The 136,321-nt window shown below is 43.5% G+C and overlaps 8 protein-coding genes across 9 annotated transcripts; 3 read left to right on the top strand and 5 right to left on the bottom strand.

The window, feature by feature from the left end:
* Positions 1-14,652: 14,652 nt before the first annotated feature.
* On the top strand, positions 14,653-44,298 carry spred1 (sprouty related EVH1 domain containing 1). The gene is made up of 6 exons (XM_079751977.1): positions 14,653-15,275; positions 27,160-27,394; positions 33,776-33,944; positions 38,005-38,051; positions 42,861-43,016; positions 43,309-44,298. The coding sequence occupies exons 1-6, from the start codon at positions 15,244-15,246 to the stop codon at positions 44,017-44,019; spliced, it is 1,350 nt and encodes a 449-aa protein (XP_079608103.1). The 5' UTR covers positions 14,653-15,243; the 3' UTR covers positions 44,020-44,298.
* A 6,355-nt stretch (positions 44,299-50,653) lies between these two features.
* Positions 50,654-55,833, top strand: fam98b (family with sequence similarity 98 member B). Its single transcript, XM_079751763.1, has 8 exons — positions 50,654-50,762; positions 50,986-51,134; positions 51,233-51,361; positions 51,585-51,760; positions 51,932-52,012; positions 52,191-52,307; positions 52,746-52,913; positions 54,703-55,833. Exons 1-8 carry the CDS (start codon positions 50,725-50,727, stop codon positions 54,973-54,975), a joined length of 1,131 nt encoding a protein of 376 aa, XP_079607889.1. The 5' UTR covers positions 50,654-50,724; the 3' UTR covers positions 54,976-55,833.
* A 516-nt stretch (positions 55,834-56,349) lies between these two features.
* ptpn21 (protein tyrosine phosphatase non-receptor type 21) lies at positions 56,350-71,750 on the bottom strand. 2 transcript variants are annotated; one of them, XM_079751760.1, is made up of 19 exons: positions 71,614-71,750; positions 70,366-70,673; positions 69,228-69,397; positions 68,066-68,163; positions 66,632-66,699; positions 66,470-66,540; positions 65,742-65,829; positions 65,326-65,414; positions 64,668-64,755; positions 64,347-64,426; positions 63,627-63,687; positions 63,369-63,453; positions 61,750-63,251; positions 60,945-61,085; positions 59,318-59,536; positions 58,716-58,844; positions 58,242-58,476; positions 57,777-57,937; positions 56,350-57,651 (listed from the first exon to the last, which is right to left on the bottom strand). In XM_079751760.1, the coding sequence occupies exons 2-19, from the start codon at positions 70,543-70,545 to the stop codon at positions 57,523-57,525; spliced, it is 3,594 nt and encodes a 1,197-aa protein (XP_079607886.1). In that variant the 5' UTR covers positions 70,546-70,673; positions 71,614-71,750; the 3' UTR covers positions 56,350-57,522. The 2 variants fall into 2 exon arrangements, with proteins under 2 accessions (XP_079607886.1, XP_079607885.1); XM_079751759.1 differs by lacking the exon at positions 71,614-71,750 and adding an exon at positions 71,276-71,461.
* A 592-nt stretch (positions 71,751-72,342) lies between these two features.
* spata7 (spermatogenesis associated 7) lies at positions 72,343-76,921 on the bottom strand. The gene is made up of 12 exons (XM_079751761.1): positions 76,852-76,921; positions 76,540-76,614; positions 76,356-76,445; positions 76,143-76,190; positions 75,903-76,006; positions 75,182-75,645; positions 75,035-75,083; positions 74,673-74,782; positions 73,922-73,972; positions 73,731-73,808; positions 73,460-73,517; positions 72,343-73,212 (listed from the first exon to the last, which is right to left on the bottom strand). Exons 1-12 carry the CDS (start codon positions 76,886-76,888, stop codon positions 72,577-72,579), a joined length of 1,800 nt encoding a protein of 599 aa, XP_079607887.1. The 5' UTR covers positions 76,889-76,921; the 3' UTR covers positions 72,343-72,576.
* Positions 76,922-78,634: 1,713 nt separating this feature from the next.
* kcnk10b (potassium channel, subfamily K, member 10b) lies at positions 78,635-92,496 on the top strand (the record flags this gene model as incomplete). The annotated part of the gene is made up of 7 exons (XM_079751762.1): positions 78,635-78,689; positions 81,717-82,138; positions 88,031-88,148; positions 88,749-88,909; positions 89,500-89,692; positions 90,029-90,171; positions 91,711-92,496. 7 exons carry the CDS (start codon positions 78,635-78,637, stop codon positions 92,494-92,496), a joined length of 1,878 nt encoding a protein of 625 aa, XP_079607888.1.
* Positions 92,497-97,138: 4,642 nt separating this feature from the next.
* On the bottom strand, positions 97,139-98,221 carry bdkrb1 (bradykinin receptor B1; the record flags this gene model as incomplete). Its single annotated transcript, XM_079752251.1, has 1 exon — positions 97,139-98,221. The coding sequence occupies one exon, from the start codon at positions 98,219-98,221 to the stop codon at positions 97,139-97,141; it is 1,083 nt and encodes a 360-aa protein (XP_079608377.1).
* Positions 98,222-99,914: 1,693 nt separating this feature from the next.
* Positions 99,915-104,054, bottom strand: LOC307086904 (uncharacterized protein; the record flags this gene model as incomplete). The annotated part of the gene is made up of 3 exons (XM_079752250.1): positions 104,024-104,054; positions 102,373-103,402; positions 99,915-101,006 (listed from the first exon to the last, which is right to left on the bottom strand). The coding sequence occupies exons 2-3, from the start codon at positions 103,393-103,395 to the stop codon at positions 99,915-99,917; spliced, it is 2,115 nt and encodes a 704-aa protein (XP_079608376.1). The 5' UTR covers positions 103,396-103,402; positions 104,024-104,054.
* Positions 104,055-118,006: 13,952 nt separating this feature from the next.
* Positions 118,007-135,085, bottom strand: LOC307086529 (uncharacterized protein C14orf132-like; the record flags this gene model as incomplete). The annotated part of the gene is made up of 2 exons (XM_079751769.1): positions 118,007-118,246; positions 135,059-135,085. The coding sequence occupies 2 exons, from the start codon at positions 135,083-135,085 to the stop codon at positions 118,007-118,009; spliced, it is 267 nt and encodes an 88-aa protein (XP_079607895.1).
* Between the last annotated feature and the right edge of the window lie 1,236 nt (positions 135,086-136,321).

The following is a 136,321-nucleotide window of genomic DNA, read 5'->3' as shown; positions in this document are numbered from 1 at the left end:
GCGCGTATAGCCTTCATCTAGCAGGCTAATCTATAGAGGTATCTTTTTCCTTTTTTTATCTTCCTTTTCCTTTCTTTTAATGAGAAACCACGGTCTCTCCTCTTGTCTTTTCCTACAGTACACAGATGTCAGTTTGGGGGGGGGGGGGGGGGGGGTTGTGGGTTGGCGGGACGACGACATTATCGCACAGACAGACCACATGGGGGGGGGCACTTTGAAGTAGTGATTTTTGTGTTACAAAAAAAAGAATCGAAACCGAAACACCCCTTAAGAATACCTGAAAGGCGTTCAGGATAGGCTATAAGGTACCGTATGTAGGCCTACGTGACGCCTTTAAACACATCTTCTCTTTGTTTCACCCCGACCCCTCCCCTTCTGCAGTGAATATGCACATTTCTTCTGTGATGTACTTGCGTTGCGTCGGTAGAGCCCCTGGAATTGGAACCCGGATGGGGGTACAGGCGAGAGAGAGAAGCGTTAAAATACAAAAAGAAAAAAAATCCTCTTACGCTCTCAAACGAACAACCTAGGGACAAAACACGGATTCCAAGCAGTGGCTTCCTTGTAGTGCGCGCATCTCAGACACGCTCGCGTTTAGCAGTGGCTGCTCTCTCAGACAGAGGGTCCGGTGGGATGTGTAGCTATGTGTTTATCAGAGGATGAGCTTCGTTGTTTTGATGTGGCTTGTAATCCCCACCTTTCCTCTGCACCCCCCCCCCCCCCTCCCCCAATAGGACTCTCTCACTCTCTCTCTCTCTCTCTCTCTCTCTCTCTCTCTCTCTCTCTCTCTCTCTCTCTCTCTCCCTCTCTCTCTCTCTCTCTCTCTCTCTCGCTCTCGCTCCCTCTCCTCTCTAGACTACAGTTGAAGTTGGAGCGGCAGAGTTCAGAGAGCAGGAGCAGGAGGAGGATAGAGGAGAAGCCTGAGCCACACGGAGCGGAGATACTGGGATGTGGAGCCTGGGGTTTTGTCCCTGTGTAGTTTCTGGTGCACACTTACTGTGGTAAAAAAAAAACGGTTGGTGTTCGTATTATGTAGGGCTTATATGATAATTTCTTAATTCTTGGCCTAGATATCTTGCTCTTTTCGAGAACTAAGATGTAGAATGCTGCTCAATTCAGCTGGTTTAGTTCTGGTTAAAAATAGCATTAGTGTGGTAACTTGGGAATAAACGTTTTTCCAATCACCAGCAAGAGGTTGGTGCCTTTGTTTGTGTAGGCTAGTAAGATTGTATTAAATCAGTGTACTGCACTGCATTGTATTATATTGTATTCTAGTTTATTCTTTATGTTTGACAAGAATATATTGAATCTAAATGCCTCTAGAAATCTCTGTATCTAACTTTTATTGAATTGCATATTAGATCCATGTTTATAGGCTATAGATATAAGGTCCATTTAAACTTCTTCATCAACTTTGGCATCCGGACTATGTTACTAATAGTATTAGTATAAAAATAAGCTTGTTTAATGTCCTTTTATAATTACCTTTATACAGGCCTAATGCATTCTTGGGAAATCGTATTAGATCTCCTTGAGTGATTCAATATTTCGATTGTTCAGTACCAATCTGTATTCTGATTAATAGGCTATTGCCAAAAATTGTAGACCTTTTCTTTGTATCCTCTTTAATAGAAAATATGACAAATATGTTGATGATGAAACCAATCTCAATACTCCCCTCTAGTGGAGATTATGCTCTCTACTGTAGCAATAATTCTTGATAAACTACTGCATTAGTAAAGTATCTTCAAATTCGTCAATGGCAAAATGCTATGTGAATCTTTTTTTGAAATGGGTCAATTTGTGGTATAGTTTTAGTAGTATAATAGAGTATAACAAACACATGCAAAGTAAGCATTGTTTTTTATCCTCTGTCTATTTAATACTATCAAATCTATTGGAGGCATCTGAAAGTCATCAGGATTTGGAAAGGGGAAAAAGTAAATATAAATAGCCGAAGAATAGCAAAGGAACAACCTCCATTTAAAGACTCGTGGGAAACATGTGAAAGGAAATATGAGGGGATGTTTGTGATGAGTCATACATCAAAGTGAATAAAACCCACAGAACGAAGCTGCACCTGGTGGTCTTAAAATAGTTTTTATTGTGCTAATGTTATTTCAAACCCTCCGTGAAAGTCATGGTGAAGCGCTTACTTTTTGTAACTGATGCGTTCATCGTGGTAGTAAAGTTGTCACGCCTCAGGAGAAGATCAGGGTGATTATGCCAGGTGTGTGATGCTGGACCCTGCCAGAAAATGACATGAGGGACGCATGCTTTGTCAAAGGGAAATCATTCAAGTGTGGTGAGGGGAGTCAGCCCCTTGCTTTTCCCTTCTCCCTCTCGCTCTCTGTTGATTTGTTAATGTGTGTGTGTGTGTGTGTGTGTGCCTGCGTGCGTGCGTGCGTGCGTGCGTGCGTGCGTGCGTGTGTGTGTGTGTGTGGTTTTGTGTGTGTGTGCGTGTGTGTGCGTGTGTGTTTGTGCATGTGCGTGATTTTCTTGTTCTTCTTCATCTAAATAAAGGTCAAACAAACAAAAGGATTCACTTCATGAATCAGCATCCTGTTAATGTTACCAATGGTAACCATCACATTCAAAGTAATCATATGTTCTTTAGATAATAACTCCGCTCTGTGTGTATATTTATATTGTGCTATTAGTATGCATTGCCCAGACATTGAGGATCAAAAGTTAAAGGGCTAGATTCCTGGTATCCACATCCTACCAGTCCTGTAGGTATGCCATCTTGAGTGTTAAGATTCCTAATCCCTTCCTGCTCCTTAACAAACTGCAACTGAATACGTAGTAAGTCAAATTAGTAAATCACATTAAATAGTGTTATTTATCAACCAATAGCCTGCTGCACCTGTGACAGGTGTTGTTTGATTGCAGATTGGCAGCAAGTGGGTCGAAAGCCTTGCAGTATGCGTGCCCACTCTCCCTCCCTCTCTCTGGACTGGGTCCTGAAAGGGGTTAGGCTGGATTTACTAATTTGTTAGCGTTCATATTTTATCTCGATTTACTGTGTTTGACAATTTTGAGTAAATCTATTTTTATTTTGTCGCCCAGATACACTGACCTAGGCCTTAAAAAGCCTAAACAAAAAAATCCCATTACAAAAATGTAATTGAAATCAAGTAATTATAATAGGCCAAAATAATATAAAATGTATCTAAACTTGTAACTTAACGTTACAAATGTAATGGTATATAAAAAAGTGGGAAATTTGTCGGCATGGCAGTTGGTTGGACTTTATATTACTTTATGTACGCCTATTATGTGTACCATTTCTGCTATAGCACTTTACTATTGCTATTAATACTCCTGGAATCAATCATAATGGAGTGGACCTCCTCATAATTTTTCAAAGCAGGCCTCAGCATTGATACATGACATTGACCTCTCCCCTGATGCATGCCTCTTATTATTGTCATGTCACTTGAGACCTCAGTACAGTAAGATTCAAACAGTGAGATTTGAGATGTGAACAATTCTCAAACCTAAGGCCTTAAGTTAATTGTCTATAGATCCATTTTTATCAGTTACTCTTGAAAATGAATAAATAATATTCATGGTCAGCTAAACTATTGGAGCAGCTTGATATATATTTCTAAATACAATAAAACGTATCAAATATATGAATGTTTAATATAGTAATTAAATTAGATGTTTCATTTCAAGCTTCATTCTGACAAAATACAATAGGGTTTACTCATATTTTTTATAAAGTGTGCTTCACACATCTACAGCCCATGATAGTCCAAGATGAACCACTAGGTGGAGCCATACAATTCTATTTCACCAGGCCGGATCCTCATGGTCTATGTGAGGATCGTACGTAGGCTACGGTAGCCTATTAGGCTGTTCGTACTGTTTGTTTGAAAAAAATATATAATAGTGGAATATAATATAATAAATATATTTAATTATTTAATAGTATCAACGTATTTTTAATCGGACATGCATTGTAATATGTGTTTATCAAAATATTAGCAACAATAGGGCCTATATACTACCATCTTCCGCTTGATGGCAGCATTTACTTAAAGAACGGTATGTCCAAACTAATATCGTTGTTTTACCAAGTTATTGCTATCGAACTAGAAGTGGCGATCCGTCATTGTAGCTGCGATGTTATCTGCATTACTGCCAATTGGGACGGTCTTAACCACGTTATGTAACGTAAACGTTTCCCTAAATCTAATTGTAAGCACTATATTTGACATATTCATGAGTTGCCATAGTTGTACTTGCACAAAGGCCATATGCCCCCCAAAAATGACAGTGCTATAATGCTTTATGTAATTGAATTTAACATTTAAAAAAAACTTCTTAAGGTGAAGCCCAACTCTAATAGCTTGTATTGTTTGCAATTAAGATAAGGCTAACTTAAGACTGACACTCATTCAATGTAGGCCTGGGCCTACATTAAGGAGCCACTTTGCTACGAAAAAGCTCTGCTATAAAAGCTATTTGTTTCGAGTGTAAGTGCATTATGATTAAGCATGATTTCTAAGGACAACCTTCTTAATATGGCAGCCAAGCATACGCATAAGTTGGCTGCCAACAAGCCATCTAAGCTTTTATATCTGTGATTTTCACCTAGCAACATGACTTGCTGTTTGTTCAGGTCCACACCTACACAGTTACACGTGAACCCTTCCCCTTTACCATGCACAGCAATGTATCCGTGCAAATATAATTAATCCAACTCAGGTATCCGGACACTAGGACAAAGCCAAAAAGGCCTACAATCTTAAATCAACATCCTGTTCTCTCTGTCTCTCTATGACACTCATCAGCATGCATGCACACGGACATCCATACAAATGCACATAAACAAGAAGTAAATACATTTGCACATGTAAAAAGCATCAACATTATAGATTGAGCGGGCAGCATTGGCCTCTAACAAGCGGAGCCTGTGTGACACGGTGGTTCTGTCAAGGAGCCCAGTGCTACTGTCAGCCCACATAAAGCCACTTTCAATGTGAATGGAAGTGCCTTGAGTTGGCTTTCAGGCCATGGGCAGAGTCAATGCAACAGGCTCTAATAGCAGATACACACATCCCTCCTCCTCCTCCTCCTCTTCCTCCTCCTCCTCCTCCTCCATTTCTCCCTCACCAGACCCCTTTTTCTTCCTTTTTCTCTTTCCTTTTCCCTTTTCATTATTATTCTTTCCCCCAATTCCCCCAATTCTCTCAACCCTCTCAACTCTCTCAACTCTCTCTCTCTCTCTCTCTCTCTCTCTCTCTCTCTCTCTCTCTCTCGGTTTGATTTCAACAGATAGACCCTGTTTATTTGTCCCCGTTTGAGAAAACAAATTGTAAGATCCTGCTGCTCTGTGTGCTGTTTTTTTGAAGATTTGAAGAAGAAGAGGGAAAAAAAGAAACACAAAAAAATCAATTGGCTCTGCAAGTCTTGAGACTTCCATGCAGTAAATTGTCTCTGAATGACAGCACTATGTGGATTTTTTTCCTAATATAGCTTCTCTTTATGAAAAATAAAACCATAACTTTGGATATAATTCCGTGTTTCTTGGACGTTTTCACTTTGAGAAATGGGCACAAATACCTACCCAGCTAAACCAGTGAATCCAACCAATAATCACATATTTCATATTTCCTCCTAATGACTCAAACGGCACATTTCTCCCATACTTTTTGTGCACTTTTAAAAAACTGAATTTTGTCATAATTAATCACTTTTGTCAGAACCCAGAGTCTCTGCCTGCCATAGGAAACAGACCAATTACTCCCGATCAATTATGAGGCCCCATGTTTTCCAGTCTGCATGCGTGCCGGTGGGTGACAGAAGCACAAACCACAGAGACGACTCCCCCCCTCCCTATACTTCCTAGGCCCTTTAATTAACTCTTTGATCTGGGTGCTATGTAGTACGCTTAGACCAAAGGCCTCCCAGGCCAGAGGAATGGATGGCATTGGAACACAGTGGCACACCACAGCAGGAAGGAGAGGATAAAAAACACCCAAACACCCTCCATTTTATTTGAATGGATACAAAATGAATCCTTGCACTATTTTACGTTATTATACGTGGCCAGGTGTTAAAGGGTTATTTGCAACTATATTATATATATATACAGTATAACTATACTGTACACAGTTTTATGCAATCGACAACGATACTCGATAGTACTACCTTGTACATGGGTGTGTGTGTGTCGGTTTAGGGGGCCCACACACACATTCTGTTATGTCTAAGCAGGTGAGAGAACACTGAGAGTGACATCGTGCGTTACGATGGTGTGTGTGAGAGGAAAGGCCTTGAGCAGGGTGGAAGGGGGGGGGGGGGGGTCGAAGGTGCAGCAGATTTTGGCAAATTTTAAAAGAGAACTTGAGCCCACTTCTTTGGTTTGGAATTTGCAGCACCATGGAACAACTTAATAACAATGCATGAGGCAATGAAAATTACACAGCTTCTGCTCCAAAGGAAAAATTAATTGCTCTCTGGTTGCACTCCAGAGACATTTGTTCATCCAAGCACACATTGACACACACAAACACGCACACACACACACACACACACACACACACACACACACACACGTTCACACATGCATGCACACAGACAGACAGACAGACACACACAGGTGCAAGTTGAATATTGGCTTGTGGAAGAACCCACCCCTGGACTGTGTGTGTGTGTGTGTATGTGTGTGTGTGTGTGTGTGTGTGTGTGTGTCTGTGTCTTTAGGTGTCGGTTTGTGCGGGTGTGTGTATATGTTTGCATGTGTGTGTAGGTGTGTGTGTGTGTGTGTGTGTGTGTGTGTGTGTGTGTGTGTGTGTGTGTGTGTGTGTGTGTGTGTGTGTGCGAAGGGGTGTCTGAACCTGCAGCCCTCCTGTACTGTGCAGTGAAGAGAAGAATAGAGAGCTTGGGCCACATTCCAGTCCTGCCTCCCTGGGCGAGAGACATTCAGCATTCCACTGCCTGCCTATCTGGCCAGGTGCATTCCAGTACACACTCAAGTGAACACAAACACACCGTGGACATGCACACGTACACTCACACACGTGTGTATGTCCATCAAGACCAACGGCACAAAGTAGCTACACACACAGACCTTTAAGCTTTCTGAAACAGTTTTCAAATAATATTTGCCGGATTCCCCAGTACAAAAAAAGTGGTTGTCCTGGACGTATCCATCAACGCCTTCAAAACTGTGCTTTTTTTAATGTATTTATATTTACTTTGATTTCTTCTTCTTTGTTTTCTATTTTAAAGCCTCTTTGAGAAACATAATAAAAAAAGCGCTCTATAAAATGTATACTATAATCTTTATTATTATTAATATTGTTAGTATCATTCGTTTTATTATTCTTATTATCATTATTTCTATTATTATTATTATTATTATTATTATTATTATTATTATTATTATCAAAAAGAAGTGGAAATAACATAATTGTACAATTCTGGTAATGGTACATGTCCTTGATTCAGAAGTAAGCAAAAGTGTCATTACTTTACTCATGGCCTCACCTGAGCACATGTGTCTACCCTTGAGGCATACAAAGTATTGAGGATCCAGTTTTAAGTGCCATTATTATTCAGATTCCTCTTAGAGTCATCCTTATTCAAAAAAAATAATTACATTGTAAATCAACTGATTATGAATGATAATCCAAAAGCTGAAATTTGAAATGGTTTTTCAAGTAAATGAGAAATATAAACAAACATGGCACTTGCAGGTGGAAGATCGATGCAGCAAGATCAAAGCGTTCCATATTTTGCGTTTCAAGGCAGTGAAGTAAAAGTATTAGACCCCTGAAATGTTAATACCTATAAGAACAAATAGCTACCAGAGGAAAAAAATCATATGTACAAATATTCAGAAGCACTTTTCCACCACTACAACGATACTCACCTACCGAAATACAAATACATGTACACACAAAGAAAACACTGCCTAGCAAGTATAAACATGCAGCATCCCACTCCCATGAATACAACACAAAGGCAAACAGTGTGTGGGCTTTAACCAGGACAAACTGCCATTGTCTGTGCCACGCTGTGGTTGGTTGTGCTACGATGTGTTGCGAAGAGATGTTCTCTGTCTCTTTAATTCATGTATGATTCAGTCATTTTTAATGCATGGATTTTTCAGTTTGGAGGAGGGTTGAGCTATTTAAAGATCAGAGGTTGAATACACGTCGAATGTTCAGCCATCCTCTTTTTGAAGTTGTTCTCGTTGCAGTACGAAAGCGCCTGTGAGTCACCCATGACAGTGCAGACGGGGGTGGTGTGTGTGTGTGTGTGTGTGTGTGTGTGTGTGTGTGTGTGTGTGTGTGTGTGTGTGTGTGTGTGTGTGCTCACGCATTTGTGTATGTGTGTGCGTGAGAGAGAGAGAAACAGTGTGTGTGATCTAGCCGTGCCCTCTCCTTTTATTCATCGTATATAACAAAATTAAAGAATCAAAATGTCCCTTCTTTTATGCTATCATGTCTTTCCCAATGTGCCCTGAAGCTTCCATAGAACAGCGTAAGCTGAAGCAGAGTACCAACAAGCAGTCGTTCAGGACAAGCTCGAAGGACCAACGTTTCATGGAGGGTTAAATCAAGAAGAAATTAGGTAGTGAGGCTGGGGCGTTATGGGGGGGAGGGTGGAAGAATTGTTAATTTCGATGCCACTCCTTCATGCAAATGCGGTTGTATCTGCAGGCTCTGTTTTAATGTAAAAGGCCACAACACTCCTGGAACAAAAGCTCCATTCAGTGGCCGCCCCGAATGCTTCCATTCCATACTACTACGGCGTTAGACACAGAGCAGTAGGCTGTGTAGCTTTACATGCTAGCAGACAGGGGCATGGGACTACATGCTCCACAAGCCCTGAATCAGGGCCATTATTCTGTGGCATGTGGAGGGCCCACCATACCTTCTCTTGCTCTCCGTCACACCCACTTCCCCCTCCTCAAGAACACGCCACACCCACTTCCCCCCCCCCCCCCGCCCCCATCCCCCATCCCACACCACTATCCTTATCCTCCTTTTTTCGCCCTTCCTTTTCCCATCCTTTTCTTTTTGGCTCGTCCCTCGTCCAGCCCCATACCCTCCTCCCCTCCCGTCTCCTTCCTCTCCCACCCCGGGTTTATCTCCGCCGGCTGAGCAGGAGGAGGACTTCTCTCCCGGCCCACTTCTCATCCATTTCCATGTGGCCACTCTTCATCACTGAAGTGCCTTCCTGGCCCCTTCCCTTCCTTCTCCCCTCCAAACACCCCTACAACATAACCCACTCCCTCCCAACCCCTCACTGAATGGTGCCGCATGAGAAACAGAGTGGGAGGAACACAGAGAGAGAGAGGGGGGGGGGGGGGGGGGAGAAAGGCAGGGAGGGAGGGAGGGAGGGAGGGAGAGCGAGACATGAAGAGAAGGAGGGAGAGAGCGAAGGAGAAAGAGGAGAGGGAAAAAGGGAGAGACGAAGCCATCCTTTTGTTTTCCCACCCCTTATAGAACAAAACACCCCTTGGCCTGCCGCAACAGTGGTACGCTCCGCAGAGAGAGAGCTGCAGAAGTTGAGAGAGCACATTGTCTGTAATCTGGCATCGCAGGGGTCACTTCCTGACTCGCGTGTCCGCTCCCTGAGCCCCGCGACGCTCCAACTTCCCACCTCCCCCAACCACCACCACCACCCCTCCCTGCTCCCTGTCTGTCCTGTCCAATGGCCAGACAGTCCTGAGCTTTTGGACAAACCCTGTTCTTCCCCTTTTGTGTAGGAGAACCTCCGACATCTGAAAACAATCAAATAATCTGGGCACAATGCGGCTCTTTATGGAGGGGCGCTGGTGGATCCCAGATGAGCGGGAGGAGGATTAGGGCCGAGGAGGCCACGAGGGAGAGAGAGACAGGATGGGAAGGGGGTTACACAGCTGAAGAAGGGAGGGCAGCACATTGTTCCTGGGATTTCATGGGGGAGCATGTGTGTGTGTGTGTGTGTGTGTGTGTGTGTGCGTGTTTGAGTGTGTGTAGGCGGTGTTGGGGAAAATGACGGTTCTTAGATGAAAAAAAGATTTGAATACTCTCCTAAAGAGTAAGATAAGGAGTCATGGCTGACTCAACACGATCAGTCACTGATTCCTCGTTGTTTGATGCAGAAAGCTTCAGCACCCACACACTCAAAATGTCTGTGTTTTTTTCTTGCGTTTTTTGCCAGACTAGAAGATGGGTGACTATATACTGTATTCATGTTGGTCCTTTTCTGATTAATACTACGGATATGATGTGAGGTGGCCAGAAATAGATACAAGGTGGGGAAAGAATGCATTTGCGCATATGGTTAGAAGTTTTATTTCCCTTTTTTGCATGATTCAACTTGAAGTAAAAATAATTTGGAGTCATAATGTTACCTTCTTTTTTGCCTCACACACACACACACACACACACACACACGCACGCACGCACGCACGCACGCACGCACGCACGCACACACATACATACACACACACACACATACACACACACACACACACACACACACACACACACAAACACAGACACACACACACACCTCCAGCCATACGTCTCTACCACAGTTCCTTCCCCGGGCCCATGAGAATGGTAAACAGTCATCTGTGACTTCCTCTCCAACATATTCATTAATCCCTTCTATCCTGTGTGGCTGGATGATGATTACAGGGAAGCCGAGTGAAGCCGCCCAAATAAACATTGCTCAGGCAGCAACAAAGGCCTGTCCACCTAACCCTAAACACAGCTTCCACAGCCAGATCAGGTTTCAATCAGGCCCACGCTCAACACACAAACAATAGGAAGTTAAAGACTCCAGAACAGAGAAAAGGCCAACCGGGGCTGTAACCTGTTCGGGTTCCTATTTCTTGAATCTGAAACATGGAGGGAGGATGCAGAGAGTGGAGCATTGCAGCACAATAGCGTCCAAGCACTTGAATTACAACAAACTGTAAATTAAGAGTCCCCTCTTTTTAAAACTTGAATATATAAATATCAAGTTTACAATGAAGCGCTAAATCTCTCCCCTCGTGTCTCGCTGCTTTCATTTACTTTAACACCCTAACTATCTGTCTCGTGCTGTCATACATGAACTGTTGACTCTGGGAAATGGTTTAACATTCCACGGCAGAGCCCAGAACATTACTTTCTAAAATGCACTCCAGTCGGTTTTATGGACACTCGCATAGCTCACATTCTAAACATTGACACAGTTATAATGATCACCAGGAGCACTCTGCGCACTTTTAAAAGCAAGGATCTAAGACACAGTATATTTATGAAGTACAATAAGCGATTCTAATAATAATATACACATTGGAAGAAAAAAATTGGAACTAATCAAGATTAATGTTTCTATCCTGTGACCTGCCATATATATTTTTTCTTTTTACTTTTAACCCACCGTTTTAGGGCTGTGATAGCGGCACTGACCTACCTTTTGAACGGACAACCGCATACACTGTCACAAGAATGACCCCTCTGTGAATGAAATGCTTGAGTCATGACACAATCCATTACATACACAAACAAACAAAAACATGAAACGTGTCTAAACCAGCATTTCAAAACTATATCTAGTTACACTTGGGTAAAGTCTACACAGCCGCACATATGCAAAGCCTGTGGAAACAAACACATAGCAAAACAGATGGATAGATAGATTAATGGATAGACAGACAGACAGATAGATTGCAACACATATGTAGAAAGTTAGAAATGTAAACAGAGAGAGAGGAAACAAGAGATAGAGAAGCAGAGTGCAAGAAACAGATATACATCTACTGTATACATGTTGAGAGAGCGAGAGAGAAAGAGAATGAGAGAAAGACAAAAAGGAAAGAAAGAGAGAGCCCGAAGGCATTCACATTTCCTCTCTCTGAAGCCACTACACCTTTTCTGCACACCACCCTGCAATTAGCATGCCTAACAGTTGCAGGCTTCCGTAGCCAGGCCCACACTAATAATAGGTATGTATTGTTGTGCTCGGATGCCAGGCTTTAAAAATCAGCACCTCCTGTTCACACCCCAACTCTTTTTGCCCAGATGGCTGTGAGTCCCCTGACAACATTGTCTGATGGGCCTCAGTGCAAAATGGATGTTGCGTTGTTGTTTTTTTCGACAGCCTCCATAGATGCAAGGAGAAGAATGCAGAGCTGCAACAAATCACCACAGGTTACCGCTCACAGGAAAACCCCAGCCTCAACAAAAAGATGAAAGGGCCAGCCAAACTCAAACATGTCTAAAAATAATAACGAACAAAAAGGAAGCAGGGTTGAAAAGGCTTTCTTTTTTTTGCAGCCTATCTTTCTATTATTTAAAAACTGATTTTTTATCGCACATGGGCCAGCCCAAGGTTTTTTGCAGGACAGTATGATCCAACACACACACACACACACACACACACACACACACACACACACACACACACACACACACACACACACGCACACACACACATGTTGAATTTCCCTTTCTGTTATAGCAGTACAAAAGAGGCATTCACTTCCCTTCTCTCTATATTGTGACTGCAGGCTCGTGCTGGGAGCTGGTGATCCAATCACCTGTGTTCTGAGGTCAGGGCCTGATCATCATTGGTCGACCCAACAGAAGGATCCCGCAGACACTATAGGAATATAAGCAACCATGGGATCGTGTTTTCATTTTATTTTCGTTCCTGCATTGGCTATGCAAATTATTTGAATTCTATTTTGCATCTTGGCCGTCAAAAACAAACAACTTCTACCAGAATGTGTTATCAAGTGTGGTGAAAAGAGTAGGCATACATATGATGATCTACCACATGTTTGCCAAACTAACAAGGCACAAGTGAATACATTGAAGATTCAAGTTCCAATGTTGCCGGAAGGTAGAAAATAAACTGAAAGATGAATAAAATATAGATAATACAAAATTCTTTGGACTGGTTGGACTCAGTGGGTGAAGTGAAGATGGCCACTATGAGCTACACATTCTGTGGCCTGATACTTGAATACACTATAGTACACTGTGTGTTGCAAAACACAGGAAATGCATTTGGCCATTCATTTTTGTGAGATGAGTTAACTTCCTGAACTCGAAATACTCTAGAATAGAAGTATGCTTGTGACAAAACAGATTGAGGGGAATTCTTTTCACTCGATTTCAAAAGACAAAAAGCTTGTTTTTTTTGAACTTTTGACCTTAACAAGTCGGGTGTTTACTAAAAAGTAAGCACACATCTATATTGCAGAATGTATCATTTATAAAGCAATTAAAAAATAATATACATATGTGGGTCAAATAACATTTTGAAGTATAATGCATATGATATATCAAAACTTCACATGCCTACAAAACACACGGCATATAGTGTTTTTTGTCATATTTTAACAAAGCATCTAAATGGTGTCAATTGTAATATTGAGCTAGTAGAACTATGGGCATTTGGACCAACAGGTAAATGTCAATGGACAGCGAATCTTTCCTATCCCAATCTGAAGTGGATTATAATGTGGCATGTATGTAACAGACCTATTTCCATGGGGAAAGAAAGGCACTATTGTATATAGTTGCACTATAATATAGGGCCACGGCCCAAGATCTAGGAGAGCCAGAGAAATAAAGAAACTTCTCACAACATACTGTCACTATGACAACCAGGCAGAATCATTTAGCCTGATCTCCAGCCATTCCACACAGCAGAGACATTTAATAGCATTTAAGTCGTACGCAATCGACATAGATTTGCTACACAAGCAAGGCTTTAAACACATTTAAATTAAAACAAAATTAAATGATATGGGATGAATGATGCCTGGATCAAAGATAAACGACAGCTAACGACTAAATAGGCAGTTGTGAAGGAATGACACAATAAACAGTAGGCAAAAAATACATAATTTGCCTCTGGGGCTTGTTAATGAAATAGGCACATACAGACAATTGAACATAGGCCTTCTATGATAGAGCAAGAGGATACCACAACATAACTGTCTCATATAAAATAAATATGTGCAACAAGATGGCTCTGATAGTAAGCTAAATCACATATGACATTTAATATGAGCATTTTGTCCCTAGATTTGGCCAGGTCGTTTCTTATTTTGGCCAAATAAAATCTCTGTTGATATGGAGATATACAAATAGGCTACACAATATGCCGCCGTGACATTAACTGCGTTCATAATAATGCATATTCTGATATTAGTACTCGCGTTCATTTATAGCGCTCCCTCATATTCAGAATCTATCTCATGAAACACGGTGAGAACGTTATTAATGAAAACAAACATCCGAGTTTATTAATGGTCGTGCACGTATGTATGACACATAGTGGCTGTGGCTTCCTCCCGATTATTTCTACATGCTATCACACAGACTCTTCCCTCTTCTCTATATCAATGCGTGATTGAAGGGAAACTTCTTTTGGAAAGTGCACGGACTATTTGCATGTAGCCCTGGAAACCTACGGCTATGTTTATGTTTGAATTATTTCAGTGGAACGTAATACGACTTAGAATACAACAATCGTTATGTTGGCAAAGCAAATAATGCTACAGAAGTCTTATTCCTTCTTAATTGCGTTATATTTTGCTTCCTCGCGGAAGGATCTCTTTTTTTGTGGCGAGGGTCGAAACATCCGCCCAGTTTTCCGATGTTTCATTGCCCCCGAGTTGAAAATGGAGTTCGATCAAACCAGATGTCCGCCAACTACTCTGGGGAAATGTAACTCTTAATATTTTGACTTTATATATTACCATCAACCTTGAAAATAATTGGATTTCCCCCGCTCTATACGCTTTACCCCACAATACTCGGACACGTTGACGGAGCGAAGCTGCACAGCTCTTTTCAAGTGTTGTCCTGGACCTGATTGGCGAATGGATGCTCGACAGCCAGCCATAAATAACCTGCCAAACGATGTGTACAGTTTGTACATTTTATAAGGATCTTTATTCACTTTTGAAAACAACGGAGTCGTGTCGCTCAAGAGGACGATGCAGATGTACAATCTGTTGTGGTCGGATTTTACTTCAAGGGAAGATAAAATGAATCATCGGTTGTCATTCCTCCTCGCAATTTAGTTCCAGCCAGGAGGCTAGGCTAGCTACTTGGTTTTCAGAGGAGCGCTCAGTTATGCATGCTCCATTGTAGAACATTTTCCTTTATCCATTATAGGGTGATTTTTATGTGGAAGAAAATGGTGATATTTGTGGTATATTATCCCGCCGTCACTGCGTCGTCGATGCTATTGCAAGAATTTGGATCCCCGTGAGAAAAAATGAGCGAAGATTCGACAAATCCTAACAACGAGTGAGTACTTGGATTAATTTACCATGTTCCCTCAGATTGCTGCAATGATAACAGGTATCTTAACGCTGTGGAGGAGCTCTCCAGGTTTCTCACTTCTTGGGTCCGTCTGTAATGCTGGCTATCTTGATGCATAACCCAATGACCGTGTCATTTTTTATGGGGTTGTTAATTTCAGGCCTATCTCAAATAAACTAATGCATGTGGTCTATTGTATACATAAGCAAAGCAGTTATTATGTTGTCATTACTATGTTTGGTAAGATCTGTGTGTAATAACTGAATAGTTATAAACGTTTAGTAAGGCTCGCAACGTGTCAGAAAATAGGAGCCAATACTAACTAATCAACTTTCAGTATTCTTGTAACAAATTTCAAAATCCAATTGAATAGTAGCCTTCCTGTGAATAGTTAGGCAAACATTATTGTAATATAATTTAAATAACTGCCATTTAAAAAAGGGAATTGCCCTGCTTATTTGTATTTTTGTATTTTAAATTACCTGCTAGAAGTGAATCACAGTATGCCTATGATCACTATATTACACAGGTTATAACATTAGATAATAATTAATCATAAAGGCGAATACGTCATTTTCCACAACATGTGTCCATAAAGGCTACATAGCCTACTAAAATGGTTTCAGAAACATCACTGGCATTTCAAAATTGTCACCATTCAATTCATATCTGGTCTAGTGAAAACGTTTCCGCCTATTCATTGCTGCAATTTGAGCGTTCAAAAAGGATGCAATTTTTATCAATCACATTAATTTGCATATCACAATCCCCATTCATAAAAAATGATTTCAAAAGGCACGTTGACATCCCAAATCCATGAATAGACATACAGTATAAAACAGAAGTATTGAAAACCTATATGCTTTATTTGCAATGGATATGATCGTTTTAAATTCCAATTCCTGTTGTTTTAAGGGGCAGCTCTCTTGCGTGCGCTTGTTGACAGTCAGTGAGAAATATCTGCTCGGGAGGTGCTGCGGTCACGTGATTTCCTCCATTCATAAAGTACCTGCCTGCCCATTCACAGCACAGTGCACTGTTTCGCATTGCGCTGTCGCAATAAATACACAATATTCCTTGCATTATTTGCAATAGTTCAAATATAAAAACAAACGCGCGTTGGGATTTTGTGTGATGTATCTGTAATGGTATTATGTCCTTGAAGTTATATATTGGACCCAGAGAGGAAGTCTATGCATAGCGTTCACATTGTCATGGTTTAATCTCCACCTACTTCTTCCCCCTTTTGTTCCTCTATCGCTCATAAGATCACGAGGTTAATAAGGCTATTCGACTGATCTGTAATTCTCATTCAAGATGTATTATTTGATTTAAAATGGATACAAAACAACTAGACCTACGGTTTGTGGGCGATATGTTTTTCGAAGGCTACATGATGTCTAACCAAGATGGCTAACGTGATTGAAGCACCGCTGCAAAGGATTCACGCTTCCTTTAGTTGCATATTGTGTAACGATCTCTTTTTTTATGATTTTATTTTAAAACTAGTGATCCCTACTGATGTCTCCATAACCCCTTAGTAGAATGACTTTTAAAAGATGCCTAACTTTTATTTTATTTATTTTACTGTTAATGAACATGTAACACTGACATTACACATTATAATGCTACGTTGGATGCATTGTCCAAATCTAAAGAGGTAGAAATATAATTCCATTTCTCATATCTATCCCCCATTAAAGAATAAATATAATTGTTTTTGTAGCTGTTCCTCAACGTTGACTTTTCCTGAAGTTTGATTCTTTGATTGATAGGTGTTAACCAAGCACAGCCATTTTGATCATGTAGGCCTATATCCTATCGATTTTTTTGTCATTTGATTTGGTGGTGTGGTTTGCTGTTAAGAATGTTGCACATTGTCGAGCTAACTTTAGGGTTGGAGACATGCGCTATGATAAAACAAATAAAAATGTGTGGTTGATAAAAAAATAAATAAGTGTACAGTGTTGATCTGATCACATGAAGTACCTAACTGCCGTAAACCATCAGCCACAAACCTACCGTGTAGGTTTGTGGCTGATGTTTTGAATCATTCATTCATTGTTTAAAGTACATGGTTATACCCCTTCTGGTTTAATGTGACTATAATATACAGTCAACTCTTAGTATGAGAAGGAATCAAATCGTAACAATAAAAATGTTCTTTGCACGATTATTTAAGCTAGCTTACGTCTACTGAGAAACATTTCAATGGTAACCACTAGTATCCATATAGATCTGTGAACAAACATAGCCCTAGGCCTCATTGCTCGAGATTCCTTCAGTGCTCTGCAGCTATTGTCAGGTGATTCCTGGCTGATTTCTCTCCGTCTGTGTCCTGTTCCTATCTTGTGTGATTGATTTGACAGCTCAGCGCATTGTCTTCCGTTGTGGCTGTTGTGATCTTATCACCTGAGGGCAGTTCGGCACTCCCTCTCCCTGCTGCCTAGCTTCCCAAACACATTCCTTCCCAAACATCCCCCCCAATCACCCCCCCTATCCTGCCCTCAAACGACAATAGCAGACAGATACTTTACCTCTTGAGACTAGCACTTTACGACTTGGGTAATTGTCTATGTCCTATGGCCCTTATGTTAGACTAAATCATTTCCTGGATGTGTTTATGGACACTGGTATTTCTTGTTTGTGCCAGTTGGTGAAAATTACAAACTTAATGCTTTGCATTACAGCCTATTCTATGCTATAGGCAAATGGTTGTAGAAAACAAATCCAGCTGAGGCAAACATATTTTGTAACAGTTTTAAGCCAAAGGATGGACTTCGACTGCACAGGATTGTGTTGGAACTGATTAAGTTAACCTGCCATTAAACAAGATCTTGTAGTAATACTTTGTATAGCCTAGCCTATTTTCCTCAGTGGGTACTGACTGCCAGGTAGTATTACTTTGTTATTTACTTGAATTGTGTTTGTCCTATATGTTATGGTCAAAGAGTTCTTGAGGTATGAAGATTTACTCTGCCTTCTTCCTATATTGGGTGGAGAATTTTCCTTAAAAACAAAAGATTGCAGTGCAGGATGTCATTCCAATAAATTTATTTGCACACTGGCCATTTGTCATCTGGTATCCCCTCTATAAGAGACCATTGCATTGTCCACATGACTAATGTCAACAATTCTCTACAAAACCAGAGGTCTTGGACAGCCTGAAACCATAACAAGCCAACAAACTGAACAGGCCTTTTATGCATGCTGTGGACAGTTCCATTCCCAGGCCAGATCTGGGCCTGGATCCTGTGTATTTTAAACCTGAGCCACTTCCCTCTTTATAATTTTAATTTCCTCCTCAAGTATTTTAGGAGCAGACATAAACTGTTGTAAATGTCAACAGTGTCTTTAGTTCATATTTCTAACTTTTTTTAATTTAAATTTAAGAACCTAGTACTAGTTTTGGGCCTATTCTGCTTCTGGGCTGTGTACGTAGGCTATTAAAGCCCACCTAAACCCCCTTTTATCCCCCCTTATCTTGCCATCAAGTAGCAGAGATTGTCCTTTAATTTTTTCTTTGCCTCACCCAAGAAGGTCCTATGATGTCCATAGACCATAGCTCAATGCCTTGAAGAAGGGTCTGAATTGCAGAATGCGGAAGCCTTAAGGCTGGGTTAGTTGTGAGCCCTCTGCTGCAGCTGGCCTGACACCGTTCTTTCCTGGGAGGCCACAGACATAAAAGGACACAGATGTAAATCCTAAACCTTGTGCCTTTGATTGAGTTTCCAAACTCTTTGAAAGTGTGGATGGGGGTAGGGGTGGTTGTGTGTGGTTATTTTGCCCAGGAACAAGATTTTGTGTTGTTTTTTTTTTGTTTTTATGTACAGAACAAGTTTCATTTTAAACCAGGAAGGTAAACTAATTGATGACTATGTTGATATTTATATATTGACTGGCCAATTTCAGAACATGTTCCACATTTACCATTTGTTCACTAGGTTCTAGAGATCTTTTTGTGAGTTGAGCATACTGATCAGCAAGTCTACCAGAATAGGAACCAAATCTATTTTTAAGGTGGACTGGTAAAGTTTGCTGGTTGTAGCATATTGCTTTATGAAACCCTTTACAGCTTTCCAGAGCTTGTTGATGATGTAGATGACAGAATCACTCGTTGCCACTTGTGCAATGGCTGCAGTTTTTTTGTTTTGTTTTTAATCAACAACAGGGCCTGCCGTGATAGTTTACAACTTGTTTCATAGCCGCTTCTCTTCACAGTCATGGACCAGCATCATGGTTTGGAGTTTTTTCTTCTTCCCAGCTTTGGTGGTTTCTTTCCCACCCTATCCACCAGCCTTCCAGTCTCTGCAGTAACTATGACGATTAGCCCAGCACCCATGGGACTACTTTCACATCAAAGCCGACCAGAGATGCCGCAGCAGTGCAAATTTGCGGTTTCTTTTTCCTTTTTTTTGTATTTTTTGAAATGGGAAATGCAAGGTTTTAATTTTCCAAATACTTGCGGTGTAAATTAAGATCATCTCAATATGTGGCTTTGATTGATGTTTTGGGAATAGTTTTTTGGCGTTTGATATGCATGTGGGTTTCATGTGATTTATTGCTGTGCTACGGCTCGATGTCAACCGGAACATTGTTGTTGGGGTTGAAGGCCCAACCCGGTAATAGACAGGTTTGTAACCATCTGCGCAAGGCGGAATATCAAAGTTTGTCGGACTGAGGTCTGACATTCATTATACTGGTTTTGGCCTGTCTCCGATTTGCTTAGATTTTGGGTTACCTTGGCAAATCAACGGCTGTCAATGAACGGATGGACAGACAGACACCGGAAAAGGCCATGTTGTTCGGTCCAAATACTGAATACCCCAGTTGCATTTCTTTAAAGGAAAGGGAAGTTTTCATTTAGCGTGCACTGCAGCATCAGATCTGGCTGGTCCCCACCCCCCTCCCTCTACAAGTCTGTTGGTAGCTTAGCTGAATGTTCTTGTGAGGGAGATGACTCATCACCAGCCTGACGTGTGGAGCAGATACGGCAAATTGCTCTTTCACTTCGTTCTATGGCCAAAATAATGGTTTACACGACAGCCAATTGAGCAGTTTTGTGACGTTGGCTGTCAAACGCTCAGTGGGCAGATTTCCCCTCATCTTTATTGGTCGTGGTGGCGGGGGTTTAAATGGCAAGCAATACAGACCTTAAAGTTGTTTTGTTGTGGTCCTCTGTCATAATTTGCACTGCATCCATGTTACGTCATGTGGCTGTTTGTTTTCGGGAATGTCTGTGCCCTTGAATTTGCCACCGGTTATTGAAGGGACTTGAACCGTGGCTAATTGGCTAGCCAGTTTGCACCGTTTAGATTAGATGCACTGCTGGAATCGACAGTCGACTCGGGGCCCAGTTTGCATGTTATTTGTTCTTTCATGGTTGGACTTGGCCCGTATGCTAATCTTTCTGCATTAAAAGCATTTTTTTTTTTTTGGTTGGTAACTTAGGCCTACATTTTCATTTCAGTGTATTTAGTAAAAAAAAAAGATCCTGTCTTTTTAACCATCAACAATTAAATGCATAAATGTTAATGGTTTAATAACTGCATTCTTCCACGACAACCATGGATGCATGCATGCCCAGGCTTCCATTAAGAACACCATGTGATATTTTTATAGGGTCGGCCAAAGCTTTAAAAAAAATATACATTTTATCTTTGAACAGCTGTGGAGCACACGTAGAAGGTAACCAGACATTTTAGCAAGCATAGAGAATGACTCACACGCGCACACACACACACACACACACACACACACACACACACACACACACACACACACACACACACACACACACACACACACACACACACACACACACACACACACACACACACACAGAGTAGCGTTTTTTTCTCTCGCTCTTGCTCGCTCTCAGTCCTCCATTTTTGTTCCCCCCAACTCTTCCTAGCTAGCGCTTTCCTTTAGCAAGATATTCAAGAGAATCCGATTGACTTAAGTAGCCTGTGTTTATTTTCCCCAAATATTTCTTTGAGTAATCTCATGTGCACACCCCACCACATCCACCTCCAAAGTCTCTGAAGCCAAAAAGGTCTAGTGGAGCCTGACGGAGGCTGACAACCTTCCTCCGGTTTTGATACAGGAGAGAGGGGGGGGGGGGGGGAATAAGGGATAGAGAATGAGAGAGGCCCTTTTTTCCAGCTTCTCAGCTGGGCCGAAAAAAAAAAGTGTAGACTTTTCTCCTCTTTTCTGATGCTAATGAAAGGAGGAATGGTTTTCCAGCCCTTAGCTTGCAGAGTGTGTCTCTCCTGCAGCATGCTCCACTGCCTGGACATTGTCAGAGCACAAAACTCCAGGCCCGGGATCCAATAACGTGAAATTTCAGCAGAGAAGCGGCCATTGTGTAGAAGGAGGCAGCCGGGGAGAGGGGTTGATAAAAAAAAAAAAAAGGGGGGGGGGGGGGGGAGCAGAAGAACGGGAGGGGAGGCGAGGCGAGGGAGGGGGGGTGACTTGGCGAGCACCCAGGGCTCAGGCCACATCCTTTCTCCTCTTCTCTCTCCCCACTCCTCCTCCTCCTCCTCCCCGCCCGCCCGCCTCCTCCTACCCTTCTCCAGGGGGGGTGGGAAGCCCAGGGCCAAAGCAGGAGCAAGACATGATGGCATGCTGGAGCTCGGTCAACCATGGGGCCGATCGGCAGACAAACAGCCACTTTGTCAGCTTAGGAAGCGGTTGTCCTAGGATCCCCCCCTTCTTCAGCACACACTGAAGCTACCCGCCCCAGTGCTGGGGTCTGCCCGGCCCACACATGCTCTTTTACCTTCCCCTCCTCCTCCACCTCTACTCTTCTGTGTATCTGTTTTTGTATCTGAGCGGCAAGTAGATCGCCAGCAGGTTGTACAGATAGTCTCCGGCGTTATTCTGTAGCCAGCTGGTATGCAGTTATTAGTGATCGGGGGTTATTCAAAACACAAAGGATGATGTAGGACCACATTATTAAATGTGGATGAGAGCTAGGGTCTACCCCTGTAGTATCTGCCCTCCCAACCCCCCCCCCCCCCCCCCCCCCCAAACTCTCTCTCACTCATTCTCACGCACACACACACACACACACACACACACACACACACACACACACACACACACGCGCAGAGCAGCCACCTCCTCCCACTCCTCTGAAGTGCTCCGTTGTGCTCCCACCACTCCCTCTGTTTTTCTCTCCTGCTTTTGGTCGGAAATGAAGTCAGTCATCCAGCAGAATATGTTGGAATAATTTAGAATGGGGCCTCCTTTCTTTTCTTGCCCCCCCCTCCGTACCAGAGGGCCCAGGCCAGCTGATCTGCTTCCGCTCCCAATTCTGTGTCCAGTGGAGTGTGTGCTCCCAGCAAGGGGTGGGGGGGGGCAGAGGGGGGCGGCTTTTGTCTCCACAGACCATCCCTCGCTCTCTGGTGTGTGTGTGTGTGTGTGTGTGTGTGTGTGTGTGTGTGTTGGCCTCGAATATCCTCTTGCCTTTTGGAACCATTACTGGAGCTGTTACCTGAACTTGGGGAAAGGAAAATGGGAGGTAGGAGAGGGGGGGAGGAGTCACGGTAAATCAACGAGAGAGAGGCAGACAGAGCTTTTTCTGTGTGTCTCTTCTTCTTGAGGTTATTTAGCGTTGAGGTCTGCTTCAGGTGTCTTGTGAGCTGAGCAGCGATGCAGGGAATGGGACATTTGCAGAGCTATTCGCCGACCATGTGTACTCATGCTTTTTTGCATGTTGCTCCAGGCATCTGCCGCGCCCCTTGATATTAGCCCTACATGGCACAAATGCACTTTTTCTATTCATTCATTGCTTTTTTTTTTCTTTTTCTGGGCGTTCTGCTTTCTCACACGTCCTCTCCCAACACCCACCACCACCACCACCCCCCCGTCTCCTGGTTTCATGGCTGCTGGCATGTGTGTGTTAGTGGCAGGTCTGTAGGGTCAGGCCCTGGTCATTGTGCCCTGGTCATGGCTGAGCGACACCACCGCCTGCCTTCTGTTAGCCCAAGGGACCCTCCCTGAGTGACGGCCCCTCCTGCATCTTCCACTCACATCCTTTATTGGGGGCCATAGAGAGGGGGCACAACTGTGGCAGTATTGGCCTCTTTTTACTGCCTGATATGCTGCCCCCCAAAAATGCGGCTTTGGTTCTGTGTGGATTAGGACGGGGGGGGGAGGAAGGTGTCTCTGGTGTAAGGCTGCGTGTTTTTTACGTCGGCGGTGGACGTTTTGAAAGTGGTAGCAGGAAGGGCGCGGGGAGGTCGTCGGGGCCAACAGTTATTCATGGCTGTTGTCTCAGTGGTCGTCTCTGAGGAGCAGCTGTCCCCAGCCACGTTTGGGGACAGGATAAGAGAGAGTGAACTGTCCAAAACGCAAGCCAAATGTGTGTATCGTAAAAAACCCTGGGCCCAGACTGAGGCTGGCTACTAGCAGTCTGGTATGGCCCTGCTTCCATCTGTCAACACTGTGGACCCAACATACGTCACACACTCTCACTTCCCATAGTCTGCATTTGCTCTTGCGTACATAATTATACATGGAGTATATTTCTAGTATTAAGGTCCTACCAGGAAGCCTCGTCAGAAAGCCATTTCTGATTTACGCTGTTCTACTAACATGGTAGAATGTGGCTAGGCCCGCCCAATTTTAAAGTCAAACACATTGTCTTTCCTGGACAGAATGCATTTTAATGGTTATTGTTTGTATTGCAATAGATGCTTGATATATTAGCTTTTGGTATGGTAGCTATTAAAGTATTAAATGTACTCTTAGTTCTGTTGGATTGTTTGAAAGCACTGAGCACAACTTTAGTACAGCTGGAGCATCCTTGGAAAATAGAATGTAACATGCAACAATCCTATAAAATCTAGAGTTATTTAAATGTTATTTGGCGATAAGAAGAAAATCCTCTTGTGCCCGCCAGCTCTATGTATAGCAGCAGGCTTGTGTTGTCTGCTTGCCCATGACCCTCACTCTCAAGGACTTTTTCATGAGAATTTACATCTTTAAGTGTGTTGGTTCATGAAGCAGTTTAATGGGGTATATAAAATATAGAATGCTATTTCACAGATAATCTCATATCTATGTATACATTAAACCATAATGGCAAGAAAGATAGTATTTCGAACACTGAATAGTTCCTTCATCATGGAAGAAAAGATTCACATAGGTCTATATAACCTGAACTTTTATCCATGACATACATCCATTTGTTTTTATGAGTTAATATTGTGCAAATGGACCTACTCTGTTACAGACTAGGCATGTAGCATGCTACTGCTCATGCTACAGAAAGACAAATCTTTATTACTAGCATGAAGACATTATGCTAGGCTTTGGCAGTGAAACTATGCCTACTGTGTTGTCTAACCTCCCTGAACGCTATACAAGGTACACATTTGCTTAGACTGAAAGTATTTTGAAAACAGCCTACCGGGAATCTAAAATATCAACCTAACATGAGATGAATTTACCACAGAATTTAGTTATTAAGTCACCATCATTATTATCAACTTAACTCCCTTCGTATGAATGTTCACTATAATGTCAAATAGTTGTTCACTAAACACTATTGGGATTGTGTTTTCCAGTGAGGTCAGTATGGCCACAGGTTATACTTTGTGTTGATGAACTACTAGGTCTTTGATTTGTTCCTATTTGACTATCCATGGTGGTATGATTCATTGATATAAAAATAATGGCACCACACGAAAGATATTCACAGAGATCTTTAACGCATTTAATCCTATTCCAAGAACAAGTCAAGGATTCCCTTGCACACGCACACACACACACACACACACACACACACACACACACACACACACACACACACACACACACACACACACACACACACACACACACGCGCTGCCGTTTCTGAATTCCTTGTGTCAGACAGAACACTTGATGCATGGTCATTCACATGTGTTCATTGTACAGGAGAAGGAAGAATTCACATTGTCTTCACAGGGAGCCAGTTTTTGTCGGCTGATTTATTTTGGGATTATTTACCATGGTCATCAATCCTGGGGAGGAACTTTGGTCAACTATTACATATGTAAGCTGCATGCCTTGCACAGCCTACACGTGGAACAAGAAATAGCCTCAAGTTTAATGCTCACTGGCTCATAGATTAATTACTAACTAATAACCTGGGCACAGAGGTTTGCCAAGGGCGTGGAAGGCACTGGAACAAAGGTTGACGGTGTAGACGTGTTCCAGATTCAGAGCAGGGGAGGTGGTGAGAAAAATGGGAGCATCCATTTCGTGTTAAGAGCACAGACACTGCTGCTGCTTGACAGGCCGCATGGAAGAACCTTCTTGTGACCCAGCACATAGCTCTTAATTTTTCTGTGACGCTTAAACATTTACTTACTGGGGGGGAATATGCAATGACATCATAAAAAAAGTCTAAAAGGTCTGTTTTAGACCTTTTTTGTCCCGTTGTCCCGAGGGCGACGTTCAAAGGACAGAGACACCGGAAATAGTGATTATGTATTTTTTTTTCAACTCTTCCTTTCTATCGCTGACTTGTTTCCTTGGTTAGCTTTGCCCATTGCCTCTAGTGGACTATATTTCAGTTCTTCAAACTTCCACCCTTTTTAGTGTGTTTTGAAGAGGACCTTTTAAAGCTTTGTCTTCAGCAATCTTTGACCCTCGGCGTCTCTGGTGGGACAGGGTCCTGTTATCTAATCAGAGAAGCCACCAGAACACTGAACAGGTGACCCCTAATAGGGACAGGGGGTGCTTCTTCTGTTGGTGTAAGGGGGGGGGCAGATAATGTTAGGAGATAACGCAAGGGACAAGACACACAAAAACCCAATGATCATTGTTTGAGGAAGAAAGATGGTAGTGATTAGGACGGGTAAAATTAGGACATTTTAACTAGTGTGCCCAGGGTTCGGAGATGAAAGAGGGGGTTCCAGCGGTTCTTACCTCTCTTCCTGTGTCGATTAAGAGGGAAGGCTGTTGAGGCCAAGGAGAACTTGAGGCAGCCTGGGGCTCGGCCACATGGTCAATAGCCCTGCGCTTGGGGTTAAACACACCATGGGCTTTGATGGCGTCTCAGAAATAGAATCCAGCGGGCGGTTTATATGTACACGGAGTGGCGCTCTCTCCGACTTGATTTCTTACCACTTTAATCTGTTTTTCTTGGTTAAGGTTTACCAGACAAATTCACAAAGGAAGGAAACAAGGGAACATGTTAGACGTCAGTGGCAGCCATCTTGGTTGTCTATGATAATGCCTCAACGGTGCACCCATAGGGCACTCCACTATACAGTCATCATAGTAAACCCACCATATTTGATAAACTGTTGCGATTGGCTGGACCTGGGGGCCAAGTCTGCTGGAAGTCTGTCTGAACAAAAGGGAGGGCAGACCCATATGCTAGAGCAAATAAAACGAGCTTGAAGATTTGTTTTGTTTCCCGACCAGGTTAAGGTTTTAATTCTCAAAATACATCTAATATGTGATCATATGAATGAGCATTAACTCTAACTGAAAAAAATGGACAGGGTTTTAGCGTCTATCGATAAAATGTGGGTATAGGAGTAAAGGTCGACGTATAGTTGTGATACTTCAGCCCGGCAGATCTTTCTGCGAAATGTCATCTCACACAAAAGATGATCCATCAAGTGTCATCGTGACCATGCCTTTCTAATGGGAAACAAGCCTCGTTTAAAAGATACAAAGAGCAGCGTTTTTTGTGACGACTTAGTCCAAAAAAACACCCTTAAAACCACGAACAAATCGCCGAGAGCTTTATCAGGACGATGTGGCTGTTTTAAAACCCTTGTCTGGTGTCTATTCCGTGCGTCGTTCCCAGATAGCTGTTCTCTCTCTCTCACCCTCTCACTCCCATGTTGTTCTTCCTCCACAGTGACAGTTATGCGCGCGTGAGAGCAGTGGTCATGACTCGGGACGACTCCAGCGGTGGGTGGCTCCCCCTGGCGGGCGGAGGACTCAGCTGCGTCACCGTCTATAAGGCCAGCAGGGCAGAGGACGGCGGCAGCACCCACAGTGGAGGGAGCAACAGCAGCCTGAGCCCCTCTAGCCCCTCTAGCCCCACCTCTGTCGAGTTCCTCATCAAGGGGGAGCGCCTCAAAGACAAACTGGTGAGTGAACCGACGATGCACTGGTTGACACTATTCGTGGATTGGTTGATTGAGCACTAGGGCTTATTCAAGCTAAATACTTGGGGACGCACCTGTCACTGTTGTTTTTAATATAGTGACATATGTGTTGATATGTTTGAGGATGTTGATGTTGAGGATGTTTCTTTCAACGTCATTGTGTGCCGATTTTATGTATGCATACTTAGTTAGTTAGCGTTATGAGCGTTATAAGTTGTTCATTTGTCGAGCCAACGGAAATGTGTGTGGTATTTCTTTAGGAAAAGACCAGATCCTTCCACAAAGTTTCATGAATATTGGCCCAGTCGTTTTTATCCTGGGTACAGACAGACAAATAAACTGCACAGAAAACGACCTCCTCGGCACAGGTAGAAATTAAACACATGAGGGTTTGGTTCCGGTATTACCGCAAACTGCAAGGTGGCACTTTTCTAACACCGCGGTGAGGACATTTCTATACCACAGCAGCCCTAGAGACATAATTTTGTTGAAATCTCTTTCACTCTCATCTCCATCTAGTTTAACGTAAAGCAGAGGGCGTTAAGGCCTGATTATGGTTCCATGTTGACTCAATGCAAGGGGCTTTACGGACCCATTACATCCTTGCGGACCCTCCTTTGCATCCACCGCAAGGGCCTGATGTGCGTCTCCTGAAAATTACAACCTAGCGTCGAGGCAAAGCAGCAGCAAGGGCTGTGATTGATCCGCTCACTAAAACCGACGCAGAACCAAAACAGGTTCACGATTGCGTCGAAGCAACTGTGTGGTCATTGCGTCGACGTGGAACCATAACTGAGCCTTTAGTGGGGAGCAGCCTTGTCCTATACTTCAGTAGTTTCAACTAACAATGGCATGTTTGAATAGCATAGTCTAGATCTACTACTTTAGGCGCAAACCTACGTAAGAATCAACAATTCAAACGGGGTACAATGACACTGAAGATAAGCTGCAGGCCTGTTATTGCATCCTATAACCGAGATCGGCATGAAGCTATTTATATGGATAAGTGAAGCCTACATTTTACTGTTAATCAAGAGTTAAAGAAGGATAACATTACTGTCTCAATGACTGAAAAACACAATAGTTTTGGAGTCACGCTATCGGGTCCTACAAATTTCAAGCTAATCGGCCGATCACGATCACATGTTTAAGGCGTGTATAAGCCGATAATGATCGATGACCGTTCAATCGGTTTATCACTACTGAATAGTCCCATCTTTAATTTATTTTATCCTGCTTACCTACATGCTAATTTTCACACATACACCCAACACACAGCGATCGAGCGATGCCGTATTCCGTGAGGTGAGATCACCATACCGCCGCAGATACACACACACACGCACACGCACACACGCACGCACGCACGCACACACACACACACACACACAGGATGAGATCTGGCTCCCCTCCGTGGCACAGGTATCTGAAAATAGGTAGTGTATTGTTGACTTCATTCAGGAGAAGGGAAGCCGGCTCAGGAGAGCAGTGTGTGGGATGGGGGGGGAGTGGGGAACCGTTATGGGAAGCAAGAGAGAAAAGGAAAAGGCAGTGGTTTTAATATTCACATTCAGCCAATGTTACATCCAAAGCACCTTTTTCAGTATTTTTTGTAGTTTGATGATGATGGGAGAGGAGATTTTTTTGAATCATGTGTTGTACCTTTTTCTGGTGATTCGATTAATGCATAGGTTGGTTGTTGTATTTGAGGTGTACCAACGAGCACCATCGATCGCTCTGTGATGTCACATATCCAAGTAAAAAGTGGGATACTGATTGGCTCGGCATCCTATCCAATCTCGCATGGCTTCAAACAGACAGTTTGTATCCTTTAACCGACACCGTCCCTCTTGGGGAGCGTGCGTGCGTGCGTGTGTGCGTGTGTGTGTGTGTGTGTGTGTGTGTGTGTGTGTGTGTGCGTGTGCGTGTGTGTGTGTGCTTGCATGTGGGTGGACGGGGCGTGACACAGACAGGAACCCACTGATGTTCAGACAAGGGGTGCGTCTCAGCGAGATGGCTCATAGACCGAGGCGCGTGTTGCGTATTTGAGGATGTGGTTTAAACACCCGCCCAACGGAACGCGCCAGAATACTCCTCAGCACAGACCCGCCGACCATATGGAGGTCTGTCGGGATGCCTCCCAGCACTAGGGTGTCGGCGGCACCCGCCACAGTGCAGCCGGCAGTCTGAGGGGACTGTGAGAAATGGGAGGGATTGACGGGAAGGGGGAAGAGGGGGAAAAAAAAACCCTGAAATGGTCCAATTAGCTAGTGGTGGGGGCACCCCGGTGGCTCAGTGGGTAGAGCGCGTACCGTTAAGGCTCAGTCCTGATCGCAGCGACCCGGGTTTGAATCCTGCCCGTGGTCATTTGCCGCATGTCCTCCCCTCTCTCTCCCGTACCTTCCTCTCTATCTCCATCTATCATAAAGCGTAGAAATGCAAAAGAAAACCTAAAAAGAATAGCTAGTGGTGGTTGGCTTGGGGTTTCTGGGATATAGAAGAAGACGGATAGAACGCTGTTTTAATCGTGCTTGTTTTATGCTTTGAATATTTTTCAACATTATTTTCCAGTAGAATATTTTACTGCTGTAATGCCCACATTTACAGTCGATGAAGGTGAAGCAGAATATTCCAAACTAGGGATCACTTTTTTTTTTTTGTCATTCAGTAAATAAGACGGAGCGGCTTGCCGTTCTACACGGTCACACTGTATTGTATCACTCCTCCTTACACACAATACCGTGCACGGCCTAAAAAAGAAAAGTGTGTCTCATTAACACTTGGAAAATCATTCACAGAAACCGAGGCGTCCAAGTAGTTAGTACGATGGTAGTAGGCACCTGAAATGTTCCAAAAAATATACATACAAATATCTGAAATTTATAATTAGGGGGTGGTGAGATGATAATGTCTGGTGGACGAAAGACGCGCACGGACAACATGAATGGGAGGAAGGGAGATTGAGAGAGATGAAGGAGAGGGGTCTGGCTATAAGCGCAGTGATGCGGCACACAGTGTACCACTGGTGACTCAGCTGACTCTTCATAAATCCACCAATCACCCTCCTCTGCTGCTCTCCTTCACTCGCTCTGCTCTTCTCTCTCTTCGACCCCCTCACTGTTGTTCTCAGGGCCTCTATCGCTTCCGTTTTCTCTCTTTCTGCCCCTATCGGTCTGTCTGCGGTTCTGTCTTTCCATCCGTCTCCCTCAGCTTGCGTTTGAATCGACTGGTGAGCCGTGCACTGGCTCCTCTTACCACGACCGGTTTGAACGGCAGCCCTTTTCCGCTGCTCTTCCTATACTCACTGGCTCTCCGGCGGGCTCTCCGGCAGACTCCCCTAGCGGCCTCTCTCTTTATGAATGACAGCCAGATCTGAACTCTGCCACCACACACCAGGAATGCTGCCTGGCCTCGCCTCGTGGCCTGAGCCACTTCATTCAGCCTGCCTCCCTTCCTGTGCTTAATCTGTGGCCCTTATCTTTTGTTCATTGGTCTCCGGTTAAGCAAGCACACATAGATGGATGGTTAGATGGATATCTGCAGATTGAACGCAAAGTGGAAGCTTAAGTTTTCGGCTTCACAGAACATGTAAAACATGCGTTATTGAACCAGGGAAAATCTGTTAAACAAGTGGGGTTAATTTTGGGACTTGTCATTACTGGGCCTTATTTATGATGCTGTTTTACATTGAGGACCTTAGGGAAGTTTCTGTTTGACATAATCTGTGCTGGTAAAACAATTGGGGGTAAAAGGAATGTCGGCGTCAGGTTGAGCGTGAGGGCTGTTAAGCAATATATTTTATCTATTTTATCCTGTAACCATAGCCCTAAATGAGTAGAGGTTAATGATTGTGGGAGTAGCAGGACTTTGGCCTGATTAATGTAAGTGCATCGGAAGTTGCTTTTGGAAGCGCTATCAGTTAAAGTTCCTGCTGGGTTGGATAGTTGATTGATTGTAGATGTTTGTGGGCGTGTCCACGTCTGCCTTCACCCAGAACCAGGCCTTCCCTGCTGATAATCAGATCCTCTTGTCCCAAAAGCCAGAATGCAACTCTTAGCTCTTTTTCTCTCTCTCTCTCTCTCTCTCTCTCTCTCTCTCTCTCTCTCTCTCTCTCTCTCTCTCTCTCTCTCTCTCTCTCTCTCTCTCTCTCTCTCTCTCTCTCTCTCTCTCTCTGAGGTATCCCCTGCTATCTCCTTACTAATCCCTATGTGTTCGAACTCTGCGTCTGACTCTGAGCCTCTCTCCTCTACACCCCCCCCCCCCTCCTCCAGCTCCCTCTATTTGTCTGACACTCTCTCCCTCTTCGCCACCATATCGGTTCCTCTATTCAATACCCCCATCTTGCTCCAGCTTTTCTCCACCCCCCCTGTTCTCTCTCTCTCCCTCCCTCTCGCCACCGGGTAACCCAGGCTCCTCCTCCCCTCTCCTCTCTCCCTGGCTCTGTCTCTGAGCGCGGTGTGGAATGTGGTGTTGAGTGTCGCTGGTCCACGCTGATACTTCCTCCCTCCCCAGCCTCGTCGCCGCGCTCACCTTACCTGCTCCGGCTCCATTCTGTCTCGCCTCCACAATCAGTCCCAGAGGAGCGGCCAGAGCCCCTTCTCCCCACCCCCGTCCCCCCCCCCCCAAACCCGCCGACTCTTGCCATCTCTCTGTCCCAGTCTCTCCCTGGTTCTGGATAAACACAACAGGTCTTCGTCTCTGCTCCTCTTCCTCCCCTAGGGGAGGGAGGGGGGCGAGGGGGTGGCAGGGGTGAGGGACAGAGAGATAGAGGAAGGTAGGGTGGGAGGGAGGGAGTATCTACAGCTGTCGCTGCCCCCCCCACCCCCACCCCATAACGGAAGAAGTACTAAGAAAACACAGGCCAGTATGTTTGTTGTATTTATGTGTGCCCCCGTATCGACCCATGCGCTCCGCAGGCTCCCACCTCAGCATTCTACGTATACTGTGGCTTGGCACACTCCGATGACTGCGCTCCTCGGCCGACATGCTAATATCGCATGTCTGCACCCTCTCCCCTCCTGCTGCCACGTCCCACACTCCTGCACTGCACGCTGGGGATCCTGTTCCTCCTCGTAGGGTGTTGGCCGCTCTCTGTGTGTGTGTGTGTGTCTGTGTGTGAGTGAGATAGTGTTTGTAGTTAATGTATTTTAGCCCATTGTGGAGCTAATACGTATATGTTTATGATTCTTGATTGCGTGTACGCCAAAACTCTACACGGCTCGACTGCAACTGGAACTTGCCTCTACACTCTCGCCATATATGTTCACGCATGTAGCCCGTTGCACTAAGCTAGGCTTTTTTTCTTCCTCTCGGGCACAGCCTCACTCGCAGAGTTCCCAACCCCACCGTGCGCGCTCGTGAAAAACCTCAAAGACTGTAATGGCCGTCTCTCATTTCATTTAATCTGCCGAGAGGAAGGCATGGAGGCGGCCCAGCACCCCCTGATTAATAATAGGCTTTTGGAAACACAGTCGCTCCCTGCCACACACTTGGGCTGCTTGGCTCAGAAACAACACTTGGGTACCCTCAGCCCCCGACTCCCCCATACCCCAAAACACCACCAGGAACACCTCTCACTCCCTCAAGCTTCATCCCCAGCTGGAAATCAAACCCCACCATTTAGAGTGTGTTTAACAGATTATCAAGGAAAAGAACGTGAACTTATTAGTCTTTTTTTCTTAATATGTACATTCATTTTTATGGAAACATTATTTGAAGAAAGGCTCAAGTTCTTTTTCTCCGTTTTTTGTTGATGTTGAGTGATTTGAATATGAATGAATTTAACAGCTTTGGGCGAAGGGCAAGAAGGAGAAGAATTCAAGTCTCCATGCCTTGAATTTCTGTTGATGCTAGTTTTTATGGGGGGAAAGACCCGCAGAAAAAACGACGGTAGTATCCAGTATCCTGCCTATACCTCATAATATCCATATGGGCCCGGTACTTCCAACAGTAACACTGGAAGTCAGATCCACACACAGTCCTTAAGTCTGGTCACATTTTACTAATGCAAATTGTGTAGGCCATAATCAGAGAAACATTCTCAAAGGCCACATTTTAGAAGCTTTTTCTAGCCCCCCAAACGGCAAAGAAAACTCACCTTAATTATCAAGGACGAAACTTTGGGAAGGAACACAGAACGAGGGATCCCTCCTTCCAGGGATGGCAAGGAATACAATAGGTGCAAAGGATGTCGATGGACAGCCACATAATTGCAGCAAAACAGTTCCCGCAAAATGAGACCGTTAGACCCTTAAATTAGTAAGGTGCCATAGAGGTGCCGGCTAGTCGCATGTTCATTATGAACCAACGGTTTCACGTCAATCATACGCTAATCTACTTTCATTTGTGTTTGTCTGTGTTAAGGTGGTGCTGGAGTGTGTCATCCAGAAGGACCTGGTGTACAACAAGGTGACGCCCATCTTCCACCACTGGAGGATCAACGAGAAGAAGTTCGGCCTGACCTTCCAGAGTCCTGCAGACGCCCGCGCCTTCGACCGCGGCATCCGCCGAGCCATCGAGGACATCAACCAAGGTGTGTGTGTGTGTGTGTGTGTGTGTGTGTGTGTGTGTGTGTGTGTCTTTGAATGTGTGTAGATAGGGGGGGATGGAGATGGAGGGCACTGGGAGGCGAAGGAGTAGATGCAGGGCGTGAGAAATTAGCAACTGACCTGAACACGCATTGTCGGGCATCCAGCAAATTGCAGAGGGCATCGTTTCTGTACCTGGAGATCAGTTCTGCCCACGTCCGCCTCTGTCTCTGTCAGTCATACTCCATAGTATGGACAAATGCGTCAGGCTATATTCAATATCCCAAATTTCTGTCATTTTCTTTAAAGATTTTTTTATTAAGAAAGTGATTATTTGAGTAGTGCAAGCGCATACAATACACATGTTGTTACAAGGGGATTACACTGAACCATTACATGTGAGCTAGTGCCAATGTAAACGTCTCTCCCTCTCTCTCTCTCTCTCTCTCTCTCTCTCTCCTCTCTCTCTCTCTCTCTCTCTCTCTCTCTCTCTCTCTCTCTCTCACTGTCTCTCTCTCTGCGTTCAAATCTAAATTCACCACCAGCCTCACAACGGGTCAGGGGTGTATGCTTGTGTGAGAGACGTGGTGTGCATTATGAATGGGGCACGTCGCCTGTGTCTGCAGGTGCTGCATCCTGTCTGTGTCAGTGCGGTTTACTGGTTGACCTAGCGTCTGTTGGTTGGGAGAGATGCTTGCCTTTGATTAGCCACGCTACCTGGTCACTAACCCAAGCTTGACCTCCCCCTCCTGTATTATCTTAACAAAACAAGCTGTCCAGATTCGCACTCTTAACTTCCTGTTCAGACTGGCAGGGAGGGTTGAACCCAACTGTGGGTGGTAGTCCCAGGAGACATAGGGAGAAAGAGAGAGAGAGATATCACTGTAATATTATATAGTATTAAGTCTTTTTTTTACTATATACATTTTAAGATTGTTATGTATTTTTTATTGGCTTAATGTTTCATGGAATTCCTTTTGTCTTGGATTTCTTTGGGGCAACTTAAATATAAACTTTCTCATGCCAATAAAGCCAGTTGAATTGAGGGGGGGGGGGGGAGAGTGAGAGGGAGGAAAATGGTAAATTCATTGGTATAAAACACGACATCGAATTAGAGAAGAATGTCAGGAGAGAACTTGTTGAGAATTCTTTGACGCAGTGTTGCTAATGCGTACCTTTAACACTCAGACGTACAGGGCCAGGGTGAAACGCTAAAAAGTTTAGCATTCCCAGAGACACAATGGAAGGTTTGTTTTTTCAGTTTTGCTGCTGGCACTCTTTCCAGGATGCCATTACCCCGCCATGTCTTTAAGGTAAACTGGGCTTTAAGCAGCGGCGGCGGCGGCAGCGTGGCTGGTGGAGTTAAATGCGGGCGTTAAAAGTTAACCGCTTTAGGTCCCGATTATATTTCCGCACAGCGCCAGAGGTTGCAAAGTCATCCAATTAGCAGGAGATCCGCCAGCTCAGCAATCTGCTGCCGCCCGGCCCCAGATTTCCACACAAGCCCGGCACGCTGGCTGTAATCTTGCCCCCTTCACTCTGGAGATCCGGCAAAGCCCAGAGGAGACACTGCAAAAATTATTATTTATTTTTTATAGTGGTCTTAATGGATCCTCTAGCATCTAGAGCATGGAGAGATTCAATAGCCCTCTCGGATTCCACTTCCTTGGGTGCACCCAAAGTCATCGGCAAGGTTACCGGAATGTTCCAAGGCCCAACACCTGCAGCAGCAGGGCTGCGGTTGTTTTTTCCCACTTCCTCTGCTGCTGGGATTTGTGAATGTGTGGGAGTTTCCTCCCACATGCCGATACTTACAGTATGTGAACGAGAACCATTGAAGGTTGGCCATTGAGGAGGGGGCGGGAGGGTGAATGCTGGTCATGTGACCGCCGACCGGATGCTATTAGACGAATGGAGAGGCTGTAGGGTTGATCTGCTTGAGGGGAGAGGGCTTGTACAGCACCACTGCACCACGGCCATACATGCTTTCTTACCACTAGATGCTTTGGAACAAATGATTATGCTCTTTCTTGGGATTTTAAGATACAGCCTGTTAATGGTGCTGTCTTCTAGGCGCCTGCCCCCCCCCCCCCCCGATCTCTCTCTGTCCTCTCTCTCTCTGTATTCTGCCAGTGTTGTGTAATGCCTCTCTATGGTTCACGCGGGCTCCTTCTTCAGTATTCCTGTTGCATCGCTCTGCTACTGGACTGTTCTCTGTGTGTGTGTGAGCCTTGCAGTCCTCTGTTGCCATGGCAACATCGGGCACATGGCTCAGGCAGCACCGTGCCCCATCCCTGCCAGAGTCGTGCTGCAGGAAGCTTCTGTCTCACTGTGACAGAGACGTGCACGCACACACACACACACACACACACACTTGCGGGCACACACACACACACACACACATGCACGCACAAACACGCCTACCCCTCCATGTGATTCATAGACAGAGTGATCAACAGTGGAGCGCTGTCAGTTGTGCTGTCTGAGGTGGAGACAGACACACGGAGGTTGTTGACTGATGGCCGGCTGCTCTAAATAAGGTCTCGGGCGAAGACTAATTAAGGGAATTTCAAGTCTTTAAACAAAAGAGCCCCTTGATGCTCCAGGTACAAACAGTTTGGACCCTTCATCCCAGTGGAGATGACTTAATCCCTGATGTGTTCCTCATCCAGCAGCGAGATCTTAACCTCCACCTCTTCTCCTGCGCAAGGTTCGCTCTGGCGTGCTTATTTTTAAACATGGCTGCACTGCAGCTCCGACAATTTGCCTCCAAGTTGAAACCAGTTTGCATGCAATTGTTTTGTTTGTTTTCTTTCTTTTCCGCAAACATCTCGTGAAAATGCAGTCCGTTTGGTCCCGAGTCGTAAAGCCTCGTAAACAAACCACACTGTATACTATAGCACGTCCATCAAGCCAATGGCTGAGCCCCAGAAAAAGAAGCGAAAGAAAATGCGTTCCCTCGAACTCAACAACTGGACATTCATTGTACAGCAACCATAAACAAATATGGTTTACTTTTTTCTTTGGGTAGGAGTTTTGCAGAGTTGTTTTTATTTTCTGATTCTTCTTAACCAAAGTGCAATGATCATTTATAATAAAGGAGGGCTATAATGAAACATATATAGACTTTATAGAAGTGTGTGACTTTTGAGCCCAATTTATATTAATTTTCTTTCCGTTTGAGACCCAGGATATAGCTACAAGATCCAGATTCTAGCTTTAAGACCCAGTTTCTAGCTTTAAGACACAGGTTCTTGCTTCAAGGCCTAGGGACTAGCTTTTAAACCCAGGTTCTAGCTTTGAGACCCGTACTATAGCTTTGAGACGCTAACTATAGCTTTGAGACCCAAACTATAGCTTTGAGACCCAGTTTCTAGCTTTAAGACCCAGGTTCTAGATTTTAGACCCAGGCTATTGCTTTAAGACCCAGGTTCTAGCTTCAAGGCCCAGGTACTAGCTTTTAAACCCAGGATATATATCTTTTAGGCACAGGCGGCTAGATACTCAGACCCAAGCTTTGAGGCACTCAAACCTAGACCCAGCCTCCTAGACTCTAACACTGGCAGGCCTGGTGTCTCAGACTGACACATGGTCCTGTCTCTGTGGCTTGCTAGCCCAGGAAGAGGTTGCTCTATTCCAGGCATGCATATTTCATTAGTCTCTGTGTGCCCCACTGACACATAGAGGCTTTCATTTCCTCATTAAGCTACAGTGGAGAGGAAGCCACTTCTTTTATTTTCTTTCTCGCTTCACAAGAAATCAGCCTCATAACAGTTTTCCTTGCTGTTAAACACGCTCCCGTCGAAGGGGTTGTGTGTGAAATATAGTATTTATGAAGGGAAATTGTGTATCAGTCTGAAAAAAAAGTTGTATTCCCGCTCTACTGGCGGGCCGGAAGTGATGGCGCTCCCTAGATTTAAACATATTTATTTGAATGTTCGATAAGGAGTCGGTTACACTATAAAGTATCAACTCGAAGTATGAATGTTCGATAATGTTGGTGGGGGAATAGGACACAATAAAATGCCAGTGGTCTAATCCCTTCTCTCCCCTTCTCCCCTTCAGGGAGTCCTTCGTTTGTGGAGGCAGATGCCCAGGAGGATGGACTGCAGGTGAGTGCCTGTTTGCATGGCCCCCCCCCCCCTGTGTGTGTGTGTGTGTGTGTGTGTGTGTGTGTGTGTGTGTGTGTGTGTGTGTGTGTGTGTGTGTGTGTGTGTGTGTGTGTGTGTGTGTGTGTGTGTCGCTGATGCTGCTGACCGACTTGCCACTTGCCGCTTTAATCACTTAAAAAACCCTTTCAAGTTCTCTTGTGTTCTGGGTATGTGTCATCAATGAAACATTTTCAAACCTAAACATTTATCAACATAAAAAGAAGCTTCTGGTAGAAGCCTGCCCCCCCTCGAAATTCCTCAGAGGGTAAAAGTTTCCGGAACCGACTGTTGAAATCACAATTGCAGTTAAAGTTTCCCCTACTGTTGGTACATGTAAGGGAGTGTTGGGTCTGCCTTTAGGGAACACAGTGGCCCTTCTGCTAGCGTGTGAACTGGTGACCGCTACTGCTCGACAGGTAACAGCGAGCCTAACTAACCGCCGGCTTGGTCTGTAGCACACATCCTCACAAACCCACGTCAAGGAGAACAGAGATGAGGGGAGGGCTGGTTCCTGTCGCGCAAAGGCCTTTTTTAGACACACACACACACACACACACACACACACGCATACACACACCACACACACACACACACACACACACACACACACACACAGAGACATACACAGAGAAAGATACACACACATACACAGAGAGAGACACACACACACACAGAGACACACACACACAGAGACACACACACAAACACACACACACAGACACACATACAGAGACACACACACACCACCTCTCTCTCCCTCCCAATTCCTAGGACTGAAGGATGGTCACTTTTTGGCCCCTTCCCCATATCGGACTGGAGCGAGCAGAGGGTGGGGGCCTTGTTCCTGTTCTGGCGGTTCCTCTTTAAGACAGCCGCCTGAACATACAGGAGATCTAAGGGCAGCACTGTTGCTAGGCAGCGAAGTAGGTGTGTGTGTGTGTGTGGTGGTGGGTGTGGAGGGGGGTGACTGCAAACTGCAGAGGGAGGAATTGAATGGAGGTGGGGGTCGTGGAGGAAGTGGTGTGGGGGGTTCAGTGAGTGAGCCACCACCACCATGGTCGCCATGGAGATTTGGCATCGAAATGTTGCGGTCGGAGACCTGGGCTTCGGCGAAAGGAGAAGTGAATCAGAGGCGAGCCTTCTCAGACACGCCGCGCCGCGGTAGAGCCGGAGACGGAGAGCGCTCGCTCCCTGCTCCCCCCCTAAATTAAATGCCATCACATAAGGTTTGACGCTAGCCCCCCCCCCCCCCCCCTCTGTTCTCCTTGAACTACAACCAGCGCCGCACTGTCCTTCCTTCATAAGACCTTTCATTCACGATGGCCGTTTCCTTCTATTCAGAATCTCTCTCGCTCTCGCTCGCTCTCTCGATCTCTCTCTCGTTCTCCCTCGCTTTTGCTCTCTCGCTCTCTCTCTGGGAGCTGCGAGGCTGGAACATCGTAGAGGTGGCTGGTTTGGCTTTATGTAACATCTTGCTGCAGGACCTGAAGGCATGCGTGCGGCTCTGCTCCATGGAATCGCAATCGATTTCAATAGTCTTCTGTTTTTCGTCTGTTTTGTTTGTGTGGTTTAAAGTTGACTACTTCTATCGGGCATTTTATTTTGTCCTTGTTACTAAGGGGTGTCAATGAGTTCTTTTTGGGGTCAATGTATCTGTAGACTACTTGTTGTAAATGTCCACGATGGGTTATCTGAGCCCAAAACCAATCTTTAGGTGACTTTAGAGAAGTGCAAAGGCTCTGTGACTCACGTCGCCAAATTCTATATCAATCAAACGATCGATTAATCACCTCATTGTACAAGCATCAATTCATACCATTGTATCCACATACCAAAGGGCCGACAAAAAGTAGTTGCGCAACACACTGCTTGGCTTTCAGCGTCTACGACCAGAAAACCTGTCTCACAGCCATAGTTCTGTTCTCAGTTCAAAGAGGAAACGCTTCTCACAAAGCCACGGGAACTCATTCACCATTAAGTAAGATCTGGTTCTCTTCTTATGCGTTACACATATGCCCATTGGCTTTCCAAAGATTATCTAATGGACCAAGGAAAACGTTCAGAGGACATGCTTAGAGATATGGTCCCTAGAGCCATTCATACTGGGAGCCTCCTTGCGAAGGTTAGGGCTCTTGTAGCAAAAGCACACATTGGCCCTTAGCACCGCTCGTCCGAGCGAGAGAGGAACCTCAGCAAACACACACACACACTGTTCTTTTGTTCCTGCTTGTTCTGTCTCTCCTGCCTCATCAGATACACACCTAGGCTCAATGGGTTTTCAGTATGTGGGCCTGCTTCCTCCCCTGTCCTGTGCCTCTGTGCCTCTGAGGGCGGAAACAACAGGAAGCCCTGATGTTGGTCCCAAGCCAGACAACAACTCTATCTCCCCCCCCCGTTCCCCTCTCGAAGCCCCCTCTCCCCCTCGCACCCCTCTGCTGGCTACATCTCTGGGGTCAGATCAGCTCCAGATTGGCCCCCACGCATGCCTTTGAATGGTGGGGCTTAGGCAAGTGCTTTAAAAGGAAGCCTAAGTCTGTTTCCCATTTCACCTCCTCCTCTCTCTCTCTCTCTCTCTCTCGCTCTCTCTCACTCTCTTTTTTTTTTTCTTACTTATATTTTTATATATACACACACACAGCTGTCATCTGGCTTTTTAAGTTGTGTGCTGCGTTTCTCCAGCTTGAGCTAGTTTATGACATTCTCTCGGCAGACTCTTTGGCCTGTCTCTCTCTCATTCTTTCTCTCTGTTTCCCTCATTGTCTTTCTATTACTTTTTATCATATTTTGTACGGTATCATTCTCTGTCCCATGCACACACATGATCACAAACTGTTCCATCGTTTCCTGTCCTGTTCTTTTGCCTTCCTTTCCGTCCTGCGTAGCGCCTGATCCGACGTTGTACCCTTTGGTTTGTCGTCATCAGTTGTCCTACACACACTCTTACGTTTAAGAGAGGCGGCAAAGTCAACGCTAAGCACAGACACGTGTGTACGCGTGCGTGCAGAGGCACACACACACATGCCATACCATGTGTGTGTATGTGTGCGTGCAGAGGCTCACACACACACACACATGCCATACCATGTGTTAGCAGTCAGGAAGGATAGAGCAAGTGGAGGAGGAGGAGGAGAGGGAGGTAGAGCCAAGCAGAGAGGGGAAGGGGTCTAGGGAAGGAGGGGAGGATGTCCAGGGAGAGAGGGAGGGAGGGAAGTAGGGTTGGGGGGGGACAGAGGGGAGGGAGGGGGGTCAAAGGAAGCATCTCTTAGCAACCACAGGACAGTAATTACTGTAGCAGCAGCTGGGAGCAAACCAGATCTCTGTTGAGCGTTAAAACCCTGGCGTGGGCTACTTTACACACAGCACTGGAGAACCACTCCTCCACACACAGGAAGGAGGGAGGGAGGGAGAAAGAGATATGGCTTGACCGAGAGAGATGGACAGACTGCGTACATTGTTTGGAGAGCGGGTGGATGTGGTCACGTGGAATACACACATGTGACCACCTAAACATTTTAGTTGGGGAAAATGGTCAAAACGTGCTCTCATTATCTGTGATGGCCCTTGCGGGCCGTGATGGGGTATTTTGAGTGGGAAAGCTGGCAGTTGTGCAGATGGGAGCTTCTTTGCCTGTGCAAGTGAGAAAATATGCTGGCCATGGTTAGAATGTCACCATCCGGCCCTACAAACTACAAACTGTTTATCAACCTCGAGCTCTCCCTCTCTCTCACTTTGTCTCTCTCTCTCCTGTACATGTGACTCATCCAATTCATCACCTTTTTTCCGCTTCTTCAAAGCTCCTTCTAAAGGCTTTCTAAAGGCCTTATTTTATGTCACTGAATCTTTTTATACAATAGCCAATCTTTTGCTTTCGACCGTTTTTTTTTAGCTCGGTGTCTGTGGAGGGATCTCTAGTATTGTCGTCCTTTTGGTTGCTGCCCTTGCAACAGTCATTCACAGCTACAGTTTCCTGGTGGTACAGTTTTAAAGTAAAGCTCCTCTGAGGCTGAGCACCGGGCTATAGTCAGGGCCGCTTCTGTTCCATCAGGGCCCCGTGTCTGTAGCGTCCACACCAGTAAAAAGCACAAGAGTGCTGGTGGGAACACATGCGAGGCAGAGAGGGAACTCTGAGTCCTCAACAGAAGGGCCTTGAGTCATCACTGCACCCTGCAGTCAGGTGGGCTCAGAAACAACAACAAAATACAGACTCCTGAACCCCCCCTGGTGGTGGAAAGCGGAACATGTATCCCGGTAGATACACACAATGGGTCCTGGGTTGAAGCAGCGAGTACTGCACTTAAACCATTGGTCGGTGTGGATAGCCGGTGTTGAGGCTACGTCTGGGCCTCGAGGGAGCGGTGCTACAGGGAACAGATGGAGCAGAGTTGAGAGGACAAAGTTACAATGTGTGTTTTATAAAGGGATTCCCGTAGCGGTCTGTACTGAGGGCTGGACATTGTGTTCAGAGGCATCACTGTATTCTAGTGATGTACGCGATATTTAGGAAGGAAATGTTACAAAAAACATCGCTCTATCTACGATGCAACACCAAGCGCAAACGTCATATGGATATGAAATATGTTGTGTATAAGACTACTATATACGATGCAAAACAAAGCGCGAACATCATACGGATATGAAATGACGTCATATTTGATGCCATCTGTTCTCATCGTCGGTCATTTGAACTATAAAACCTTTTTGCGTTGGATGCATTGTCAATCTTACTGTCACCTGGCTCTAAATGTCCTTCCTCTGTGTCTCTCCCGTCAGGTGGGTGAGGAGCCTCCCTCCATCTGCACCCCAATGAAGGAGCCCTTCTCCCCCATCCACAGCGTGGTCTCCACCGAGCCCTTCAGGGGGTGCTACGTGCGCGCCCAGCCCTTCTCCGAGTTCCCCTCCAGCAACCGCCGCTACCTGCCCCCACAGGTCCATACAGCATACTATACCTTCAGTATTGATTGTAGAATGAGGTGTTCCTTTCATATGGAGTTCGCTCGCTCTGCCAATGAACTCATGGAAAAGTGACTTAAACTTTTTTTAAGATAAGACGCACGTAATTAACCCAAATGGGGGCGTTTAATGGCCCTTGTTAATAAATGGGTCTGTTGAAGCTTTCGCAGCCCGGACACCTTGTGTCTCGCTGCAGATCACAACACTGCTGTTAAACCTCTCCTGACACCCCAGTAGTTTAACCTGCTGCGCCCCCTCCCACCCACAGGGGACCTTCAAGTCCACGCGCCACGTCAGCTTCCACATGGACGAGGAGGAGATCGTCCGCATCAACCCCCGCAAGGACGTGCTGATCCGGGGCTACGAGGACTACCGCCACCCCGTCATGTGGAAGCAGGACGCGGAGCACCGCGACGCAGACTTTCCCGCCGCCTTCCACAAACTGGACAGCAAGAAGTGCGAGTACCTCTTCCCCGAGGGGCCAGCCGGGGACGGACACACCGGGCCCGGCCTGGGCATGGGGACGGGCCTGGGGACGGGCATGGGCCTGGGACTGGGCAAGGACACCTCCATCAAGACCCAGCCGTCCCCCATGCACAAGTCCAAGAAGGGGCGCCGGCGGCGGGAAGACGGCGAGCGCTCCCGCTGCATCTACTGCCGGGAAATGTTCAACCACGAGGACAACTGGCGGGGGCAGTGCCAGGACGCGCCGGACCCCATCAAGCAGTGCATCTACAAAGTCAGCTGCATGCTGTGCGCCGAGAGCATGCTGTACCACTGCATGTCCGACTCGGAGGGCGACTTCTCGGACCCGTGCTCGTGCGACACCTCCGACGAGCAGTTCTGCCTGCGCTGGCTGGCCCTGGTGGCGCTGTCCTTCATCGCGCCGTGCATGTGCTGCTACCTGCCACTGCGCGCCTGCCACCACTGCGGCGAGGCGTGCCACTGCTGCGGCGGGAAGCACAAGGCGGCGGGCTGACCAGCCCCTCCAGCCGAACGCGTCGACCCCGCCCAACCTGGACACCCCCCAAACCAAGCTAAAAAGCTAAAGCTAACACAGGAAGTGCGTCAATGCGGAAATACGTCCTTGTTTTCATGCCCCTCTCCGGGGAGAGGTGACATGTTGATCCCCCCCCCCCCCCCAGCTCAGAGGGCTTTTGGAGATTTCAGTTTGCGTTTGTCGCCGACAACCAGCAACGGAGGACCAACCCTGTGCTTTGCAGGAGCTCTGAGCGTCCAGCTGAGCTCAGGAGCTCACCCTGAGGAGAAGGAGGAGGAGGAGGAGGAGGAGGAGGAGGAGGAGGAGGTGTGGATGGGAGGCATTGAGATTAACAGACTTGGAGATATTACTAAACACGCCTGTACAAATACACGTATAAACACCCACACACACACACACACACACACACACACACACACACACACACACACACACACACACACAACACTCAACACACCTGTACCTATACCTGATACACACACACCTTTACACTCGCAAACAACGCGTACATATACAACAACAACAAAAAAGAACCAGGCCACCAATGTCAGAACTCTACTGCAACGTAACGTATAACTATGAAGGATATTTGTGTCTTTTTGTACAGAGAGCAACACAAAAAAACGAACTAATGACAAAAAAGACAAACAAAACTATTATGCGTACAGAAGAATATTTGCTGTTTTGAGTATGCTAAAAGGGATATGTTCTTGCTTTTTTTTTCAAGATATTGCAGTTTTGGTAACAGTGGCCTTTCCTTTACGGCTCATCCATTTGCTGGCAATGTAATTATTAGACCTGAGAGAGTGCACTAGAAATTGTATTTTCTGCCCATCCCCTCCAACAAAAGGTGATCCTTTCTGGAAACGCTATTGATAAATTAACCGCCATATTAGTGTAATTTAACATGTACGAGATGTTGATGTGGTGGATGTGTTTTACCTTGCTATTCCTTTTCATATATTGTAAAAAAAGATGAGAAAACGAAGAAAAACTGCAACAACAGCCCAAAACATTAACATGTTATTTAAACACAACAAAGTACAGCTCTTTGACATCCACTGGAAACGTGCGACGGATTCCCAGCTTGTCCCGAGTGGTTCGGACCATTTCATTGCATTCCAACACAAAGGGATAAGATTCCATGAATAGAAGGGAAAATGATAAATTACTTTACCATTCTCAATTCCTCTAAAGCAAAGTTGCTTTTTTCCGTTGTCGAACCACCGCTTCACCAATTGAGACCAACACCATCGTGTTTTAATCCCCACTTCAGCAGCTTTCAGTGTTGGCCCAGTTATTCGGCTTTGTAGTGAAACTGGTGTTTAGCTATATTCTTTTTTTCTTTCTGTTTTTGTTCTTACTTGAGTTAAAAGCAAGACATTTTGCTCAACCAGCAAGTTTGTTTAAGTGAACATAAAAGGGTTTTGAGTAATTCTCAGTTGTATGATAAGGCACTTAAATTTGGCTTTCATTTGGACAGAATCCACAGGTTATGAATTAATTTAAATCATCCAATTTATTACCCAAAAACCCACCATTTAAGCTCTGGTCTCCAAGCTTTGGTTACAGCACCCTCTTCCAAATTTAAAAAGTACTGACAAATGTATCCAATGTAAGGATCATTTTTGTTTGATTTTAAAAATCGAAATACAGTATTGTTTGTTCTATCATAGTTTCCTTTATTTTATCAGTTACTCCACAGATAGTCCTTTTTTATGTCACTAAACCCCTAATGAACGACGAATGCCTAGAGAGAGAGCGTGTGTGTGTGTGTGTGTGTGTGTATATGTGTGTGTGTGTTTGAGATGTCTATGTACTGTTAGACTCTTGACTCTGATCAATGGTTGTATTAATGGTATTAGCCACTGGTTTCCAAAAGCCATTTTAGCATTCTCCCCAACTATCTTCCCATTGGGTCTCTGTACTGTTCCCCACGGTCTTTGTGCAGGTAAAAGTGCTCTTGGAAAAGCACATTTGCTAACCAAAGTAACGACCAATTTCAAGTTGCAGATGGAAACGGCACAAGCCTATCTACATCTAGATGAAAATCCGTAGACTAAAAACTGCTCCAAATAATACCCTCGACAACACGTCACATAGCTCCAGGCACAACATTCTGTACATAAATGGAAATCTGGCCACAGCAACTCCTAAATATACTCCTATAAAATATATATATATATATTTTTTGAAAATCTAGCATGATATCTAGTTAAAGAGATTAACAGTCGGGGCTTCCCAGTCTCCAAGAGAGTGGAGCTATGGGCAACGACGTTGACTGTTGTAGCCCAGTTCTACCCCCTGATAGATCCGCTGGCTTTTAATGCTCCCTTTACTTTCTATGCAAACTTTTATCTTTTTTTTTCCTTTTCTTACACGGTCTCAAAAAGCACTGACCTCTCTCTCCAGTCCCAGGGGGTCGGTGGCAGGACAGGACACTTTACAGAGCGCCACCCCTTGGTACCAAACTCTAAACACCTGTAAATACTTAACTCTATATTTAAATACTGACGTAAAGAAAAAAATCCCTGTTTTCAATTATTTTTCTTTTTTTTTCCCTTCCTCCTCTTGGAAATGTGTAAAGATAGAGCTGTATTTATCGTCGCTGTCAGCATATACTGTAGCCTCAATTGACAGCATTATGTACATAGGTCACCTTTTAGTATTATTTCACATTGAAAAGTAGAGGGCGGTTGTGATGGATATGACTACTGAGATTCTAATAGAGTTTCTCCCTAGTATCGTACGATGGAAGATCCTTATAGTTTCTCCCTAGTCTCGTACGATGGAAGGAAGGAAGCATAGCGCTAACATGGTACAGTAGTGGCACTCCACTTATTTCAAAATGTTGATATAAATATCTCTTGTTTCTCTATCTATATATAAATATATAATGCTGCTAGATACAATCACTAATTTTATTTTGTTGAGAGTAAATCAGCTATGAAAGACTGTTAAAACAACACTTAGTTCTCCAACAGCATAACCATCGTGAGGATTGTCTTGTTTGACTGCTCTGAGGTGTGTGTGTGTGTGTGTGTGTGTGTGTGTGTGTGTGTGTGTGTGTGTGTGTGTGTGTGTGTGTGTGTGTGTGTGTGTGTGTGTGTGTGTGTGTGTGTGTGTGTGTGTGTGTGTGTGTGTGTGTGTGTGTGCGCGCGATGCGATTACCTTGCTTGTATGCCCACAGACGTGTTGGGAAGTTGGGTGTGTGGAATGCATGTCATGCAGTTGTGCATGTTAACCAAATGTTTCATTTTTTTCATAACGTCCCATTGCAATTGGATTGCCCTGCGTAATGCAAGCTGAACCAAGGTTTGATGAACCTGACTAAAACTTGCTGGCTGAGGAGCAAAATGTAGGATGTGCATTCATACAACGTCTAGAGTCCTGAAGTAACACTCATTTCTACATTAACCAGCACAGTGCAACTTCCGTCATGTACTGTATTATATATGCAACATGTGTCTGTCCGCTCTATTATATATATATCTATATATCTATAGATATATCTAATGCTATATCTAAATATGTATGTGTGTGCATATATATATATATATGTGTATGTGTATATATATATATATGTATATATATGTGTATGTGTATATATATATATATGTATATATATATGTGTATGTGTATATATATATATATATGTATATATATATGTGTATGTATATATATATATGTATATATATATGTATATATATATATATATATGTATATATATATATATATATGTATATATATGTATATATATATATATATATATATGTATGTGTGTGTATATGTATATATATATATATATATATGTGTGTGTATATGTGTATATATATATATATATATATATATATGCATATACATATATGTGTGTGTGTGCGTGTGTGATTCTTTTTTTTTTCTTTTTTTTACTCCCATAATGTAAGACTTCAGTTTTTAACCACTCTGCTGCTAGTCTTTTATCTTCTTTCAATCTTGCAAATTGTACATATCTTTGGGAATGCATACAAGAGTAGATTCTTGACTTTGTGTAGATTTAAAGTAAAAAAAAAAAAAATGGCTATATAAAACCGTTTTTCTCTTGAGTGTATTGTTTTAAAGGTAACTTTCCTCAGCAGTCGGGTGGTTAAGTTTCAGTTCTCCAACGCTTCGGTGCACTGACGACGTTCGTACGCTCTCCCTCGCTCTCTCCCCCCTTTTCTTTCACACTTACAGCGCTTGATGATGTAACATTTATGTGATTAGTTATAAATAGTGGACAACATTTGTGTTTTTGAGAATTGCAGTATAAATGGTACTCTTAACTATTCTGTAAAACACTGCCTCGTTTTTTTTTGTTTCCTTTTTTTTTCATTTTTTTTGTGTGCATATTTCGTTCTTTATCGCCATCATCTTTCAACAGCCCTCCGCCCCCACCCTACCACCCATCCCCCTGACCCCCACCCTACCATCCCCGACTCCACCCTACCACCCAACACCCCCGAACCCCACCCCAACACCCCCGAACCCCCCTCCCCTACCTGACAACCTCGAAAAAGTGCCTCACGCCCATCCTTTGGTTCTACTGGTTTCTATGTCTTCGGTATTTCTGTCATGGATTAAGAATACCAAGTATACAATGTAAAATGTATAGTCCCAATAACTCTCATGTCATAGTTGTATTTTCTTTATACAGATGTAGCTTGTTACTTTTCATAAATCTATAATGTAAATATGCATACATATGTTTGTAACTGTTTTTATGTTACATCATACACTTGTAATTTGACATATCAAATAACAAATATCATAATAAAATGGTGAGTTTTACTCAGTTTCTGATGTATTTTTGGTTTTGTTTTGCTTCGCCTCACACACACACACACACACACACACAGACACGCATACACACACACGGGTATAATGACTCGGGTCATTCTGGGTGACGTGCCAAGAGGAAAGCTAAACGGAACAAATATGCTTTAGCACGCTTTCCTTGTTTGCGATTGGTGGAATCCTCTTGCTAAATGAGAGCCATATGAGGCCGTTTTTTTAATGCGTCCCTGCCCCTTTACACTTGTGTGACTGTTTATGTGTGTCTGTATTAATCACACGCAACTATTCTCAATACCTGCAGTAATATTGGGCCTCCATACATGACATTTAATGGATGATTCTGTTGGGGGTCATTCTAGTGCAGGTTATCACCAATCGGTGATGCCAAGGAGCAGCAGACTGAGTGTGAACATGAATTTGGAGAATAGAAGAGTGATTCCATTGTTGTTGTTGACCTCTGAATGTGGGGATGATCGAATTGAGCAGATTGGAGAGTCATAGGCATGTCACAGTGATTATCTTGCACGTCTTATGTGGTGTTCGGACAGCAGGGGTGGATGGCGCATCAGCAGTGCTGGTTAGGTTACCCCCGTGGAGATGGCGTCAGAGTGGTTTGCACAGTTAGTGGAGGTCATATGTTTTGCCAACTATGGCTGGCATGATGGTAAATACTTAAACCTAAATGAGATCATTCATGTAAAAGGATGTGTCAAAATTTGGACAAAGATATTGGAGTAACTGAGATTACCACACTGCTTTATCACATTTTATTTAAAAAATAAATGTCACTGGGTAAAATATGAGTGGGGAGGGTAGTCAGATTATCATTTGAACTCAGAGGTTGTTTAAAATGTAGATGGGTCAGTTGTTTAGAGGTTATCGCAAATGCTGTGTCATTTGAAAGAAGTCTCCCCTGGTGTCTTTCGTTTTGTTATCAGCGGCACCGCTAATCTAGGGCTGAGGAGGATGAAGTGGACTCAGGGATGATGATTGTTTGAGGAATGGGTGGGTCCATAATTCATACAAAAAAGCCAAGATGTACATTGAAGTATAAATATGCACATTCACAACCTAGTCTAGAACAGTGAGTTTCAAGGCCGGCTATGAAATGAACATTGATAGTTCTCTTCATTAGTATGTTTTGTTCTTTCAAGTCATTAGCCAATCAAATGTTTTAGATTGGTGAGGGATGGCAAAGGGCCTGCTAGAATGAAATCCTTATCCATCCTCTCCATTAAATCATCTTTCGAACAACTTTGGAGCTCTTCGATGCCGCTATCTGGAGACCCAACTAAAGGTACTGCAAATGTAATCACTTTCTAAGTTTCACTGATAAAACTATTAGGTTGGCAAAACGATTATTATTTTAAAAGGAAAGAAACATGAATATATAAATAAAAAAAAAATGTGGCCGCTATTGGACTATTGGACTATCCCGTATGTTGGCCGAATTTATCAACATACGGGATCCAAACCCAATATAAAGAAGTATTAACATCGTATATTATATTAATGTTATATAATATAACAAATGTACATGATCCTACTTGCATCCTCGGTTTGCAAATAAAGCTGCAATTTTAAAATATGTATGCATCAGCTTTAGGAAATTGAATTTCAGTTTATACTTGTGGACTGCCATTTAGTCTAAAACATAAGGATAATATCATACATAACAGGCCTGGGTCATATCTGCAGCGGAACGTTTGCTCTGGGGTAACGTTCCGCAGGGGCTGATTTGATCGTAACACCGAACCGATAGCATGTTTTCACTGCAGATGTGAATGAATATTCTGTCTGTTTGAATAAGGACTTAAAACGTAAGGAATATATGATATTATACTCCAAGGTCTCAGAACTGCTTCCACGATGGAAGGGGACATTTTGGATTCGTTAGAACAACTTGGGTAAGCAAGCAGACGTTGTACTATAGCTAGTGTGGCTAAAAATATTCGACAAATATCAAGCATACGATGTGGTTTTGTTGAACAAACAATAATTAAATATTAAATACACACCAATGGGCTGTAAAACAGGCAGATTGCACTGATCGTCTCATGTTGACGTATATCGAATCTGGCTATTCAAAATGCAATAAATTGCTTCTTATCCTTCACTGTTATCATTAAGGTACGATGGCCCTCTGCTGGAGGAAAAGTGTCTACTCAGTGGTGTAGAAGGGGGGCTGTCCTCTCCGGAGTTTGTGGACCTCTGCGTGTGGCTGGCATCCAGATTAAAGACGTTATGCAATCTGGAAGAAAGCATTTCTTCCGGACAAGGTAAAGCACTATACTCCCTACTGAATTAATATGGCAATAATAATGGCCAAATCTCTTCTCATGTAGTCATTTTTGTGATTTGTCCCATTTCCCTCCAGGTGACATTGATGGGCTTCAACTGGAGATGAGCAGTTTGCTAAAAGAGCTTCACTGTCCTTACAAGGGGGTTCTCGCAGGGATTCTCAAGGGACAACTGCAAATCAAAAAGCACAACCTGCAGATTCTCTGTGTGTAGTAGGCTACATTTTGCATGCAGTTCAACCTTGCACCAAAAATGCATGTTTGACATGAACTCTTATGCTTGCGTATAGTATAATATATTATAGTATACCTTATCAAATACTGAACTTGATATAATAAGTTTTGTCTTTTCTTTAATGCACAAAGATAATTGTGTGGGGCCAAACGCATACAATTCTGATGATTCTGACCAGGGTGTATTTTTCACAGTGTTCCTCAGCTCTGAGCTCCAAGCAGCCCAGATGGAGAGGAGTAAGATGGGGTCAAAGAAGGAAGGACGAGACGGCACCTTCCTTCAGGACCTCCAGGACATCTGTCAGACCTTAGTGCTGCCTGAGCCTCGCGGACGAGACATAGAAGAGGTTTTCTCTCAAGTAGAGGAACAGGTGCGGCTGAATGTCTCAAAAATGTTATGTTTCATTTAACACATTTGCAACTAGAGTTTGACTTATATGATTTGCTCGGTATTTAGTTTGACTAATATGATTTGCACAGTATTTAGATTTTGTATAGTCTACTTTTTTACTTGTTTATTATACAATGTGCTTATTTTACAGATAAACAAAGTCCTTCAAAAACTTCCCACTGGGAACATGGAAGAGCCGGTGCTGACCAAGACTCTGAGCCAAGACCAATGGGTGAGCAGGCAAATCCATAAAGTAACAATTTTTATTTATTTTGTTATCTTGGCTGGCACCCAGGGTGCACAATCTGAGGCTGTGGAACCCGTTTAGGAGAAGTACCTCCAGTGTTGTTCTTTTGTAGGTGATACTATGAGGTTTTTTGTTCGTCCGACTGATTTCTCTTGTTTGTCAGGAGAAACTTAATAGCATCAACGTAGCACTGACGTCGGAGTACGAGTGCCGGAGGAGAATGTTGATCAAAAGACTGGATGTGACCGTGCAGTCCTTTGGCTGGTCGGACCGAGCTAAGGCAGGTCCAATGTTCTTCCTCTCATTATGCTTATGCTGTTTGTCCTCAACTGATTGTTTTATGTTATGTCTATATCTGTCCATCCCGTCAAAGACAATGTGCTGTCATTGTTGATAGTTGTTAAAGTCTATCCCTCTTTAAATTATATTGAACATAGCTTTGTTGTTTCCATGTATATCTGTATTAATGGCAGGAGGTGATTATTTAACTTCAAAGTACAAGTTATAATATATTACATTATATAAATATTAACTTAAAAGTTATGACATCTATTTTGAGGCTTATATAGATTGTCCTATCATTCAGAGGTGAATGATAGGACAACATCTATACTGAATAGGATATATTGACGTCCCTTTTCTGTCAGCCTTATATGATGCTACATTTTGATACGGACACGTGTATGATTCTAATCTCATATGTGTCTGTGCTGTTCAGGTGAAGGTGGACAGCATGGCCAGGGCGTACCAGCCAAGGAGACACTCCCTGAGGCCCCAGCCCTCTGTGGGGGTTGCGGAGCTGCTGGCGGCCAGGGAAGACATCTGTAACGTGGTGAAGACCAGCAGTGGCTCCAGCAGGGACCATACAGCCTGTGCCGTCAACAAGGTACTCCTGTCGCTCGTATTACAGTCTCTCACAGGCCGGTGGGATAAGGATACTATTGACGCGTTGTCCTGTACTCCCACCTAGGGCTGGGCGATACACCGGTAGTAAAATTTATACCGGTATATTTTTGAAAGAGATATGTAGTTGAGACAATACCGCCATACCGGTATATTATATGTTATTTTGATGTTGCCTTGCGAGCGCTATTTTATAAGGCCGATCGCTGCTCTCTGAGCCTACAAGCCATGTTCAGCTGCTCAATCCCGCCCCTTACATGTACGCAGTGTTCTCCCACCCACGTTACGCATCACAACTGACTTTGAATAAACACATGGTGGTAGAGAGTACGGAACCCGTAAAGGGACATGGGGTAAAAAAAAAAGTTTTTAATGTTTCTCGTGCTCACGAGAAAGTATCGCACGCATATCACTGGCAGTGTGTGTGTGTGTGTGTGTGTGTGTGTGTGTGTGTGTGTGTGTGTGTGTGTGTGTGTGTGTGTGTGTGTGTGTGTGTGTGTGTGACGTCAGCGAGTCAGTGTGCGAGCGGTAGCGTGCGTGTCAGTTTAGTGAAGTAATGAACAAGTCCGGTTGTGTGTAAGAATAAAGTACCCAGCCTGTCAAGAATCGGTGGCCGCTTCATTCCAACAATATTCCGACCTATAAGCAGACACACTGCCAGTCAAAGTGAAGGGTGTTGCCCCCGATAGCATCGTCCCTGGAGGGAACGTCTCGGGTTCCGTATGTTTCAAACAGGCAACACTATTGCTTTTTATTACACGGCTCTTCTCAATGCCGCGGAACGCTCCGTTCACTTGCATGGGCCCTTCACAACTTCCGGCGGTGAATTTATATTTGATAATTCACCGTATAATATAGTATAATTGACCGCTGTCAAGGAAAACAAAGTATTTTTTGCCTCTAATGACGTCTGTGGTATCACTCCGCAAGTAGTCCGGTAACTTGTCAGCACTGGCGTCTTTGGTTTCTAAGCGACGTCAAAACTTTGGCGGACTATTTCTCTGCTGATCAACACTACGAATGCTGGTTACAAATTAATTGTAAAAAGACACACCATGAAGTTATTTTTCGTTTAGGCAAGTAGCCGTGTAATAAGCGGGATAATGTATAGAACGTCGCCGGTCATTATCGAAAATAAGCACCTTCAGGGCGAAGCAAGACAACTCCGCTGCACGTCAGTGTCCTGGTCGCCCTGTCTGGGCTTATTTTCCCGATAATGACCGGCGTTCTATACATTATCCCTTACATATCTGTTGTTAAAGCACAGCTGCGCTTCGTTCAGCAAAAAAAAAAAACTAAACCTAAATAAATTGTTGATGGTGAATACTTGTGGCGTGGAGTTAAAACTACACACTTTACCCGTTTTATTCAAAATATCGTTATAATATCGTATATCGCCGTTCGAACAAAAAATATCGAGATATGAGTTTTGGTCCATATCGCCCAGCCCTACTCCCACCCCCAAATATACATGAACCAATAAGCGAATGATTCCACTCCATTGAAAAATGTTGTGCTAAAGAGTGGAAAAGGATGTTGCAGTTGACCTAAAATACTGTTTCATTCATTTTATTCTTGACTGGCCGTCGAAAACAAAACATCGCCCTTTTCCTGCTTGACCGATCGACTTGTTAACAACTACAACTACGTCCTGCCTCATATAAATATAGAAGTTTGTCCTAAATCATTGCAGTTTTCCAAAGTGGCATGATGTCCCTCTAAAGCAGTACCACTTCCAATGCAGTCCTTGATTGGTTGGTTCTGCTCGGCAGGTCTTGATGGGCAGGGTGCCCGACCGAGGAGGCCGTCCCTCTGAGATAGATGCCCCGCCCCCTGAGATGCCTCCCTGGCAGAAAAGACAGGAGGGTGGAGGTGGCTGGGGGAGAGGAGGTGGAGGAAGAGGTGGTGGTAATTGGAGAGGGAGAGGCGGCGGCGGCAACGGCAACGGTGGTGGTGGTGGTGGTGGTGGTGGTGGTGGTGGTGGTGGTGGTGGAAGAGGAAGTTGGAACCACGGTGGACATGGAGGGAAGAGAGGGAGATACTAGCACTAATTGTATTATTTTGTTGCAGTTTTGTCAATGTGTACAGTGTTATAAACTTACCTATTTTTTAGAGACAGAAAAAAAATATTTGTCAAGTTTGTTGAAAAATAGAACCAATCATGTTTGCAGAATTTGATGCCATTTAGCTTAAATGCAGAAGGCCTCATTGAACTCCTATTTCTTACTGGTAATGAATTTCATGCCTGTGGCTTTTGTGTTCTAATTTTCTATATATGAACTTTGAAGTGTTGACTAGAACAGTGTTTCCATGAGCCTTTTTGATCCCTGTGCAAAACACAAGATTATGTATTTCTAGTTGCACCCAGTTTTGCAAGGTCAAACTCAAAATACATCGCAACATCCATCATGTTGGGTGTGGAAGCTTAACTTGAGTTTTAAACAGGAATACTTTCAGGAATGTGGGCTGATATTGTTAATCACTTGACAAATCTCTTTGACAAAATGGAATTTTAGTGAGATGTGTGAACAAATTGGTACAATTAAGAAATATATACTGAAAATATCATTCCTTTATTCTGTAATAGGACTAGGAGATATTTAAGTTATTTCTTATACTATGCTGCCTTAGATTACTTGGGTGTAAAGTATGACGAAGCAGTGTTCATTCAGCCAATTGCTCACCATCATGAACAATTTACTGTAGACAGATACCACTGTAATTTTATTAAGTTTGTCTCATTTATTTAATGACGTTTCCTGAACAGTAACCTGTCTTGAACCCACCTCGTTTTGGACCACTAGGGGACACTGCAGGCAAGTGGTGTTCCTTAAAGTACATGACTGAATAAAATGTATATTTGCAAATATTTATTAGCAGAGAATCTCCACTATTTCCTGGGGATTACGATTTTCACATTGTTTAATAAACCCTTTGTTCTGACAATTAACACTATTGCAATGTGTACCTAATGCAAATGCTTTCATTTTTCAGTTTGGCTACAAAAAACTTAGTTTAGAAACACACTAAAGCTAGCATTAAAATGGGTTAAGATTGTCTAATTGCATTCCACTGCTGTGGACTATCGACTAAATGTCTATCAAAGCTTGACTTTAGGCCATCTCACATCTCTCCCATGCCCTGCTCTCGAAAGAACCATTTAATACAATAGTCAGTAAAGCAATGCTTTCAAATCTTTGTTGAATGCTGCCCAATTAAACAATTTCCCTGTAGCAAACACTTCATGTGACAAAGGCTTCATGAAAACTTCTAATAGAGCTGGGTTGAGTACCCAATAGTTAAATAAATTACTTTCTGCAGGTATGTGAACACCTGCACATAGTTGTGTAGTATGGATACTACAATGCATATCACTGACATCTTAAGTAATGCACATGTGGGAAATCAAACATTGAAGAGATGTTGTACAGCATTTATTGGACAGAGGGCTAGGGGAGCCCGATTTGCCAGCATGATCAACTCACATTAGTGAAGTCGTTATAAATATTTGTTTGTCTTCTAGTTCTACCGATGACAAATAAACCTGCTTCGCACTTTTAAGGTCAGATTGTTGAATAGAACATAACATTTCTTATTTTTTAGGATGACATTCACTCATTTAAAAAAAATGTGGGTTTTGAACTAAATTGCTAGGGCATCGAGCCTGCTTACAAAAGTATTTGCTTTGAGTGTGTGGATCGAGTAAATACAAAACAGTCCTTTGTGATCCACCTGTCAAATAGACTTCTAAACCACCGTTATGTTTGCTTTCAAAAGGAAACAAAACAAAGAAATAAATATTACCAGTGAAAGGTTACTAAGACAGCCATGGAAAGCCTCGTTACAGGTGAATGAATGCGACTGGGGATAAACAAGGATTCTTTGGTTAACACCTGAGAACTGAGTTGTCAATCCACCGAAACATCAATAATGTCTGCGCTGTACAGCATTGTGTCCATAGCAACACACAGGGATTATGATAAACAGCGCCATAGCTCCCTGACTAACAAGATATTTATTATAATTATTATATTCAGCTTTATGGTTGTGGGATAAGTAAGCCTTCTGTGTGGCAGGTCCATATGTAATTTCTGGGCCCTATACTCAGTATAGACCTTAAGAATATCTATAAAAATATCCTCTATACCAGGTATGTTTAACGCCTTCATAATCAGATAAAAAAATAATAATGACTTTCATTCAGTAACACATTCATCTCGGAAAACCAAACAAAAAGCTGGATCATATTAAAAGATCCACTGGTTTTGAATACAAAAAGAAAATCTTAAATGTTTTTTTACTGCAGCGTGACCAAAGTTCTTCTATATATATATACAGCTTTTACCAAAAAAAGTGCTGGGCTTCATGTATTATTCAAAGTAGTGTAAATAACACAGTGGATTAATATAATACTGTATGGGGCGAGGCATAGCACGGTGGCTACGAGTCCTTTGGGTTGGCTGTCGCTTCCTCATCCTAATTCAAGTCTTTGATCTCCGTTAATACTCAAAGAGGAGAGGGGGGGTTCCGATTCAGTGCAGGCCGCGGAGACGATCCCGGTCGCCCACTCGTTCATAAAGACGACGTGGGGTTTAGATGAGCCTGGAGTTGCGCAGGAACTGGATGAGCACCTTGTAGATGAAGACGTACTGGGAGATGGTCTGCACCATCATCATCCTCTGCTGACGGAGCATGCTCAGCACCGTGGGAACGTCGAACATCTGGACAGAAGAGAACAGGTTCGATCCTTTCGTTTTTTTTTGCATTTTATTGATCGATGGTTGATTGGTTGTCGTTTTATTTTGTTTACTAGCCCCAGTGGCAATAACTGTCCCGTCATGGTTACCTCGTTGTGCTCCAGACAGGCGATCATGATCTCTGAGAGGAGGACCACCCCAGTGCGGCCCACCCCGGCGCTGCAGTGCACCAGCACTGGCTGGTTGGCGTTCTTGGGGTCACTGATGCTGTTGGTGTGTCTCCTCACGGACTGGACCTCTTCCAGGAAGGCTGCAGGACACGGTCAGACACGCATGTTAACAATGACACACACACACACACACACACACACACACACACACACACACACACACACACACACACACACACACACACACACACACACACACACACACACACACACACACACACACACACACACAAAGTTTCATAGTCAAATAAGGTTTGGATATGGATTGTTTGTATGTTTTAAAATGAATGCCATTTTCTAATGAAGACCGTCATTATAGCCCAATTTTTCCCTGGACAAATGACACGTCTCTGAATTCAGGGCAGGTGTCTCTGGACGACTCACTGAGGAAGCCCTTGAAGTCCTCTGGACAGCCGTGGTCGGGCCAGTCGGTGTACTGCAGGTGCCAGATGGTCCGCTCGTGGCCCGAGAGCAGGTGTTTGATCTTGAGGCCGGTGGTGGCGTAGCATCCCGAGTCTGTCCGGAAGCGGGTGGTGATCTTGAAGCGGCCGTACGTCACCGTGTTGTGGCGCGAGCCCAGCCGCGGCCAGTAGCGGAAGCTCTTCTCCCGACCTCCCTCCTGTAGAACCGGAGGGCGAGACTGAGTCAACAGTGAGTCACACTCCCACACAACAACGGTTCAGCCATTCTCCAACCACTACACGGTCAAAAGGGGAGATTTAGGAGAATCCTAATTTACAACCAGGACATGTTCAACAAGGCTTGCGCCCAATTTTCAACAACCAGTTACCAGTAAGAGGAAATAATGATGTTTTGAAATTAGCCTTTGGGAGACATCTCAGCGTTTTAACCACGTACCTCTTCAGCGGTAACCATAGCGATGATGGACACGCCCTGCTCCCACACCATCTGCCAGAAGTCCTGGCAGGTGTTGGACAGGGGGCCCTGCGATGCGATGTAGCTCCACTCATGGCCGCTCACAGTGACCTACAGGGTGAGGACACACACTGCGTCAGGTTCGGCTGCTGTCACCACCAACTTGGGCCAAAACAATGGGAGCTGACCAGACGTTTCTTGTTTTGCACTGAAAGCAGAGTTACACTTCCAGTGTGCTGCAAGTTATTGGATGTGGTGAGTAAATGGACTGCATTTATATAGCGCTTTTTATCCAAAGCGCTTTACAATACTGCCAGGCATTCGCCCATGCATGCACGCATTCACACACCGACAGCGGGGGTCAACCACGAAAGGCGACAAGCCAGCTCGTCGGGAGCAGTTAGGGTGAGGTGCCTTGCCCAGGGACACCTCGACACTCCGCTAGGAGGAGCCGGGGATCTAGCTAGCGACCTTGCGGTGACCAGCCAACCCCGCTCTAGCTACTGCCGCCCCCCGGAGTGCTGAGTCCCACTGTCGATGGGCGACAGTGATCTGAATGTGAGCTCAGGGCTCCTGGCTCTCACTCTGATGTGTGAGGCGTTGATGTAGCCCGTGTTGTTCTCCTTGGTGGGCACCAGCTCCACGCGCGTGTCGTCGTAGGGCAGCACGTCCTGGAAGCGGTTCCTCTCGCCGTTCTCGGGCTGCTGGGCGATGGCGCAGTCGCCCGACGGCCGCCGCTTGGGGATCTGCTCGTACTCGGTGAACACCATGCCCTGCTCCATGCGCTGCTCCAGGACCTTACACTGGCACACAAGCACACACTCTATAATGAATAAACCCAGAGAGAAGTAGATACAGCGGGTGATATGCGGCATGCAACGTCCTCCACAACGCACTTGTGTGTTATTTAGGCTTAATCTAGATAACATTGTAGATTGAAAGAGCCAGTGAACCCAAAACCACTTTTTTTGGTTTTGAACGTGGTAATGCGTCTTAAATGATCATCAACGTAGTCACTGTGCCATTTAATCACATACTGAAGTCTCAGATTAAGAGGAAAAGGGGGTAACATTTTATGTTTTTGCCATTCATCCCAAAACAACATGTGAACGTTCCACTCTGCTGCGTACGGAGATGCCGTTCTTTTCGTGAAGCCAGGCTACTTTTTCCCAACGTAGTATGACGTCATAAACCATGGGGCACTGGTGGCGTGGTGTGTGTGGACTTGTGGAGCTCTGTCTGGGCAGCGGTGGACTGCGGTGTACACAAGAAGGTTTCGCTTTTCTGACAGTTATTGTAAGACGCCACGGTGTGTGTGGTTGGTAAGGCTCCGTCTGAGCAGCGATGAATTTAATGTCCACGTTTGAGTGAGGGTAAGGCTTCCCGGACACCTATGGTGCTACGGTATGTGAGGGATTTCATATACAGAAATCGCATGGTGCAGTGTTACACGACTGTACTCAAAAGGTATCATAACATTGGCCTGGGCCGTAGCCATGGGGATAACGCGCCCCCCTCGTTCCCCAAACACTTTTTGCTATCGCACCGTGTTCAAATTCCATCTCAAACAGTGGGATCACTGGCACTTTAAATATAAATTCAGCTCAGATGGGGGAACTAGATTTGGACAAGACAGTGCAGTAGCTAGGCTGTTACATCCTAAACACTCACAGGCCACCTGTAGACCCCAGAGAAAGATGATAAGCACCTGCAAATAACTTTGGATTAGGGCTGCTCGATTATGGGAAAAATCCTAATCACGATTATTTTGGTCAATATTGAAATCACGATTATTTTTGAGTTTGAAAACATGCATTTATTCAGCATGTCTCTCCGATTTCTTTTTTGTAACAGAACTTTTTAAATTTCGCCTTAAAAAAATACACAAAATGGTCAAAAAGAAAATGTTCCAATCTAAAATGATATACAGATATGTATCCAGCTGTTCTGCCCTTTTTATAAAACATAAAAAAAAAATTAAAAATCGAATAAATCGATTAGGTTAATTTTGTGATCGTTTGACGCCAAAATCGAAATCGCGATCAAAATTCGATTAATCGCCCAGCCCTACTGTGGATAAAAGTCCAATTCATCTGAATAGTAAATATTTTACACAAGCAGTAGAATAACTTGACACACACACACACAGTCAGCCAGTACAGAGTACAGATCGGCTCTATTACAGAGTGGTGAAGGAGACGCTGCCCTCACCCTCTCGTCGTTGGAGGCGTTCTCGGGCTCGTCTTTGCCCTCGTCGTGCATGGGCAGCCGGGACAGTGAAAGCCCGTTGAGGGCCGCCACCTTCAGGGGCCCCATCTTCTTCACCTCCGCCCGGGTCCCACGCTTCGAGCCCTGCCGTGCCAACATGGCGAGACAGAAGAGAGTGACGAGGTGGGCAGTTTAAAGGCTCAGGTGTCTCGGGAGGACAGTACAGAGTACAGGAAGTGGCTCTCAGGCGTTTGGGGAATGCCGCCTGTCGGGTTCGCACTTCCCAGAGGTGTTCCAACTGCATTCTTTGCGGATGCAGGTGTGTCACGTGTAAAATGACAACATTGTTTGGTCTAACCTTGTTGTTGCCTTGTTTTTTTTTTTTTTTTTTTAAATGGGCAAAATTATTTCCCTTTGGTATATCAAGCATGCAAATAATAAGACTAGCATTGTTGAAAATAGTTTGTTTTGAAGTATTCAGTAATGAACATACCTGCGCATCACATTCCTATTCAATTAGTAATAAAATGCGGTCTACTCTTGAAAGATTACTCCTAGATGGCGTTCTCACGCAACTTGTGAACAGGAAATCTTTACCAGTCTAACATTTAGACTGGTAAAAAAAAAAGCACTTCAAGGCCTTAAACCTAAGAGTACACAAATTAAAAAAAGTTCGAGTTCACGGCCGAGCTTTTAAGCGCGGAGCAGTGAAGTAATAAGTGACAAGTAAAAGACGTGTAGAAAATAATCGCTATATAGAAGGATTCAAGGCTACCCAGTCAGGAGCCTAGGAGGAGAAACGACGTACCGGAGGTGGCAGCCCTTCAATGGTCTTCTTCGCAGCGGGAACGTCGGACACGGGTCTCTTCTTGAAGTCCTTCTTGGGCTGACTGCTCAGGTCTCCCTCCGACACCGAGGGCATGATCCTGGGCTGCCGAAGCTCCGAGAGCAGGTAGCGCGGCTCCAGGTCCTGGACCAGAGGGTGGGGCTGGTAGCCCAGGGCGCTGGCGATGGCGGGGTCCAACGAGGGGTAGGCGGGCGGCGGCTCCTGGGGGGTCTGCTCGTGAGCCGCCAGGGAGGAGAGGGATGTCAGGCTGCGACGCAGACGTTGCTCTGGCAATGCGGCCGCCAGTGCATCCTGGGAAAGCGGCGTGCGGCGCCCGCCATCCTCCTCAAACTCCTCCTCCTCGCCGCTGCTGTGCACCAGCATGGTGGCGTCCGAGAGGGACTTCTTGTGTCCGTAGTGCGCGTCCCCCTTCGGGCCCGCCCCGTCGTCCGTCTTGGTGCGTTCCAGGAACACGTTGAGCTGGGAGCCCTGCGGGGGCTGGCCGCGGGCGGCGGCAGGCGGCGTGGCTACGTCGGCGGCCGAGGAGGACGCGGCTCTCTCTTTGACCCGGAGGCCCTCCAGGCTGTAGCCCAGGCCGGCGGTCTCGATGGAGTTGCGCTTGGGGGCGCCGTGCGGGTACCGCTGCGTGGGCCCCATCAGGAGCAGCGGCTCCGACACCTCCTGGAGGGAGTGCGCCACGGGCAGGCTGTCCTCCTGGAAGGTCTGCACCGAGTGGTGGACGCGGCGCGTCACGATCAGGTCCGGGTTGCTGCTGCTGACGTACAGGTGGCGGGAGAGGTCCGGCGTGCTGTTGGCGGGCCGCGGGTGGGCGTAGGGATAGGGCGGCGGCGGGCGGTACACCTGCGTCCTCATGATGTTGGGCGCCGGGTACTCCTGGGCCTGCTGCAGCTGGACGTTGGTGAGCTCCGGCACGCTGACGGCGCCCACCACGGGCCTCCGGTCGGCGGGGTACGGGTACGGCGAGGGGCCGTGGAAGCTGGAGTTGAGGTGGAAGGGGTAGTGCTGGAGGTGGCCGCCGCCGTGCTCCACCCGGATCTCCGGCTGGCTGTACACCAGCGGGTCGGGCCGGCTGTAGGCGTACGAGTTGCCGATGTTGAGGTTCCGCATGGAGTGGCTTTGGCGGTGCTCCGGGGCCAGCACCACGGCCCCGGGGCCCCGGGTCTTCTGCCGCATCACCGTCTCGTAGTCGGGCGTGGCGCGGTACGAGGGCGGGATGAGCGCGCTGTGCCGGTGCGACGGCACGTAGTCCGGCCGCGTGACGTCGCTGCCCGTGATGGAGGGGTTGGAGGACATGGGCGAGGGCTGCATGTAGTGCTGCGGGTTGGTGAGGGAGCTGGTGCTGTGGGCGCTGTACACGCTGCCGTTGCGCAGGCGCCCCCCGCTGCCGTACTCCAGCGGGGAGCGGTCCAGGCTGGTCTGCGAGTGGTAGTAGTAGCCGTTCTGGTTGTTCATGTACAGGTTGTCTGGAGGGCGTGAGGAGGCCGGACAGCAGAGCACCGGTAGTTAGTGGGAGGTAACTCAACGTCTCGATACGTAGGGAGGATAGTGGGATTTTTCAGATGTCCAGACAGGGTTCCTACCTTGGGACGTTGTGTAAGGCTCCGTGAAGTGACCGTTTGAGTGGTAGTGCATTTGAGGCGGGGGCATCATGAATGGTGGCTTTGGCTGAACAGCAACATCGGGACATAATAGAGCGATTTAGGGACAGCATTAATGGCATTAAGAAAATATTGAATTGTGTGTACTATTGAGCAATATTGTAGGCTAAGCTTGGTTGGTTTGGCGTACGACTGTTAAGTCAGGGCAAACTGATGTGTGTGAGAGGGGCTAGTACTTACCAGAGACATCCTGGTCGACGATCTTCGTCTGACCGGGTTAACAACGGTCGGTTGGGATTGACTGAGAAAGAAAAACATTAATAGTACAAGGAATAATAAACGATTGGACATTAAGCGGAAGGTTCCGGGTTGCATATTTTTGGCAACAGATTTCTTAGTGAACTCAAACTCTCCGTAGAAAAGTCGGAGGAGGTTTGGTTCCACGTAGACTGCCCTGCGGTTGTTGGCTTGATCAAATAATCTCAACAAGATCCAAGGAGATGAAGCCAAAGAGCATCTTTCAAAAAGATAATTCTGTTAACACAAAAGGCCCACAAGCTAATTGTCCCTTTGGATGTGAGGGGTAAAAGGGGGGGGGGGGGGGGGGGGGGGGGGGGTGAACGGAACTGACTGGAGAGCCAGAGGTGGGCGTTGGCACCTGGTTGGCAGGCATACCAGTTGGTAGGCGGTGGCTGAACCAGTGTTGCTCACCCCTTATTAGAAGGCAGAGAGGGACGAGAGAGCATTGGAAAGCGAGGGAAGGAAAGAGTGAGTATGGACTTCTGGGAGGCCTGGGAAGGCGGGGATTCACACTCCCCTCTAAAGAGAGAGGAGCAGAGGGGGAGAGGAGTGAGGCCACACCAAAGACGACATGCACACCAAGTACACGTGCGCACTGGCTAAGGCACAGGAGACAGAGGCAGGAACTAGGCTAGACGTGTTCACAACAGACAGACTTACAGGCTACTCTTGTTAATCTTATAGAACTTGTGTCTGGCCAGACACATCCGGCAGACGTATTTGGAGGTTTCCATGTCTTCCTAGGAAATGGGAGAGATTTTGGTTGTTAACATTTTTGTGCAGATGGCGATAAGGCATTTTAGTTCCAGTAAAATATCTTTCTGAAGATGGAATATGGCATTTTGACCCTGCACGTCAAACCACACACCCACACATGCTTTGTAGGGGACACACTGGTAACATATATCCTAACCAGACAGTCTATTTCTAGAATGCAGACACTCCGTAACATAAGGGAGGGGGTCAGTGAGTGGCACTTACGGTCTGAAACTGAACGCTTTCCTCTTTGTTTGCTAGCTCCAGTGCGAAGAAGGACTTGTTGTGACTCATGTTGTTAATTTCATTCCACCTACACAACCAATTAGAGAAGCGAGTGATAAAGAAGGGAAAATAAAATGATGTCATCGTGGTCACATACTTTAATGACAGAGAAACCTCAAAGGGAGTTTACTTGGTGTGGGAACGCAGACAATAAAACATTTAATAAAAGCATTGCTGGAAAATAAATATTCTATGTTCAAGGGCCAAACTATATATTATGTACTGCACTGTGCAGACACAATACAAACAGGCCAACACTAAATTAAAAACATGCACTAGATTCAAAAGCAATGCTTTCAATGGCTTTTTATGTCTGTCCCTCTTGGGAAAAATTCAGGAAGGAAAGGAAAGGTCTAAAGGAAACGGGTAACATCGCAAGCCATAACATCGCCCAAGAATAAGTCTGGACTGCGTCACCTAACTCTATGCATGTTGGCCGACGACTTGACCCTTCTTCTACAGTAACAGCATTAGGGAAAACACCTACAATGAGCTTTTGCTTAAAGTGGCACATTTATCAACGGATCCGATTGCATCGTTCTGTGGCATCGTCGTAAAGACACGCAAAACATTCCCCGGTGTATTTTTTAAGACGTACCTAAATACTATTGGTGGCCTGCCATTTTTGTGCTTGACAAAGATGCCGTCCAGACAAGCTCCGAGGACGATATCTGTTCCTGTTCCATCCTGTTGGGATTAAGGAGAGGATATAAATAACACAAGCATCGAGACATACTGAACCCACGCAGATCAAACCCACCTCCTAACCACCCCCTTTATATTGCATGTTCATTAGGCTCATAGACCCAACACTTGCCTTACTGGCAGATTTTCATTGTCAAGAATGAATCTATGGTATACTTTACATGAGGGTTGGGCGGTATTAGCTAAAATTAATACAGTATTTTCCCCACTGTTTCTACAAATTAAAAAAAACAATGTTAAATAAGGGTGTATTATGCTGTACTTATTAAACTGTCCCAATGGCTTCTTTAAGCTTTATGTTGAGGTTACCTTGGCCTGATAGCTCTCCTGGCCATAGCCCTCCATTTTCTCCACTTCCTGCATGTATAGCATCTCTGCCTCTGGAGCAGGCAGTCCCCTGAGATGGGAGGAACAAAACACAGCAATCAATGAGAACCACAGAACATGTTGGGTGAGGGGTCTCCTCTTTTGACAGGATAAAGCGTCAGAAGAGTATTTTACTAGTCTAGCAGGATCCACCTTCTGAGATACAGAACAGTTATTACCAGTGTATTCCGAATACCCTCTGTAGTTTGGGTGAAGAATGTGTTTTGTGAGTTTTACAGGAGATAATCTAAAGCATGAGGGAAAGCAAATGGAAGATGGGAATATGAATCCCAGCAGATGGAACTGGAAGGTGATGGAGGAGACAGATGGAGAACATCTGCTCTGGACCAGATGAGATGACTGAGAAAAGGCAAAGGAACGTAGACTCAAGGTTCAGGGATGCTAAGCGAGCTCCAGCTGTGGGCTTTCTTTTGGGCCCATGTATAAATCACAAGAAATCAAAGTTTGCCGACGGGCCGACTAACACACACCAAATGCTGACGAAAAGAACCACAGAAAGAGCCAACTGGCCTAGATAGGCGAGACAGAGCTAAGAGTCCTTTGCGCCTGCATCCGAGAGATGTGAACGTGTTTGTCGGGTGAGGGAATGTAAAGCAATGCAAAATAAATGGCAGATGGAGAACTGGAAAGAAAATGGAAAATGTTCTTACCGGTAGCTCTGGTAGAGAAGAGCCACCTTCTGGGTTGCCTCTTCCAGTACACGCTCATCCTGGATCCAGCCCTGGAGAGAAAATACACATTTATGAAAGAAATGCATATGCAGCCAATATCTACAGAGTAATAAGGAAGGAAAAAAAAACAAAAAAACTTACAATTGGGAACAGCACAAACTTCTGGAGGAACTCCTGCGAATCATATCTGTTGAAGTCTCCAAAGTCAGCTTTTGATAAAAAAAAAAAAAGAAGAACTTTAACAATTACACAGGTAAATTGTTTTATATCTGTGTGTTCTCTTGCATTTAAATACAATTATATTGTTTACCTACATTCAGAATCATATAAATCATGCATTTGACCCGACGCTGACTTTTCCAAGCAACTTTTTTTTGAATGGCATCTATTAAGGAACCTGTGGTGTACGATTACAAGACCGGGCTAATTTTAGGAGTGAAGGGGACCCATTTGATATGGAAAGGCATTGCTTCAATGTCTGAAACCATAGTGATCCAAAGCAGATTCCTGGCCAGCCCTTCCTGCCTGCTGGCGATGCTCCCAGCTATGCAGAATATACCAAGAATCTTTAAAGAACCTAAGGCTACAACTAACCTTTGGATTGCACTATGCTACTGAGTATATTTAGCCACACACACACACACACACCTTAAACTTCATTACGGAATTTATACACAAGCATGACTGTTGAACAAGGTTTTTGATTCATTGTTAACCCTGGTAGGGACCAGGTAGTGGTTTAAGCAATGAGTCAGCCGCTTGGACATGACTGTTTCAGTCAATGACCTCAGGAGCCAGGCTGAGGTAACACCCAGTGACTTACATAGCGCTGTATCATTTTGCAAGAAGTGTCTGAGATTCTTATGGCCAGACACAGGCTCAGGAAATGTCTGAGGCTGAGACCTCAGGCAAAGTGATTTCACACTCACACAAATGGATTTTATGGGTTGGTTTAGGCTTGAAGCTTGCTTGTTAAGTGGCTCTTTATTAAATGAAAAGGCAATATACATTCCTGAGTGGTGGCTGAGTTGATGTTTACACAAAAAATTCATCCTCATCTTCAATAGGATGGTTATGACAAAACAAACTTGTGGAATTGAGGAATAGTGAGAAATGTTGACGTTTTTTCCTTGTACCATTATTTTCAATTAAGATAAAAGAAAATGTTTGTTGACCAATAACAGTCAACTCTGCCAAAGAAGTAGTATAGTCCATCATTTTTATTTTAACAATCCTCCAGCAGCTCTGAATTTACCACAGCTAGAAAATATTATCAGTACTACGGCAAAACTTTGACTTTAACACCCCAGCTAACACATTCATGTGTTAGCTGGGGTGTTATTCTGTTTGCAAGTCACATAGTCAAGTTTGAACAAATAAAGGAATGGCTTCGATTTGCATACCGTGTTAAATTGGGTGTGGCACGATTAGAATGCTACTTTAATTTCAGTAACAATGGTGGCGTTTGTCTTCCAAAGTTTGCCATACTTTTTAACAGCTAGACAACTGTGGGATGTTGACCACAGCCTTACACATGAAAGCCATATAATATGCGCTATCAAGGGTTTACATTACCTTGAACGGCCAATCCAGCCAAACGAATAGCTTGTTCAATTGAGCATGGGATTCTTCCCTCCAGAACATCTTTCTTTAGCTGTAGGTAATACTGATATCTACAAGGATAGAAGAGATTCACAGAGATTAGAAAACATCAACCAATTTGCCACTTGTATTCAATTTGCCAGTAAGTGGCATGAAGCCATTATGAAGTCTGACATGCATGAACAATTAATTCATATACATTTGAGGTATGAGTCACTCAGATTTTATTGTGCCAATGTCACAATATGGCTTTTGAATGATAGGTCATTCAGTTGTAAATACACTAGCTTTAGATGATTGGGTCAACAGATATGCAAAAATGATCACAAACTGGTACTAAAAACATGTGGCGCTCCCCTCCCAAGCTCTATGCTGTCTTTATATGCACAGTATTTCTTGTATAGATTACTTGTTGGTGGTAATGGAGGTTATTACACAATAAGCCAAACGTTCTACAACCAAAATAACAAAACGGTTTCTGAGAAATCCCATGGAAACATAATATTTCAAATCATTGTATAATACAACCTAAATAAGCAATGTGACTAATAGAACAGTTACTGCTCACATGACTGTCAGTGTATAGTTTTCTTCCCCTCTCTCTTTTGTATACTAATAGATTTACTATGCAGTGTCTTATAACCTGCTCACCAACCATATAAAAACGTGAATAGTAAGATAGAGGGACTGGGTTTAAAGACACTATTAGGCTGGACCAAATAAAGTAATGGGATCCTGGTTCTGAGTGCCAGAAAAATGGGTTGGGGCCAAGTCCTTGCCAGGGAGTCAGATGTACTCCTAAACTACTGCACAGAAAAAGAAGTCAAGCTGTTTATAAGAAGGCCACCATTGCTAGAAATAAGGATAATTTACCAACGCATGTTCAACATGCCACGAAGTGGTTGTGTTCCCTGCCAACAGTCCCGGAGGTATTAAATTCAAATATGATAGGGGTTGCGGCGTTGGAAGAATCCATAATTTAAATACATGTAAAAATACATGTTTTCCATCCCCTAGGCCACATGAGCTTGCTGAAGTAGAAAATAGGGTGGCACAAATATCCCCAATAGAATTGAAAGAAGCAGTAATTTCTGCATACTTGACACATTCCAAGGTGGTGTCTGTGGGACCTCACCTTGTGATCTCCTGCTGGAGCTGCCCCACACTGGGCACGTAAAACACCACTCCAAAGTAAACAGTGGGCTCCAGGCCATACTTGTCCAGCTGCTTCTTCAACGGTTTCTCCAGGTCAATCCATCTTTGCTGGTTCTGCTTGTTGTAGTACCAAAGGCTGAAGAATGTTATCTGGGAAGGAAAGGTCAAGGTAATCACATAAGTTATTTAAATACGATTTAACATAGTAACATATTTGAATGACAAAACACTTCTCGGTGGAAAGGTCTAGTTAACATCAATTCAGAAGTGTCAACACCTATGGAGCTATCAGCCCAATTAAATCAATTAGACAAATCAGCCAAATTTCTAGAATGTCATTCTTCGCCCAGTCTTGCAGTTATCTGGCAGAAAGTGTCTCAAAATAGACACTGCTGAGAGTGAACCTTTAAGATTGTTGTTTGACACGGGATGTGTAACGTGTGCTAATCACAAAGCAACACCTTATTGTTCTCCCTCGTGACCGTCATACCAAGAAGAACCTGATACAACCCTTCTCTAATAAATGACAAACAAGAGTAAGCACCACATGACTCCACAGAGCATGGTATGCACTTGCGAAGCTGAGCAAACAGAGTGATTAAACAAGCAATGGGGTGCATGCTACTGAATGCTGGTACAAAAATACAGCAGTTAAAAGTGATCTCATTAAATTCCACCATTGTACCTCTGTGGTGACCTGATGGGATGGTATGGTATCATATGGTATATGCTCTATAGTAGTGAATATACACATTGACCCGGAATGCAACATTCTGATTGCAAAATCCAGTGGGTCAAAAATCCCTATGACACAACACTAGTGCCCTATACAAATATGCGTCATAACTCTGTTAACGAAGTAACTTCTGCATCCGTATTCAAGGAGTAAATTGTGACCGGTATCAACTTAAGCCATGGCGGATTTATATGGTGAAGGTATAGGCCAATTACACATTTTGTTTTGTTTCCTGAACATGAAATACAATATCGGATCAAATGAATGAGTTAACAATGATTGATTAATGACCAATTTCTCTCCTCAAACTTCTCTACTACAATTCAAAATATATCTAAAATTACAGACTTGTCCAATGTGGAGTTTAAATAAATATGCGTACCTCTCTTAACTCCAGTCTCTGTGCAACGGCCTCCAAACATTCCTGTCCAGTGCTCTCCACGGAAAGTGTAAACTCAACAAACTCTCTATTGAGCAGCTGAATCCGAGTGACGAGACAACTCTTGCTGGAAACATTATACCTTCGGGTCCTTTTGAGTTTTAAGCCAAATGGCAAGGGCATGTTTCACAATCCCACAATAGAAGAGACTTTTTCACTCCCGTTAGATTAAACTTGCCGCCGTCTGTCTCTCCAGATACTGCACTATTATGAGGGCAATCAGACATCGGAATCATAATCCACAGGCAGACCTGGAAACAAAAATTAATGACAATTATTTCAAGTGAAACAGTAGACACCATTACCAAAACGTAATATCTATTTGGTCAACAGGGTCACGGTCTATGGTCATGTCAAACTCGACCGCGCCACCATATAGCATAACAGTCAGTAAATAAACTATGTGGTGGAATGTTATTACGAACGACAACTAACTTTAATACATACAAGTAGCTAAATGGCCATGCATTTGGAAGTGCTAGAAGTGACTCCAGTTCCAGTAAATACTCGTATCCACAGCCAGACTAGAGGACACATATGTGGGCGACAACAACCACATTTGAAATCCCTGCTGCTTTCAATGTCTGCTTCCCAAAATCATCATCCTCAACATTATAACAGAAGGGCTCTTTAGCATGGCAAATTACTAGAATGTTTGGGCAATATCATAAAGTTTGGGAAAACAAAGCAATGGCAAGTTTTATTTAGATTGCGAAACATATGTCATTCAATGCATTTTAAACCGTTAGACATCCAAAGTAGCGTTAGCCCATTAGCTAGTGCTCCAGCAAGTAGACCGAACCCCAAGTAAAGCTGACGTCGCTGCTTATATCGCAAATAACGTGAACAGTACCGTTTTGTGGGTTAGGTTCCGATTTTGATTCGGCTTTTAGGCCAGCAAGAAACTAGTCGAGAACGCGGATATGATGTGAGCTCCGCGTTGAGAGAAAAGCCATCTAAATTAACTAAATTTCACACACTAGAAGTTGAGCGGTAAACTAGCGCTGCACTCCAGGCTCCATAGTAGCTCCCAGATAGTTCAGTCAAGTCCCGGCCTAGTTCGACTTCCTGGGGCAGAGAGAGCAACAAGTGGATCCCCTCCACATCCGCCACGACATTGTTCCTCGCTTAGCAACTGTCGCTCAGCGTTTGACGAACCTTTAAAAATGGGCTTATTATCGAATTACTTACGATTATTAACAACGTCCCTCAGTCGAAAACTTCCTTTTTTCAAAGGCTGATACCAATTGAAGCGGGTTATAGTGCGTTTGTGGCGGCGGAATACGCGAAGGGTTTAAATCCATGACATCAGACAGCTGGAATGTTAGGCACTGAAACTGCGAGAAATCGAGACAGCTGGGACAGAACTGCCTGCCACTGTCCGGTCTGTTTACGTTCAGTTCAAGGCCGTTTATGTCAAGATTTGACATTGATTGTGAGCATCATAGGAACTGAGTAAACATGTACCTCTGTAATCAAACAGAATCCTCTTTCAAGTATTTTCATAGTCCAACAAAACGTATACAATGGTTTGAGTGCTTAATTGCTTTGCACATTTTTGTATACATGCGTCATTTAAGACAGAGTAGGCACATTTTAAATGTTCCAATAATCTAGAATCGAAAAGTAGAATGACCACAAATGTTTCAAATATATTGTTAAGACACTTCATTGGTGGCGATCAGGTTAGTGTTAACAGTTAATACTGAAATCAAATACGCCTACCAATTTCATTAAATCCCTGGTATTACAACAGCAGTAGATTTGTCAACACAATGTCATGATTCGTACAGTATCACACCGGTCACCTGCTAAATTCTGAGTGCATTGCTGTGAGAAGTTCTTTGAAATTGTCTAATGCAATTCACTTGTTTAGTTACATAACATTTCAACATTCTGCCAGACTTCCGAAGTGATTTGTTTATGAAATTCTAACAATGCATCTTAAAAAAAAATGCTTAAGTTGATCTCTTCCTATGAAAAACATTCAATGTGTTTTAATGAGAACTAAATACAGAATCCAGACTTTCCTTAAAAAAACTTACATAACACCAAAATGCTGAAAATATGAGTAATCTCTGTGACCTATTTCTATAGCAATATAATGTATTATATAAATGTTAATCAAGCAACAATTCCTGAATGTAGTGCAAGTCAAAATTCATCATCACTGGGAGAGGAGCATCTATCTCTGTGTTCCTGGTTCAGGGACCCTTGATCACTACTTTGAGTAACATGTAAAGACTCAAATAAACTTTTCCCAAGATCCTCTAGATCTTTCGACAGTCCATCATGTCCATCTTCCAATGGGTCCAGATGGAGTTCTTCTCCACTGGTCGAAGCGGTTGGTTCACGTTGTTCCTGAGGGAGATCTGCTGTGTCAGTCACACTGGTTTCCAGTTGAGGATGGAGGGTTTTCTCCTTGATTCCTTTATATGTATTGCCATCGTCATTCAACCAATCAGGCACAGTTTCTTCATCAAGTTTGAATTCCTCCGAGTTCTGTTTAGTGTCTATTGCTGAATCGGCCTGCTCAGGAGAGCAGCGATGAAATGGAATCGATGAAGAAACGGTTGGTGAATCACAGTTTGTTCTGCGTGATGCATACGGGAAGAGGGTACTCTCCTCTTCTTTGGTGTGAGACTGTCCTGACACAGGTCCGAGACTGGAGTGGTGCTTATAAAGAGGGTATTTTTCTTCTTTCTCTTCTGCTGCACCAAAGGGGCTAGGGTTACCTCCTGTATCTTCAAAGTCCCTGCGCAAAACTTCCAGAAGGTGGCGCATTTTACCCTAAAAATAAGATTTAGTTACATTAGAGATTGTCTAGAAATAAAAATTGTATTTTCGACGGAAAAAAGAAAGAAATACTACAATAACTAAAGTAATGAAGTAGCATTTTTTTTATAATCGTTGCGATATTATTCAATCTTTATCAATCATCACTACCAACATTAACAAAATAATTGCAATATTTATCTGTGTGCGTTGTAGGTGCTAAGGAATCACCAGGTACATCTTCAGTAGTTTATCAGCTCACCTCCTTAAGTCGACCCCTGTTTTTGTCAATGTGGCGCTCAAACACCCGATCCAAAACCCTGTAGGTAGAAAAACGTCAACTTAAACCAACCAAATACTGTTTCAGTTTACATGTGAGAAGTCATACGTCAGAAAGACCCCACTTAAGTTGTGGGAATTGGAATCAATGGGATAATATAAATACACAACTCAATGAAATATAAAACATAGGTATAGTAAATGTTACACATTATACCTTCAAAGTTAATATAAGAGATATTAAAATAGCCTACCGGTCAGAGAAGAGTCCCCGGGACAATATGTCATCTGTTACATTGACTATAAATTCTAGGTACACTAATTCGTCCTCTCTGTTTGGAAACAAATTGATTAAGGATTAATTATTGCACAATGAACTTGCATTTTAAATGTTGCATCCCACAATTGTGATTATATCCCCTGCAGACACAGAAAACAAACTTACTCTGCAGATGTGCTCATCATACTTGGAGATTTCATGCCTTCTGGTGAAGCCCTGATGAGAATAAAAACACACTTAAAAAAAAGACCCAAGCATTCTGAGGCTTGGGGCGAATGGTCAACACAATGACTACCTATGTCCTTTTCCTCACCAATTTTCCTTGACCTTTATGGAAAACTACATGAGGCCAAGGTAAGATAAGAAGGGGAATTAAAAAGGACATTGACCCCTGACCCCCAACCCCGACTTCCCCCTACCCTTTTTGTCAAGCGACCATGGTTACTATGAAAAACGCTATATAAATCCTAGTTGTTGTTGTTGTTGTTGTTGTTGTTGTTGTTGTTGTTGTTAGGAAAAGACCACCACGTTGCTAAGAGAATCCGAATGCACTAACCCTAAACTAAGCAATTATGCTACTGAAGACTTTATGGACACTGGCCAGCCGGCTTGAAACTAAGTTCCGAAGACTACAAAAATAATATCTTATCTTAGATACTTTAGATTGTATAAAAAGAATTGTCGGTAATGTTGATAGTTTGTTTCTTTGAAATGCCAAATGGTGCAGGACTTTAAATGTTGCTGCAAATCTTTTTTTTTTTTTTTTTTTAAATGGTGGAGAAATGGAACTGCTCTTATCATGGCTGCCACCAAGGTTATTCAAGGTCATCCCACTCCGTTAGGAACCTCCCTCAGCAAAATATACTTTTTCGACCCCAGCCAGAGGCGCCGTGGCGAAGACTTCCTATGACGTTACCTTGATAAAGAGTCCTGTCTCCTGCTGCTGCTGCCAAGCCTCTGGTTGGTAGACAGTAAGACATGCCGGTCGATGGCTTCATCTTCAGACCAGCCCCGGTCAGTATATCCCTGTAACATAATACGATCGGGTAAAAATAAGAAAAACTCTATACTCTATATCCTATACACACACACACAGATCTATATATCCCACAACACACACACACACATATATATATTAAGGAGAATATATATATATTTGTATTTCTCTCCAACAATCCCTCTAGTCACTGCTAATACCTATTTAATGTCACACCATTTTAACGATTAAAGTAACTGATACAAGGGTTTTCTTCCTGAAAATGAATTCATTCAAATCACCTGAGTTTGATCTTCGTAGTCTGATGTTGAGTGACGCTCGAATTCTCTCCTTCCAAGAAATTGAACCAAAGCAGGGGATTAGAACACTTTGAATACATTCTAAAAATATATATAATTAAAACACAAGGTGTTTTTCAAAGAGAGCACCTTCTATGATTTGCCTGTGGTTGCATCGTTCTGGAGTGGGTGGGATCTGGATCAGGGTTCCTCTTTGGCGCTGTATAATAGCGATACTTTGACAGGGTTGAACTCTTATCTGATTTCAGGGTCCTGGGCGTGAAGGGTTTGTCGTGGGTGAAGTAGTGAGAATGTTTTTGGAGCAGATCCCCGCTATAGGTTTTCTGGACCGGGTCCTTGAAGGTTGAGTAGGGGCTCTGGTTGTCGACCAAAGCGAAGGAGGAATGCGCCGACTGCTGCCTGTACAGGTTGGTCTCGGATCTCCGGAAGCTGCACTCTGAAGCTGTGTAAAGCTGGTGCGAGTGGCTCCGAGAACCATGCGATGGATAAACTACCTGCTTAGCGTGGAACGAGGTATTGGGCCTTGGGGTGGAGAATATGGAACTTCCTGAGCAGAACAAGGGACTTTTTTCACCTTGAAGTGATCCTCGGCTCTGAAAATACATCAAGTAGTTCAAATTATTATTATGACTCATTTAAGTGCTTGTGACTCTGCTGCTCAAAGTGTGCTTTTGACTCATGCTAAGGATAAAGACTAACGTCACAGAGATAGACACTGGAGCATGGCATGTGCCAACCAGCCTGTTTCATCTCCGCGGGCTGAAGCCATTAGGTAAAATGTTGGTCTCCGAATCAATATGATGACCTTACAAAAATACTTCAACAGCTCTGCTCAAATTTGATTTCCTACCTCTTCAGAAGGCCGCGAGTCTCTGCCATTGCCTAGTAAGACGGAGTGGGCAGACTGAGGACGCCCACCTCTCCTCAACTGCTCTCGCTTTAGCTGATCATTATCTGGATAAAAAAAACAAATAAATACAATGGGTAAACAAGCTGATGTCACCTATTATTGTAAGGGCATATTGGTCTTCTATTATAAGAGGTCTATGACAATAAAAACATGTATAGATATGTTGCATATTCCACTTACACTTCACACTATGTATCAGGCTCTTGGGTAGTGTGGTATCAATGGAAGCTGATGAAAAACAAGCAAATAACTATGGTAGTGAATGAATGAAACAGCATCATAAGTTAACAATAATAAAATACTACACTTTTAAAGTGTAATTCAGCATTCAAGTAAATATATGAAAATCAGCTAAGAGACAATGCGATATTTACATTCTCTTTTACACCCTACCTTTGGCTGAGTATATCTTTTTGTAATGTGATACCATGTGGTCCTTAACAATGGATTGACTGAGCTTGCTAGATGAACCAGGGCAAAACGCTGTAAACATATAACATGCAAAAACCATATACTGTTATACAATCATCATTAAACATCCATACATTAAAGATTAATAAACTTGAACCATACGTACGGGAGGTTTTTAGAGTGCGCCCTCTCACACTGCTACTTAAGTTACTGCTGCAATCAGATCCAGGCGATGCTCTTCCTATAAAACACCAACACACATATAACAAACTAGCGTTTTAACAACAAAATACGATCCCTCGCTTCAAATGAACGAAATCATAAAGCGAAGTTTAGTTAACGAACTTGTCAAACTGCCTGCAGTATTGTGAAACGCAATTGCTAAGTACTTTGCAACAGTTGACTATCTAAGGCAATGAGAGAAAGCTAGCTAAGTATTATGCTATAGCTAAAGCTTATCATTTCCTCAGTCGCGTACCTCTTTTTGAGTCCATAATAACGTCAATGTATCCCATGGTTTTAGGAGACCTTTAAGTGTACATATTTTGATTTTGAGTGTTGTACAAAGCTCGACATTGCGCTGTAGGTAATCATTTTCCCAGAACAAAGCTACGAAGCTAACGCCAGATTACAAGCAGCTGAGAAAGCTTCCCCGTCGCCATGCTGGTTGCTAGGCTTTCCCCATCGTCCTCAAGCTGCTGACGCTGCAGGGACTGCTGGTGCTACTGGGCTACGACACTCTCTCACTATTCATCCCTACCTACAACCCTACATTGGTCATTCGATCCAGACAAAAAATGCTGCTTATAAAATCAAAAATACTAACAATTATAATAATGTGCTATTATAATCAATTAACTCTAGTATATCTTTTATCATATTTATAATTATATTCATTTATATTCATATATATATATATATATATATATATATATATATATATATATATATATATATATATATATATATATATATATTCAGACTGCTATCCCTTTTTACTTTTATTGTGGACTAAAATAGGAATATAGAGAGAGGGGGAGAAAAAATGATTGAAGTGAGTACAAATTGTGAAAGTGGCATCATTCTGTCAACAGCATATTGTTAATATGGGCATGTTCCTTGTATTGTTTGAAAGAACTTTTGACCTTAAAACATTATGGGTATAGCATTGTGTTTAATTTTCCATTTTTATGTGCAGGCACAAGCGAGAGACAGATAAGCTTTCAGAAACCAATTTAAACTTCCAACTGATTACTTAAAAAAAAACAACACATTTTTTGATGGTTGAAAGTGCATGTGTTTACCCTTCACATAATTATATAGTATTTATTATGAAAAAACATAACATTTCCTTTTTAAAAGTGCTTTATATGAGCCTAGGCTATAATAACCAGCATATCTAAGTGCAATGCATATTTATTTGCAAAAGAGATCATGGATATTACAAATCGGCCACTATATGAAAATGTTTTAATAACTCTTTGTGTTATTATTCATCTTTAACAAGCACCAACATTAAAAAAAAATGTTTGCAATGTATCTGTTTGCGTTGTATTTGCTACTTTATGATTGCCTAATATATACAGTTCCCGATGCTCGTGGATGATGTAATGGTTACGGTCTCCCATTGAATGGGCATAAGCCACCTTTTGATTTCTCCTGCCGCTCCATGCATGTGCCTGCCGCCTAGCAGCCAATGGGTGGGTAATTCCTTTCAAGAGACGATCCACCAGAACCTGCTAATAGTAAGTATTCTAAATAAATCGATAGGTCACAGATCAATTCAATAATGATACAGGGATAATTAGCCTGGGCACGTTTTGTAAACCTGAAAAGTGTTGGTTAACCTAGCTTGTTAAGGTTAGCCATGGAACGAATGGGAAGGGTGGAGGCAGAGGAGCGATGAGCATCATTTCTCCTTTGTTGAATACTGGGTGCTTGAAGTTAATACACCGCTCTCTCTCCGCCTCTTATTTTGAACTGGGCAAGTGTTGTGTTCGACATGTGAAGTGTGGTTCACTACTAGTAAACCCTAATAAAGAGTGGCGATCTGTCAAGCGAACGTCAAGCGCTCCTTGGACAGAGCGGCAGCTCCGCCGGACAAAGAATTCGGTTCAATTGTATTTCGGCGCATCACGATGCGAGGCTGGAATAAGGGAAAGGGAGGGAATCATGTCAAAACAACTGGAAGTGATTCTACATTTTTATAGACGCCGGTGAACAGCCCAAAGGTTTTTTGTTTCTTAAAACCAAAAGCAGCCATGAAATTCCCTATAGAAAGCCCAAGGAAACAAGTTAATTGGGACCCAGAACAAGGTTGGTTGAATACTTTATACCTTCTCTATGGCTCATTTTCAAGTGTCATATAAACAGATACTTTGAGTTTCTGTAAGGATTGGGCATTTCGAATGAAATGGGCAAGTTATAATATTCGAATGTACCCATGTATTAGACATATAAACATACTATTTGTGGTATGTTTCCTCTTTAGTTTCATACTTGCCTAAGGATGTTTTGGTTCGTTGGATGCGTTTTTATTACGGGTTTCCCCACAAAAGAAAGCGTTGGGGAATATATTTCTTTCTTCTCCACCATCCCCAGTGTCATCAGCTGTGGCTCGCTGAGTGCGCCCTCAAAGATGCAGCGGAGAGTTGAGATGCTCCCATAGCGGACCATGGAAGATTAGCACTCGGCAGGCTGCCCAACCATTATTCTATGCTTTTAATGCAGAACTCACTTTGTGTTTCCACAAACAGCGCAAATGTCTTGGCTAATAATGTGCTTGAGGTTTTGGCACCCTTTCTCCCTTTTTTTCCGCAGCCGGTGCGCTACAGTGCGCCCGCAAACGTCTGTGCCTCGTAACGTCTGTGCCTCGCTAGGGTAGCCTATTTGTATTTAGTTGCGTAGTTCATGTTTCACTTGAACATCCAAGTAACTTGACTTCTAGAATTTCGTATGATCTGTACCAATGGATACTAATCGATATAGGGATTGCGTTGTGGCGCTATAGCTGAGTGATGTGGAAATTTGGGTTGGACTCCAGTCGCTATTCGGCACACCTAACAACAATTCCTTGACATTCTGAAGCCTACAGCAGTACCAGTCAAGCAATCCTTCACCAACTGGCCTTATTCGATTTGTACATGGAAAAGGCAATCAATATGAAGCAGCTGCCGGTTTCTATGTCCTTTTACAATGAAGACCCACATATCTCAAATTACAAAATGTATTATTTCCCTGACGTTATGTGTGGGTGTGTGGGTGTGTGTGTGTGTGTGTGTGTGTGTGTGTGTGTGTGTGTGTGTGTGTGTGTGTGTGTGTGTGTGTGTGTGTGTGTGTGTGTGTGTGTGTGTGTGTGTGTGCGCGTATGTCGATGTGTGTGTGTGACGTTAACTGCCACGGTAGTGATTCGATTATCTTTAAACGCCAGGCCGGATAATATTAAGCCCACTTTGCACTGTACTTATAGATGTTGTTAAATGTTGATCCAATGACAACACCATGCACAACAATCTACGATGCCGAGTTTCAAATGCTGTACATCATGCTGAAACTGTACATCACTTCAATCAATCCCTCCCTTCTCAATCCTCCTCCCCCCAACCCTACACCCCCCCAACCCTCCCCAGTATTTCAGTGCCATACTCTTGTTCTAAAAATAGCTCACTGATGCCTATAATGTCATAAGAAGTCCAGTGGCTAAGAATTCCATTTGTTTATTGATTCAGTCATTCAGTGTGTCAAAGGGTCCGCTTACCAGATTTACGTCCCTAGTAGAGAGTGTGTGACACTTCCTGCGTGTCCTTGGTTCCCAATGGCGATCAATAATGTTTGTATGCGTGTCTTTGTGGTGCATTTCTATGTGCGTGCGTGTGCGTGTGTTATTGTGTGCACACCTGCGTGCGTGTTTATGTATGTGTGTTTGTCGTGATGGATTATTGTGCAGGCCTATGTGCCACATGCATGCAAGCCTATGTGGCATACGGTGACTTTCACGCAAGGCATGCTAAAACCAAAGCTGCAGAACTGTAGTCATTGCCATTCAAAGACGAAATAAAATGGAGGAATAACAACATCTATTGCAAATAATGTTTGTTATTTAAAATATATACATTAGAAGTGATTTTCAATCAAGTTTCTGTCGTCTTTAAAAATACCGGGGTATGCCTTGCCTTCATAGCTTATATAGACTGCTAACCAGTGGCCTATGCTCTCAGACAGAACTATTATTAGTTTTTCCCATTATCCTCAATCCTACCATTAGGGTTTTTATTCACCAACACATTCTTTTATAGTCGCTGTAACCACTGCACAGCACTGATTGCGCTAAAGAAAACCAAGAGTCTGAGAGGTGAAGACTGGGATCTTTGATAGCTTATACAAGACTTTAGATACATGTAGAAAGATCTGCAAATGTCTACGTCCTTGGCCATGTCTCCCATCTTGGACCCCAGCCACAATGTGTGCATTATAAAGCCTATTTGGATGCCAATACCAACACTGGCTGTTCTCCTATTTTCATCTGTTCTATTAGAGAAATTGTATCCCGGTTTTCCCCAGGACAGTGTGTGACTTGTGCACTTTATGTTATGCCATATTGCTGTGACAGGTGTATATTTTAAGTGCACCCTTGGCTTCTTGGTCGCCGCACTGCCGCAATGCTATAAAAGCAGACACAGTCACACACACCCATACTAAGAAGAGGTAGTATTTATAAGATTGATTGTTATTTTTATAATTCATGCTCTGATATTCCCCCCCGAAACCTAATTGGATGTATGGTACCATTGATTAATTCTCCCTCAATAACAAATCACAGAAATGAAAATGAAGTTGTGCTGAATAGTATCCCTGATGATTCAGGCAGGGAGATTGAATGCTTCCACTAAGATGTTGACTGGCACAGCTCAGAGGACTAATGTCATTAGGCTGATGAATGTGGTCATCTCAACTCTCTTTGGGGCCCATGCATAAGTATGAGTATCAAATGCAGAGCCATACAAACAGGCCCTGCACATTGCCTTGCAAGGTTGCTTGAAGCTACTGTCCTTAATGAATTGAAGACTGATTGCATTGCGCAACAGATTTTTGGTGATTTTATTCCCTACTAACTTACATACATCGTGTTATGTATCATGTTAGCATGACGATGAACCAATGACCAGTTAGGTATCTGAGTTCATATGTATTGGTCAACAATTATTTTTATCCAGATCAAAATAAACAATAAACAACCATGTCCTGGTTTTTCTTTAATACCCTTTCCAATTATTACCCCCCCCCCCCCCCCCCCCCCCCCCCCCTTGCTCTCTCTCACTCTCTCCTCTCTCTCTCTCTCTGTAGTGGCGATCCAGACCACCTTGGCACCGCCCCGGAAGTCCCAGCCGGGGGCGGCGAAGTCCAGCCTGGTCCAGGCCAGCGTCACGGCCATGCAGAGCCCCTCGGCGGCAGGCTGCGACGCCAAGGCCAACGGCCACTGCCCCCTGCCGCGCCTCTCCATCTCCTCGCGCTCGGCCAGCGTGGTGGCCAGCATGGACGCCGGCTACGAGGGGGCGGAGGCGGCGCTCCACTCGGTGATGAAGTGGAAGACGGTGCTGGGCGTGTTCGTGGTGGTCCTGCTCTACCTGGTGTGCGGGGGGCTGGCTTTCAGGGCCCTGGAGCAGCCGTTCGAGAGCCACCAGAAGGACAGCATCACCCACGAGAAGTCGGAATTCCTAAAAAAGCACTCCTGCGTCAGCCCCGACGAGCTGGAGGCCCTCATCCAGGTGGGTGGGGGGTCGGCGCTGGGAAGGAGCGCGTGGGGAGTTGAAGAGATATTGCATGCATGCATGTGTCTTGTTGTATGATGCCATGTTCACACATCATGTAACAGCGTCATCAGTGTCTCAATGTTTCACATTCATGGTAGTAATTTTTGTTTGCCACACTAAAAAGTTTAAATTTGTTTAAATTCATGCCTTTCCTCATCCGCATGCCCAGACTACTTTAGCACTTCACGTCACAATCATTGATTGTCAGTGTTTGCCAATCCTAAAACAATTCTGTTGTCTCATTCATTTAAATTGTTTTATCTGAATAGACTAAGATGCTAGACCACAGTTTTCAAAAGTATCCACTTTTGCACATCCGCAGATCATCTTGATGATTTTAGGTGTGTGGATTGAAAGCCAAAACTGATTATGGCCCCTAAGTTTAAGTTTATATCCTGTGAATTACCTTTAACAACCATGTTGAAGGCCTATGAGAGTTACCCTTCGCTCTCAATAAGTAGTTTTACGCAGCGTACTTTTACGTAGCTTGACGTATGAGAACCATACGAACCCATGAACTAAATAATATAGATGCATTCACTGGATGAATCATATAAATTACCTCTACACAGATATTTTAATTTGACAGAGAACTAATGTACATCCAATAATGAGCTTCATTAAATATAGTCACGTTGAAACGGCGATCTGTCATCTATACTCCGTCCTTATACGTTGTCCTTCAGGAAATAAAGAGATGATAAGAATAATAAGATACCCTTTTAACACACTTAGTATTCACTAATAGGTTGTGATAAAAGTGATAAGGTTATTATGTAAGCTCGGACATAGCATGGAGATTCAATGAAATTGTACTATTCTAAAACATATTAGTTTGTGGAAGCCTTTCTCCTATTAGTTGCTTTACTTTATTATAAAGATTGAATTGATATATTAAATGCAACTCTATTTAATGCAACTCTAAAACGTTATCTTCATTTGATCTCTCATCCAAATATTGTTCTTACAATTAAGTTGACTAGGGATCGATTATCCAGTTTGTCGATTTTGTAAATTGTGTATTGTATTGTGTATAAAACTACCCAAAAGTGGAACCTTTAACAACCAGAAACTGTGCAATTAATAATCATCTTCATAATTGTCATATTCTTTTTTTTCATTTTTCTTATCTTATCCTTTTATTAAATGTAATTCTCTTACATTTCTGTTTCATTCTCTATGGCAAAACCTATAGAAATAAGCAGTAATTATCCCAGGGAACCAAGCAGTGTGTCACGTCAGTCGGTTGGCAGCTGATTTTCTGGCAACGCCAGCAGAGAACAGAAGCGTTACGCCGCCTCACACATAAGTGAGTTAAAGAACGCTCTGTTGCGTTACGCCGCCTACCCTTGCTGTTAGAACAACCACTGCTGGGTGATGGAAAATTATGCCGCTACACCCAATTTTCGTAACATTCATAACACTGCAAATGAAAGGGATTTCATCTGTGGGCCTTAAGCTCAAAATGAACAGTCAGATCGTAGAAGGGAAATCCTGTGTCCATCCAAAGTATTTTTCTTGAACGGCCACGGGCACAATGGAAAGATCTCAAATGTTTTTCCCAGAGAGGACAGTCCAGTGGACGTGGTGCCAGAGGAAGCATATGCAGGAGCTTCCTGCCAGACTGGGACCACAAGTCATCTGACAGCTGAAGTTTAACATGTAACATTACTGCCATCTCAGCAGAGTTCCCCTTTGTAGTACTACACTTTTATGTTGTTGGTGCAGTGTATGCGGTGAAGGATAGGCCTCAGCATTGTATTTAGCTCAACCTTGTCTCTCTCAAGCTTGAACTAACCCAACCAACAGAAAGAGACCACACCATAGTATCTAACACACTCCTGTTTCCACTAGAGTGACTGCGTTTGACGTGAGCTTCTTCAACATCGTTTCAGTTGAAAATTCAATAATTCAGACCGCTCTCCTTTGCCCCCATTTCAGTCGTCCCTCTTTCTCCCCTCGCGCCTCAATACATTTATAGGATTGTTACTACGGAATGTGAAGGTACGAAGAACTATTACCAGCTACCGGAAATCGATGTCAGTGTTCCCAGAAGGAAGGTGGAGTTAATGAAGGAAACCTTTAGTCGTGAGTTCACATGGCATCCATTATTCATGGCCAAGCAGTTGCAGACCAGTATTGCTAAATACCTGGTATCCTGGATAAGGTCATATCCACATGCTGTTCGGAGCTGGTAAATAGTGCTGACTGGATTCATAGTAAAAACAAAAAAACCTGTTGCATCTTGCCAGTATATACAATGAGTCATGTTGAATGCCATCACACATTGTCTGAATTTGATGTAATAAGACATACAATTATTTAATTAACGTAAAACTAATAAGAAACATTAGTGTGGTTACTTGAATTCAGAAATAATCAAAAGTATTGAAGTGTTTCAAAGTAAGATTCTGAATGTAGGGATTTGAAATAAATGACATAAACTGGCATTTGAAACAGTTTGAATTGTAAAGAAACGACCCTGAGAGGATTCCCAGCACTGTATCTAACAGGTTGCATAGCCAGGAGGCCTTAATCGTTGGAAGGCACTCCAACACTCAGAAGTCTGAAAGTACACAGCAGAGGGATTTTGACGTGACTCACTGTTTGTACGGGGGAATTGACAGAATGATGGCGTGGTGTTCCCTAATGTGCCTTTATGTAAGTATGCGTGAGTAAGATAAAGAGAGCAAGAAAGACTTGACAGACAATACTTGTAAGGGTACTAATTGTAAAAAGGTAATTGTATCGAGAAGTCCCTAAGTTGGGTGGAGATGGTGCCGTTTCCTGATGCAAGACTAAGCGCTTCTGGTTGGTAGAACACTGAACAAACCCCTGGTGTTGTTTGCGGGGGAGAGATGAGCCAGTGTCTGTGGAAGGGACTGTTTTGCCAAACGTTGGCTACTTTGGGTACTGACTCACACTGGCAGGGATGCGAGGCATGTCAGCATATGCTGACATGGCAGGCTTTATATTAAGGGTCTCTCAGCATTAATAATGTGCAACCACCCAGTGAGGGCTGTTCACCCTAGGCAGCCTGATTGGCTGTTTCGGTGACTCATCCAGTGCTCCCCAGTGACTAGGGGCTGCCAACACCTGGCACCCCGGCTTGGCCCTCTAATGACTCACTTGAGCCACTAGAAATCTCATTGGGCATCGAGAGCCAATGTTTCGTATTAAACACAGCTATCAGCCTTTACCTATCTACTATATCTATCAATCTGTGTAGCATTTATATATCTATCCAGCTGTCTGTCTACTGTATCAGTCTATCCAGCTGTCTGTTTGTCCTTTTATTTTTGTTTTGTATCACAATGAGTATGAAAACATTGGGACATTGTTTGCCATATTTACTATACACTGAAGAGGCCAATTTAAAATAACTTTGTGAATTGCATACAGATTGAGTTTAATGTTAATCTGTGCACACACAATTTTATCAAACTGTTGCAGGAAGTGTATGCGTGTGTGTGTGTGTGTGTGTGTAAGAGAGAGAGAGCGAGAGGAGAGAGAGAGAGAGAGAGAAGTGAGTGGTAGATATGGGAGAGAGAGAAGGAGAGTTGATTACAATATACATTAAATTAGCATAGTATCTTAAAAGCAGCAGTAATAAAACAAGAGCCAGCTGGCAGACCATCCGCCTGCTCTAAGCCCCCTAAGCTATGACCGCCTTTTGTGTTGCATTTGTGAAAGTGGCTCAATATCGAGCCTGAGGTGCCTTCAAAATATTTCCAAAATAGAGTTTCAATATCATGCATCATGCTTCATATTCCCATTTCTGCAAATTTGTATCAATGCACACTATTGGTAAACTAATACACTACGGGCCTGGCTGGTAAAACCATTGAGGTCTATAAATAGACGTCCTCATGAAGCATTCAGATAGAGTGTGGAGCTTTTTATAGCTCCTAGCCGCTTCCACAATGAACCCTTTTTTCCTTTATCAAAATGACATTTTTAATTGCTGATCAGCCTTCTTGAAGCGACCACGGCTGCCGAAGCCAGGGCAGAAAATAATTCAACGTTACTCTAATGTGATGGTTTCAGATACAGACATCAGTGCTATTAGAAAGAGATGTAGGAGAAAAACTGACCCAGGCCCAGCCTTTTAATATCTACATATTTGAAGAAATTGTTAAGCTTGGCAAAATATAATAAATGTTAGGCGCAAAAGCTTTTCTTATTGCTGAAAGTGTCTGTTTGGCTGACCTGCTACTACGGAGAATGACAGAGACCGAGGCAATGACAAAAATGCACTTTAAAATGTATCTAATTTCCAAAATCTAGAGCGAAATAAAAAGCATAGAGAGAGAAATGTGGAAATGCTCATTTCTTTGTACTACGCATAATGATGTTAAACATGGAGATTTTGATTACTTGAAGAAAAACGTTCAGGTTAGGTACAAAGGGAGATATTTTTATTTTTCTTCTGCTGCTTTAAATAACAAAGATACATCCATGGGAAACCTTAGTCTGAGCCAGACAATTAGATGATGAGAGGAAGAGGAACAAAGCAAATGTGTAGGGGATACAAACAACGTCTTATCATTTTGTATCACACATCCCCCTGAGTGTTGAGAAGAATTGCATTTGAACCGAGATGCAATGGTGATTTGAACATGTAATAACATAATTGCAAATCAGGAATCGGGGTAATTACATTTCAAGCAATAAAAACGCAGTAATGTGCTGTATCTGCTGGAGCATGTTCGTAGCTGAGGACAGGATAAACATAGATGATCCATCCTGAAGGATTATGGTTATGTTTTGGTAAACACAACCAGCTTTAAGTGTATAAGAATCAATCCCCTCGCTTTTTATATTTTCAACATTATTTTCTTATCATCGTCTTTTTATGGCATCTGCCATTCTGTGACTCATGCGTATTTCCTCCTTGATCCCATTTTAACACTTGCAACCGCCCAGGGTTATTCCATAGAGGGTTCATTCGCCCGCACTCAGAGCATTAAGCACCCTCGCGTCAAGACTGTTATGCCACCGGAGGCTTCTGTCATTCACGTGTCAAATATAAACACACTAAAGCACTCACACACACACAAACACACACGCACGCACACACAAACACACACACACACAGACACACACACACACACAGACACACACATGCTTCGTATGGCCCTCATTTGCACGCAGTGGGGCAGGTGGTGAATTACCATACCGCAGTACCGTGCCGCCCTTGCGCCTTTTGCAGTGTGAGTTAATGGCAGACATGATGCACATAAGTTCAATTCTTGCACCAATGCTTGGGGAAAACCCAGCAGTGAGCTGCTTGTTTTACAGAGGGTGCAGTGGTGTATAGTAGCTGACCGATTAGAAATCAATCTCATCTAAAAGGTGCTGGTTTGACCCCTGCCCTCCAGAAGCGAACCCGAGGACTCCTCCTGGCAGAAATGATGGGGACGTCCTTGAACAGGTCATTTAACCCCTAAATCTTCATGACAGGCTGCTCAGTATCACACACGACCAACCTTTACTACCATGTTGGTGTGTGTGTGTGACGTGTCTTTGTGTGTGCGGATCAAATAAATGCACTTTAAGCGCAATGTGATTCGCTTCAACGGAGCAAGTGACTTGGATGCATCAAGCAACATGCTCAAGGGCAATTCACTCACAAGTTATCGGATCAATATGATTCCCATATGGGTTTCAAACATTTATTTCAAAACGTTTATCCACAACCATCTCATAAAACATTTCTTAACACATGAAGTAAAGAATTTTGTGAAACATTTTTGTGAAACATTTCACCAAACATTTCGGAAAAAACATTTCAACAAGAAATGTCATCATACATTTCATAAAACATTTCTTTCTTTCTTTCCCCAGCATTCTATAGACGCTGTGAGTGCCGGAGTGAGTCCCATCGGAGACACGTCCTACAATTCCAGTTACTGGGACCTTGGCAGTGCCTTCTTCTTTGCCGGGACCGTCATCACAACCATAGGTAGGCCTGTGTACTCAACCCTGTCGTAAGCACAAAAGGACTATGACTCAGGACGATTACAGTATGAATGCCGGATTAATATAAAAGCACACAGTTTCTGAGTCATACATTTGATTTGATTTAAATGCCTTTAAAAGGTGGTGCTTTGAAGGAGTTCAAACTCATTTGAAAATGTCCCCCGCCTGAGTTTTCCGACAATATTATCTTTTGCTCTGATTTCTTTTTTTCTTGTTTCTCCCTGCCTCTTGCTAAATCTTAGTAAGTCTGGGTCATGATTAATGCTATTCTTTGAGTAAGTAATGTAATTAGTGTTCCTCTAAGAGATAATTTACCTCAGCCTTGTTGCTCCTGGCAGCGTTGTATAACTCCCTTGATCGACCAATGAGGTTGCATATGAAGATCTCGAAAGTCTATATGACAGTTTATTGCTCTAGAACATCCTCATACTTCTTATTGTAGCTCCCTTTCTACAACAAGTTCAACCTCAGTCTCCTTCTCCTCTATATTCCCATTCAACCATGAGAATATAGACCATTAACCATTAATTACGAACTCCTGTGTTTCTCCTCCTCCTCCTCCTCCTCCTCCTCCTCCTATTAGGCTATGGGAATATCGCACCGAGCACAGAAGGTGGGAAGATATTCTGTATCTTGTATGCCATCTTCGGCATCCCACTATTTGGGTTCCTGCTGGCCGGGGTCGGAGACCAGCTGGGCACTATCTTTGTGAAAAGTATCTTGAGAGTTGAGAAGATCTTCAGGGTGCGTTCTCTCCAACGTCATTGTGTTATCTTTTGTTATCTTTTGTTAATGGTGTTTTCAAGAGACTGTTGGTTGGTGTAGGCATCAATTGAACCACCCACAAAGTGCAAAAATAAGCAGTGTCTTATTTAAACCGCAGGATAGATCTTAACCACCCGTGGTTGACAACTGTTCCCCATTATTAGCCTGGCTCTGTAAAACAGATTTCCCCCCCCTTCACACAGAGTCTGGTAGAGATTTAAGCTTAATAGCATTAATACCTAATACCCTTTTAATCTTATTTCATAATAGCCCTTTTTTATATAGATAAAAGGGATCTATTTTATAACAAACATTGAATAATCTAATTTTGATTGCGTGGTTAAGCAGATTCATATGAGTTAATTATGCAGCTCTCATTGGCAACCCTTCCTTTTAAAGACACCTAATTACTAATTATGAATTAAGTATTTGGTCGTTAAATACATGGAAATTGTTATATACTATTGGGTTTGTACCACTTTTAACCCTAACCACTGGCTAACCCACCGTCATCTTCTTTCCAATCAACAATTTATATGACATATCTTTTTTTATCGTTTGTTTTCCAGCAAAAACACAAGCAGATCACCCAGATGAAGATCAGGGTGGTCTCCACCATCCTCTTCATCCTGGCCGGCTGCATCGTCTTCGTCACCATACCCGCCGTCATCTTCAAACACATCGAGGGCTGGAGCGCCCTGGAGTCCCTCTACTTTGTAGTCATCACCCTCACCACCATCGGAATAGGAGACTATGTCGCAGGTGTGGGACTAGTGGCCGGACGGCCGGTGTAGTATCTGATGTGGAATTAATGACGTCATGTCGTATTATCATAGAAGTTGTCCATGCATAATCGAATGCCTTTGAGGCTTTCTATGTGTCGACCCATCTACCTCTGTTTGTCTACTGTGTTGGTGCCTCTCTCTGTCTGCCTGTCTCTCTCTATTTCTCTCTCTCTCGCTGTCTGTCCCACTCTTTCTCGCTCTCTCGCTCTCTTGCTCTGTCTCACGCTTGCCTTGTGGCGCTGTCTCTCTCTCTCTCGCTATCTTAATCGCTGTTGAGAAACACATTATTGTTATACCTCATTCCCACCACCAGGCGGAGACCGGAGGATCCAGTACAAGCCTTGGTACAAGCCCCTGGTGTGGTTCTGGATCCTGGTGGGCCTAGCGTATTTCGCCGCTGTGCTCAGCATGATCGGGGACTGGCTGCGAGTGCTGTCCAAAAAAACCAAGGAGGAGGTGGGTTCAGTTCACTCAGCATCTGCTCCTCTCCTCCCCGCCTTCCCTTAGTCCACCGTCTTCCTCTTGGCAGCATCTTAGGACCAACTATATGAATATATATACTACAATATAATGTTGTATTTCCTTATACATTAAAAATGCACAGATTGGATTATTGATTACAGATTTTGGGGTTAAAAATTATTTTCTAGTCATAGGTGATGTTGCTTGATAAACAGTAACCACCAGATATCTTATCTATAGATAAGTATTCATAATTTTAGTCATGGATGAATAATATTCAAATCTATCTATTACAATCGTAAAACATTTGGCAGGATCAACACTGATGTTTTCAGAACAACAAACTGTAAATGTACAGCCTAGATTACACCAGGGTTGTAATCTGTATCTTCCTCCAAGGTGGGGGAGATCAAATACAACTGGGGTTGTAACGTGTGTGTGGACATGTACTTCCTCCAGGTGGGGGAGATAAAACACGACTAGGGATGTAAGTAAGGGTTACCTACATAAATAAGCCCCATCAGGGCGAAGCAAGCCCCCTCCACTTTGCATCGGTGTCCGGTTCGCCCTGTCTGGGCTTAATTTCCCGATAATGACCATCATTCTATACATTATCCCGCTTATTACACGGCTAATTGCCAAAACGAAAAAATAACTTCACGCAGTGTGTCTTTTTACAATTTATTTGTTACCAGTCGTAGTGTTGATCAGCAGAGAAATAGTTTGCCGAAGACGTTGAGGGTTTTTATCCGGTAGGCTTCAGATCAGCTGACGTTGCTTAGCAACTGAATACGCCAGGGTTGATAAGTTACCGGACTACTTGTGGAGTGCTACGAAAGACGTGAATCAGAGGCAAAAAATTCACTTTCCTTGACAGCGGTCAGTTATGCTTAGCAACGTTCAATTATGAAAATGAATTGACCGCTGTACATTTGAAAGGCCCATTCATGTGAATTGAGCATTCTACAGCATTAAGAAGAGCCGTGTAATAATGTGTGTATGAGTACTTCCTCCTGGTGGGTGAGATCGAACACAACAAGGGCTGTAAGGTTTGTATATCGTTACTTCCTCCAGGTGGGGGTGCGATCAAACACAACTAGGGCTGTAACGTGTGTGTATCGTACTCCCTCCAAGTGGGGGCCATCAAACACAACTAGGGCTGTAACGTGTTATAGGTACTTCCTCCAGTTGGGGGGCGGTCAAACACAACTAGGGCTGTGACGTGTTATAGGTACTTCCTCCAGGTGGGGGTGCGATCAAACACAACTAGGGCTGTGACGTGTGTGTTTCGGTACTCCCTGCAGTTGGGGGGCGATCAAACACAACTAGGGCTGTAACGTGTTATCGTACTCCCTCCAAGTGGGGGCCATCAAACACAACTAGGGCTGTAACGTGTGTGTATCGGTACTTCCTCCAGTTGGGGGGCGATCAAACACAACTAGGGCTGTAACGTGTGTGTATCATACTCCCTCCAAGTGGGGGCCATCAAACACAACTAGGGCTGTAACGTGTGTGTATCGGTACTTCCTCCAGGTGGGGGAGATCAAGGCTCACGCCGTGGAGTGGAAGGCCAACGTGCGCGCCGAGTTCCGGGAGACGCGGCGGCGGCTGAGCGTGGAGATCCACGACAAGCTGCAGCGCGCCGCCACCATCCGCAGCATGGAGCGGCGGCGCCTGGGCCTGGAGCAACGCGCCCAGTCCCTGGACATGCTGTCCCCCGAGCGCCGGGCCGTGTTCACCAGCCTGGACGGCGGCCGCTTCAAGACGTCCTCCCAGGATAGCATCGACACCAAGCTCCACAACCTGCGGCTCAAGGGTGCCGGGGAGCACCACCCCTGCGGCCCCCTCGAGCCTTCGCGACCGCCGCACCCGGAGGCGACCACCGCCAACACCGCGGCGCTCTCGGCGGCGACGGCGGTGCCTTGCTGTTCTTCGTCGTCCTCTCCTTCGTCGTCGGAGGAGAACCTGTTTGGCCTGCGCTTCGGCTCGCTCACCAAGCTGGTGAAGCGCCAACGCCACTGCGAGCCCAAGATGGTCATCCCGGAGGACGTGCGGCGCATGTGCGAGGCCATGAGTGAGGGAGGGGGCGAGGGGAGAGGGGGAGCCATGCTGGGGGAGGAGGAGGAGAGGCACGAGGAGGAGGAGGACAGGGGGGAGGAGGAGGAAGAGGAGGAGGAGGCGCCGGGTGACGTGGAGGAAGGGGGAGGGGAGAGGAGGATGGAGAACAGCAGCATGACGAACCTGTCGCGCTACGCCATGGAGCGCTGCCAGCTGAACGCCATGCTCATGCAGGCGTGCGCTACAGAGGAGGAGTTGTGATAGGGGGAGGAAAACGTAGTTCAGACGTAGATAGACATATAGAATTAGGGAGAGGGAGAGGGGGAGAGAGATTAATAACAGAGAATAAGTGAGAGAATGCAGAACCGAGGGCAGATCCATTCAGATGTCAAGAGGAAATGTGCCTTTTTTAGTTTTTTCCTAAACGCCCAGATACGGGAGTGCTCAGAAAGACTTTTGTGAGAGTCTCTGTGCCATAAAGCCATGGGAATCTACTGTGTCGCCAAAAATAAAAGAAAGGAAAGGGTAGAGAAAGCGTAGACATGTGGTGAGATACCTTGTTTCTCAGTTCACGAATGAACAACTTGTTCCTTGCATTTAATAACTTTCCCCAGCCTTCACCAACCTTCCTCCTCCTCGCCTCTTGCCTCTTGCTTTGCCTTGGCAGCCATGGTGATGTTTTTTTTAATATATTCTATGTAACAATGTGCGCAAGAGGACCCACTGCCCTCGTGACATGGTTCTTCAGACATGCTACCGATCCCCGCCTTTGCATCTCGTACTGTGTGGAGCTATTTTTAGCTTTGTCGGCATATGCTACAAAATAGCCCCAGGGTCTAACAAACAAAGTCGTTTACATTATGTTTTCTGCTGGATTAATACACTTGATGTGCATTCACCCATCTAAACCGACATGTACGATTATTCCTTCATGCTGTGGAACGTTTTTCGATTCATAGCCTAAGGATATGAAATGCTAATTTAAAAGAATGCAGGAATCTCTTTTCCTGGTCTTTATTGTGCATGGTTGTTGTATATGAAGCTGTTACCCAAATGCAGTCGAATATGTACCTGCTTTCAAGAAATCTTGGGAGTCATAGCAGTGCTTACTGTCAGACTTTGGTCGATCTGAAATCACTGATATTGTTTTCTTTTTACTTAAATGTTTTTCTCCTGGTTTTATAACCAGGAGATTTCAAATTATTGAGATCTATTTCTTCATTTCATTCACGATTCGCGAACCATGACTTCCAAGGGCTGGAGTCCAGGGGAAAATAACACTGTCTTAGTAAGACTCATATTCTCCACGATATGTTGTTTCTTGAAGCTTCTCGCCAACAACACAATTTTCCTTATTTGTTTAATAATTGATTTTAATTTCACCTCACCAGTAATGTCAAAAACAGCTGTATGATTGCCTATTTTTATTATTAAGGAATGTTATGCGATCCATTTTGTACACACAAAGCATGTTTTCACCTATATTTGTGACACTTAAAACTTAGCTTCCCTATTTTGTATGATATAGCAATGGAAATTGTAAGGAAATATAAGTTGACTACAACAACACCTTGACATCTTGTTTAAATGTATATGTCCGCAACAAAAATGTGTGGTCAAGGGGAGCAAGTGTGTTAACACTCATGTTCATGTTGAATTGTATTGTTCTCTATTTTTCCCTAAAGCTTTATCCAATGAGAAACTGGCCTTTTGCGTTTCCAATGCATTTAAAATGGTAGGTAAGGATGCCACTTTCCATTGCCTTCATGGGATGCAACATGAGCATGTGTCATTGGCCTATGCTGCATGTGTTCATAAAGGAGAATACAGTTTGTACTGACGATCTGTATTCATGATATAAATGGTATTTGCCTGTCCATGAACCATCATCGGTGATAAGTTCATCTTGTCCAGGTTACGAGTTATTTATTAGGTATTCAAAGAGTATCTTTGGATACCTATTGTTATTTTATATTACATCATTTAATTTTATATGAAATGTAGTGATTACATGAAATGTAGTGAGTGCCTTTTCACTGAATAAATATAAAATGTTAATGAAAGTATTCTTTTTTTTTTGGTTAAGCCTACTGTGAATTTGCATTTTGTACGCACTTGAGTCTTTAAAGTAAACAGAAAATCAGATAGTTGTGACTTTACAAAAAATAAACCTAATTATTTCAGTTTGTCCCTTCCAGTTCTCCCGCTAGTGTTCAGGACGGAACCAAGATAGATGAGCAAAGCCCATGCATGTCAACAACCGCTAATGGAAAACTTAAATGAAAGAAAATAATAATAAAAAATAAAAAAATAGCTGCTATATGACCTCCATCTACCCTCCCCCCATGCCCCCATCCTTTCCTTACTCTCAATCTTTCTATTTCTTTGTTTATCTCTCGCCCGCTATTACTGCCACTATCTCATCTCTTTATTCCCTCCGTCTTTACCTCTCTAACTCTCAAGGCTGATGGTGAGGCGAATGAGTTCAACCTGCTGTGGTCGCAACTGAAAGGTTTGAGAGAAATGTGAAGGAATGTCCAAGGCTTGTCTTTCTTTTCCAATAGTGATTCACAGTTGCTGACGATTTTCTGCCTTTTGTTTTTATCGCAGAAGGTTTTTATCTCACAGGTATGAGACTTTAGTAGTCTCATATTTTTCTATCTCTAAGAGACTCTCGCCTCATTTGAAATTTCTCTTATTTTTTTTGCCGTTCTGCCCCCTCCACTTCGTGCTGTTCAATCCCTGCAGCCAGGCAAGAGACTTCAGGCACCTGACACGTCTGAAGTCACAGCTGCTTCCACCAAATATATGCTTTCTCCGAAAACGCCATGAGAGAGGCGTGCTGCTAGGCCATTCGAGCATGTGGAAAACGTCGAACTCTCTCATTACCTGTAATTAAAAAAAAGTGTTTTCTATTTAAACCAAATACACTTGGAGAGGGACAGAACATCCACATTACTAATCATTCGCTGCTTGTAATTGTGTAGCAGAGCACTTTTTTTTTTTTACCGTAGTGGTATCAGCCCCATGGACCATGGATTGCCATGCCTCGTGACCCAGAAGAAGCCTAGCTCTAAACATTGAAACTGTATTGGTTTCTAGAATGAAGCGATTCAGTCATTTTCAGTGATTGGGTTTTTGCAAAGAAAGCAAACGGCGCCGCCGTGTGGTACTATTACGTTAGGGCGTGTTCTCCACGTCACATTTCTCTGGGTCACATGACTTGGTCGCGACTGAAAGCTGACATTTATATTACAATATTCACATTAGATATAAAGAGAAATAATATCAAATTGAAATATTTTTTTCTAATTTTCCTGTGTATGGATACACTAAACTTGGCAGTCACGTGACGTGGTCGCAGGCATATAGAAAATAATGGGCCAAAGAAACAGCGTATTCCGCTGTGGACCAACGTAGTTATACTACATTGTGATGTGAGACTGGGTTGTCATTCAAGTGCAGGTGCATCACTGCCATCTGCTGCTCTCGTCCTGCCTTACATTGTTGAAATGTAAGGTATTCATATCTGGTCACATGACTTGGGAGCGACTGAAAAAAGCTGAAATTGATATTACAATATTCATATTAGATAGAAGGAGCACTAATATCCAATACAAATAAGTGTCTAATTTTCCAGTGTATGAATGATATATACTATTGATTTCTGGAGCCACTGCTTCATAAAAATAACAATATAAAATAGAAAGACTCAAATAAAATAAAAAGATCTGTGTCTTATTTGTCCAGTTCAGTTTTAATTTTTGTTGTAAAATTGGGTCACAACTGGCTCACGTGACTTGGGAGCTATTGACAAAAATATATACATTCTCCATAGAAATATATATTTATCAAATTCAAGCTCTAAAATGAATTAAAAAGAGGTGTTTCATATTTGAAAAATAGGTGCATTTCCCATTAAAATATTAATATAAAATAGAAGCGTAAAGAAGTGAGCGTTCAATAACAGGTGGTGTGTTCTATTACTCCAGTGTAGTATTGAATTGTAGTCCCCATGTCACATGACTTGGGGTGCTACTGATTTTTTTTTATTCATGTTTCATAACAATTATCATATAAAATAGAAATAAAAAGAGGTGCCTCGGCCACTGTATATAATCAAATAACCACTTTTATTAAACCAGTGAAACAACTGTTCTTTCTAGAATGTCGCAAACTAAACAAAACATCATCGGGAAGTGGATGTACAACACACAAGAGGCTTTAGGCCTAGTCTAAATCAGTTAGGTTGAACTAGGCAAAAAGACCATCAGTGAGGGTGAGTAGTTGGCTAATTTGCCCTAATGGTTTAGTTTATTCGATTTACAGAGACTGTTGCTGAGAAAACGACATCATCGGATGGACTGGATGATAAGCAAGACGGGATCATTGCTAGACTGCATGATTCTATACAAATTGGAAGCAGGTTTCTTTCTTTGTGCAGGTTGTATTTTTCTGGGATGTAAAGTAAATACTCTAAATATGCAATAGTATACAATGCAATACGAGACAATATGGTTCCACTAATAGTAGGCTTATTTAGAGGTAGGCTACAGTATAGTTGTAACATAGAGGTAGGCTATACAGTTCCCTATAAGTAATTTATATATACCCTAATATAAGTATGGAGCCTGGGAGGTGACATAGGAGTAATTTTTTTATAAAGCAAGCATGCTCTTTATAACTCGCACCTGCGCTTTAGTATGTCGTACTCACACTTTTTTCATAATAAGTGTATAATCAGATAACATTCAACATTCAACCCCAGTGGAAAAGGAAGATTTAACAGCACAGCTCCTCAAAACAACTAGACAAAATTGTATGGGAAAATAGGAATTATTTGTGTTAATATTATCACTTTTTAGTTTTAATGAATACATAAACAATAGATTGTTTTCATTTATCACAATATATTCACAATTTTGATTTGTTCTGTTCTGTTGATGTATGTTGATGTGACAGAGCGCTGATGTAAGCTCATATCAGATCCCCGCCTATTTTGGTGCTTAGCCTTCCTGAAGATGGCTCTAACCTTTTTTCTGAAATACTGCCCGGAAAATACATACAGCGCCGGGTTCAGGACGCTGTTAAGAAATGCGACATAAACTGAAACCTGGTGTCCGATATCTAGAGCGTGGCCCCACTTCGTTTCATCCAAAAGCTCTAGTTCACACAGTATGTCAAGAAAGTTGAAGAGGTGAAAAGGACCCCAGCACAAAAGGAACAGGATCGTGACCGCATAAACAAGGGTCGTAGCCTTCCTGTCGCTCCCTTCATAAGCACAAGCACCCTTCCTTCTTCGGTATAAAGCCCTGATTACTGCACTGGTGCTGAGCACAATTATCACAACTGGGGAAACAAAGCCAAGCACATTCATCATAATCTGGTGGGATAATTGCCAGCCGGGGCCGTAGCCTAGTATACATGATATAGTTCCGAGTTCCTCGACGTAAGTGACTGTTCTGTAGACGAGGCTGGGCATGCTCATTAAAATCCCCAAGATCCAAATAACAGCACACATCACTTTGGCATACAGAGTGCGCCTCAGCCACCTTGTCTGCATTGGCCGAGCCAGAGCTAGGTATCTGTCGATGCTTATCGTTGCAATGATATATATGCTTGTGTAGAAATTGACGATTACAGATGAGTTTACTATCTTGCATAAGGCTTCCCCATACGGCCAGTTGAAGTTGTTGCGGATGTTCATCGCCCAGAATGGAAGGCATGTGAGGAGGGCGAAGTCTGCCAATGCCAGATTTCCCAAGAAGATCTCTGGAACATTTAATCTGTCTTTCTGGAATAGATACACCAACAGGACGAAGCTATTGACCAGAAGTCCTAACAAACACAGGGTAAAAATGTAAGGGGGGATAATGTTTTGAACGAGGATCCATTGTTGATTGACCACATCAGTCGTGTTTGGCGGTACGGATGAGTTGCCATTTTCAGACCATACCATTGTCATGGAAACGTCAATTGGGTCCATTTACTAGGAATAAATGTAAACATAATATATGATTATTGAAAACAAAATATCTAAATCTATCTTTCTTTAAAAAAAGGTTGCTTCTCTGCAAAATAGGCCTATAGGTATTAGGACTATAGCTTATAATGAATAACGGATGAAGTATACTTTTTCATATTTAGTTCAAGTTATAGTATAAGGCCTTGTATGTGGGCTATAGCTTATAATGAATAACTGATGAAGGATACTTTTTCATATTTAGTTCAAGTTATGTATAAAGGCCTTGTATGTAGCCTACATACAAGGCCTTTATACTATAACATCAGTTATTCATTATAAGCTATAGTCCTATACCTATAGGCCTATTTAGCAGAGAAGTAGGCTACAATTAACTAAACTGAAAAATGAACACCGAACCTTACCTTTAAATTGTCAAGAAAAGTCCTTTAGTCTTCCAAATTATATTTATAAAATGCATGTGTGTAATTGTCCAAGCATTAGCACGCAGTGTGTTCTCCATCAAGTTCTGCAGACCACAGATTTTCAGTATAAAGAGACGCATTCCTTTCACGCCCCATCCATGCACGCTCTCAACTTGTTTATAGACGGGTCACAAAAAAAAGTGGAGGCGAGCTTTCGAATGTTAGGATTACGAAAGCTAACAGACCACAGAGACATAAGTGGTTGAACATGAATGGAGGAGAACCAAGCACTGTCAAACATCCATTTCTTACATTACATCAATAGATATAGTTTACTATTTGAATAAGTACTCACATAATATCATGCAATGGTCATTTATGACCAGATATGGATATAGAATAGACTAGGCTAGGTTCTGCTTTCACAGAAATGCCTGGGGTCTGGCACAGACACACATAGACGCATAGACACACACGCACAGACACAGACACATACACACATACATGCAGCACACATACATACACACACACGCCAGACATACACAGACACACACGACAGACACATACACATACAGACATACACAAACCTACACACAGACAGTCACATACACATTACACACATACACGAACACACATGCATGGACAAACACAAAGACCCAGACTGGTTTAATTGTAGATGGCATTAATATGTGTGTTTTGGGCACCTGCTACCTCCGATGTGGCTTTTGGTTGATAGAAAGTTTTCTAAATAACATTCTGGATTTGCCCTAATTTTATTTTTCATGCAATGTGTGCAGCATTAGCCAATCATCTAAACCCCTTTTGAATTTATAACACAGACAGATTGATTACCATATCTGCGTCCATTATTGTATTTTATTTATTCAATCAAAATAACATTGTTTAATATTAAGGAAAGTATCTCATCGTCTAGAAACACAGACACAGACAATATTCAGAAATTCTGGTGAAATTAGATACCAGCACATCACAAATGTGCAGCTGAGAAACATCATTACCAACATCATTTTGTGTTTCTCATGTACCTTTAAGGTTTAGCGCTAAATCAGAAATGACATTGAATGTGTTATTATAATGTTTATTACTGTTTTTTGCATGCCACATCAAATATTTGTTTAATTAACAAAAAAATCACCCATCAGACTACCAATGTTCAATGTACATAATCATAACATTTGAATAAAATAACTATACTCTGATATAACTATAATTAAACGCTAATTAATCTAGACTCTTATTGCCTTTCACAAAGTGGGGATCACGGGGGGGGGTCACACCTTGGTACTATCTGTGTATCTTAAAGTGCTCGAGTTATTGTTACCCGCCGTCTTCCTCCGACCCCTCCTGCACAGCGTCTGCCTAAAGACCTCTCTGGCCCGCTGCTGGAAATGCTTCCCCACGATGACGTACAGGAAGGGATTCAACGCGCTGTTGCTGTAACCCAGGTAGGTGGCCAACTGAACGCCGATGTCGAGCACGTGTGCCCACGTGCACCCCGAAATCACCTGGTAGTAATCCAGGCTGTCCAGCAACACAATGATCTGGTAGGGCAGCCAGCACAGGACAAAGATGGCGAGCACCACCAGCACCAAGTAGGCGGCCTTCCTCTCCACCACCACCGCCGCCGCCGCCGTCGTCGTCTGCTCCCTGCAGCTACGGCCCCGCAGCGCACGGCTCTCCCGCAGGACCCTGCAGATGTGGTAGGTGCAGAAGGACACGACCGGCACTGGGATGAGGAAGCCCACCAGGTTGACCGTCAGGTTGTAGCGCATCCTCCAGCCCTCGTGGGGGTAGTCAATGAAGCAGGCGTCCACCCCCAGCTCGGGGAAGGAGCCCACGGCGCGGAACAGCAGTGCGGGCAGGCTGAGCAGGACGCCCAGCGCCCACACCCCCAGGCAGAGCGCGTGGGCCCAGGGCACCTGCCTCCCCCTGCCGGGGCCCGCCCCCCTGTGGGGCGACAGCGGTCTGGTGAGGGCCAGGTAGCGGTCGGCGCTCACCAGCGTCAGGAACAGCACGCTGCAGTAGTAGTTCATGCTGATGACCACGTTGACCAGCTGACACATGGTCTCGCCGAACCGCCATTGGAAGCGGCCGATGACCGTCGCCACCCAGAAGGGCAGGCAGGACACCATGAGGAGGTCGGCCGCCGCCAGGTTGCCCAGGTAGATGTCGGCCGCGGTGCGGTGGCGTGGCCGCCGGTGGCAGAACACCAAGAGGACGAAGGCGTTGCCCGCCATGCCCACTGCGCAGATGATGGACATGTAGCCGGGCTGCATGGTGTGCACCCAGTCCCAGGCTGCGGTGTTGTTGCATACAGTGTCAGAATCCTCCCGGGAGAGGCTTTCGGCGACGGGCCCGAGGGACTGGTTGGAAAGCATGTCTATCCAGAGAGAGGTCCTGGCCAAGAGAGAGCTCCGAGGGGGAAAACTCAGCGACGTGCAGACAGACGAGAGAGGGTGATGACGTGGTTATGTGGTTAATACTATGCAGCGGAGAATAAAAGGTTTTCATTGTGTCAACAGCGATGAATGCACGGGGCACGGCCTTCATTAAGGCTTTGATTCTGAGTTAAGTGGCGATAATGTTTTTTAATGGAGTGTAAGGAGAGAGGCAGACGTGAATGCTGTTATCAGTGGTAGTGCAAAGTGTGTGCAAGCCGTCGCCGTAGAGAGAGCACATAGCAACAGATAGCCGTCTCCTTTCCCTCTGTCAGGATGATATAAAAAAGCAGCAAAAAAAGGTGGCCCCTCAAACAGGAAGGGACATGCATTCATGTGTACACCAAAGCCCACTTCTTCTGCACACAACGCTGTACACACATACACACACACAACCAGACACACAGAGACCCACATGCACACAAACAAAGACACACACACACACATCAGCAGTCACACACCCACACACAGAGAAACATGTACACATAGAGAGACAAACACACACAGACACGAACATACATGTGCATGATATCTACACACCTCACTATAGTATCAATGTACTACACAGAAGTTTAAGGAAAAGGGAAAAATAAAAATAAAAGATCCTGCCTGAACAATTTTTGTTCCAGAAAGTTGTTCAGACTCTCTCCGTAGATTTCCTGCCTGGCTTTACAACCCTTCATTTCGGGGACAATGAGGGGTGCGCCCTTGACCACAGCGCTCAGTGACTCAATGTCTCCCCAGTGCAACTCACAGACGGAATCATGCGTAAAATAGAATTAGGTGGCACTTACAACCCACACAGAGGATAACGATCCATGTCACCGTTGGAAATGCTTGTTGCGGGTCTTGTTTTTCAACTGTGCAGACATACTTTGACACAGAGTCAAAAACACCTGGAAGAAAGTAGTCTGAAGTCTGGACTTTTTATTTTATTTATTTGATTCTTGCATGTTTCATGTAAAGCTCAATTCCATGAAACACCAATAGTGGCACGATATGTATGTTCTATTTACAGAATATATACAGAATACACAATGATCAAGTATTTTCTATTTAGAGAAAAATGATGCTCTTTTCACAGGATATATACAGAATAAATAATCGTTTTTTTCCTTTGTTTTAAACAAATAAGTATGGGCTTTAATGCCTTTATTACAGTCAAGACAGATTACATAAGGCAGGAATGTCGGTTGAAAGAGAGAGAAAGCAGTGGACCACAGGTCGAAACCATGACTTACCCAAAGATTATTTCTGGGGTAAAAGCTACTTCTTAAATACCTGTTTATGCAAGGGTCTTGAGCGTACTGGACAGATGTGAGCGCACGGAATCAGTGCCTGCTACTCTCCGTTTGAACAACTGTTCAAAAACTTCCCGAACCTTCTTCCGGAAGTTTCTCCCCACAATGACATAGAGCATGGGATTGAGCACACTGTTGAAGAAAGCCATGAAGGTGAATATCTGTGAACATACCTCCACGAAAATAACCAGGGGGCAGGGTTGATTCAGAACCTCAGCCCTCAAGATGACGTCCATGATGGTGTTGAGGTGGAAGGGCACCCAGCAGACCAGGAACGCCAGGAGAACCGCGAGCACCAGCCGCGTGGCCTTCCCCTCTGTGTTCTCAGCGTTGAACCTCTCCATCCCCTGCTTCTTCAGAGCACGCACGATCTTGAAGGTGCAATAGGAGATGACACACCCCGGGAGGAGGCAGCCGAACACGATGGCCAACGAGTCGCAGGCTAACATGGCGGGGAAGTTGGGGTAATCGGTCGCGCAGGCGGTTACATCGTGGTCAATGATGTACATGCTCCTTCTGTACATGAGCGTCGGTGTGCTGAGCAAAAGTCCCAGGCCCCACACCAGCACACAGCCCAGCTTGGCCCACTTCCGCCTGCGCATCATCCCGTGCGACATGGGGTGCACCAGCGCCACATAGCGGTCCACACTCACGAGAACCATGAAGTAGATGCTGCAGTTGGCGTTGATCTTGATGCCCAGGACCACCACGGGGCACATGAAGGGCGCAAAGGGCCAATCGAAGCTCTGGGCCACGTTGACCGCCCAGAAGGGCAGGCAGGACACCATGACCAGGTCGGCTGCCGCCAGGTTGCTAAGGTAGATCTCGGCGACCGTGCACGACGTCTTGTGGAGGCAGAACACCAGCAGGACAAACAGGTTACCAAGAATGCCCAGCACGCTGATTATCAGGATGTAGGGAGGCTGTATGGTGTGTATCCATTCCCAGATGTGGTTGTCGTCGCACAGGGTTTTATTCGGGATGGCTTGATAGGCAGCGACTGTGGAGTTCATAGGCAAGCTGGGAAAACATGATGCGGTGTGTGGTTAAAGCAGTGAGGATGCCTCCAAAAGATCAGAACGTGCACATTCAGTGTACTTCGGTTAGTGTCAGAGATCACTTATATGCACAATGACAGCTGGTAACTTATGAGTAAGAGTAAGGATGACGTTGTTGACTTATATCTTCCACAGTACACAGTTGAGTCTGAGGTAATTATGAAACAGTTCTCAGCATGGCTAAATGCTGAATTTAGCCATGCTGAATGTCCATGCTGTAGGCTACAGCATGGACATTATTTCACTTTGTGTGAAGCAAAGTCATGTTTTGTATTGCAAAGTACTGTACTTAATAACACATTTTGAACTTGATTGCAGAAAAGCAACTTGCAAATGCAGATAACTCACTTTATTTTTCAAATTAGGTCTTGGGAAAGCTTTACTTATGTTTGGTTGAACATACTGTAAACCTATTCTATAAATATGCTTCTTCAAGTATGTGGAGGGCAAATGTGGCAGACGTGGTGAAGAAAGAGAAACCCTTTGAGTTAAAACCAAGTTAAGTTTTCTCATCCGGAAATATGTACTATATTACAATACTGCAACAACAGATGAAACAACAAAAAGCAGCGTGTTGATTTACCTTGTTAGGATGGGGGCCGTGGATGTCTGCATGGTTGGGTCCAGCTGTGCGTTAGCTCCGGGCACTGGACTCCTACTCAGCTCCGTCTCACGCTTAAAAGAGGAGAGGAGAGAGTCATTGAAGTGATGTCACTGAGACGTCAGCACACATGGGAATGGATTTTCTCTCTCTCCATCTCCGCCAACCCGTTACTAACAATCTCTCTCTCTCTCGCTCTCTCTCTCTCTCTCTCTCTCTCTCTCTCTCTCTACCAACCGTACAAATTTCTCTTGCTTCAAACTGTCCATGCAGTTTTTAATTGGAATTTAATTGGAACTAACCAAGAGTTACCAGTTGATTATATCCAAAGCTCATACAAGTTATGAAGGTGTCTATTGTGTTCTGCATAAGTCAGTCATCTGATGGAAGTCAGGATTCCATAGTAATAATTTATAATAATTAAGACCGTTGTTTTTAATATATATAACATACTGCACATACTTTTGGTATGTCTTCAATTATTAAGTCATATCAATCTAAAAAGAAATCGGACCCGGTCCAAATAGGGTTATGGACCATAAACAGTAAATGTCAAACATTTTGTGTCTCCTGCAAGTCGAATTCAGTGGAGTGTAAGTGGTAATACAGTACACTTTCACTGTACTGTAGTGTTCCTTTGTAGTTGTTATACTACTACATACTCTGGTAGGCTGAGCTCGCACATGGGGCTTCTGTTTGTAAGGATCGAAGTGGAGACTAACAGTGCTTCATCAACTAGAACAGTGATTCTTAAACTAGGGGTCGCGACCCCAAATGGGGTCTCCAAAAACTTCCGTGGGGTCGCCAATTATTTTCTGTATTCAGTCTGAAATTATTATTATGCCAGGTGATACAAAGGAAAATAATATTGGGGGAAAAATCTGCCCTTTTCTTATTTACACGCAGTTAAGAGAAGAGAGAAAATATGTTTTCGTCTTTCAACGACATCTGGTTCAGCCTATGGGCTACTCCGCTGATAGAAACAATGTAACTATCTGCTCCCACAAAATGCAAACTCAACTTGTTCCCGCTATTTCAAGTAAAACAAAATAAAAAGACATAGGTAGCCTACTAGCCAAAATGGAGAGGTGGGTGCTTAAAAAATCGAACAAAAGCTCGGAAATGCTAGCTACCAGTGCGTCTACTCCTCCGCGATCCTCAGATGGGACAAGGCTACAGGCCGGTGAGAATAAAAAGGAACAAACGAGGCGTCGGCATTATCAGAAAGAATTTCTGAAATATGGATTCACTTGCCAAGTAAAAGTTGCCGAAAGCCTCAGCCTCCCTGCAGCAATTGCGATGACCACCGCAATGCATGGTGAAAAGATTGCAAGTGCGCTCAAGCAAATCCCCCTCTCCAATGATACAGTGTCCAAGCGCATTATGTGTGTGTGTGTGTGTGTGTGTGTGTGTGTGTGTGTGTGTGTGTGTGTGTGTGTGTGTGTGTGTGTGTGCTTGTGTGTGCGCGCGCGCCACGCACATAGCGTTCTGGTCTGATAGCGGCAGCCTACACTTGTTTAATCGTGATTGTTTGGTTTTCTCGGTTCTTGTTCATATGGAATAAATAAAACTAATTACTTTGCTTACTATTTTTTGCTTGATTTAGTTGTTAACGTTTGAGGGGGTATTTTGAGTAAGGACTTACAATGGGTTTGGGGAAAGTGGGGTCGTCAGACCTCGCCATACTTTTTTGTGGGGTCGCCAGACAAAAAGTTTAAGAACCTCTGAACTAGAAGATAATGATGCGGCCATCTAAGAGCTATCGCTAATATCATCCATTGGGGATAGGCTGTTACCCTGTAATCACTAATTGGAATTGGAACGTGGTTAGCCAAATGGCAAGTGAAAGATGATATCTTACTGTAATAGGCCTTATTGGCATTGGGACTGTGCATGTCCTAATGTTGTAAAAACATTTGTGTGCATGTGTGTACATGTGTGTGCATGTGTGTGGGTGTCTTCACATAGTTGATGAATAGTGGTATTGCTTAAGAGATGCTTCAGTGCACCACGGATAAACCACAGCCACACATGGTGTCGCTTGTTGTGAGCAATTGCGGAAATTGTGAACAAGAAATTGGCCATTAACCTTCAACCTTCCGCACCAGGGAGTGGTACAGGTCGCTGAATCTAATGGCCCCCCATTCCACGTTTCCTGGTTTTCCGGTCATATTTAATGCATCCGTTTGTATTTCCAGGCGCAACGGTTGAAGCAACTCGTGAAAAATTTTCAGGACAATTCGTCATATTTATATTTTTTATGTGACCTGCTTTTTTTTGCTGTGTTTTTTTCCTGAATAGCTTGATCAGATGGCCTCTGTGAGACCTGTAAATACTAACTCAAACACACTTAACAAGCTGTAAGCACGTTTAATAGGTTTCATTTTTACAACTTGTTTCCTGGTTTTAGTAGAATCCGGTAAATGTTTATTTTGTGTCATGCGATCAAAATGCAGTCTATCAAGGGGTTAACCCCAATTCAACCTCAATACTCAACCTCTACCAATTGATTCAATTCACATTTTTTCATTGTGAGAGGTTAGTTTTTCAGTCAGATTTGTTGGCTTACAGCAAAACAACCAGTGGTTGTGGTTAGCAAAGTGTTTAAAAGTGAAGTTGGCTGTTTATTAATGTCTTGGCGATGTTGTGGCCAAACACTTCTGTGACTAGACAGTTGGGTGTGGAGGAGGCGGGGGGGTCTTTTTCTGTCCCTTGTGAGTCTCTGAGCAAACCAAAAGCATGCCATTCCACAACGCTGACTCCTTATGTCTCCGTTCTGATTCGTTACAGATCCGCCACAGAGTCACACTATAAAACTCATTGTTATTACAGTGCCTCCTTTTACTGCCTAATTGGACTGCTGCCAAGTTGGAGGCTAGACCGACAGAACCCTGTAGTTTATGGCACTTTTTCATAATTTAGCCAATGATCTTAGCAAAAGTAACCTACTAACTTAACAGTGATTGGGTTAAACAGGGTTTGACCCAGTATCCCTGGGGCTGAGAGTCCAACGCCTTTACCACTAGGCCAGCCTGCTTCCCGTTAAGTAAAACTCTGGTGTCTGAAACAGAGTCTGGATCATGGCTTTTGGCCCGCCCTCCTGTCACCACAAATGGGGCCATGGAAGTCTGTAGGATTTTAAGCAAAAACATCACTGGACTGGATCACAACACAAGACTGGAAACTCTGCTCTTTAGCTTGTTTGTCAGGGAGAGGCAAACGTTCCTTGGCTAGACCACACAATATTCTAGTAAAAACACTTGTGGGAAGACAGAGAGAGGGACAGTTCTGTTGCCGTACACTAATAGGAAGGGGCAGTCTGTTTAAGCTCTACTGGTACATAATAGAACATGACATACTGAACGTAGCTAGGCTATGTAGGCTTTGTTGTTTGAACAAAAAAATAACATTGGTTTAATTTTTTAACCCACAGTTAAGTGGGTGGGTGCTTGAGATTTCCATCAGAGACTAGAGTTAATCAACTTCTGAGCAGGATCGTCTCATAAGAGGAAGGACTTTATATTCTTTCTTTAAACTCTTCTCGTTTTCTGTTTACTACATTTTGACTCCCCCACCCACAGACCCTCCAACTCTTGTTACACATTCACAAGTTATTTGTTAAAGTACTGTAAAATTCCAAATTCTATCAGTTGCTAGTCATTCTGTAAATTTCAAGCACATCACTGGCCCGTGTCAGATTGTTTACGAAAGCACAGGAAGGAAAGCCAAACAAATACAGACTATCACTTGCTCTGTATATGGAGCGTAAGGTGCCATTAGTGAGAGACAGTAGTGTTTCAGGCCATTTCCTTTAGGAGATTACCACTTTATCAAATCATAGGTCTAGGTGATGTCGGTGCTAAATGAGTAATTTAGTTATTTTAGAATTAGTGGGTTCATTAATGTCTGCGGCTTGCTTGATGGTCAAGGAAATGAGATGTGACAAGGATGGGTCAAATGTATGGGGTAAATTGGTTTGACCCCCCTGTGACCCGGAAGTTGTGGGAGAGTTTCCCTATTTACCAATTTACCTGTATCCTTTCTTGAAACAATGTCAGGGTTTCGCAGCACATGCTTTATCCACTTTAAACACTTATGTCTAAAATATATAATTTGTTTTCAAACTCTTAAGGATAAACCTGAACCAAAAAAAGCTGTTATCTATTATAAACTGTGTATTTAATGTAATAACGAATATACTGTGAAACTCTCCCATTTATCAAAAATGTAATTTACACAAACTCAGATGAGGATTTATCACCTTAATAGAGCACTTTGGTCATTCACGCTAATTTAAAGATAAATGCATTAGCTGGCTTTTAAAACAAACCATAGCGCACTAATTGCGCAATGGTTTATTGCTGCCAAAACAAGGTTACGTGTGACAGCTGAGCTATCTAAATTGCTTGGAAATAGACTATGGCGTGGGAGACAGAACAGCACCTCCCTAGGTGCTAATGAGACCCCCTCATTCCCCCTCGTGTGAGAGGTTATTGTTCATGCTCATGTCTGTATTGACCATTTCTGCTGTTGAGTGCATGATCATGGCAAGCGGCATAAGGAATAGAGAACCAGATTAATAGTTGTTGAATTTCTAAAGATGGAATATGGAATCTATCTAAATTATCTCAATTATCAACCACATTATTTGGTTTGATTATTGTGTTTAATAATGTGTGAGGCATTGTGAGGCATCTCACAATTTTCGAGCCATTATTGTTAAACTAGTACGTTTTCCGCTGTGGGCCAACGTAGCTATACTACATTTTGGTGTGAGACTAGGTTGCAGTAACACCATGCTTACTCAAGAAAAGCATAATGTATATTCCTTGCCCTTGGATTACAGCAATTGTTTTAAGGAAATGTTCAGCTTGGCATGTACTTTGAAAAAAGGTACGCCTCGAATAGGGACAGAGAGAGATTCAGCTCTACCCGTAATGCAATGGATCTTTCCTTAAAAAAAAAAACAACATATATATATATCATGACTGCATTACTATAGGCCTTTATTAAAAATAAAATTCTGTCCCATTCCTCAACTTTTTTATAGTGAGCTAGTCATGAGCATGAGCAATGAGCGAAAACATTAAATAGAAGACATGAAGAAAAACGTGCCATCCCTCTTTTGTTTCTCTCTTTTGTTTCTCTCTGCTCAACATTCGTTGGGGCCATAGGGCTGTATCCCTTCTTCCTTTACAGTAACTCATGTGTTATACTTAGCCTGGGCCCGTCTCTTTCCCTGTCACAGAGCATGTCAAGCTCACAGTTATGATAAATGTAAATCTCACGGCACCACTCTCACTCTGATTCCCCTGCCTGTATAGAACCGGATAGGAACAAAATGGTCAGCCAAGGTAGAGAATGGTGGTGTTAGCCCAAAGAGGTGCCCTTATACTATTGCCCCTTGATTCATGTTTCATATTATACTATAAAACATCTCCATACCTCAATTTTAACTTTGACCTTTAGGGCTGGGAGAAACTTCATTGATTGTATTTTTGATTTGATTCAAGAGCTATTTCGAGATATTTATATTGTGATTTAATAGGTTGGTATGGGCTTGAATGCAACACAATAAACAACATTAAAATTGATTTATGTGTACATTTTTTTAAACATAAATTACATGAATTAGAATGGCTAAGATGTTTATATCTGCCAGGTGAACTTGATGTTTGTTCTGTTTACATTGTTTATTTTCAATGTTGTTATTTCTTTTTTATTTCTTCTCTTTTGTTATGACCCCTTGTAAAGGATATTGTGGAAGTAATTGCTGTAAAAGGAGATCTGAAGAATATAAAAAAGAGAGTATAAAAAAAAGAAATGGCTAAGATGTATATATTCTACAACTATTGATATTGTAGAATGTGGTAAAGTTTTAATTTTGAAACATTTACTTTCCCAATTTCATTTGCCTGACACAATATAGGGTATTATATGTGTACATACTCATTCAGATAAAGTTAAATTTATTTAAATTCAATACAATACAAATACAATTAAAAACAAAGAGGGGAAAGAAATCTAGCACATAGCTCAGAGATGTTCCAGTGGGGCTCAGGTGGTCATTGTTTCATCCATCTTCCTTCAAAGGCCAGAGCAATCATAAATTGTGTTCTCACTGAGGGATGTTGTCCATCTCTTCTGACAGCCCTTTTTGCCTGGCTCTTGCAAAGATGCAAGGATACATGGCAGGAGATAGATAGCGGGGAGCGAGAGAGTGAGAGAGCAGGAGATCTGGGGGCAAGGGAGAGAGAGGTGGATAGAGAGAGAGAGGGAGGTACAGAGGAGAGAGAGGAAGAGAAGGGAGGCAGAGAGAGGTGGTGCAAAGAGAGAGAGAGAGAGAGAGAGAGAGAGAGAGGGAGAGAGGAAGAGAAAGGAGACAGAGAGAGGTGGCACATAGAGAGAGAGAGAGAGAGAGAGAGAGAGAGAGAGAGAGAGAGAGAAGGAGATACAGAAGAGAGAGAGGAAAAGAAGGGAGACGGAGAGAGTTGGAACAAAGAGAGAGAGAGAGAGAGCGAGAGAGAGGGGGGGCAAGAGGAGAGGCAAAGTGGGATAGCGCACCAGAGAGATTGATGGAGAGAAAGTGAGAAAAAGGTATAGGTAATGTGAGATGTATAGAGAGCAATAGGCAGCCATGACAATAAAGTGTGTGTGTGTGTGTGTGTGTGTGTATGTGTGTGTGTGTGTGTGTGTTTGTGTGTGTGTGTGTGTGTGTGTGTGTGTGTGCGTGTGTGTGTGTGTTTCTGTGTGTGTGTTTGTTGTTGGGTGGGGATTCACCATCAGCTACACAACCTTCCCCCTGTCGAACACTCCCAGAGGAGCACTGTGTGGTTATGCAACCCTGCCTTGAGAGGCAGGTGGATTTGTGACACCACAAACGATCCCGCGAGAATCCTTCTTGCCAGGCTTCAAGTTATGCGCTTGTGGCTGAACCACAGTGGTTCAGACCAGTGTCCTAGAATGAACTAAGCATTCTATGGGAAATGTGATGGGCAGTGACATGTATATTTCAGAGTTTGCCATTGAAATGATAGGGCTCTCTGTATTTTCCAGTGTTGTTATACCATAACAGCAGCTATAGCTGGGGGTAAAAAAGTGGCACTGAAATCTAATAAGTGACGCTTTGCTATGCCATAATAGGATTCGTTCAACACTTTTCGAAGCCTGGCTGCTCCTTAGTATTGCTGACTGCTGTTTATCTGTTCCATAGCAAGCAAAGCAGATAATAACACCCGATAATCCCTGAGCACCATGGCCGCTATCCTCAATAGTGTTGATCCTCCTCACGCTAGGAGTGAATCGCTGATGGTGCACACATCAGGATGTACTCTGACACCTTCTTGTGTAGGATGCTTCTCGTAAACCATTTACAGAACCTAACATGGCGTTTTATCACATTTGAACAAGTACACTTCTGGAGGATACGTTGTGAGAAAAGGGTGTGAGGAAAAAGCTCAGAAGCGCTTTCGTACCCTGGTTGATGACTGTATCTTAAGCTGGTTTAGCTTGTGGTTGTTGTGAAGATGTACAAATTGTAGCTTTCCATCATTACCACCGTATAAAATGTATCCCAATGGTTATCCAGAGCTCATCATAAGGCCATATACCCTCTGTGCAGCCAGGTGAGCGATACCGATTGATGGCAGGAAGTGTTGCCGCTTGAATGCCAGCTGATCTTCATAAAATATGGATGTGAGATACTTGCCTTCGCACTCGACCCCAGAGATCCTGGTGCGCCCTGAGGCGATCTCGGTTATAACGTGGATCTGTGAATAGATACCAACTTGAAGAGATGGATACAATTCTAGTTATTTCACAATGTTCTTTTTTGGTGTTGTTTTTCTTGTTATTTGCCTTGTTTCACCAACATATTTCTCTTCCTCCCGCTCCGTTTTACCCTGGGTTTTGAAAAGATGATGAAATGTTGATGGATGTGAACTTATCATGCCGTTTGACGTCATGGGGGTTGTTGTTTTTTCCGCCACGGCTTTTCTTGTTGCATTGGAGTGTAATTAATACACCCGTGACAACACCCCCACACACACTCACACACATCCACCGCGTGGGACGGATGACATAAACATGCAGCGTTTACGATACAAACACAGTTTATGAATGTTTATCGACCAGGAGCGTTGACATAATGCATGATGGATGGGGTAAACGTGTTGCGTGGTGCTTCTCGTGAGGGAAGCTCTTCTAGCGATGCCCCCCAATCCCCTCCTTGTCTCTGGGGCTCAAAGCTTAACAAGATCTATCCTCGGTTGTTGACACATATTAGCATACCCATCACCTCTTTAGCCAGCTGACGCTGAACCAAGGGGATCAAATAAAAAGGCTGGAATGGTCCTTCCTTCTAGGAGGAAAAGGCTTGACCCTGACCGTCACACACGTCAATTCTCCTTTTCTTCGACTGAGTGACTGATCTCCCCATGGGTTTCAGTGTTACAACTGTTCATATTATTCATGGCCAGCAGCTGTATGGGTATGGATACACAGCACACAACACACACAAATATATACATATATACAGTCACCATCGAACCAGCCCAGCCGGGGTCAACAGGTCACGTCCATCTCTGGAGTTCTGGGGTCCCCTAACCAGGATCATTTACACCTCCGTCTCCACAGCCCTCTTCATGGAAATATAGGGATTTGAGAAAGCTCTGTCCCTCCTAAACATCAGCAATGTGCCCGGATCTTTCTGGAAAGGTCCTACTACTGCTAATTCAGATCCAGTACAGCATAAACAGCAGCCCCCTCCCCTTGTTTAAACACACAAAAACAATACAACATTTTGTTAATAGTGTTCATAACATTTTGTTTTCCACAAGCAGATGCTGCTGGGTTCAGTTGGGTTCGGCTGTACCAGTTGAAGGAGAGTTTGAGGGCCGTGTTGTCAGTATGAGTGATGGCACTTTCTAAGCTATGTGTCCATCTTACCTTGTGGCTTAGGCAGCCTCTTGTGATGTCTGCCAGTTAGCTGGACTTCAGCTGATGTGGAGCTAGGAGCTCAGCTTTTAAACGGCAAAACACAAATCAAACCCGAGGACAGCTGATTTTGCTTTTGGTTGCCAAGACTCCAGACATACTATTTATTTTAATTGCATCATTGCAAAATTTCCTTTCAGATGCTAAAGTTGAGTTTCAGTGTGGAGAGTTGATGACCATTATTTATTCACTTGAAGAAAACGATGTGCGTAAATATTGAAACTTTATTAGTTACACAGATTCTTACAAAATGTGAATTTTCAATGTGATTTATACTCTTGTCTAAATATTTCCACATCAACCACTTAAAAATAGATCATCCGACTTTATTGCAACAGAGATCGGAAAGTTGGGTTGGATTCAAAACAACTGGTTCTCTTCAAGGGGAAAGGAAAGATGACATTAGCAATATTCTATCAACAAACATGTTTTAAGCTTCAATTACCCTCAACGCTAGATTTTAGCTGGCATCTTGTTACAGGGTAAACTTTGGCTAATCAGGATGCTAACGGCTAACCAGGGTAACAAGGAAAACCCTGTTTTTCAGTTCCTTCTCCCAAGGAAGAAACACAGCTTGCCCACATGTACCATGTTACCACCTGCCTCCATTCCTTCCCCTCTTCTCTGCTGACTGGGGGACTGGATCAGGAGGGCAAAAGCAGGGCTCTCCGTTACCACACGGCCTTCAGGGAATACCTCTGCAGGACAGCCTAAGTCTAAGTAGGGATGCTGCAGGGGGGGAGACCTATTATGTGAGGTCTTACTATTGCTCTCCCAAGCCTTCTCTGTGCGTGCATCACCAGCTTCTCCAAGCAACATCACCAGCAACGTGATAGGAGCTCCCAATGTTGGGCCATGCAATGACCCAATCGTGTCCCACAAGCACACACACGCATACATAGATACTTCAATGCACATTATACAAAAAAAAGGGGTATTTCTTTTCTGAGGGCCTTTGAGAGCTGTAAAATAGGGGAATAATAGAACTAATAAAGAACTACTGTAACCTGCCATGGGATGGGTCCACCACTCTCTTGGGGAGGAACCAGCACGGTGCCTGAAGCGCGAGGGCTGATCCGCTAGACAGCAGTGTTGTACCACTAATGAGACCCTGAGGTCTGTGCTGACAAAACACTCAATTAAAACTGATAATTAGCTAACACTGCCTCCGCCTCATCCCTCAGAGATCAAAGTAAGAATAAATAAATCAATTGTCAAGTGCACAAAATCAATACATAACAGCACAATACCACACAGGCTGCCATGAGAACACCTTGCACAGTGACTTATTTTCCCAGCAGTGATGTTTTTTGTACTTTTTTAAACACCCAGGGTTTACTTTAGTCGGTCGAGCCTGAAGCAGGTTTGAAAACTCCAGCCAATGCTACTGTTAATCAATGGTATCATATACTAATTAATTCATACTTACTCATTCACTATTGAATAAGGATTAATTCGAGGAGTTTTGCCCACACTGAAACACGTTGATGAATGCATCAAGGGACAAGTTAGTTGATATAGTTACTGTATTCGCTAAACAATCAAGATCTTTTTGAAATCCATGAAAGAAGAGCTGTCAACGGCTTCACAAGCTCAGCCCGGCGGTCCAGCTACAAGGGACAGCGCTGTTATAATGATTTGATTTGAATAGAACCTTGCTCTGCTTCACATTATAGGAACCATATTGATATGTAGGTTTCTTTGGCTGTAACCGCTTGGCTACATAATGCTTCCATTATGCTGTTTAGGCTATGTTCACACTGCAAGCCTTATGCTCAGTTAGGATTTATTGCTCAGATCCCATTTTTTGATTGGCTGTTCATATTATTGTTTGAATGTGGCAAATAACAGATTCCATTTCTAACTGTTGACCATTTCACAGTCCAAAGTGAGGCCACTGAAGTCAGCGTTTATGGTTTTATTTATAGGTTGATGTGCAGTATAGTGTTGACACGCAGTGGGCATTTTCACACAGGTGCATGTTCTTCTTTTATCTGATCTTCTTCTTCTTTCAGTTCGAAAGTGGTTCAATTCGTTAAGACAAATGTGTTCATAAAAGAAAAGGCAGAACTACAATTTAGCGTAGGATTGCTGTGTTGATGACTGTGGCTTTCGGATCCACTCATCGGGTCTGAGACTAAAGGAACCTTGCTTTTGCTTCAGGTTCCTAACTGAGAGGAATGACCTGGATGTATCTAAGAGGCATCAATGATAAGAGCTGTTCAACTCTCAAATTGCAAAGGAAAGGTGCTTTAATGCATCCTTTCTTATCTCCTTCAGAATAGGGTACACTGCGCCATCCTTTACGAAAGGGAAAGAGATAATGGAGTCCCTCAAGTCCTTCTGACAGGAACATTTAAAGTGACGCACCGGTCACTCACGTCAGTCATTCAGGAAAACAATCGATCAACATGACCGACAATTATTTTTCATTCAATCACACTTATTGGGATTAATGGCGATAAATCTTAGTGGACAGGAGGGTGAGCTTGAGCAATCACTCTCAGTGTCACAAGCATTTTGTTTCACTTTTGTGACTGGGAGCCTACATACATATTTTTTAGTTCTAACCTTGGTAATTAAGATATATTTTCAACAGGTTGTCCATGTTAACACAGCCTGCCCGAAAAAACATGGTAAGAACACACAGGGAAAAACGATGCGCTGTAAAAAGTCCATCTTCGGAACCTTGTAGTTCACCACCACGTACCAACGTCCATAACATCTGGCACCGCATACCTAGCCTAGTGTACGTGAAATCTTAGCCTCCTATGAATCCAGCTTCACATCTTTCGGTTCCCCTCCATTCTCTTTTGCAAGAACCTACAGAGTCAGGTCAATTTAAAGAGGATTTATGTTAAATGCAGGACAATAATTAACTGTCTCAGTGAATGTATATAATCACGGCATCTTGTCCAAAATTTGTCTCTGATTAAATGTTTTGAGTCATGTGAGATTCTCCTGTAATCTGCACATTTTTCAGTTGACCGGCCGGTCAACGATCACCTGTTACTAGTTAATACTATGGATAGGGTTAGGGTTAGGGTTAGCGTGGATGGCCAGTCAACCGCTTTATCCCAATAGCTAAGGTAATACATAACGCCAGGTGAGATAACAGATAACATCAGATTTTGCAAGAAGCTACTGGTTAACTGAGTAATACTTGATGGCATGAAGTTTATAGAAGTTTTGCATTCTGTTAATTTACCCAAATGTCCTTATCTGGGTTTTCCCTAAATGTGCGCCCGCTCCACTGAAGGATAACTGAAATATGGTTTTCAAGAGTTATTGATGCAAAGTGGCATAGAAAATATAAAGTTTGCCTGCTGTAACATTCGTGGAAGTCAGTCTGGTGAGGGCTTGTGTGTATTGCTGTGGTTGAGCCAGACCAGCCACTTTGTGGCAGTAGACAATTCATTAATTTGTATGCAAGTCCGGCCATGACAGACTAGAGAGTGTGTCACAGCCAGTGTGTCCTCAAAGTCATTAACACACACAAGGTCAGATCCCTGCATGCTTTCTAACTGTGCTGTGGGTTAATGCTCATTAAGTGGAGTAAGATTAATAGTCATGGAAACGATGGAATACAAATACACGAAGCAAATACAACATGGGAACATTTAAAGGGACATCTTGATACCCATTCTTACGCCTGTGTTTCACATTTATACATATGCATCCTTTTTGAATCTGTGTAAACAGAACGAACAACCCAATCAATAATCAATTGTTGCCAATTTAGCTAACTCTATATATTATCTTATCATATGTTGTTAATACACTGGACATACTGCAGTAAATGTAATGTAAAACGAGATTTAGAGTACGACTTTATATAATAAAAACCCATCCGATATTAATATATTGAGAGTTTTTACTCTAGACAACACACTCTTTAGATAGGAAAGGGACTCAAGTGCTTTGCTAAGATATTTGATTGAATTAACTAGATTAAATTCGACTAAGTCAGAAGCAAAATACATTTTTCTTTGTGAAACCTAGAATGCATTTTAAGAAGATCCCTTCAATGTTGTGACTTCGACTTAAATTTTGTCTAGAAATATCATAAATACATGAAATACAGTAAATTATGAAAATCAAACAAAACCCTAGAAGAGGTTGGCAGCCTCACTTCTTGAGCTCTCACATTGTCCGATGAGGTAATTCAATTTCCCCTTGAACGTGTTCAACATTCACCTTCTCCGTTCAGCCACATAATTAAGTACCACTACCCTAAATTGCCTAGCAACAGTCTCTGGGGGGGAAGGGGGTTGAAAATGCTCCAGTTCTTCACCCCTCCCCAATCCTTCCGCCCACTCTTTGCCTTCTCCTTCTCAACTTGACAGAATCGCGGATCGTGTTGTCTGGCACGGAGAAACAAGAAAAATATTGTAGTTTAAAGAGAAAAAGAATAGTCAAAACTTTCCGAGGTGGGAAAAGGATCTGGGGTGTCAACTGAATGTACACAAATCTTCCAACACTTCCATTCCAGGAGGATCATAAAAATGAAAAAAAATAGAATGAACGTCAAACGATCTTACAGCACATCCAATTCCCAAATCCTCCCCCGTGGCACGGCAGTCACATGTGGTGCGCTGCATCAACTGTGTCACTGTCAAAACTACCACCGCACATCTTACACCGCTGGGGCTCGGTGCTGAGCCCACACTTGTGTGACTGTCGTTGTCGTGTGAGGGGCAAGAGAGCAAGAGACGGACAGGGGAAAGAAAGAGTGAGAGAAAGTGCATGTGCGTTCCTCTAGAATATAGTGTCGCTGAAATGGTCAAAAGTCTTAGGGAAAGAGCCCCGGAAATAATCCATCAAACCCCGCCCCCTTGTCGGCCGTCAGCCCCGCCCATCAGCCCCACCAATCAGCCCCACCCATCAGCGCCGCTCATTGGCCACGCCCATCAACCACGCCCATCGGTGGCCCCGCCCATCATCGCCCAATCCCCCCCCCCCCCCCCGACGCTAAAAGGTGAAGGCGTAGACGACCCCGACCACCACGATGTTGCCGATGGTGGCGATGATGGCGATCCAGAGCCAGATGGCGTCGCTTGACATGGACTGGTTCTCGTCCGGGTGGCCGTGCACCGAGGCGGCGGCCGAGGCGGCAGCGTGCACGCTGGCCGAGGAGTTGAAGAGCGAGTGCTCGCCACTGTAGTCGTCGTTGGGCGAGGAGTCCATGAAGGCCCCTGTCATGACGGGGATCTGGGCAGGAGAGAGGAGGTGAAAGGAGAGAGAGAGGAGGTGAGAGGAGAGGAGAGATAAGAGGAGAGTAGAGTGAGGAGAGAAGAGGAGAAAGAGGAGAGGAGAGGAGGAAGAGGAGAAGAGAGATAAGAGGAGAAGAGCAGGAGGGATGAGGTGAAAGGAGAGAGAGAGGAGGTGAGAGGAGAGGAGAGATAAGAGGAGAGTAGAGTGAGGAGAGAAGAGGAGAAAGAGGAGAGGAGAGGAGGAAGAGGAGAAGAGAGATAAGAGGAGAAGAGCAGGAGGGATGAGGTGAAAGGAGAGAGAGAGGAGGTGAGAGGAGAGGAGAGATAAGAGGAGAGTAGAGTGAGGAGAGAAGAGGAGAAAGAGGAGAGGAGAGGAGGAAGAGGAGAAGAGAGATAAGAGGAGAAGAGCAGGAGAGATGAGGTGAGAGAAGGTGAGAGATAAGAGGAGAAAGAGGAGAGGAGAGGAGAGGAGAGATAACAGTAGTAGGAGGAGAAAAATAGGGATTTTAAAACATGGAAGGACTTTGAGCCAGACCCCTGTCAAGGAAGATCAAGATGCTGGGGTTGTGGTGGGGAGGGGGGGGGGGTAACAAAGGGAATAGAATAGAATAGATCAATATATGTTCCTCCACTGTACCATTGAGAGAGAGAGAGAGAGAGAGAGAGAGAGAGAGAGAGAGAGAGAGAGGGAGAGAGAGAGAGAGAGACAGACACAGACAGACAGACAGACAGACAGACAGACAGACAGACAGACAGAGAGTGAGAGAGATGGTGAGTGTGTTTGAGAGATAAGGAGGAGAAGGCAGCAGTGATATGAGGCCAGATAACAGGATAACAAAATCCAGCGATAACAGCATTGGTGTGTCATGCGGCTTGTTATGAAGCTTATCAGGTGAATAATGCATCCAGGCCACGGCCCATGTCTTTGACTGTGTATGCCAGCTCACTAAAGAAACTATTTTAATGTAAACTAATAAACATTAACCATGTCAGAATAAAGACCCAGTACAGACACTCACTAATAGTGAGTGTATTATTGTAGTAGTAGTACTAAAGCCATGGGTGGCCTGAGACTCACATTACAGTACAATACAGTGGTTGGTCCCTGTGGGTCTTGCATGAGCTAGTTAAAGCTGAATATTAAAATGAAGTAAACTGTAGCACTGCATCTTAAGAATATGGTTACAAGGTTTTTGCCAATTGCTTCATATCTCTTTTCTTTTTCTCTCTCTCCGTCCCTACTGTCCCCTTTTCTATCTCCTGATACTCTAGTCTGGAGGTCTTTCTCTCTCTCCCCTCTCACTTCTTCTCTCTAGCACTTTTGTACTTGAGTGTGAGTGTTTCTGTAAAGGCACTAAGGCTTAATTTAAACCATGTGAAAATGTCCTGATCTCATGTTGAAGTGAAAAAGATTTTTATTGGTTTGGACACTTAAAGTCTAGCGGAGGCTGGGAAACAGAACATAATCAACAGAGGGTGTTGTGTGTGTGTGTGTGCGTGTGCGTGTGTGTGTGTTTGTGTTTGTGTGTGTGTTCGTGTGTGTGTGTGTGTGCGTGTGGCTCTCAAGTTGTGTGTGAACATGTCTTTTGCAAAGTTTATGATGTTGGGTCAGCTTACGATACAAATATTTAAAAACAGACTCCACGAAGGATAGTTTAAAAAAAAAACGCAAAGCTAAAAATATCTCGGATAGATGTCAGCCTCCTTCACACGGAAATTCGCTTTCTCTCCCTCTCGCTCCGTCTCTCTTCCTCTACCTCTCTTGTTCATGCACAGTGGCTAATTCAGAAAGACAAGAAGCCCCATGCATACACTCGTCTTCCCTCGCACAGGAGGATGACGTGGAAACAGACCAGGGTGGTTGTACTGTCCACCGATTGGTTCCTAGTATTGACTTCTGATTATGACAGATCACCGGCGTCTATTGACTACATGTGAACATCATCTAACCAGAGCAAGCATGCCTAATGTCCAGAATTACCTGGGCCTCACACACAGACTCTCTCTCTCTCTCTCTCTCTCTCTCTCTCTCTCTCTCTCTCTCTCTCTCTCTCTCTCTCTCTCTCTCTCTCTCTCTCTCTCTCTCTCTCTCTCTCTCTCTCTCTCTCTCGCACTCTCTCAAACCTAGCTCTTATATACTAAGACACACTAGTAAGCCTTGCTATATTTAAATATGTAATATATATATATATATATATATATATATATATGCAATATATAAATAAATTAAAATGAATGATACAAAAATGTACATCTCAGTGCTGGGTGTAGGGGGCTAGATACAAAAGAAGGGCATGTATGTGGCAACATGCTAAGTAAATAATATAAATACATAAAAATAAGATGCCATTAAAAGAGATGAACAGAAACATGCATGTGACAAATCCATTTCAAAATTGCATGTCCTCTTATTCCATGACCTGGAAGTTGATGGTAGTGAACAGTGTACAGTCCATATATGTCGGTATGAGTTATCAACAAGGGCTTTAAGGGCTCTATCAGGTCACCCCCCCTCCCCGCCACTCAATCCATGCACCTCTCCATGCCAACAAGGCTGAGAGGCGGCAGGCAGCACAGCCGTCGAATGAGGAAGTAGGAATGGAACCCCTGAGCAAAGGGAATTCCAAGATGTCTGAGCACTTAGAGAAAATCAGAGTGAGACAGAAAATGGCATCTAGCGTGCATTAGCCCAGGGGGGGGGCCCACGGCTCGGAGATAAGGATGCGTGGGCGAGGGGTTATGGCTAATGTATTTATGCTAACGGCTGATGATAGCGTAAATAAAAAAAATGATTCACTGCGTGAAACAAATTCAACCACGTCACTAACTATGTCAAAGGCGAGGATGGGTTGTGATACTACAAACACAAAAAGAAACAGTGCTTAGTGTATTGCATATTACATAAACAGCATCTCAGTTTCTCTTTGTGTTTGCAAATTTCTTATAAATGCAGCTAATGGATTTGAGTAGCAGCAGATATCTAGTTAATGTGGAGAGTGGAGAAAAACACATGGGGAAATCTTATGGCCACAGCCACCGGCGTGGTCTTTGGACCTGTTGTATTAATGGGTATGTCCAGGAAAACATAGGCTGTAATTTCCTCTGCCAGTAATCACACTTTGAAAAACGCCTGCTGATGCAACGAGCCAAACGCATAAACATCATCATCCTGATCCTGTGATAACCTTAAACAAATGTTGCAGCACGAAAACAAGCCCAAATATGGCCTTGCAAAGAGATTTTTCTCCTCATGCTTCAACAGTTCACGTCCGGAAATCCATTTTAACTAAAAAAGGCAATTTAACAAATATCCATTCTCGTTTCTAATTTTTAAAACCGTCCATGCTTGTCACTGTTTGCTAATGAACTACAACTTTCAATGTTAATTTAGCACGGGTTGAGGAAGCTGATAGGATGATCTTTGCTGTGTTGGTGATTGCATCTTGGAACTTTCCTGTGTCCTCCCATCAACCAATTACAAATGTAAAGTATATACATAATATATATATTTAGATCTTACTCTAACTGGTATATTTTAATGTGACACCAGATCACACCATAATCATCCATTATCCCCATATTCAACTTGGTGGCTGGTTGTCATGTTAGACAGTTGTCAAAGCACAGAAACACACTCAAGTTGAAATCCCTTCCAATCCTAATGCATTCACAATTCAGTCAATTAAATAAAAACAGAGATTACAGCAGAAGAAATTAGTCACATACCACTACTTCTACCTCTGCCTTCTTTGTAATTGCTCACAGATCCCTCTGTGCTTCATTCACACGATATAGGTCACTTCTTCAGAACAATGAATCTAGAACATGGCGTGTGTGCTTTATCGACCTGGCCTGGATGTAAATCTGAGGTAAAACGTCTGCGACTGCTACACAGGTTGGTTAATCCGGAAGAGAAAGCAGGTGAGAGCAGGTGGCGGTGAGCCCGGCCCATGGATTCACAGGTCTGCTCTCATTGTTTTAACCCTTTGCTCCGATTGAAATTTGCCCCAGGTGACGTTTCAGCAGCAACAATTTTTTTTTAAGCAGTAAATTCTATTACACAACAAGTTTCTATAGCATCACACCCAAGTCATTAAATTAAAGTTTTTCCTTTTTCATAACAAATACTAGTGTTTGTGTGTATTATTATTCTCAAGCATGTGTTCATGGAATATATGCTGTTCTTTAAATCAGGGCTTGATGTGCCAGTCATGTATACTGTCATGTTTGACAGTCCCTCTGATTGACGCGCTTGTACAAATAGCAGTGGTGTGACGAGTGGGAGAAACTTCCAGATCAGAACTGGTAAAATATTTAAATGCCAGATTTGAACAGAGCTCCCAGACATGATGGTCCTGCTTTTTCTGTTCATTCTGAACCTCATCTCAACTTCTGGCCTGTTTCAATGATGAACTGCAATGTGTGATGATACTCATTGTACTGTTTGGCAGTTTTAAGCAGGCGATTTATCTGAAACAACTTTCAGTGATTTTCAGATCAATAGGAGTTAGGGCATCTTGCTCAAGGTTGCCCACAGGTTTCAGCTGCGTACATTGGGGATCAAACCGAGTACCTTTCGGCTGGAAGTCTTGCCATTACTCTTTCCTGCCCGATCGTTTTAATTTTTTTTGTCAAACAAGCCCTCCTGTCACTGGACTTTGTCACAGTCAGCGGGTGATTCCTCTCCTTCCATTAATAGCTCTGGGCTTGATGATAATCGCAAACATGGCGATAAATTTAATTAAAATAATAAAACATTAGTCTTAAGTTGTGTCTCACCGTGTGGTCCTCACAGCAGCTGCACTATTGGCAGAGAAATGTCTCAGATGAACCAGAAAGCCGTCACGCATGCCAAAAGCGCACCATTAGCATTGAAATGCAAACTAATTTCTCTCACTTTGGGTGTTAATGACTGAGTGAGTCATATGTTGGGTTTGAATGTGATGTGTAACTTATGACCAGCATTAGCTGGAGGAGTATGACTCGGGCGCCTTGTTCCATAACTCCCCCTGTCTGGAACAACGGAAAAAGAAAATAAACAACTGCCTCACCAGTAATGAGACTATAATAGTTCCAAACAGCAGCAGATGCAGCAGCCGTGGCCGGACCACAGGGCAGACAGGGAACAGTGAGCTGGATGAGGAGGTGGTGGTGAGGAGGAGAAGGAGTTGGCAGATGAGGAGGAGATGGAGGACCTGGAGGAGATGGCAGGAGATGAAGTAGCTCGAGGCTGTGGGAGTGATGAAGGAAGAGGAGGCAGATGAAGAGTTGATGAAGAAGATGGAGGAACCTGGAGGAGGGCGAGTTGGTGGAGGAGGAGGAAGATGAAGGGTTGGCGATGAGGAGAAGAAGGATGACCTGGAGGAGGTGAAGATTTTGGAGGAGGAGTTGGCAGAACGGGAGGGTAAGGGGGTAGAGAATGGGTCGTAGTTGGAGGCGGTGATGACTGAGGATTTCCTTTTGTATCCCTCTCTCTTTTCTTTTTTTTCTCTTTTTTCTCTCTCACTCCCTATCTCTCTTTTTCCATCTCTCCTCCTCAGTTTTTCCCTTTCACACTCACTTGCTGTTCTCTCCCACTCTCTCTTCTGCTTGTTCTCCCTCTCTCTCTCTCTCTCCCTCCCTCTCTCTCTCTATCTGTCTCTCTCTCTCTCTCTCTCTCTCTCTCTCTCTCTCTCTATCTCTCTCCCTCTCCCAGTCTCTCTCTCTCTGTCTCTCTCCCTCTCCCCGTCTCTCTCTCTCTCTCCCTCTCTCTCTCTCCGATTCCCAATTCCCACTCTCTCCTCCACTCGTTCTCCCTCCCTCACTCACACTCCCGTTCCGTCTCCCCGCCGCGTATTCTCCCTCCCTCTTCTCCTTTGACATTTTTTTCTCCACTCTTTTTAACACACACATAAACAAACCCACACACACACACATACACACACACACACACACACACAAAAGTGGCACGACACATACAGATTCAATTGCAGATTAAAATGTTGTTCTTTTTTCCCTTACTCTGCTGATTATGGGGTTGATTACCAACACCAGTCCTCAAGATTAGACTTTCATTACACTATTCATGATCTATTTATTTGAATGGAAAAGCGTATTTCCTCTTTTCACCCCTCTCCCCCAGAAATGTGTTTTCTTGTAAAATGCAAGGAACCCTCTGGGAGAAAGTCATTACGACAACGCTTCAATAAGGTTTCTAGACACGATCCCCTAAATCGATGGTGATCATCTGGTAGCTTTCGTAAACAAGATAAAAAATGCTATTCAAACACAACTGACTGTCATTAATTATTGAGCATAGCGCATTTTTCTAAATTATGTATAAACTAGTTTAAACTTGAGAGTCATGTGTTTTTGAAGGTTTGGTCCACATCCAAGAACACAACATATTAATCCATTAATCTAAACTAAAATAACCCAATTTATGCACCGGACACTGATGTCCGTAACCCAGCAGCAGTGTGGTTTACCGAGGGTATCGAGTCGGGATCCTGAGAGTAAACATCATTCGTTTCGAGCTCGTTTGGGCTCGTCCAGAGTGAGGGGAGCCCTAGACCGGCTCTACATTTGTTACATGCACTGTGAGAGCGAACAGGTAGCTCCTCTGAACTGTGGTGCAACGCAGAGCAGAAGCGAACAAGTTCATGAGGTTGGCTTCTTTGCCACTATGTAACACAAGAAAAGAGTGGCGAATGAATTTCTTCTGCTGCTTTTTGGTATCTATAAATGATTGGTATGGACTTTCTTCATCAATACACTGTACAGCATATATCTACTGCTTACATTGATCCAAAATGTTGTAAATACTATCAAATATTTAAATAACATAGCACTATGGATAACAGGATTATAAATAATAAAATAAATACGTTAATTAAATACGTTTCGACCAAGGATAAACAACGTTTTTATATTGATTTTGCTGGCCTCGCCCAACTGATACAACTTTCAGATTATTTTAGATACTCTCTCTCTCTCTCTCTCTCTCTCTCTCATTATTTATAAATTTTCATCCCAAGCGATACTGATTGCCTCATAATTGAATTTGCCTTGCTTGGCACCAATGCCTGTATAATTCAAACCTAACAGCACCTGAGTGCTTTACAATGAAGTGACTCATAAATGCCTAGGTAACCAGGCATTTATGAGTCTCTCACTCCTAGAACCTAGCTCTTATATAACTCCCCCTCCCACCTTTCCCCTTCTATTGGATCATGACAAACCTTTCAAATTGATATCCCCAATATCTCCCAGGAATGGAATGGGATCCAGCAGCAATACCTTTTAATGCCAAGGTCTCGCCAGCTAACCCTTGCTCTGTCACAAGACACTCCTAATGTTCCCTTAGAGGTCTTGTCCACACCACACACACAACACACACACACACACACACACACACACACACACACAAACACACACACACACACACACACATACACAAACCAATCCCTTTCTATATTTTGACAAAATATAGAAAAAGTGCTTTAAAATATCACCTTCCATGACTTTCATGTTTTACTACACCTTGTTGCATTCCATACTCTCTTAAAAATACCACTCCCACCTTATTTTCCCATACTTTTCCCATACATTCATTTTAATTCAATATTTTGAACCTTTAAATACAACAGTATGGCACTATTGATGTGTTACAGTGGTCTCAGCAATAACCAACCATGTGACACATGAAAGTAGCCATGGTCAACAGCAGCAATGAATTGCGTACAACTTTGAAGACAAATGCAAATGTACCACCAACATCAATGATCCATATTAATCTTCATATTAAATCACCATTTAAAATTACTATACTGCTTAGACAGGCTGTGGCACAACGGCTCCTGCAGTGGGAAGGAGAAAACATATTGGGGTCCCAATATTCTCCTTATTCAGTGCACAAATCATTAAGACGAGTCCATGCCTGGGCCAAAGCAAAGATAGTACTTCAGACCAGGCGACAGCTGGGGAGGCAGACCAACGTCATTCACTCTACTCTGTAATGTTCTGAATGCTCATCTAGGAGACCGATTGATCCTCTTACCGGTGTTAAAGGAAAAAGGATCATGGTTCATCATCATGGTCTTCGATGGCGCTCTCCGTAACGAAATGTTGTTACTGAAGAGACAGCACTCACCCCGGGGCCCAGAGCCGGCACTGTGTGTCTCGAGGTTGAACTACATAGGGACCTGTGACTGAAAAGAGGCCTGGGCGAGAGACAGATGGCGACACTTCTCTTCCTCCCCCCCGCCTTCACATATGCATGGGTTGTGTGCACATGCATCTGTGGTCACCACGGTGATGAGGTACTAGCCAAATCATGTCGTTATGTAATATTGTGATTATATTAGATGGTATCATTTTGTTTTCATATTAACATCAGCTTGAATTGAATAGGAATTTGATGTATAAGGGTATAGTAAACACTAAACAAGTGTGAATATGGTATTCATAAAATTAATTATGCAAAATTATATTTTCTGTCATCCACTTTACACCCATAGTAGGAGGTTTTGATGGATCGCCTAGTCATAAGAAATTCTATTGTATAGAAAAAAAGAAATAAATATATTTATATTCGCATGAAACAATCCCCGGAATAATACTTTTGTATGTATGCTGTGCATGGCTGTGCTTTTCCATACATCGCAACATAGGGAAGATTATATAGAACACTATGATAATGAATCCAAGTAGATTTCAGATCCCTAACATACTGGGCACACCATTAAAGCATTGTTGTGGCAATTTGACAGCAAATGCCATCTTCCCCTAGTGCATGCTGGGTAAAACATTACATGTGGGGTACGAGTTTCGTATGACAGCTCTGTGGTGCATTCATTTGCCACCAGGACAACAGCAACAATGCTGTACAATTAAACAAGCACATCAGCCCCTATAGAACTCTTCGTATAATGTGTAGCAGGGCTCCAAGGTATTTATGAATGGCCACGCACTTTCCCAAAGGAAACCATGATATTTCTCATGTTTATTCATACTGGCCTAGTTAGAGTTTTTTCATTCTTTAAAGCTAGGATAGGCAATTTTGAGAAACCAGCCAGAGTAAGCTAGATTTTGAAGGTATCCAACCGAAAACTCCCACCCCTCCATTTAGGCCTCCATCCAAAGCCACTCCGCCAAAACACATGACTAGCTTTCTAGCTTTAACAATAGGTCATCATGGTTGCACGGGCAGAGTGCCTGCAGGTAGCCTGGGAGGTGGGTAGACAAAGGTAGGCCATCCAATTGTTTAAATTGGGTGCAAATTAAATGATTGTACAGGCTTATTGCAGACTATCCACAGGTACCAGAATTTTGTAAAGAGAATATATATTTTTTTTTTTAAACGATAAAAATAAAATGCATCTTAAATAAAATGATTATCCTAGCTTGAAGGAGTTCAGAAAATACATGTCAGCTACAGAATTCACAATCTAGCATACCCTCTGTGTGTGCCTAGTCCTAGTATTTAAATATTCAAATGTGTGTGTGTGTGTGTGTGCGTGTGCGTGTGCGTGTGCGTGTGTGTGTGTGCGTTTATGTGTTTGTATGGTTTCTGGTTGGGTTGGGGCAGGCATGCATCAATAAGCTTCAAACCAGACCCACTGGTGTGAAATTTATAAATTTACAGTGTGATACCACCAAACCCATATGCATTACCATGTAAACGGATTTGTTAATGTAAACCTAAAGCTCGCCATAAACACACACTTCAAAAGGGCCATGTCGATTATTAGAATATTTTACAGAACAAAAAAAGCCTATGAAGCTGGATTATGCCTGAGGAAAAGTGAAATATGAATGAATTAATATCTAACCTTCACATCGAATGCCCTCGCATTTCCTTCATGTTTTCGCTGTGGTGCTAAGTTTGTTTGGTTTTCTCATCTGAAAAAACTAAACGGAAATATATTTTTAGAATTTAATTTTTTTTTTGGCTCTCTTGCCAAGATTTCTACAAAGCTATTGCTCATTAAATAGCTCAAGGACACAAAATATATAATTTGTATGGGAGGCAAAAGTGATTCATATAAGAGTAGTAAAGAAAAAAGAGAGAAAGAAACACCTGCTTCTGTTTACTAAACATGCCGTATTGAACATTTTCTTTCCTTTATACCATATATTTTAACAAATATTCCAATTAAGTATTTGGAAATTTGCTTCAAAGAAAAGCATGTATATGACTTCTGATCTTAAAGAGTAAGACAATAAACAAAACATATATCAGTGAAATATCCAAGTGGGTCTTTTCACTAATATCCAATCAAGAGAAAATGTGATTCATTATTTTTTTTATGCCGAAGTCATTCTCAATCAGACTCGCATATTTAAGAGCTCCACAAATGATTTAGTCATCTGTTGGACTGTATTGTTTAACCTTAGCGATCAAATGTTCTTGAGACATGAGTGTATTGCAAAACCTCGACGACTGGAAAGATCATAAATAAACTCATACATCAATAAATAAAGTTAACGGCATAAGACCCAGTAAATTCACATTTTCTAAGACAATGATGCAGACAAATTAGACACATTCTAGGCTTTGTCTGAGGTTTCTGTTATTTATGCATTTTTTGTCTGTTCAAATAAGCCTATATATGGACACAAACACACAGTGGCCTCTTTTGACGTGTCAGGCAAGACAAAATACATTGGCTTTCCCCTTTTGACTTTCATTAACTTGCACCTCGTAGACGCAGCGACTACATCTCTGCTAGTGTATCGTCAGCCAGCTGACAACAGGCTGATAAAGACTCTTAAGAGATAAAGATCAAACTACTTTGGCGCACACTGATAAGAATCCGCTTCACTACGTGACCCACCACCACACAGTAGGTTTATAATGCGGTCTCCTTGTCCTCCTCTCTTTCCTAATGCTCTGTAATGTATCGCTATCACTTAATTGGGTTCAACCGTTGCATGTGGATCTACATTAACATTTGTTTTAGAGCCAGATCAGATCGGTAATCTCTTTCCAAGAAATTCTTGCTACTATGAAATCTCAGCTCGGGTTATTCTCTCGAAGAGGTGCTGAGATTGACTCTAAGGCTCGAGGCCTATACAGCCCTAGAGCTGATTCCTGCACAGAAACTTTTCCCGAGATTGCTCTGAGAATAGTTTATTTATGTAGGAATGCATAATTCAGCAACCTCGTCTTAGAACATCAGAGGTGCTGTAATATAGGATGCATGGTGACGAGAGGGAGCCCAACGGCCTGTTGGGAAATGTCCTGATTACCTTGTATGCTCCTGAAATTGTCCATTAGCTCTACCTTCTCCCCTCTTGGATTCAATATTCAATCGGCTTCAAAAAATGAATAAATGCTGGGAAGATGCGACTGAACACAATTCAAACATGGCAGGTGAGGTAAAGGCGCAAGGTGATGGAATGAAACATGGCATGTGTATTTGCCATCCATCATCAACATCGTCATGGTAACCCCCTCGGTGCCTCTGGGCCCTGGTTGGGTGAAGCGCGGTTGGGCACCTGCTCCACAAGTCATCAGTGGCCAACACGCAAACCACAATATTATCCTCAAGCTGTGTCAGCTGCTCTTGGACGCACAATAAATGCCTCACTTCAATAGTCCTCTTGGATTATTACATTCTCACATTCAAGGTTCCCAGCTGCTATTTTATGTAACGCAGCAGCCTTTTTAAAATGGCTCAAGGGGGTAGAAGATGCTTTTGAAAAAAGCAGGGAAACCAATATGCCAATTCAACACTATTCTTAGAAAGCAATGTTGTGACAGTTTACAATGGCATGTTGTTGGCTGTATTCCATCATCTTTCTGAGGAGCCTAACCCCATCCAGGCTTTAAGGAAGACCCTACACTGACAACATGACATTTACTTCAACCCTGCAGGGGCCCTGATCTCCTAGTGGAGATGTCCAACATAGTTATGGATGAATTACTCATGTGAGCTTGCTCTCGCCTTTCCTCTTTTTTTCTCAACATAGGTCAGAGGATTTCCTCCTGTCAAACCTGATTACAATGGTCCTGTTGAAATAGTTAGTTGAAATGAAACCACATGGACAACAAACACATACACATACACACACACACACACACACACACACACACACACACACAAATATACACACACACACACACACACCAGTGACGAGCAGTGTGTTTTGACATAAGGCATGCTGATGAGATGGTGCGGGAAAGTGTAGTATCCTAGAAAATGTGTAATTTAGCCGAGTCACAGGGGGCATTGTCATGTGAACAAAATGCTCAGGCGAAATCTGCTTTGCTTCCAACCAACATTCAGCGCTTTGAATGTGTGTCAAAATTGTGAACCGTTTTTTCCCCCTTATTTGTAAATGTTTATGTGAAACTCGAGGTGTGGTGAGAGAAAGTCTGTAACACCTCGGAATCCAGGAGAAGCTAAGCAAGGCTGGCACAGTTAAAAAAAAAAAAAGACCTCTTATCAAAGCTATGCCGGGAGTGGACGATTAGAGGGTCAACATTAATGGGCGTGGCTATAGTTCTGGCGGGACTCTCTAGTCATGCGCTCCCCATCAGCTGACTGATAATGCAGTCCAATCAAATGCACATACACTGAAAGAAGGTACATTTTAGACCTTCCATCTAAAACAACCACTCTGCAAAGTGATGGTGTGGTGAGCCCACCACGGCCCTAGCCTCCACCTGCTTTAGTTCTGCTCTACATTGTACCAAAACAATGGGTTGAGATATCTGACTTACCCCTTGCGTAGTGCTCCCTGTTTATATTTTATTTCTACATTGTTTTGTTTTATTTTGACATGATTCTGTATTTTATTTGTGGTCATAAGGTCATCTAATTTATTTTCAGATCAACATGCGTGGTTAGGGTTAGTGATTGGTGATTGGCCCATTCCTGATTACATGCGATATATAGCGCAGAGAACTCCGGAAGGGACGGGCTTAACTCTCTCCGCTCTCGTGGATGCCTTATCGTTTGGACCCGCCTTATCGTTGGATCGTTTGGACGCTGTTCACTCTCTCCGCTCTCGTGGATGCCCTATTGTTTGGACGTTCTCCGACGCTCCGTGGTCGCGATCAACATTATTGGACTTCATAAGCACATTCTTCTGAAAGTGAACCTTTGTGTTTAGGAAAGAGGGAAAATGTAGTGGAATATTGTGAACTATGAAAACCTTGATGCTGAAGTTTTTCAGATAAATATTTGAAACTCATCCATGACTCTGTGCCTGCCTTTGCTGCCATTTTAACACGTAACAAAATTCTGCATGGCATGCTTTAAAGGTGACATATTATACCACCAGGTGTGAGTGTGATTAGCACAAGCCGTTGTGAAAATCTGCATCTTCTGACATCACTAGTGGGCGTGTCCACCAAGATGTGTGGTGGATAGATTAGTCTACCAGCCTACCCAGTGGACTGAAGCAAACGTTGCTCATCTATCCAGCACCCATCTAGGTGGACAAGCCCACTAGTGATGTCAGAAGAAGCAGATTTTTCAAAACGGCTTGTAACTGCTAATCACACTCACACCTGGCGGTATAATATGTGCCTTTTAAATCCTACAGCAGGGAGTACCAGAAAAGAGTGGAACCATACTGCCAAATTATAATTGTATTACCTTATTGTATTAAAAATAAAAAAAAATAAAAACATTCGTAGGGACCTGAGGCCTGTTCAGTAAAGTTATCTATAGGATGAAGGTCAGCTAATGGAAAACAGGGAAACCACCATTATATACTTCGATACTACTATTAACTGAAAGACAACACACAGGTACATGGTTGAGTTCTACACAAAACTACTCGGTTGTTATTTCTGTCTCAAAGTCAACATATGATTTATGTTGTTGGTTGCTCTATTAGCTGTCCAGCTGTGCACACCACACACTGAGGAAAAGATGAGGCATCATCAATCATGCTGATCAGCTCTGTTGGATACAATACGACACAGAAACCTCTCACGAATCAGTGAGTGGAGACATTAAGCCTAAAGAGACCTAGGGTCGAATGCGATTAGCAAATTGCCAGCTCCACAAATGTTAATTTATCTTTTTTTGAAAAGCCCTGAATGGACTTTCCGTTTAATGAAGCTTGGAAAAATAACATAGGGTCCATTTGCTGTGTGTTAATCTCATCAAGAAGCCTGAAGAATATCTTAAGAAATAATTAAGCACATGCCAACCAAAGTTCACATGTTTGTAATGCTCACAAGAATAACCAAAATGTGGGGTTGTGATTTATAGCTATATCTGTAATGTTAAGAAACATATAGTGTATATAACTGCTTTACTGAAACGAAGTGAGGTGCTGTGCGCACTCTTTGCGTGTGGGTGTGTGTGTGTCGGTTTGTCTGCATGTGTGTGCATGGGCGTGTGCGTGTCAACTTTCTGTCACAGAAATGTCATAGTAGAAATGTCACGGTTTCTGCTACTGTTCTGTCAGCAAACAACCCTGGAAAGGGCAGCCCCAGTGGGCCAGTATCTGCTGGATAGACAGGGTCTGCGGGGGCTTTGTGGTTCTCTGTGGCAGCTCACATCGGTTAAACAGCATGCTTTAGACTGGCACCAAGCCCAGAGCTTCTCTTTAGCTTAGGGTCCCTTACACTTAACACGTTGACCTCCGCACCGAGTCATGTCCCAAAACAATCGGCTTAAGGATTTCAAGACCAAACTGAGGTTTGGGCTGCTGCTTCCGCTGATGCGAGTACAATAGTAATGAAATGTGATTTCATTATTTTAATTATTGCTGTCATCATAGCAGCCATGACGATCAAGGTTGGATTTATACAGATATAGTACTGGGTCATATAAATTCATTCCATGAATTATCTGATGATTCCGAGTATAGAGAAAGCTTTTGTGTTCCAGGGTTTTGTAATTGAATCAGGGTATTTTTGGATGAGGACAGAAGGAGCCGCTCGTGACTAGGATTCGAGGGGTGTGTTGTGATTGCCAGCTATTAAAGCACTGTCTGGTTGAGCTCGTGGATGGCACCACTTTCAACCTAATGAAGAACACTTATCATTTGTAACCAGCGGAGCGTCCCCACTGTATGTAAATCACTGAGGGAACACAAAAGAGCATATTGTTCAAATAGCTGATTAGCATTTCATGTAAATGTTAGGAAAAAAACGAAAAAAATACAATTTCAACAAAAAGAAAACCCAAAGCAAATATTAAATGGTACTAAGCATTTGAAGGCGATGGAATACATCATGACAATCATACGATATCATTAACAGTAACCAGTTTTATTTTCTATCAATCTGACCAGATTCTGTTTCTTTTCATTATTGCTGGAGAATGGCAAATGCTATTTACTGATTTACAAAACCACCTTATACTTATTGACTTTAAATCTACTAAGACCTTGGAGGGTAAACAAATAAACTGTTCATGAAGGGGAGCAGGTTAGGGAGGCATCCCTCATTCAGGTGAGAGACCCTGTATCACTGTACCAGGGTGCAGGCCTCCCGGTGACCTAGAGTCTCGGTGCCACATCAAGACGGATGAAGTAAAGAGCATCCTTTAAACTGACTAAAGTCCAGACTCCGGGGACATTGGAGTCAAGGAAGTCATTCAGAGTCCACCAGTGAGCCCCTTCGTCTTATTGGAGAGAGGCAGTAGTTTGGAAAGGAATTGCCATTGAAATCAGGTTAGCCCTGAAGATAAGCGAGTAATAAAGGACAAGGAAAGGGACTATTACCAGAGGGCTTTTGAAGGATGACAAAAACAGTCCTTAAGGAGTTTGGGTAACTGGAAGCCCATATTTTCTGTATACAGGGTGCAGGCCTCCCGGTGACCAAGAGTCTCGGTGCCACATCAAGACGGATGAAGTAAAGAGCATCCTTTAAACTGACTAAAGCCCAGACTCCGGGGACATTGGAGTCAAGGAAGTCATTCAGAGTCCACCAGTGAGCCCCTTCGTCTTATTGGAGAGAGGCAGTAGTTTGGAAAGGAATTGCCATTGAAATCAGGTTAGCCCTGAAGATAAGCGAGTAATAAAGGACAAGGAAAGGGACTATTACCAGAGGGCTTTTGAAGGATGACAAAAACAGTCCTTAAGGAGTTTGGGTAACTGGAAGCCCATATTTTCTGTATACAAGTTGTATAGTTTTATGGATCAGACGCCAATTTTATTTCTTTGGCCAATATTTATTTCTTTGGCCAATATTTATGGAGTGCCGTATTTGTATTTGGCGTATGTGTTTGAATTTATGAGTCAGTCATTCGTTATATTTGCATGAGTGTGTGAGTCAGATAACTCAGACTATTGGCTAACCTTACACCTGCTTAGGTCACTTACTCAGAGAAGTGATGCCGCTTTGTAGGATTGTTGCTGTCTAAATTGCCATCTCATTATTTTTTTAATAGAATCAATGAAAACTTTGAGAGTAATCCAACAAAGATTGTCCTTGAAGGGGAAAGTCATTAAAGCCTATCGTCTGGCTGTCGTTAAACTGTTAATTCTATGAAAATGACGTTCACGGGCCAAATAAAACAAGTGGGCCTAGCCATAGTAGACTGATATCATGTCGTGCGTGGTGATATTGCTAATAGACAAGACTAAGGCTTTATAGAGATAGGAAAGAGCCAGATGCGATCAATGATACATACACGAGAGGTAAACAAAAAAGGAGCAGCAATTATAAAAACCCAACAGATGCTATGCATAATATGCAAATGACATGCACAATCAAAAAGGATATCAATTTAATGCATCGTCCGTTTTCTGAAAAGGCAGACAACAATAACTTGTTGACGTGCCACGCCCACGCGCTTCCTTCCATAGATTAAAAGTTCGGGCGTGAAATAGATGATAGAAAAAGCGTTGATCTTACCTGCGCAGCCATGAATGACAGATCCATGGTGTCACTATGTTTATGACAACAACACCCCGAAATTAAATGTGTAACAGCGGGTGGCAATTTATCCTAATCCCCCTCCCCCAAAAAAGAGCATTTGGCTTTGCTTTCGTGTTTCCACTGGATTTTTCAGGTTTAGACAGCCTTCACGTCGGTGACATATCGCAAGAGGTGTCCGTGGCTCCACGAGATCCAGCGAAAGCAGCCGAAGAAATCACAGCCGACAGCGATGGGAGATAGAGCGAGAGAAGAAAGCCGAGGGGATGCTATACGGTACAGCGCAATCACATTGTATCGAGGAGGCGCGATCTCCCCCCCCCCCCCTCTCTCTCTCTCTCGCACTCTCTCTCTCTCGCACTCTCTCTCACTCTCTCTCTCTCTTCCCCCCTCTCTCACTCTACCTCCCAACAACCCCCACACTTTTTCGAAAGCGAATCAGTTGCTTTGTTTATGCTTTCCAACAAAATTAGCTATAAAGTAGATAACAGCAGGTACGCTGCTAACACAATTATCAATAAAGATTGCACACAATAAATAATTGCACTTAGGAACACTTAGACATTAATAATGCTAATACAAAACTCATTAAAGAATCAATTAGGTACCTTCTAATTGAGTCTGTGAATACACTTGACGAATACCATCATTTAATGTTGTACCTACTACACAAATACACACACACACACACACACCTAGACACACACACACACACACTCACACACACACACACTCTCTCTCTCTCTCTCTCTCTCACACACACACACACACAAACACACAGTTGTCGTGATATTTTGACCCTGTATAGCTGAGACCAGGTAATACGAATGTACAAAGCTCAATCAGTGACTGAGAAAAGGGTGCGCTCATCCTGTGTGTGTGTGTGTGTGTGTGTGTGTGTGTGTGTGTGTTTGTGTGTGTGTGTGTGTGTGTGTGTGTGTGTGTGTGTGTGTGTGCGCGCATGCATGCGTGCATGCGTGCGTGAGTGTGTTAGTGTATGTGCATGGATTTGTGTGTGTTTATGTTCACAGGTGGATGCGTGATTTGTTGGCCCTTCATCTGTCATGCTTTGGCCCCATATAGCTAATCCTGACAATCCCCAAACTTGGGGGCATTTGTCGTGTGCCAGTCTAGCCGTGACAGCCTATGAATACCATTACTGGGGTAAATGTTTTTTAAAAAAAGCAAATCAATCAAACCATTATTTTACTAAAAGATACGAGGCAAATTAGCTTATAAAGA

Source organism: Pollachius pollachius, assembly GCF_949987615.1.
Source record: "Pollachius pollachius genome assembly, chromosome: 15".
Taxonomy (NCBI): Eukaryota; Metazoa; Chordata; class Actinopteri; order Gadiformes; family Gadidae; genus Pollachius; species Pollachius pollachius.
This window is presented reverse-complemented; position numbering and strand designations above follow the sequence as displayed.

Bases quoted from the DNA above. Each gene is read 5' to 3' on its own strand.
- ptpn21 (XM_079751760.1), bottom strand. From the start codon at position 70,545: ATGCCCTTGCCATTTGGCTTAAAACTCAAAAGGACCCGAAGGTATAAT. The intron at 68,164-69,227 runs GTGAGGTCCCAC...CTATCCTTGTAG, and splicing joins CTCCAGCAGGAGATCACAAG to ATATCAGTATTACCTACAGC. The intron at 66,700-68,065 runs GTAATGTAAACC...TTTTATCAAAAG, and splicing joins GGCTGGATTGGCCGTTCAAG to CTGACTTTGGAGACTTCAAC.
- spred1 (XM_079751977.1), top strand. From the start codon at position 15,244: ATGAGCGAAGATTCGACAAATCCTAACAACGA. The intron at 15,276-27,159 runs GTGAGTACTTGG...CTTCCTCCACAG, and splicing joins TCGACAAATCCTAACAACGA to TGACAGTTATGCGCGCGTGA. The intron at 43,017-43,308 runs GTCCATACAGCA...TCCCACCCACAG, and splicing joins GCCGCTACCTGCCCCCACAG to GGGACCTTCAAGTCCACGCG.
- fam98b (XM_079751763.1), top strand. From the start codon at position 50,725: ATGGAAGGGGACATTTTGGATTCGTTAGAACAACTTGG. The intron at 51,135-51,232 runs GTAAAGCACTAT...ATTTCCCTCCAG, and splicing joins AAGCATTTCTTCCGGACAAG to GTGACATTGATGGGCTTCAA. The intron at 51,761-51,931 runs GTGCGGCTGAAT...CTTATTTTACAG, and splicing joins TCTCTCAAGTAGAGGAACAG to ATAAACAAAGTCCTTCAAAA.
- spata7 (XM_079751761.1), bottom strand. From the start codon at position 76,888: ATGGGATACATTGACGTTATTATGGACTCAAAAAGAG. The intron at 76,007-76,142 runs GTAAGTGGAATA...TTTTTTATCCAG, and splicing joins CCTGATACATAGTGTGAAGT to ATAATGATCAGCTAAAGCGA. The intron at 73,973-74,672 runs GTAACGTCATAG...TATTCTCATCAG, and splicing joins AGACAGGACTCTTTATCAAG to GGCTTCACCAGAAGGCATGA.